The following is a 127,076-nucleotide window of genomic DNA, read 5'->3' on the forward strand; positions in this document are numbered from 1 at the left end:
TCTATAGAGGTAAGGGTAAAAAGAGAAGGTAATGGAAGGTAATGGTGGCTCAGCGGTAAAGGATCTGCCTGCCACTGTAGGAGACGAGGGTTCAATCCCTGGGTTGGGAAGATCCCCTGAAGAAGGAAATAGGTACCTACTGCAATATTCTCGCCTGGGAAATCCCATGGACAGATGAGCTTGGTGGGCTACAATCCATGGGGTCGCAAAGAGTCGGACATGACTTAGCAACTAAACAATGCTGGGTGAAGAGCCCGAGACTTCACACTGCATTAGTTGATGCAGAACAGGAAACTGCATCAGTGAACTTTGTTTCAAGAATGTATTAAGAAAGCCTGGAGTCTTAATTCCTTTCCTCAGGAACGCAGAAAGGTCAGGAAACTGACAGAAGTTTTTGATCTCCCAGATGAAGTTTCCAAATGTTTTTCAGATATTTAAATGTGGATAAAAGGTCAAACTTCTCGAACAATAAGTTACAATCGGAACTTGGTGCGTTGAACAGTTATACAAACTAAATCACCATTCATCAGGGAGCAAGAGTAATGAAGAAACAAAACTATGGCACTTAAACCTTGTTGGCACAAATGGCAATTTGGCAGTCAGCTCAATTCTGGACAAGAAAACTTATTTTCCCAATGATAATGGTTGTTGTAAGTATAATGAGACTTTTGTGCCAAATGGAAAAATAATTTAGTCATACAATGAAAATTCAAATTGAAGTTTCTTATTAAAATTAATAATACTATTTATTCCTGTCATATGACACTGGTACTTTACCCAGGAATTAAAGTTGGAAGACAGGAGTCATCTTAGCTCTTCCCCATCTTCCCCCATCATACATTGTATTCTATTAACCAATCAACAGAGTTCGTAAGTTTTCTTTTATTTTAGATTCCACATATAAGTGAGATCACACAGTGTTTCTCTTCTGTCTGACTTATTTCATTTAGCACGATGCCCTCAAGGTCCACTCATGTTGTTGCAAATGGCAATATTTCATTCTTTTTTAGTGCTCAATTTTGATGGTGACTGCTTGCTCCTTGGAAGGAAAGCTATGACAAACCTAGAAAGAGTATTAAAAAGCAGGGACATCACTTTACCAAGAAAGGTCCGTGTAGTCAAAGCTATGGTTTTTCTGGTAGTCATGTATGGATGTGAGAGTTAGAGTGTAAAGAAGGCTGAGCACCAAAGAATTGATGCTGTCAAAAAATGGTGCTGGAGAAGACTCTTGAGAGTCTCTTGGACTGCAAGGAGATAAAATCAGTCAATCCTAAAAGAAATCAGCCTGAATATTCATTGGAAGGACTGTTGCTGAAGCTGAAGCTCCAATACTTTGGCCACCTGATGTGAAGAACTGATTCATTAGAAAACATCCTTATGCTGGGAAAGATTGAAAGCAAAAGGAGAAGGGGGTAACAGAGGATAAGATGGTTAGATAACATCATGGACTCAATGGACATGAATTTGAGCAAACTCTGAGAGATAGTGGAGGACAGAGGTGCCTGGTGTGCTACAGTCCATGGGGTCACAAAGAGTCGGACACGACTTAGTGACCAAGCGACAGTAACAACAATATATTTATATGCAAGGCTATGGTTTTTCCAGTGGTCATGTATGGATGTGAGAGTTGGACTATAAAGAAAGCTGAGTGCCAAAGAATTGATGCTTTTGAACTGTGGTGTTGGAGAAGACTCTTGAGAGTCCCTTGGACTGCAAGGAGATCCAACCAGTCCATCCTAAAGGAGATCAGCCCTGGGTGTTCAATTAGAAGGACTGATGTTGAAGCTGAAACTCCAATACTTTGGCCACCTGATGCGAAGAGCTGACTCATTTGAAAAGACCCTGATGCTGGGAAAGATTGAAGGTGTGAGGAGAAGGGGAGGACAGAGGATGAGATGGTTGGATGGCATTACCAATTTGATGGACATGGGTTTGGGTAGACTCCGGGAGTTAATGATGGACAGGGAGGCCTGGCGTGCTACGGTTCATGGGGTCACAAAGAGTCGAACATGACTGAGTGACTGAACTGAACTGATACATTATATTATCAACAATATATGTATATATACATTATACTATACAATATAATGATTATATGTGTGTGTATGTATGTGTATAAACTTTCCTGGTGGCTTAGTGGTAAAGGGTCTGCCTGCCAATGCAGGAGATACAAGAGATGTGGGTTTGATCCCTGGGTTGGAAAGATCCCCTTGGGAAGGACATGGCAACCTATTCCAGTATTCTTTCCTGGAGAATCCCATGGACAGAGGAGTCTGGCTGGCTACAGTCCATGTGGTCACAAAGAGTCAGACATGACTGAGGACATTCACTATATGTATATGTATATGTATATATATATATATATGTAAAATCACTTTTTCTCTCTCCATTCATTCATAGATAATGAACACTTAGGTTACTTCCATGCCTTGGCTATTGTAAATAATGTTGCAATAAACATGAGGATGCACATATTTTTTCAAGTTAGTGTTTTCTTTACTTCAGATAGATACCCAGAAGTGGAGTTGCTGGATGACATGGTAGTTCTATTTTTAATTTTTGAGGAATCTCCATACTGTTTTCCATAGTGGCTGCACCAATTTACACTTCCATCTACAGTGTTCCAGAGTTCTCTTTTCTCCATATTCTCCCCAACATTTGTTCTTTGTAGAATTTTTGATAATATTCAAAGAGAAGGGGGCGACAGAGGATGAGATTGTTAGATAACAGCGTGGACTCAATGAACATGAATTTGAGCAAACCCTGGGAGATAGTGGAGGACAGAGGAGACAATTGCATAGGCAATATCTCATTGTCCTTTTGATTTGTATTTCCTGATGCCTAGTGATGTTGGGCAGGGTTTCACAGGGGGCTCAGTGGTAAGGAATCTGCCTGCCAAGCAGTAGACATAGGTTCAATCCCTGGGTTGGGAAGATCCCCTGGAGAAGGGAATGGCTACCCACTTCAGTATTCTTGCCTGGAGAATCTCCATGGACATAGGAGCCTGGTGGACTATAGTCCATGGGGTTGTAGAAAGTCAGATATGACCGAGCGACTAAACAACAGGAGCGACAGGAATGTTTGAAAACAGCCCATGTTTTCTTCTAGGAGTTGTTATGGTTTCAAGTTAGTGATTTTTCTTTCCTTTCCTTTTATCACGGCTACACTCTAACTGGGGTCTCTGGCTTTTGTTTCTTGTTTAACCAGGGCCTGTGACTTGTGGCTTTCAGAATAATCTTCTTAAAATTCCTATTCCAACATTCAACTTAATAAAGATGTGTTAGCCCCTTCTAAGTGTAGTCCACCATGCTAGGTGTTACTTCTTTGTATTTCCTACTAGCGAATTTCGGACTAGTGGATTCTCCATCCTTCTCTCATTCAGCCTGGAATATGGGCATCTTGTCAGCTTCTTTCCAGCACATGTCAGTTTTGTCTGAATATCTCTTACCCCAAATCCTTTCCATCCCCACTGATACTATCTTAATCCATTCAGTTTTGCCTTAATTAATGCACTAATCTCCTAAATTGGCATGCATTCTTGTTTCCCTCAATCCTCATTGTGTGCAGAGCAATATTTTAAAAATATAAATATTAGTCTGCCATGGCCCTTGTAAATTTCTTCAATAGCTTCCCATTAACTCCAGGATAAATCCAGCCTTCTTAACATGCATGCATTATGTTTCTTGCTTTGGCCTTGTCTAAAGTTGATATGTTGAGAGTGGGTCCTTAGGTGTTTTTATGAGGGGCATCATTCTCATCTCCTCTCTGTGTCCCAGACCCAAACATTCTGGCTAAGAGAGAGATGGAGCATTGCTAGCCCAGAGCACATGCTTCCTTCTATAGCATCACATCCTGGCCTTACAAAGAACTGTCACTTTTCTAAAGTAGTCTAGTTAAAGATTAATATTTTACTGAATTCCAGAGTAGGAACTGAGAGCAGGTTCTTTTCCTCTAACCAAATGGATTCTCTAAGAACTGCACCTCACCAATGCCAGAGCAAACTCAGACAAGTTTCAGTGCTTCTTTCCAGCCTCCCTCAGACCCCATGAGTAGGGAGGGGCTGCATTTTCAGCCCAGAGAACAGTAGAGGGTTTTATTTTTCATGTCTCCAGGCAAGATGCCGTACTAGCTAGAGGTGATGGTGAGAAAAGAGATTGAAGTAGCATCATCCCAGGAACGATGAAAATGCCCCTTCTGAGCAGAGCCAGTGGGCATCGCCTGTTACTTAAGGATGTCTGGATGAAAATCGCAGTGTTTACACTCTTCTCATGCTAATTGGGTGCAGAACATGTTCTTTTTTTTTTTTTTAAAGTCAACCTGTATGACTGGTGTCCAGTATAAACCCTAAACACCAAGATTCAGTAGACATGCTTTTTTGGGAAACATTTTGTATGTGTTGTCAAATATCATTGCTGGGAAAGTTAAGTGTGTCCTTGTGCAATTCCACTGGAATGAGACATTTAGAAAATTGTGCCTGGTGTTTCCTGGACTTCACCCTATGCACCTTTACCCTTTTCTTGTCTTCTTTATATTTTCTGTGTAATAAATCATAAGCATGAGTACAACGCTTTCTTGAGACCTTTCAGCAAGACATTCACCCTGACAGTAGTCTTGGAACTTGTGACATGGCTGCCTAGGCATAGAAACCACCAAAGGGTATTTTTAAAAAGTAATCACATGTATATTGTTACCCTGCTTATTTAACTTATATGCAGAGTTGCTGCTGCTGCTAAGTCGCTTCAGTCGTGTCCAACTCTGTGCGACCCCATAGACAGCAGCCCACCAGGCTCCTGTCCATGGGATTCTCCAGGCAAGAACACTGGAGTGGGTTGCCATTGCCTTCTCCAATGCAGAGTACATCATGAGAAATGCTGGACTGGATGAAGCACAAGCTGAAATCAAGATTTCCGGGACAAATATCAATAACCTTAGATATGCAGATGACACCACCCTTATGGCAGAAAGCAAAGAACTAAAGACCCTCTTAATGAAAGTGAAAGAGGAGAGTGAAAAAGTTGGCTTAAAACTCAACATTCAGAAAACTTAAATCATGGCATTGGGTCCTATCACTTCATGGAAAATAGATGGGGAAACAATGGAAACAGACTTTATTTTTCTGGGCTCCAAAATCACTGCAGATGGTGACTGCAGCCATGAAATTAAAAGACGCTTGCTCCTTGGAAGAAAAGTTATGACCAACCTAGACAGCATATTAAAAAGCAAAGACAGACACCTTTGCCAACAAAGGTCTGTCTAGTCAAAGCTTTCGTTTTTCCAGTAGTCATGTATGGATGTGAGAGTTGGACTATAAAGAAAGCTGAGTGCCAAAGAATTGATGCTTTTGAACTGTGTTGGAGAAGACTTTTGAGAGTCCCTTGGACTGCCAGGAGATCCAACCAGTCCATCCTAAAGGAAATCAGTCCTGAATATTCACTGGAAGGACTGATGCTGAAGCTGAAACTCCAATACTTTGGCCACCTGATGCAAAGAACTGACTCATTTGAAAAGACCCTGATGCTGGGAAAGATTGAAGACTGGAGGAGAAGGGGACGACAGAGGATGAGATGGTTGGATGGCATTACCTACTCAATGGACATGAATTTGAGTAAGCTCCAGGAGTTGGTAATGGACAGGGAAGCCTGTTGTCCTGCAGGGAAGCCCTGCAGTCCATGGGGTCTCAAAGAGTCAGACACGACTGAATGACTGAACTGAACTGAATCATATGTTTAGTTCAAGCATCATCTTTTCATTTAAATTTATTGCATATGTAAACAATTTTCATCACCTCTTATAGTTTAATGCCTGGTTCATGGGTCCCCCTCAAAGGCTGTCTTTGCTTCACATACAGTCTTTTCCCCAATTAGCAGTGGCCACAGTGAAAGGTTGTTTTCACATGATGTTGAAGCACATCTCATCCCAGCTTTTAAAGGGAGAAAAAAAACAAAGCAAAACAAAGCAGTTAAGGAGACTTTTTTTTTAGAAGCAGGCAAAGTACACTGCAGACCCTGCAGTCTTCATGGGCTTGTGTAGCATGATCAGTAGGTACCTCCCTCTTCCTTCATCCTACGAATTGTATGATGAACTCAGCTATAAATAAATATCCCAGACTATAGCACATCCCCAGTGTGGTTCCAGGTATGATGAAGGTAACATATTTCTGTCCTGCCCCAGTTTGGATGCTCTTTTTATATTGAGCTGGATCACTGAATTTTTTTTTTCCTCTCTCCCGCACTGATCAGGTCTTCAGTCATCTATGTTAAATGAGCACTTCTCTACACCAGATCTGTGATGCCAGTTCCAGAGAATGAATAGACTTCGCATTAGCAGTTGCTTCATCAATTATATTTTTTCCTGACATCATTTCTTGAAATGCCTGCTGTGGCTGCCTGCTTTTCCAGGAGTGGGGCTTTCATACCTGTGCAGTGCTCTCTGCTCCCTGCCTTGCCTCCCTGTGGTCTGTCTATTCCTACTCTGGTTCAGGGCAGTTACGTGGGAAGCACTTTACATCTCATGCTACATTTCTCGGGGGAGGGAGTAGCCAGAATTGGACTGAAACAGGCTCTGCACAAAATGTATGGCGTTTATGATACCTTGTGGCATCTCAGGGGTTTATTGTTTAACCATTTCATACCCATTTTAAGAGTAGGTGATAGTTACACTAAAAATGGATTGTCTGCATTTTCCTAGTTTAAGTGTATCAAAATAAATGCTCTTTTTTCATTACAGGACTATAATATGATTTTCCTCTTTTGATCTATTAATACATTTTTTACTATTGAACTATCCTTGCATTTTTAAAATTAACTTTGCTAGGTCATTCTGTAACATTTAAAAATATTAAAGTAAACGGGCTTATCTTTTACTTAAGAGTTTTGTGTCAGTTCTTTTAAGGGCAGTTGGTTTGAAGTTTGTATTCTCCTTGTTAGAATGGATGCTAACTTCATATGAGGGAGAGAAACAGTTTCTTTCTTTATCTATGTTCTGGACCAGTTTATATAACATGGAAAAAATTTGTTCCTGGAAAGTTTGAAATAATTCATCTGTAAAACCATCTGCGTCCTGCACATTTTTGAGGAGTAGTTCTGTGACAACTTTATTTTTTTCATGAAAATTGATTTATTTAGATTTTCTACCTCGTCAAGGGCCAATTTTGGTAATTTATATTTTCTTAGACTACTGTTCATTTCTTTCTGATTTTATTATTATAGAGATGTGCAAAGCATTTTCTTGGAGTTCTTTTAATATCCTTTCTGTTCTCTTTTTCATTTCTATCTTTGTGTAGGGGCATTTCTGGCAGCATAATTGCTTCTTGTATGATTGTTACGAGTCAAGTCATTTTTAGATAAATTCTTTAGATAAAGTCCTGTAGAGAACAGTGTTAAGAATTAGAGCTCTGGCTCTAATCGTACTATACAATGTTCATCATAAAAGTAAAGGCAAGGAAATTACAAAATATAGGTAATTAGAAGCAAATATTTATAACTCCATAAAACAAATATTTAGAATAAAATATATATTGCATATATCTCTTTTTGAGAATTTTTCTCTGTGGAATTATACTAGGTAAGTGTTCTTAAAATGAATTCAGAAAGTTTGGATTGAGATTGCTTTTCTCTGTTTCTTGAAAGTTTCCTTGAATCAAAATACAGGTGCTTTTTGTTGATCAGAGTAAGATCTTCTGCCTTGAGAATTCCATTGTGCAGAGTTTTTGAACAGGAAATTCTGGACAGTAGAGTTATTTTCATGATAATTCTATATGACTGATCATAGGGTACAAGGGGTAGAGATGAATCTGGAGAGAGAGGCAGAGAGCTTATTATGATGTATCCTGTACGTTATGTACCATCTACAAAAATTTGGGGCTAGATCCTTATAGGCAATGGAGAGCCATTGAAAAGTTTTAACCATTAGTGTAAATGATCATATTGCATTTTATAAATATAACTCTGTTAATGTGAGACATGGATTAGAAGGAAGAAAACATGAAGGCAGAGATATGAGTTATGAAGTAAGTTAGAAGGCAGAAGGGATAGATGCAAACAATATTTAAAAGATGAAATGGCAAGTCTTAAAGACCAATTGAATGTGAAAAGTAGAGTAAAAGATGATATTTTTAGATTGGTTTCCAGATCACCCATGGCCTGAGTGATTGGGTAAATGATGGCATCATTTGTTAAGGTAATTTGGAAAAGGAACAGATGTTAGTGGGAAGATAATAAATCACTTTGCACATATTGAATGTTCAGTGAATGTTCTACGGAACCTTCAAGAAGAGCTATGTGTGGGAGCCAGCTGTAAAAACTAGTCTAAAATTCAGCAGAGAGGTTTGAGTTGGATCATGAATTTTGGCACGATCAGAATACACTAACCAAAGGTATGAGATGAGTTTGCCTAAAGACTGTTTTGTGGAAGAATGAAGAGGGCCCAGGACCAAATCCTGGGAAATACCAAATTTAAAAACAGTTATATTTAAATATAATATTTCTCCACTCCCTTCCCACATTAGGTCCTCTCTTCTGATGAATATATTTTCAAATTCTGGGGCTCAAAATTTTGAGTCATACCCCCTACTCTCCTCTTGAGTCCCCTCTCATTAAGTGTCTCCTCTCTGTCCCTAACTCTCCATTCTCTCGGCCCCTTCCCTAGGGCCCTAGCATCAGCCACCTGGCAAGAGCCCTCCAGATATCAAAAGCTCTTTTACCTGAGATCGTTTGGGTCAATGGCTTGTCAATGTTGTTTTTAAGTCTGTTTAAGGAATTATAAAAATACAAACATTCATATACCTTAAGAACCTATAAATTTACACTCATTCATCTTTTGATGTAGCCATGATATTTTCCTGACTGTTGATCCATTTATTGCTGTTCTTTATTATCCTCTTGAAGCCATATTCATAGTGAATACTAATAACAGTAATAATAAGTCTTTTTTGTAACACTTTCAATGTAGCAGAATCTTTTTATACCCTTTTAACTCAATCCTTACTGCAGTCTATGAGGTAGGTACTATTATAACCCTATTTTACAGATAAGGAAACTGAGGCACATAAAGGTTTATGCAAATTACCCAAAGTCATAGACGACAAATGGTAGAATTGGAATTGGATTTACTAAGTTTAGCTCTGTAGGTGCTTGATTACTGTGCTGTATTCCGAAAGTGGAAAACTCTTACAAAGTAACTTGACTATAGAATCTTTCTTGATGTTCATTTCCACTGGTCCCTGCCCAGTCTTTTACCTGTCTCAGCCACCCTTAATCCTACAGTGTTTATTACACTCTTCAGTTCAGTTCAGTCGCTCAGTCGTGTCCAACTCTTTGCGACCCCATGAATCGCAGCATGCCAGGCCTCCCTGTCCATCACCAACTCGCCGAGTTCACTCAAACTCATGTCCATCGAGTCAGTGATGCCATCCAGCCATCTTATCCTCTGTTGTCCCCTTCTCCTCCTGCCCCCAATCCCTCCCAGCATCAGAATCTTTTCCAATGAGTCAACTCTTTGCATCAGATGGCCAAAGTATTGGAGTTTCAGCTTTAGCATCATTCCTTCCAAAGACATCCCAGGGCTGATCTCCTTCAGAATGGACTGGTTGGATCTCCTTGCAGTCCAAGGGACTCTCAAGAGTCTTCTCCAACACCACAGTTCAGAAGCATCAATTCTTTGGTGCTCAGCTTTGTTCACAGTCCAACTCTCACATCCATACATGACCACTGGAAAAATCATAGCCTTGACTAGACGGACCTTTGTTGGCAAAGTAATGTCTCTGCTTTTGAATATGTTATCTAGGTAGGTCATAACTTTCCTTCCAAGGAGTAAGTGTATTTTAATTTCATGGCTGCAATCACCATCTGCAGTGATCTTTCCCAAAGCAGGTAGTTTTGTTTTCACAGAAACAACCACTCTCTTTCATTTTGCACTCGGTTAACTTTGTCTTAAAGTATTTAATTAAATAATGCAATAGCAATTAAAGTTCACACACATTTAGTAGCAAACATCCTGACTCTTGGTCAGCAGGCAACTTATCTGGAAGGAGGAGGAAGAATACAAGGGCATGTTAGAATATGTCTTCCTGGCCTCAGCATCCAGAGATTTGAGAAACAGCATTGACAGCAGGCTTAATGAGGTGTTTCAGTTAACAGGGGTCAGTTAAGAGAACTTCTACTTTTTCTCAATTTCCAGTCTCTTGCCATTCTGATCCGTTCTGCTCAGGGCTTTCATTCTGAGTCATTTTTCTGAATGGTTATGTTGCTTTCTCGATCAAAAATATGCAGCCATTTCTCCAATGCCATGAAACAAAGTCCTGAGTCCATCAGAAAACCTAAATACTCAGCATGGCATTTAAAATCCTCAGTGATTTATCCCAAACCATCTCTCTAAATACATTTTCCTCTTCCATGCGCCAGAAATACTAACCTATATTGAGCTTGGATTTTGAAAACTCATAATCAATTTTATTAATAATTCCCTTAAGCAGAGTCAGGGCTTCCCCAGTGGCTCAGTGGTAAAGAATCCACCTGCAATGCAGGAGATGCAGATTTGATCCCTGGGTTGGGAAGATCCCTTGAAGGAGGGCATGACAACCCATTCCAGTATTCTTGCCTGGAGAATCCCACGGACAGAGGAGCCTGGAGGGCTATGGCCCATTGGATCGCAAAGAATAGAACACCACTGTTGCGACTGAGCACATACCACGCAAGCAGACTCCAGGTTTCTATTAAGTCCTCTGCCCCTCTGTATATTCTAGAAACTGCAATAGCTATAAGGGGTGTAGGAAAGGGTCAGAGAAAGGCAGAAACAAAGCATGCAGGATAGGTTGGTTCTATGATCTCTCCAAGGCTTAGGGGCAGATCTTCCTGATATGACTATGGTAAAATTTCTGGTTCAAATATGCCCTTCAGAACTTTGCCATTCTTCCCTCCAAGAGGTAGGATCTCTGTTTTCTGGTCATGATTTTGGGCAGGAACTTATTAACTACCTCTGCAAATAGTATATGATAAAACTGATGCCATATAACTTCCAAAACCAGGAAATAGAAAGGATATAATCTCCATTTGACTCTTTCCCATAGGATGCTTGCCCTTTGAACTCTGCCACCATATTGTAATGAAGTCAGACTAGCTTTTTTTGGCTAAGAGACCACATGGAGAAGCCCAAGTGGAGAGGAACTCCAGCCCCAGTTGACAGTGTTAACTACATGACATGTGAGCAAATGAGCCTCCAAAAGATTTCAGCCCTCAGCTTTGAAGTCTTTCAGCTGAGACCCAGAAAGTATAGGACACAGGCAAGCTGACTACACTATACTCTGTCCAAAAGCCCAACCCACAGAATCTGTGAGCATGATTAACTGTTGTTTTTCTCCATCAAATATTGAAGTAATTTGTTGTATAATCACAGTAACTGAAATAGGCCCTTTGTACAAATAAGTAAATAGTATGTTTAGGGATCCTTGTCTCAGAATTTTAACTTAGAAATGGTTGAAGAAATCCCTTCATTTGAGGACTACTTGCTCAATGCTCTTATCCCCAGCTCCTACTCTCATTTACTACCGGGTTGCACTGGACTATGAAGTGGTACCTGGGCCAGGACTGGCAGTCTCAGTTGACAGCCCGTCACCCCAGGGCCCTCCTGTGACCCCCTTGCCATCTTCCCTGTGCTCTAAGCTTGTCAGCTGGCTGCCAGCTCAGTATTGCCAGATGATTCTTCTTCCCTCTTGGGCACTCCTTAGGCTCCCAGTCAACACTGACAATGTCAGTTAATGCCAACCTCAGTCATCTTGAGCCATTTGAAGCTCTGAAATTATTGTGTATGTGCTTTCTAGAAAATTATTCCTGCTTTGGAATTTCTTCACATACTAATCTGCGTTCAAAAACGTTTTCACATCATGGATAAAAAGGAGGTAAAATGATCACAATATGCTGTAAACAAAAAGGCAAAAAAAGGATTGGAGATATTTTGCTTCTCTTGGCAGCTCTCTCCCATCACCAGTGCCAAAATGCTTCCTGCCTCTTTATTCCTCTGCAGGCTTTTCTTCATGTCCTTGCCTTTGCCTGGAAATCCCCAGAATTGTGAGTGAGTGAATGAGTGAAAGTCGCTCAGTCATGTCCGACTCTTTGCGACCCTATAGACTATACAGTCCATGGAATTCTCCAGGCCAGAATACTGGAGTGGGTAGCCTTTCCCTTCTCCAGTGGATCTTCCCAACCCAGGGATTGAACCCAGGTCTCCCGCATTGCAGGTGGATTCTTTACCAGCTGAGCTATTAGGGAAGCCCCAGAATTGTACCTATCTTTTTATCTCAGTTAAAAACTTGTTGTTTATTCACTAAGTCATGTCCAACTCTTTTGTGACCTCACGGACTTCACAAGACTCCTCTGTTCATGGAATTCTCCAGGCAAGAATACTGGAACAGGGAGCCATTTCCTTCTCCAGGGGATTCTCCTGACCCAGGGCCTGAACCCACAGCTCCTGCTTTGCAGACCATTTCTTTACTGCTGAGCCACCTGGGAAGCTGACCAGCTCAAGTAGCCATGCTTGGTTTCATCTTATCCAACTTTATGCTCAGAATTTTGTTAAAAAAAAAGTATAATACTTTAAAATCTTCTTCTTGTGATTAAGATATCTGTACACATGGATTATGTCCTTGACTAGAAAGTGAGTCTCCGTTAGTGTTTATTTCCTTTGCATTTAGCAGAATGCCTTTTGCATAAGAGATCCTCAATACAAGCTTGTTGAATTAAATTTCTGAGTTAAATTTCTAAATGACAAGGAACAGTGAAATAATATAAGGTTATCATATTGTAATAAAGTTTATATGATATGCATATATTTCTTATATTTTATAGTAAGCTTCAGAAATTTAAAACTTATCTGTCATACACATATATACCAAACTCAAGTCAAGGATCTGTCCTTAACTTGAGTTTGGTATATATGTGTATGTGTACATAAGTATAAATATATATATATATATATTTATATATGATATAAATCAGTGTCTCATTTCCTTCACATTTCTGTAAATTATTGTTCTTACTATTGGGGCTTAACTTTGGATTTAATTTCAGAAATGAATTCAAAGGACTTACCTGGGAGAAACAAGGAATATTAGTGATGGCAAATTATTACACACACCTGGTGTTTAGTTTGGATAGTTGGTAAAAGTGTACTCTAATTATTTGGTTCTGATCAAGAATTAACAAACACTTACAGCAGCTAAATGTGAAAATTTGAACATGGAAAGTGATAGAAAATATGATAAGAAGAAGCAAGAAAAAATTTTCTGTGTTTTAACATAATTTAACTTTAAGTTAAAAAGTGTTATTAGCATATTTCTATTTCAAAATATTTGCTAGATATATTGAATAGCTTCTATTTTGGAAGTGAGATAAACTACATAAAATAATTGCTTAGAACAAGTACACATGAATGAATTGTTCCTTACTAACAATATGATATACATCTTCCATTCAAAGATATTAATATCAATCCTTTCATTATGCAAAATTTTTTCCAGCTACAGCATTTCAATTAACATACCCATCTATTTCCATATGAACAGGGATCTGTGCTAATTTTATACTAATTCCTAAGATGAATAATTGAGATATTGGATGCAATGTCTCAAAAAACTGAATCTTGTTTGGTGCTTGAACTAACAAGTCCTGAGCCATGAGTTAATCAAGAAAACTATACATAGGTCCTCATTAACATACCAAGAATCAGCCCACCAATAACAAAATCACTGAACATGCACATTTAATGGTGCAAAATTCAATCACACTTAACTCAGCCTGAAAATATCAGTATCTTAATAATTCCTTGTGTTTATATAGACTAGAAACTTTCCTGTGGAGAGAGTGAAGTTCTTTTGCATATCTTTGATTAACCACATTTAAGAGCAGATGCCATTATCCACACTTGACAAAATATCAAAAAGGTGAAGTAACTTAGCCAAGGTCATAGTGCCAGAGAGAGATCTAAATCAGCTCTAGACGTCTTGGCTTCAATTAACACTCTCCTGAAGTCAGAAGTAAACAGGACAAAATATATTTCTACACGTGGATGCTTCCAGGATATTATACGGTCTCAAATGGTGCTGTCACCAACCTCTGCCTCCCTCCCAGTGCTATAGGCAATGAATGAGGAAGTGTGAAAAGGGAAGGGGGCACCTGAAAGCAGTTTTGAAGCCTTGATTCTGGAAAAGGATATAAATGGAAACCAGAGATGTATCTATGCATCCAACTACTGTGAGCTGTGACTTGGTCATAAACATTCCATAGTATGATTCAAGGACTGCTGTAACATGAACATTTGTGATCATGGAATCAGGCACAAAGCACTCAGTTATAATACAGACCCCTTTAAAAATGCTGGAGGATGATGGTTGCCATGTATGTGGTTCCGGGGAGCCCCGGATGCTGGTCAGTCATGCAATAAAGGGTAGAGAAAGTGTGAAGGGGAGATGAAATTGCAGAGTTGTCCCAGGCTCGCAGTATGTCTCCAATCCTTCCTCAGATGTTACTTTGAGGCCTGGTTAGTATTTGTATCTGGAAAGAGAAATAAAACAAAAAGAGAGAGAGAGAAATAAAGAAGGAAAAAATAGAAAAACTCAAAAGTTAGGGTCACACTGTTGTATGGGAGAAACCAATACAACATTGTAAAGCAATTAGCCTCCAATTAAAAATAAATTTAAAGAAAGAAGTTAGGGTTGATACTAGATCTGGATTGGGAAATAAAAGGCATATCTGCCCTCACTCCTCTGTTCTGTGACACTGGAAGGGAAACTCGTTTGTCACCCTGGATTAGATGCTCTTTATAAATCCTTCTAGTTCTATCATTATTGTATCCTGCTTAAGTAAAGAGGTTTTGACAATTATAGAACAAGAAAAATTATTTCCCCAATGCTCTAGTCTGTTAACTGCCCTCCCTGAATGCGTGAAAATGTGGTGGTTCTCCTAAAGGGATAGCTTAAGGCACATAAAGTGCTACAAGGTCATCTCAACAGCAACAGGTAAAACAGCAAGATGTGCTCTGTTTAGACATGTCAACAGCAAAGCTCACAGAGAACGTGAACTGACTTGATTCAACCCATTTCCAGAAGATGAAGGTATATTAGAATCCTGAAGGAAATAAGGTAGGGAAAACTTTGCCCATAAATCAGAAATAAGGCAGGGAAAACTTTGCCCATAAATCAGCAATTACTGGTAGTTGGTCAATATCACAGGTTTGATAAAATGCCAGAGCCCATTAATGATATGAGACCAGTAAGTCTTTCGTCACAAAGTCACAGCAAGACCTTGCTCAGATTTACCCTGAAGCTTTCTGGGCTTCGAGCTGTTGCTGTGAATAACAAATCTTTTTCTTCTGCTCTCATTTCTGTGCTGCACTTGGACTTGGTAAAAACAAAAGCAGGCCAGAGCAGAACAGCCCCTAGAGACTGACATTACTGGTTGAGAGCTTTGACACATAGAAAGCTAAACTCCTCCAGTTCATTCAGTCTTGGCCCATGCCAGAATTGTATCTACAAAACTCTGCTAATACTGGCTGCTGGCTTCCTCAGTTACCTTGCAAGATGGATCAGTGACAATGTTCTGAGACTGTAGGGATGCCCACTTGTGGCATCACTTATAGATTTTTTTCTTGCATTGACTCTTTCAGTAAAATGAAAATAGAATCTGGACTTGGTTGTTATTATTTAGTTGTTAAGTCATGTCTCGATTCTTTTGTGACCCCATGGACTGTAGCCCACCAGGCTCCTCTGTCCATGGGATTCTCCAGGCAAGAATACTGGAGAAGGTTGACATCTCCTTCTTCAGGGGATCTTCCTGACCTAGTGACTGAACCTGCAGCCCCTGCACTGCAGGCAGATTCTTTAACACCGAGCCACCACTACTTGGCCTATTCCCAAAGAAATTTAAAACCATCTAAAGGAGTCACACACATGTTTAACAAGATTCTATCCATTCAATACCTTGTTTAAGACTTCAGTCAAAGTTGAGATACTGCTCTGTAATATTGGTACTTGGTCTTGCCAAATCCTCATCATTCAGATACAATATTCGCAAGTGAAATGGCCTAGAACGTTCTCTTCAAAGTGTAAGTCAAGCCTCAGTAGCATCCACATTGCCTGGGAGCTTGTTACAAGTTCAGAACTCAGGATCCACCCAAAATCAGAATCTATACTTTAATATGATTTCCAGGACATTCAAATGCTCAGTAAAGTTTGGGAAGTACTGGCATATATGACTTTTACTATTTTTACTACAAATGGTATTTGTCAAGCATTCCCTGAAAAGAATGCCTACTTAGATTCCTACTTACAGTAAGAGGCACAGACAGAACTGAAATAGAATAAACCACCAAACACAATTTCTATGTGAGGTCCAACTCTCAGTCTAAATGAACATAAATGCTTATTAGTGAGAGAATAAATACTGATATTGTCCTTCCCCTCAAATGGCCCCTCCCATCCTCAAAATATGACCTTCACAAAAAGTAGCTTAAAAACCCACTCTTTTGAATTTCAAATACTTGTGTTGTTTCCCTAAGGAGGTACTTTTGAATGATTGCATTAAGTTTGTTTTCTTGCTGCACTAAAGACTATGAAAAAATATTCATTATTAGGGAAAGAGGACATCCAAATATGAAATTAGCTCAAGACCTCTCATCCTACAAAATAGTCCAACACTATATGAATAGCAATCTACTTAGGAAATAGTAAATAAAGTGCTTGGTTCCATAACAAATCGATCCTGCTGACCATTGTTAAATCTTGCTTGGCCCATCTCCAAGATGTTTGTGCTGTCCAGGCAGCCGCAGGCATTCTCAGGGGGCAGGAGGCCAAGAGGCAGGTGGAAGGGGGACTGCTGCCAGCAGATCATCCTGGCTTTTCACCTCTTCTTTTAATGACTTGCTTTGTGAGTTATTTGATTTGGAGTAAAGACCCCCTACTCTAAAGCAATCAGATCGCTCACCATTAAAGGGTGAAATGATAAACAAGCAAAAAAAAAAAAAATAGCAAAAGGATAGTGTATAATAGGGAACTTTATCCTTGGTAACATTTTGAGAAACCCTTTAAAGAGGAAAGTCAATTTCTCCTCAAAACTTGGAAAACTTCTACAATTTATAATCAGAAGAAAGAGAAAGAAGGAAAGCTATTTTTTAAATTTGTTCTCCTATATTTCTTTGACATGGAGGAATTTTTCCCCATAAGGTACTGAGGATTCTAGTTACAAAATCCCAAACAGTTATAGCATCATAAAGAAGGATACTTAAAAATGCACTTTTAGGGAGCTCCTTGTCAGATGATGTTTGTCCCTTTACACACTATCCAAAAAAGAAACATAATCTGTTGCCTCTATTTTATTACATCATAGACAAATGGGCTTCCTAGCTGGCTCAGATGGTAAAGAATCTGCCTGCAATGCAGGAGACCTGGGTTCGATCTTTGGGTTGGGAAGATCCCCTGGAGGAGGCCATTGCAAAGTATTCCATCATTCTTGCCTGGCGAATCCCCATGGGCAGAGGAGCCTGGGGTCTAAAGACAGTAGGGTTGCAAAGAGTTGGACATGACTGGGCAACTAAGCAGAGCAGAGAGGTGAGAGATACCGCTGGATGAAAGAAATGCATCGTCAAAGGGTACTGAGTTTGAGAGAAGCTTTATAATAAAGATTCATCAATTATAAATATTTCATTTTAAATTATGCAGAATAAATTATTCTTGGGGCATGTGTACTCACTATATAGATGACATTATTTATATTAACTTGATGAGGAAAATATTTAGGAATCATTGGTAAAAATAGGATATACTTCTTTATGTGCCAATGGATATAACCTAGAAAAAAATTTTTTCATATTTTTCTTTTAAATAAATACACACATTAAGTTACAGGGGGGCCAGGATATTCACACTTGTGCCAGGGCATGAATAAATGAATGAATACTGAGTGTTTATCTGGATAGTTCAGTCCCCCCAAGTCTTCTACTGAGGACAAGTCTTCTACTGAGGATTAAAAACTTTGAATTATATGGAACATTACTACTGAAACTTCAGAAAGTCACATGTTACTTTTGCTTTATCAGTATGGCAGAGAAACTGATCTTTTTCTATTGATTACTATTTCATCCTATGTATAGACCACAGGGATCTGCCTAATGCAGACACACATGGACTCTTTCAAAAGCACCTCCACTTAAAACAGGAGTAAGTTGGAAGGAGAGAGATTGTAGCTTCGTTTGGGCTCAGTGGAGGTCCTGACCACAATCTTCATTTTCAAGCTGTGTGTTCCATCTATCACAGAACCATACGTGTGAAGTTACCTCAGGAAGAGATCTATTTTGTCCACTGCTTCCAGGTGGAGTTTCTCTTTTATTCTCCACCACTGACAATCTTTTATTAACGCTTAAAATTTTAAGTAAATGATCCAAGCTACAGAAGAAAGAACAGTACACGTGAAAACATTAAAAAAATTTTTGGGGGTGCTGCACTGAGTCTTTGCTGTGATTTTCTCTAGCTGTGGTGTGCAGGCTTAGATGCCACATTGTATGTCACTATACCTTAGGGAAGTCCCCTAAAATATTTTTTTTTAATATTTCAAGATATCCCTTCTAGGCCTATGTAAATTGTCTAAAGGTTTATCTGGTTATTTTAAGCCATGTTACTGGTTTGTAATTAGTATTCACTTATTATTGGGCTTCCCTTGTTGCTCAGATGGTAAAGAATCTGCCTGTGATGTGGGAGACCTGGATTCGGTCCCTGGGTTGGGAAGATCCCCTGGAGAAGGGAATGGCTACCCACTCCAGTATTCTCGTCTGGAGAATTTCATGGACAGAGGGGCCTGGCAGGCTACAGTCCATGGGGTCACAAAGAGTTGGACACGACTGAGCAGCTTTCACTTCACTATCAAAGACATTAGCAGTTGTAAGTTGCTGCTGCTGCTAAGTTGCTTCAGTCGTGTCTGACTCTGTGCCATCCCATAGATGGAAGCCAACCAGGCTCTCCCATCCCTGGGATTCTCCAGGCAAGAACCCTGGAGTGGGTTTCCATTTCCTTCTCCAATGCATATAAGTTAGGAGACTTATATTCAAGTCCTGGCTTTGCCAGAAATTTACCATAAGCCTTTGAATCAATTATTCACTTTTTCTAGGCTTTTCTCTCTTCTGATGACAATGGGAAGGGTTAGACTAGAGTGAATTTGAAGGTTCTATTCTGACATTTTGTGAATTTGAAGGTTCTATTCAGACTCAATTTCTGATCTTCAATACATTTTACTAAATATTAATAATATTCATATATTTGCATACTACTTTATAATTCACAAAGTGCTTTCACATGTATGATTTCTTTTAAACCTCTCCACTGCCTGTGAGTTAGGCATATTTCATAGACCCGAGGACAAGCTCAGATAAGTTGTAGCCTACCCAAGATCACAGAGTTACTTACATAGAGGAGCAGGATAGTCAGGTCTTCCTACTCCCAAGTTCAATTTTCTTTCTATTGTATTCAGCTCCTTCAAGGTTATGATAGTAAGATAGAAGCATGATTAGTAAAGGTTTTGTTAAATCATAAAATAATAACGTGGTATCATTAAACAAAAAAGACTCTGGATTTAAAATCACAGAAGTAGGTTTCACAGACAGTTCTGACACTTTGATTTGGGGAAGTCACCTAACCTCTCTGAGTCCCAGTTTCCTTATCTGTAAAAAAGGGATTTGGACATGACTTTGGGGCTTCTTGCTTAAAATTTGTATTTTCTTTTTAATGGCTGTGGCTATATCTAGACTAATTTTGTGACACATTAATGCTAAATTGAAGCTTTTTACTAGATTGTAAGAAGTTAAAAAAAGTACACAGAGAGACCACATCTACTGCTGATTATTCATGCTCTTTCACCAGCTGCATATTAAAAACCTTGGACTAATATTACTGAGTGAAAGTCATTTTCCAACAAACTAGTTAACTTAAAATTTCACAGAGGGGTAAATTATTTTGGCTGAGTTATGTAAGAAATGTATAGGACTGCATTTTCTGAGAGGTCTTGACAGAAGAGCTTGTTTAGGAACCAGTAACAGAAAACCTAAGGGTTTTCTCTTCATCTGCCTGTGAAGACATTTTGGGTCCCTTGGGAAGAATGATGAATGAGATCTCTGCCTCTCTGGTACATTATCTCATTGCCACGCTTACTCCTTGCCATGAAAGCTTATTACAACTGGTAGACATTTCTTTCTAAGATGAAGAAAAATCGCTTGAAAATAGAGGTTATGATGGTGAGTGCTTCAAGAGTTAGAGACAAAGAAGAGTTTTGAACCTGCTGCTTCTTTGCCCGCCTTCCCATCTGAGTAGAACACTGTAACTTTTGAAGCTAACATAGAATAGATCATAACCAGCTTGCTGAGCTGGTGACTTTAAGCACAATTAAGCTTTGTTGGGACTTTATTTATTTGTAATAGCACTGTTATGGCGTGGGATGCTATTCAGTTGCAAACAACAGTCCATTTAATAACCAGGCATTAGTTCATCTATCAAATCAGCGCCATCACGAACTGATAAGTATCACCCTTTGCCTTGGCCTCACTTGGCTCTTCTGCCCAGCAAACAAAGCATACAACGGCATGGCCCATGAGATGAGAAGGTTGGAGGGAGAACAGATTGAACAATGATGATCAAAATTCCATTTACTCACAGAAATGGAACTTTGCCCTAGTCTTTTCCTTTCTTTGAATATAACCTTATATACACTCCAAGCAGGACTTCAAATGCCTTTAGAAACAAAACTAAACCAAAATACTGCATGAAACAACAGCACCAACTACTACATTTCTTACTCACCAAAAAAAGAGAAAGATATGGGAGGGCATGCAGAAGATAGGCACTGAAAGATATGAGTAAGAATTTCATGGTATCATCACTTCTAATAATCAAAACTAAAAACAACTCAATGTTGATCACGAGTAGAATAGATAAATAAATTAAGGCATATTTGGGCAACAGAAACTCAATAAACTACCACACTTAACAACATAAATAACTCTCCCAAATCTAATGTTGAGAGAAAGAAGTCAGATTCAGAAGAGTGTATCATGTATGAACCTAACTATATAAAGGCAAAAGTTAGCAAAATGCCTCTCTGGTATTAGAAGTCAGGAGAATAGTTACCTTTGACGAAGTATAAACAGTAGTGATAGGGTTCTGAGTGATAGTAATTAATTTTTTTATCTGAGTGGTGAATATATGTGTATGCTCACTTTTTATTAAACTCTTCACTTATATTTTGTGCCTTTTCTGAATATATTTTAATACTTCAATGAAAAGTTTATTTAGAAATTAAATGAGAACCTGTTTTAGGAAGACTGAGTCTGAGTACTTCATGGACATCAACTCAAGTCTCACTGGCAACCATAAAAGGGTCAGTTTCATTTACTTGTAATTAATTTATTATTTGCAATCCACTTTTTATTTTAGAATAGATCTAGATTTACAGAAAAGTTCCAATGATGGTACAGAGAGTTCCCTTATACCACTCATCCATTTTCCCTTTATTGTTAATATTGTATGTTAAATAGTATGTTTGTTACAACTAAGAAACTAACACTGGTATATCACTATTAACTAAACTAAAATTCATTCATTACTCTACTACAATTAGTTTTCCCACTAATGTTCTTTCCATGTTCCAGGATCAAAAATACCATGTTACATGTAGTGGCCCTGTTTCCTAAGGCAGAGAGCTCTGGTCTGTGAAGATTTCTCAGTTTTTTTTCCCATGAAAAAAATTTGGCATTTTGTTCAGGTATTTTATTAGGATACCTGGACTTCCTGATGCTTTCTCAAGGTCAGACAGGGTTTATGGGTCTTGAGGAAGACTATCACAGAGATGAAGTACCCTTTTCATGACACCATGTCAAGATATATGCTATCAACTTGGCTTATCACTAATGGTGTTAACTTCCATCTGACCAAGATTGTGTTACCCAGCTTTCTCCACAGTATAGCTACTTTTCTCTCCTTTCTATATTCTTTGGAAGCAAGTCACCAGGTGCTGGCTACACTCAAGGAGAGTTGAGGGTAGAATGGGGATTAAACTTCAATTTATTTAAAAATTTTCCAGTTTTGTATACAATTTATACTGTACATCATATATTAGTTCTGTTCAGGTATATAATTTAAGAATAAATATACTTATTATTTTGCCTCTTTAGGAGTAATTAGATAGCAAGTAATGTGTAGTTTTATTCATTATTAAATATTTTTTCATCTTAATGGAAACCGTGCAATATGCAAGATAAATATGCAAACTAAAAAAAGGGTAATATTGTATCTATTGAAAATACATTAAAATGACTAAGGGAGACCATGAGACCATCTTCTTCAACAGAGGTAATAATCATGGGCTTCGGAATGTTGGGAGGGAGATGAGCCTGCAGAAAGGATTTGTCTGGGACAGAAGAGTTTTGCAAACTTGGTGAAGTATCCCTTTAGAACACCTATTACTTTTGTTCCCCTTTTCTTCTGAGAACATTAACACCCATAATCCTTGTGCATCCTTTGACCCAACAACTCTAGACTGAAGAAGCCCTAGCTCTGCTACATTACTGATGGAAGGCCGATTAGAGGAAGAAATTCTTTCCACAGCACATGTGCAACCACTGCCCCTTGAGGAGTAACTGGCAATTCGTAGGGTACCACTCAGGCCAGGACCGCAGTAGGAAGCTCCTCCCCTCGGCCTGGGAGGGGGCGGTCCAGACGCCGACGTGGCCCCGCCCCGTCCCTGGCTCCGCCCCTCAGCGCGGCCCGAGCGTCTTCCTTCCGGGTAGCCCTGGGCCGGGCTCGCCGCGGTCTCGCCGCAGCGCGGGAGCCTGGGATCCGCCCCCGCGCCCCGGCCTTCCCGCGCCGTCTGGTCGCTGGTGAAGCCCACGGCGTGCGCCTCTCCCGGACCCTACAGGGTACGGCCCTTCCTTTACTTCTCCCTCCTGGGTGTCTCCGTCTTCTTTCGGCGCTGGGGCTGGGCCGGGCCCGGGCGGAGGCGCTCTTTGGGGAGCCCGGGCGCCCGGCAGAGGTCCCCGCTCCGGCTTTCCGCCCCCCGCCGCCAGCTTGCGTTTGCTGGGCTTGCTGGGGACCCTGCAAGCATCTAACTTACCTCTGGCGCCGCTTCTCTGCACGGCTGTCTGCTAGGCGTGAGGCGTCGCCCAATGCGGGCGGCGCAGGGTTGTTTACGCTGCGGGGTTGGCAGGTAGCGCTGACCCTGCAACCCCGAGTTGGCCACCCTCCCGCCTGTATACTTGTTGCTCCTGCGCGTGCTACTTTGATTTCTCTTTGGCACCCGATGGTTTTCGCCTAGTCAGGCCAGTGTCTTAATTCAGGACTGCCACGAGATGCCCGGCAGCAGCCCTGTTTCTGTGTTTAGAGCTATCATTAGAATGCAGTGAGATGGTGAGCATTCACTTGGCCTCCTTGTCAGCCTGTTTGCAGTGGGAGCGGTTTTGGATTTCCTTCATGGTTTCCCAAATACTCGTTGCCACAAAGCCTCTCATTTAGTCACTAGTTAAAATATACAAGTAATTAGAAAGTCAAGATGCTATAAACCTGTGATCAGGTAGTTGAGGGGGCGTCTGGCTTTATGCCTTGGAGGACTCACAAAGTGCGGGGATCTTGTTTGCTTTGATGTATTAGAGGACACAGTCTGCCTTTACTGCTTCTTGGCATGCACTCTCTGGTGTCTTAAGTTCAGAATATAAGTACATTTCCCCCCCTAAAGGTCACTTCATGCTTGTGTTGTCCTGTATTACATATTGTACCTGTTGGCTGAGTAGAGGGAGATTTTCCTGAGACACCAAGGCTTCTCTAGTCCTTTATTAGATACTAAGCTCTTGGGGGAAAGGGACAGTTATATTTACTCTTTCTAGTGGTACTGTGCGGAGAAGGCAATGGCACCCCACTCCAGTACTCTTGCTTGGAAAACCCCATGGACCGAGGAGCCTGGTAGGCTGCAGTCCATGGGGTCGCTAAGAGTCAGACACGACTGAGCGACTTCACTTTCACCTTTCACTTTCATGCATTGGAGAAGGAAATGGCAACCCACTCCAGTGTTCTTGCCTGAAGAATCCCAGGGACGGAGGAGCCTGGTGGGCTGCCGTCTGTGGGGTTGCACAGAGTCGGACACGACTGAAGCGACTTAGCAGCAGCAGCAGCAGTGGTACTGTGTGCATCACCCCATAGTAGACACTCTACTTGTTCATTGAATTGGATCCTTCTTTCTGCACTTCCTTTCAGAGTACAATTTCTTTTCTTCCCTCTTACTCCCTTTTTACTACTACCCCCAAAATCCCTCCAAAGCAGATTTTGGGCCCTGCATTTTCATACTCTTCCCTTTTATTATGGACGTAAAAATCAGAGAGGTCAAATCAGTATAGATAGTTATATCCTTTTTACCAGCACCCATGATCCAGTAATGGAATTATAGGCCTGTGTATGAGGCATCTTAAAATGTTGCTATTTATCTTTTACTTCTAACCATGGCCAGTAAAGGGAAAACTCCCTCTTATTTCTTAACTGTGTTAGTTTCATTGCCGCATCCTCTTTAACTTTAGCTGTGATGAACGTAATCAGTTTTAACTTCATGGGTCTAACTCTGGTATCCTCTTAAGAATGGTGTTTTGCCACATGAATTGTATATGAATATACTCCTTTATTTTCTTCTAGTACTTTTAATAGTCTTATTCTTCATATTTGGGCTTCCCAGGTGGCTCAGTGGTAAAGTATCTGCCTGCCAGTGCAGGAGATACCGGAGATGCAGGTTTGATCCCTGGGGTGGGAGGATCCCCTGGAGAAGGAAATGGCAACCCACTCCAGTATTCTTGCCTGGAAAATCTCATGGAAAGAGAAGCCTGGTGGGCTAATCCATGGGGTTGCAAAGAGTTGGACATGACTTAGTAACCAAGCATTCTTCATATTTAAGTCTTTACCTCAATTATATTTAATATAAGCAAGGAAATAAAGCACCCCTTTTTCTCTCGTAGTTGTTAGCCATTGTCCCCATAAGCAATTGTAGAATTCCATTTTCCCCTACTGATAGCAAATACTGTTTTTATCTGAGGCCCTAATTCTAGTATATTCTTGAAACTTTTACTGATTAATGTTCAGCAATCTCTGGCTTCCTGTGCTGATACCATGCTGCTCTTATTACTTTAGTTTTATAATGTGTTTTCATGTCTAGTGCTTCAAACAGTGCTTGGCATTTGTAGACATCTCTAAATAGTTTTGAAATGAACCCATTTAGAGAGAGTAACTTGACTCCCTTTTTACCCCTTCCTTTCTGCCCCACCCCTTCCTTCAAGTGTCTTGCCTCTTGAAATTATTTTTTAGCTTGCCTTCCTCATGGTCAGTTGAATTATTAACCATTGTTAAATAAATCCCTTCTCTTGCTAAGTTAGAACTTGCCCTGTTAGAGTTGCTCCTCAGAATTATACCTAGAAAAGCAGCTTGATTCAAAATCTGGGTGTCTTTTGACTTTGTGTTGTGTACTAGTGAGTGTGTCTCTCCTCTTCAGTTAGGACTCAGGATGTTCTGTAGCTGGTTTCAGTAGCTCTAAGGGGTAAATTGGGTTTCCCTGATAGCTCTGTTGGTAAAAAATCCACCTGCAATGCTGGAAATAGATAGCTCAGTTGGTAAAGAATCCGCCTGCAATGCAGGAGACCCCAGTTCAATTCCTGGGTCAGAAAGATCCACTGGAGAAGGGATAGGCTACCCACTTCAGTATTTTGGGGCTTCTCTTGTGGCTTAGCTGGTAAAGAATGTGCCTGTAATGCGGGAGACATGGGTTCAATCCCTGGGTTGGGAAGATCCGAAGATTCCCTGGAGAAGGGAAAGGCTACCATCTCCAGTATTTTGGTCTGGAGAATTCCATGGACTATAGAGTCCCAAAGAGTTGGATGTAACCCAGTGACTTTCACTCACTGACGAGGGATAAATGCCTGTAGACGTGATCCCTGAGACTGCCCCATGTCCATTTTTTTTTTTTTTAAATGATTGAACAACTTAAATATAATGAATTTTCAAGTGTTGTTATAATAGATACTTAGAAATGTTATTAGATCATAAAATAAATGCATACATTCTTTTAGAGAAGCAATACAGAACTAGCCAAAGGATAAAGTAAAAATGTTGTGTGTCCATCTCTCTAGTAACCCCATTCCCCAGAGATCGTCACTTTTAATCATTTGTTCTCTTTTCCTTCCAGACATTAAAAATACATGTGTGTAAGTCTATGTGCGTTTCATAACTAGCAGTATACTATATATAATGTTAAGTAACTTCCAGTTAGTAATAATTGATGAACATCTTTCTATGTTGATGCGTATAACTATCTTTTAAAAGTCTTTTTGATATTTCATTGTAGGAATAACCTAAAATTTAACCAATCCCCTGGTGATATTTAGGCTATTCTGAATTTTTTTCTATTAGAAACAAAGCCTCACGGATTCCTACTGTGTGTATATATTTGCACATTTATTTAGTTCCTTAGTGTGAATGCTTAGACATGGTATTGCTGGGTCAAAAGTTATATACCTTTTTTAAAAAATAAAAAGTTACATATGTTTTAAATTATGATAGATCGTTCCATATTTCTCTTCAAAAGGTTGTTGTCAGAGTCAGTTTATACAGTTTCTGAAAATGTTGCCTACTGTTGCTGTATCATTGCCGGGAATTGTCAAGATTGAATTTTACCCTATTTGCAAGCTCACAGTTTCACGGATGCTGGTAGAAGACAGGAGCCAGCAATAACAGTAGCCAGAGATAATTATTTAAACTAATAATTATTTAAATTAGATAAGTTTAGATAATTATTTAAACTTTTTATTTTATATTGGAGTACAGCAGATTAACAATTTTGTTGTAGTTTCAGGTAGACAGCAAAGGAACTCATTCATATATATACATGAATCCATTCTCCCCTAAACTCCCCTTCCATCCAGGCTGCCACATAACATTGAGAGAATTTCCTGTGCTATACAGTTCTTGTTGTTTTTTAGTTGCTAAAGCCTTTCTTGGTTATCCATTTTAAATATAGCAGTATGTACATGTCAGTCCCAAACTCCCTAACTATCCCTTCCCCCAGCAACCATAAATTCATTCTCTAAGTCTGTGAATCTGTATCTGTTTTGTAAATAAGTTCATTTGTGTATTTTTTGAGGCTTCCCTGGTGGCTCAGTGGTAAAGAATCTGCCTGCAATGTAGGAGATGTGGGTTTGATCCCTGGGTACAGAAGATCCCCTGGAGAAGGAAGTGGCAGCCCACTCCAGGATTCTGGGAAATCCCGTGGACAGAGGAGCCTGGAGGGCTACAGTCCATGGGGTCCCAGTCCATAGGGTTTCAAAAGAGTTGGACACAACTTAGTGACTAAACAACAACAAATATTTCTTTTTATATTTTGCATATAAAAAATGTCCTATGATATTTCTCCTTCTCTGTCTGACTTCACAATCTCTAGGTCCATCCATGATGCCGCAAATGGCATTATTTCTGTATTTTTAATGGCTGAGTAATATTCCACTGTATGTATTTACCACATCTTCTGTATCCATTCCTCTGTCGATGGACATTTAGCTTCCTTCCATGTCTTGGCTATTGTACACAGTACTGCAGTGAACGTTGAGGTGCGTGTATCCTTTCAGACCATGTTTTTCTCTGGATATATAATTTCCCTGGTGGCTCAGATGGTAGAGTCTGCCTGCAGTGCGGGAGACCTGGGTGCTATGCCTGGGTTGGGAAGATCCCTTGGAGAAGGGAATGGCAACCCATTCCAGTATTCTTGCCTGGAGAATCCCATGGAGAGAGGAATCTGGCGGGCTTCAGTCCATGGGATCACAAAGAGTTGGACATGACTGAAGTGACCAACACTTTCACTTCACTTTCATGTGCCCAGGAGTGGGATTCTGGGGTGATATAGTAGCTTTATTTTTAGATTTTTGAGGAACCTCCATACTGTTCTCCTGGAGAAGGCAATGGCACCCCACTCCAGTACTCTTGCCTGGAACATCCCATGGACGGAGGAGCCTGGTAGGCTGCAGTCCATGGGGTCGCTAAGAGTCAGACACGACTGAGCGACTTCACTTTCACTTTTCACTTTCATGCATTGGAGAAGGAAATGGCACCCTACTCCAGTGTTCTTGCCTGGAGAATCCCAGGGATGGAGCCTGGTTGGCTGCCGTCTATGGGGTCATACAGAGTCGGACACGACTGAAGTGACTTAGCAGCAGCAGAAGCATACTGTTCTCCTTAGTGGCAGTACCAATTTACATTCCCACCAAGAGTGTAGGAGGGTCCTCTTTTCTCCACACCCTCTCCAGCATTTATTGTTTATGGATTTTTTTGATGATGACCATTTTGACTGGTGTGAGGTGATAACTCAATGCAGTTTTGATTTGCATTTCTCTAATAATTAGTGATGCTGAATATTTTTTCATGTGCTTTTAGGCCACCTGTCTTCTTTGGAGAAATGTCTGTTTAGATCTTTTGCCCATTTTTTGATTGGGTTGTCTGTTTTGATGATACTAAGCCTCAAGAGGCTATCTAAAATGCAAGCTTCCTGATGGGAGGGACTGGCAGTGTGAAGAACTGGTTCTTGCTCTGGTGGTTAGGGCCTTGCTCAGTAAAACTTTAATCTGCTTGTCTGCTGCTGGGTGGGGCTGTGATCCCTCTCTCTTAGTTTGGCCTAAGGACCTAGCCCTGGAGCCTACAGACCCTATGGTCCCGCTTACGGTGGCCTCCAAGAGAGCTCACATCAGTTGGTACTTCCTAGAACTGCTGCTGCCAGTCCCCTTGTCCTTGAGGTGAACCACTGCCACCCCACACCTCTGCAGGAGACCCTCCAACACCATAGGTAGGCTTGGTTCAGTTTCCTGTGGGGTCACACACAGCTCCTTCCCCCTGCGTCCTGCTGTGCCCAAGATTTTGTGTGTATCCTCTGAGAGTGGAGTCTCTGTTTCCCCCAGTTCCATGGAAGTCCAGCAGTCAAATCCCACTGGCCTTCAAAGTCAGATTCCTTGGGGATTCCTAGTCGCTTTGCTGGACCTGCAGGCTGGGAATCCTGATGTGGGGCTCAGAACCTTCACAGTAGTGGGAGAACTTCTGTGGTTTAATTGTTCTCCAGTTTGTGGGTCAGCCACCTGGCAGGTATGGGATTTGATCTTATCCTAATTGCACCCCTTCAGCCGTCTCATTGACTCTTCTTTGTCTTTTAACGTGGAGTATCTTTTGTGTCAGTTTCAGCATCTTTCTGTTGCTAGTTGTTCAGCAGTTAGTTGTGGTTCCAGTGCTTTCCCAGGAGGAGGTGAGCACATGTCCTTCTCCCATTCTTTTCTTCTGTCACTTCCTCGAACCCTGATTTCCACAGGGTGATGTGATGAGGGCCAGGTAGTTCAAGCATATGCAGTAGATTACATTATAGGAGTGAAACCCTGAGTTTAGGGAACCTGACTGTTCATAATAGGCTGCAAGCAAGTCTGCCTAACCTTTACCCTAGAGAGAGACATTATCTTTATTATGCTGGATAGTAAAAAAAAGATCTGCCCTCTACTGCAGAGGGAGACTTCTCTATCTGCCAACAATGTTCGCTGTATAAAGACCTTTGATAGGATAGTCTGGAACAGAGATTATCAGTGTCCCTGCTTATGAGATGTGCAGAAATGTGAGAGACCTGTGAAGAATTGTTCTGAAACAATCACTGCTAAAATTATCATTTTTTACATTTTATGATTTTATGGATGACAGGTGCTTTTACTGTTTTAATTTTGCATTTGTTTGCTTATTGATGGAGTTGAATATCTACTTGCCTATTCATATTCTTTGCTTAATTTTCTGTTGATGTTCCTCTTTTTCATGTTACTTTGTAATAGCTCTTTATATGTCATGGCTATCAGTGACTTGGTACACCATTGCTAGTATTTTTTCATAGTTTATTCTTTAAATGCTTTTTCTGGGAGCTTTTGCCATATTGTTTTTGTTGTTCAGTCACTAAGTTGTGCCTGACTCTGCGACCACATGGACTGCAGACACCAGGTTCCTCTGTCCTTCTCTACCTCCCAGAGTTAGTTGGTTTTAACTAGAAAGTTTTAATATGTATGTTGTCAGTTCTGTATTCTCTTCCTTTATGACATCCTGAGTTTCCATCCCAAGGTTATTAAAATGCTCTTTGTACATACTCTCTTACTGGATATTTTGTGTTACTTATTTAAATTTTAAAAAATAGTTGCTTGGATAATACAGTTGACCCTTGAATAACATGGGTTTGACTTGCAGGAATCCATATACATATGGATTTTTTTCAGTAGTAAATGCTCAGTACTAAACAATTCACTGTTGGATGAACCTAGGGATACAAAACTGTGGATAAGGAGGAACTGTGTATATGCATGGCCAGTTGTAAGTTATACATGGGTTTTTAGCTGCACAGAAGGCTGGTGCTCCTAACCCCTGCATTGTTCAAGGATCAACTGTATTCTAAATTTACTTTTCTAAGTGTGTAGACATTCTCCCAAAATATTTTTGATAAGCTGTCATTTCCCTGTTTTTTGGCTTGACACATTCCTTGTACCATATCACTATTTACTGTTTTCTCAAAACTGATAAATCAGTAAGCAGAATATATTAGTCTCTTACCGTGACTATGAATTTGATTGGATTCATCTTTATAGATGTTTGTTCTTAGTGGATTTCAATCTTACAAAATATAAAATATTTTTTGCTCTGTTTGATGATTTCTGATATTACTGTTGCCATCTCTGTCAGTTTTGTGTGTACTGGATAGATTTTTATTGCTCATATGTTTCTTTCAGTTACTTATATCATTTTGCTTTACTCTCTTATAAATATCAAGCATCATTTAGTCAGACTTTTATTTTTCCTTCCAACCTTTGCTCTCCCAACCTGAAAGTTTGTGTTTATTATTTATTTTGCTTTGTTAAAGAACTTTTTATAAAAGACAATTATAGGTTCACATGCAATTTAAAGAAGGAATAAAGGAATATCTTAAGTGTACTTCGCCCAGTTTCTTCCTGTGGTAACATCTTGCATGACTGTAACACTATAGTACACCTGGAGAATTGACATTGACCCAGTCTACATGCTTTACTCAGGTTTCCTCAGTTTTCATACCTTTGTGTGTGTGTTCTCTGACATTTTATGTAGATCTTGTCACCACCACCATAGTCAAAATGTAGACTCACTCCATTACAAGGATCCCTTGTGCAAAGGGACTTACTTTTTCACAGGAAAATTTAACCTATTCGTATTTACTTTTTTTCTCCCCTGAAAGTTTGGAAATTCTAAAATGATGTAGAACTGACTTTCTTTTGCCGTTATTCCTCCATTTAATGAGACAAGACCTTGACTCTTTGCCTTCCCCACATTCTTGGTTCTATTGATTTGATTTCCTTTCATATCACTTCTGTTTTCCCCTAACCATCCTTTTCAACTTTACTAGTACTGCATCTGTAATGATTTAGATTTAACTATAAGGTCACTGGTCACTTGAATATTGTGTCTTCCTCTTTTAAAGTTTATTTACTTTAATTCATTTGTTTTTTGACTGGAATACTTTCTTGAGTAATGTTTTTAAGAAGAGTTATGGGAGGAATACTTGCATGTCCAGAAATAGTTTCTGGCTTGTTTTTCTATGTGAATAAAACTTTGAGTCAGTTCTTTTTCCTTTGTAATTTCTAAAATGTTCCATTATCTTTTAGCATTTTTTTGAACTTTCATCAGCCTCATCTTGAATTCACTTTATATAGATGTTGGGTTTCTTGCATCTGTGTTCCTATTTTTTCATTTAAATTTTCAATTTATTTCGACTACTATGATTTTAATTTCTAAAAATTAAAAATTTTTAATTAGCTTATACTTGTTTTATGGAGCCTATGCCATGTTAATTCACACTAAAGATAATAGTTATTATTTTAAAACACTTCTTCTATTTTTTGTGTTAACTTTTGTTGGAGACCAGTTGCTCTAATTGCCCAAGTTGCTTTTAGGTCTTTAGGATGGATGTCTAAGGCCAGGTGAGTTGGCCGGGGCTCTGAGCATAATGAATGAGCAGAACATGTCAACTAGTAGATATTTATCAGGGTGTGCTGGTCAAAAACTGACTAATAAGCTAGGATGCCCATGAACAACCCAATTCTGGGATACCAGATCTCTAACCTGTCTTGGTCCACAGTGAAGACTGAAAATAAAAGCATACAGAACCGTTTCATTGCCATAAGAATTCCTTTGTGTGGCCCCTTTGTAGTCATCAGACTCAATCCTGTCTTCTTCCCTAACTCCCCAGTAAACACTGATCTGCTTTCCTTCCCTATAATTTTACCTTTTCCAGAGTATCATATACATGAAATTAAACAGTTGTGTAGCCTTTGTGTGTGTCTTCTTTCACTTACAAAATGCATTTTAAGTCATCTTTGCTGTTACCTGAGTTAGTAACTCATTCTTTGTTATTACTGAATAGTATTTCACCGAATAGGTGTAACACTGTTTATCCATTTGCCTGTTGAAGGACATCTTGGACATCTCCAGATTGGAATGAGAATGAATAAATCTGCTCTAAACATTTGTGTACAGGTTTTTGTTTGAATATAGGTTTTAATACATTTGAGTAAATATCCTAGGAGTGGAATGCTAGATGGTTTGGTAAGGGTATATAACTTTATAAACTTTCAGACTTACCCAGAGTGACTGTACCATTTCGTATTCCCACCACAAATGTTTGTAGCATCCAGTTTGATATCATCTTAGAATTGATTAATCTGTATTTAACTGTTCTCAGATTTAAGATATTAAACACTATCTGTCTTAGGGTTTAATCTTTTGAAACTGCTCCTAAGTAAAACATTTGCCAGGATACACAAAAGTATGTCATAAAAGAAAAATAAATGATAAATTGGACTTAAAAATTAAAAACTTTTCTAAAGAGAAGCTATTTTCTAAAGATAAATCTGTTATCAAGTAGATGAAAAGGCAAGCACAAATAGGGAGAGACTGAAAGAAGCCATTTGCAAAACATATATCTAGAAAAGATTGTATCTAGAATGTATAAAGAACTCTTACAACTCAATAAGAAAACAAAAAAAATGATTAATATAAAGACAATTAAAAAATGGGAAAAATACCCATTTCACTAAAGAAGATACATGTGGCAAATAAAGACATGAAAATAGGACACATCATTACTAGTCAATTGAGAAATGCAGACTAAAACCACAAGGTGTCATGACCCACCCACTGGAATGGCTAAAGATCGACAATAATAACTGTTGGTGAAGATTTGGAGCAACTAGAACTCTCATACATTGTTGGTGGGAATGTAAAATGTTACACTCATTTTGTAAACATTTTGGTTCTCGAAACAACCCAAATGTCTATCAGCAGGGGAATGAATAGGTCTGCTTAATAGAGATGATTCAGCAATAAAGGAACAAATGACTGATAAACATAACAAGAGGGATAAATCTCAGTTATGCTGAGCAAAATAGACATAAAAGTACAGACATATTTCACTTTATGTAACTAGAATAAAAGGTAGTCTAATTTATAGTGACAACAGCAGTATGTCTTTTTTTCCCCTGGCACAGGGAATGGATGGGTGATTCAGTTTAGTTCAGTCACTCAGTCATGTCCGACTCTTTGCGACCCCATGAACCGCAGCATGCCAGGCCTCCCTGCCCATCACCAACTCCTGGAGTCCACCCAAACCTATGTCCATTGAGTCGGTGATGCCATCCCCTTCTCCTGCCCTCAGTCTTTCCTAGCATCAGGGTCTTTTCCAGTGAGTCAGCTCTTTGCATCAGGTGGCCAAAGGATTGGAGTTGCAGCTTCAACATCTGTCCTTCCAATGAACACCCAGAACTGATCTCCTTTAGGATGGACTGGTTGGATCTCCTTGCAGTCCAAGGGACTCTCAAGAGTCTTCTCTAACACCACAGTTCAAAAGGATCAATTCTTCTGTGCTCAGCTTTCTTTATAGTTCAACTGTCACATCCATACATGACCACTGGAAAAGCCATAGCCTTGACTAGATGGACCTTTGTTGGCAAAGTAATGTCTCTGCTTTTTAATATGCTATCTAGGTTGGTCATAAATTTCCTTCTAAGGAGTAAGTGTCTTTTAATTTCATGGCTGCAGTCACCATCTGCAGTGATTTTGGAGCCCAGAAAAATAAAGTCAGCCACTGTTTCCAGTTTCCCTGTCTATTTACCATGAAGTGATGGACCGGATGCCATGATCTTAGTTTTCTGAATGTTGAGCTTTAAGCTTTCACTTTCATCAAGAGGCTCTTTAGTTCTTTTTCACTTTCTGCCGTAAGGGTGGTGTTATTTGCATATCTGAGGTTATTGATACTTCTCCCCGAAATCTTGATTCCAGCTTGTGCTTCCTCCAGCCCAGATGGGTGATTGGGAGAAGAGAAATTTTTTATTGGGTTGGTAAAAAAATTTGGGTTTTTCTGTAACATCTTATGGGAAGACCCAAACTAGCTTTTTGGCCAACCATTATATCTTGGTCCTGGTGGTGGTTTGCATTGTTATATGTCTTTGTCAAACCTCATTGAACTGTACACTTAAAATGGAGTACATGTTTTAGAATGTAAATTATACTCCAGAGTTAATTTAACAGTATTATGCCATTTTAATTAATTGCTCTTTAGCTTGAATGGCTAGCAGTGAGTGACATACCTATGATTTTGTACTTGGATTTTTGTTAGGAAGGCTAACTAAATTCAGTTATTTTTTTATTAGGTAAAATACTTTTTATTTTAATGTACAAATGTATCACTGCTACTGCTGCTAAGTTGCTTCAGTCGTGTCCGACTCTGTGTGACCCCATAGACGGCAGCCCACCAGGCTCCCCCGTCCCTGGGATACTCCAGGCAAGAACACTGGAGTGGGTTGCCATTTCATTCTCCAGTGCATGAAAGTGAAAAAATAAAGTGAAGTCGCTCAGTCGTGTCTGACTCTTAGCGACCCCATGGACTGCAGCCCACCAGGCCCCTCTGTCCATGGGATTTTCCAGGCATGAGTACTGGAGTAGGGTGCCATTGCCTTCTCCGAATGTATCACTACTATTTGGCTAAAATAAATTTACATTTACCTTGTGGTTTTAAGAGCTAGAGAGGTTTTTTTTCCTTTCTTCAGTGAGTCCATTTAAAATTATCTGCAACCAGATATTCTTAAGTTTTAATACTGTAGGTTTTAGTTAAATATACATCATGTATCTGTTAAAGGTTTCGGGTTATTCTAATTTATAGTTCTTCCAACTCATGATTTATTCCTACTCATCATAAATAATTAAGAAAAATGTAAAACAGATAGCATTAGTGGCATTTGTAAGTAAGGTACTTTATAGTATCATGCCTGTGTGACTAGAAACTTCCTTATTTGTCACTTGTGAAATAGTATCTTTGGTAGAAAGAGGGTTTTCATGTCTATTGTGTCAGAAAATTACAATTCACTTATCCTACCGTTATGTGGCTTTTTTTTTTTTTTAACATTGACTCCTAAATTCCTTTTTCTTGCTACTAAGATTGCTTGTGAAATATTTCATAAATTTAGATTTGCTTGTTAAAGTATAGGAAAGAAAGAGAAGAAATAAAGCATTGTACAGAACTAACCATTGTCAGTTCCTAGTTTAAGTTGGTTCTAAACCTCATCCTTTGTTTCTGACAAGCTTATTCCTAGTTTCACTTGTTAGACATTTCCTGCTTCATTCTCACCATTTGGGTGTTAACTCAGCAGAAATTCTGAAGAGCCCATTGTGTTCCATAGTTTTTGTATTTTCAAGGCCTACCTTGATTTCTGGAAGATTTTTGTTTACCTCTTTGGTTTTGAAGTATTTTCCCTGGCCTTCAGGTTTTTCTTCCTGGTTGCTTCTCCTTTTACTTTATTTGCCTGGGTTTTCAAATAGCCATGAAGCTGGTCTTTTTCTTTGTTCATCCACATGGTTCGGTTAAACTCTACCTGTTTATTCTGTATTGGGACCTTGTTGATTAAAACCTGTAGTCATAATAAAAATGTTGCAACTGGAGAAGAATTTACATAGAGGAAGAGAGAGGCACTTAATGTCATAATATTCCGCCCACAGTAGTCTCCTTACTGACACTTCCGTGTGTTTTCAATGTAGTGCCTTGTGAATAATGATGGAGGAAGAGGGATGCTTTTGTAAGACTCGACCTTTGGTCCTCCCTCGTGTATCTAATAGCAGAAAAATACTAACCTGTCTTTTTTTACCCTTATTCTTATTTACTGCCCTTTTTGGCCTATCTCTTCTCTTTTACTCTGAAGTTCTCTCTCTCTCTCGCTTTTTAAAGAACTTTTTCATCCACAGTTTTTTCCAGTCTTCCATAATCACCATATGGTCTTAACATAGATTTGGAGTGTTAAAAAAAATCATCATATTTGAGAAAATAGCTTCTTTTACCTCTCCAATCATGTCTTTCATGAATCTTTCTTTAATTTCAATCAGAGTTTCTTTGTGGCCAAGGTTAGGTCTCTTTTATGTATTCAAGGCTGCTTTTGTATTAACAGAAGTTACCACTTTTTTACATTCTCTTCAAATAGTAAAATTTCATTATATATATATACCATTCCTTACTGGATGGCTTCAAGGAAGGTCATATATTTGATTCTTACCTATTGTGTTTCTGTTTTTGTTGTCCATTTTTCTCTTTTTCTCTGTATCAAGATGTGGAACATTGTTTTTTGCTTCTTTTTTGGGAGGGGGTTCTACATGTGCCTTATCTTAGAAGGGTCACTGGTTTATTTTTGTGTCTGTTTTAAACTTATTTATTTTAATTCTCTTCTGCCATCTACTCTGCTGATCTCAAAAAAATGAATAAATGTTTACTGAACATATATTGGCATGTGCTAAGCCATAAGGATATACTTCTCATTAAGAAACATTCTTTTAACTTGAGGACTTTGTAGTCTATTATAGTAGAAAAAAATATCTCAGCATGTAAGAAATGGTGGGCTTCCCAGGTGGCGCAGTGGTAAACAATCCATTTGTCAGTGCAGGAAATGCAAGAGATACGGGCTCGATCCCTAGGGGTTAGGACCACCCCCCCCCCCCCCCGCCACCCCGCAAGGAATAGGAGGTGGCAACCAACTCCCATATTTTTGTGTGGAAAATTCCATGGGCAGAGGAGCCTGGCAGGCTATATACAGTCCAGGGGGCCATAAAGAGTTGGACGTGAATGAGCACACACACACGTAAGAAATGAACACGAAAGATAAGAGCAAGGAAAAAGTGAGTAGTGGTTAAGGTCTGAACCTTAAAGGTGAGTAAGAGGGTGTCAAACAGAGGAAGAGTAAGGGAATTTCAGAGCCACAGAGCCTCAGTGCGAGACCTGGAGATGCTGAGGTGTGAAAGTACTGGTGCAGCTGAGCCCTGGTAGGTGTTCTGGGTCTGTAGGAAGGGTGGGGTGTGTGAAGTGGAAGACACAGGGAGAAGACCAGTCCAAGGTAAGTGGGAAGTTATTAAAAAGACAGCTTTCCTTTAATGGAACCTCTAAATATTTTAGGAGAATGAGGAGAGAGCAGTCTGAGGGAGGACACAGAAGTTACCAGAAAGGCAGGAGGAGATAGGAGAGCATGTGATTGCGTGGAAGCCTACAGAGGGCAGGCCAGGGGAAGAGGGCTGGTTGGGAGTGTCAGCTGCTATACCAAGTTCAAATATAACCCCTTTCTTTTCTTGACTGATATTTTCCCCCATTCCGCTATGTCTGGATTTCTGGACTCAATCTGAAAAGTCCTTTCCTCAAAGGAGTGTCTCTTGATCAGTTTCAGCAGGATTCAGAAATGACAGCATTTAAAGTTCAGCTTTTTTTCTGGATTTGTTACCACATTCCACCCTCCATGACATTTCGGTAACATCCTGCAAGGCTGCCGAAACTCTCAGTTTTTTTCTGTCACTTCGCTGACATGTCTCTGTGGGCTATTTTGCAAGTACGTATTGTTATGACTTGCCTTCAGTGTAGGACTGTGCCTTTTTGCCTAGCTTTTTTATCTTTTCCCATATCTTTTCACTTTAAAATAAGTTGAGAATCCTCTGGAGTTTTAAACTTGTTCTCCAGGTTCTTCCACTATACCATGAACCTAAGCTTTCACGTTCATCCCAGTTACCTCCTTTTGTTGATTTCATGAAAAGCCCCCTTTCCTTCCTCCTGGTTCCTCTGCCCTCTTCTCTGCAGTTCCTGCCATCCTGTTTCTCTCCGCCTCATCGACTCCCCATCTCACTTCAAATCTCAGTAGTAAACATATGTTCTCCCTTGTCTATACCTCTTAATTTCTCTTTTCCACTGTTATTGCCTTCTCTGTAATTGTATTATTTAACTTTGCTAAACATTTTATAATATGAAAGATGAGGTTGAAAATAAAGTTGTATTATAATAAAATGATGTCGCATAAAGCAAGTTGTTTCCCAAGGAGTATTAAAGTCTCCTGATACAGTTGAAATAGCTGTTGTTTTGTATTCCTTGATTGTGCTAGTATAAGCGTTCAGTGTGTTGTGGGGAATTTTTTACTTTGTAATCATTGTTGACAAGTTATTGGATTAAATGAATAAAGATCATTGTATTTCTAATTCAGACATTTTTGTTAAATGGAAAATCGTGTTTTTATATGTTGTGTTTAATAGTAATGTAGTTTTTTGAATGTACTGGGAAAGAAAATGTCTCCCCAAAGGTATATATTCTAGTCACCCTCTTGGACAAATTTAGTGTACCAGACTAATGTTTGTTTACTTGCATCTGGGGGGAAAATCATTTTGTCTTTGAATTCCATTCTCCTCCTAAAGGGGAGTTACTGTATCTTTCACATTTGGTTCATTGCCCATTGGGATATTCATTGGTTATCACAAATTGCCTCAATGCCTTGGCAGAAGTCCAGACAGTACATGGACAATTTGAACTTGTGTATTGGTCGTTGCTGCCCACATGAGTCCTGAAACTGCGGCTCTATTCCCCTTTTCAGCTTCATTTCCCAGGGAAAAGTAGAGTGAGCTATCCTTTCTTCTCCATATGTTCGTCCTCACCCCCAGACACTGTTATGTGTCATCTTAGTTGACTGGGAAGGAGTTTAGAATTAATGAAGGATGTTAACAATGGACTTGTACATTTTCCTTTTTTATTTCTATGCCATGTTTATTAAAAAAAAAAAAAACAGGTGTTAGCTGCATTATATTTTTCTAAATATTATGGCTGGTAAAAGAATAAATATATTAGGTTTTCCAGTGCCTTTCCTTCTTTTTGTCAGTATAGCTTTATCTCATAGAAAATTAACCCTGTAGATTATTGTTATCCATAGTTGAAAAAAATAAAGCATCTTTTCTACACCAAAGTTCGTTGAACATATGTATATTTATAGCATATATATAACACATGTATTCATAACTCTCACATATAATATGTATATTTATAACTCACCTTTATGTATGTTGCTGCAATGCAAAATTTTACTTAACACCAGCTTAAAAATGATACTGCCCACATGATAGTCTTGCTGCTTTTGATATTATCCCATAATCTGATGGTAAAAGCTAGCTGGGAAACAGTTATAAAGTTTGTGGTTCAGTAGGTCAAATAGAATTTGTCTCAATCTTTTTGCCAAGAATGATTGTGCAAGATCACATGAATGATGATATCTTATTTTGCAGATGTTTCTTTGGTTTTATAAAACTATTACTTTCTGATAAATGCAGTTTTATAAAGAAAGTAAAAGGAGCTCCATTGCAGCAATTTATAGACTGTGGAGGGAGAAGTGATATCTAAAGATTATAGAGTCAAACCCATCCATCCACCTTGACAAATAGGTTTCTGTCCTTCCCTTGAAGATTTCCAGGAATAAAACACCCACAATTTTCCCAAATTAGCTGAGATGTCAATTGAGTGGGATTTTCTGAATTTCACTTTTGCAGTTTAATTTTATTTCATTAATTCTTTTTCTTTCAAGAAAGAGGGGGACCAAGTAACTTCTTTGGGAAATTATGCTTCTTAATTTACCTGGGGGTCTATTTTGAAGTAAAGTATAAGTGGTAAAAGAAAGAGCTATGTCTTTTCAGGTTTTGGTGTTAAAGATTAGATTGATATTTGTGCATTGGTAAATTTTTTTCTTTGACAGATTTATCCTTGTGGTGGGTGGAATGTTTGAATAAAGAGGTGATATTCTAAATCATTATTTTCCCCACCTTTACAACCTGTCCTATACTTCAGCACTCCGTGTTGTCTGTCCTGAGATGAATCTGATTCATTGATTCATGGTTTATCAGGACGAGAACATGTAACGTGTTGCAAAAGTACCTTATTTATTTCAATACGTGTTTTTGCTACTCTTTCCCAAAAAAATTCTTGTCCAGAGTGTTCTATTGTTTCTTGTTCTTAGGGTGTAGGTTCTTCCATTTAGTGAGTCTGCCTACCGACTGTGTCATAGTGGCTCATTTTCTGCTGTGGTCTGTAAGTTTGTGCTGTGATGCATCTCTTTAAGGGTTTAGTCAGTCCTGTGTGTGGAAGCATCCCTGCAGAGAGGTTCCCATCTGCCTCTACCAGTTCAGGACCACTGTTTCTTTTTAGATCTTTTGGCTTGGGGATGGTATAGCGATTCTCAGCCATGAAGGCAGTGTGAATCTAGGCCCATACTCTGCGTGGTACTTGCCTAACAGGGTTCTGACTTCCCTCCGCTGACTTTCTCCCCACTGCCCACGTTGATGTCAAGTATCCTTTGGCTTCCTGGCCAGTGAGCTAAGCTTTCATGTTCCTGGTTTCACAGATAGGGTGATTTCTCCTGAATTTTGGCTTTAGGAAGATTCTTCCAAATGGGACCTGTGGCTTGAAATCACCTCTCTGCATGGATGTGTTGAAAGTCCTCTTATTACAACCACTGAGACCTATAATGAGTTCCTTGAGCCATAGCTTCAGTTACTGTTGTCTGCTTTTTGATTTTCCTCTTTGTTTCTCACAACCGTAGGTTTTCCTCATTTGTTTCTAACTCAGCCCTCTATTTCCTGTTTTACTGGTTATATTTTGTCAAGCATTTCGGTGTGTTTGGATCTGGCCAGGACTGAGAGGCAGAAGATGCCATTGTATGTGCTGTGCTAAGTCGCTTCAGTCATGACTGACTCCTTGTGACCCTATGGACTGCAGCCTACCAGACTCCTCTGTCCATGGGATTCTTCAGGCAGGAATACTGGAGTGGGTTGCCATTTCTTCCTCCAGGGGATCTTCCCGACCCAGGGATCCAACCTGTCTCCTGCATCTCCTGCATTGCAGTCGGTTATTTACCGCTAGCATCACCTGTGAAGATGCTGTTATCTAGTTTTAACTTATTTTAGATTTTTATAGTTTTTTTTTCTCATCGTCTTCCTGTCAACATGTGTCATATTTCATATACTGAGTACTTTGATAAATGAAGTCTTTGGCTATATTCCTTCCTCCAAGAAACTTGGTCCTAATGTAGGCCCTTGTGGAAACAAGAGTACGTACGTGATACAAAGGTGGTGCCAGATAATAAGCCTATTTGTGGAATAAAGGGGCTGGAAAAGAAATGGTAGTCAGGGAGATTAAAGTAAAATATGAAGGATGTTTAGAAGGTGACAGAGTTTACTGCATTAGATGTAAAGAAATGGGTCTGTCTAGCTTGAGGAGAGCCTTGAAATGTCAAACCAAGAGGTTTAGATTGTATCTGGTATGTAAGAACAAAAAGCTGTGAGAGGTTTTGGATAGGAGAGATGTCTAATATTTTATAATCTTTGTATACTGTTTTGAAAGGCTGGCACATTGCTCTACTAAAGAAAAATTGCTGTATTTTCCTTCTTTTACTTAGGAGAGGTTAAACTCAAGGCTTCGTAGGTAGAAAAATGAGTATGCTTGATTGCCTTGTTTGTGTAGCCAAGAGGTTAGCTAGTCAGTCCAGACAGGGGCCAGGTCTGTCGTGAACTAGGAGAGCTGGCTGAGAACAGGAGTGGCCACCAGGGAAGCCCAGGCCTCTTCTCACGGGGTCTTCTTGACTATTAAAAGTTACAAACTTCTTCAACTTTACAAATCACTATTTGGTCCTATTAAAGTATATCCACCCAGGGACACGTCTTACCCTTGGGCTTCCCTGGTGGCTCAGATGGTAAAGAATCTGCCTGCAGTGCAGGAGATTCAGGTTCAGTCCCTAGGTTGGGAAGATGCCCTGGGGAAGGAAATGACAACTCACTCCAGTAGTCTTGCCTGGGAAGTCCCATGGACAGAGGAGCCTGGTGGGCTATAGTCCATGGGGTCACAAAGAGTCAGACATGACTGAGCAACTAAGCACTTAACATGAGTATATCTGCTGGTGTGGTTTGACCATAAGCTGTGGGTTTGTAACCTTCATGTAGAAAGGGTTCATTTATAATAATTTTGTTACATTCTATCATAAAATTAAAAAAATATATTATTCAAAATTGTCCATGCAATTCAGAAAAACGTGACTGTTCTATTTGAGTGTTCTGTATCTAATAAGTAGCTGTTTCTCTATGATAATAATCTTGTTGGGATATTTGGCTTCCTAAGTTAGAAATAAAAATATTTTCTAAAACTCTTGTCTTACAGGTAAAAGAATGTCATATTTCAATATTTGCACCTGAAATCAGGGTGTAACTGTTAGGCCACATGGATGAGTGCCAACCTTTGCATTTCCGGTGTGTATCCTGTGACCGATCTGTCTGGGGTGAGTGATTTCTAAGAGGAGCTGGCAACCAACCAGATGCCAGCCAGCCATGGACTGCCCTCACAAATAATGCTGGGAGTTAGAATAAATTAAACACTGTCTGGTGATCTGTGATGTGTAAGGCAGTTAATTTAGTTGGTCTGGATTAACTGTCAGCTCTAGAAAACTATATTCCCATAATGTGAAATCTGTACTTAGCATGTTCAGAAGTGAGTCATAATTAACAATAGGGAATCATTTGTTAAAATGTGAAGTTATAAAATGCCTAAGATCCTTTTGGATTTATAGCAGTATTTTAGTGGTGTGCCATATATTTTAAATAATTTTAATTTTAAAAGTTCAAGGACTTAGTATTTCTTGAAGGATAGTTATAATTTTGTACAAAATGGGTTTTTTTGGGTTGTACGTCTTCCATTGCCTTATAATATCAGTTTGCTTCCCATATATCATAAAAGTGTATACATTTTCAATATTCAGGTTTCTTAAAAGTACATTAGATTATTTAGAGATTCACATTTATAGTGCATTTTTTGTTTGTTTCACTCTGGGAAATTACATTGGGTAAAAAGCCTGTTTGTTACCTTATCCATGTATTTTTCTACTTATTTAAATTATTTTATTTCACCAAGCCATTCATTTTTTTAGAACATCCTTCAAAGAGTTCATGCGTCTTACTGAGGACACCTGACCTTTTGAAGCTTCATAATTCACACCTAGATGTCACCGGTCTTTCCCATGTTAACAGTTCTGACTATGTTTTATTATATGTGCCTTCGGCGCCGAGCCAGGACGGCTACAAGAGGAGAAATAATGAACAGCCATAGAACTGTAGAATCAAACAGCCGGACCTCCCCTCTGAATGCAGAGGTGGTCCAGTATGCCAAAGAGGTAGTGGATTTCAGCTCCCACTATGGGAGTGAGAATAGCATGTCCTATACCATGTGGAACTTAGCAGGTGTCCCCAATGTATTTCCAAGTTCCGGTGACTTTACTCAGACAGCTGTGTTTCGAACTTACGGAACATGGTGGGATCAGTGTCCCAGTGCTCCTGTGCCATTCAAGAGGACACCGGCAAATTTCCAGAGCCAAGACTATGTGGAACTTGCTTTTGAACAACAGGTGTATCCTACAGCTGTTCACGTTCTGGAAACCTATCATCCTGGAGCAGTCATTAGAATTCTAGCTTGTTCTGCAAATCCCTATTCCCCAGGTCCACCGGCTGAAGTCAGGTAAGACTCATTTTTTTTTAATGACTACATTTTACTGCTGAAAGATGGTGGTGGTTTCAATACTGGAGGTCTTTTTTCATTGAAAGCATTCTCTTAGGTAATTTAAACAAATTCAATTTTTTAAAATTTCCCTTACTTTTCTGATAGGGAAAGAAGGATCAGATAAATTTAATGCATTCTTTATACCTATAATACCTCACTCCATAATAATCATGGATTGTGAGATTTTTGTGTGAGTTTACTGTAAATGAAAAGCATGATTTGAACTAACTGGAACATGAGCCAATCTGAGAAGTTAGTTAGAAGTATGATTTCTAACATATTTTCAAACAGGCATCATGTTATTGCTTTTAAACACTTTGGTTAACTCAAAGTCAGCCTACAGAGTAATACTTTAGAGGAGGTCCTTAGGGGATTAGCTTTAATGTTAAATGGATGTTTTTGTAACAAGTATATTCATTTAAAAATAAATGCTGCCTTAAGTGTTCATGCATTCTCCCTAAAAACATATTTATTTACATCATTGATTTGCATCATGGCGCCTTTCTCTTCCTGTCTTGTTTCTGTAGTTCAACCTTCTGATTTTTTAGAATCTAATTATTTGATTAGGTAATTATATTCAGTAATCTAAAAAGTACATAATGCATTCTTATACCCTGTTCTCCATGTGCCTAGGATCCACCCTACACTCAAAATAACCACTTTCATCCACTTCCTTTGCATTGTTCCAGAGTTTTGTTGTGCAGATATAAACAAATACAAATATATTCATTTTACTTTTCTTTATACACAAAAATAAGCACACCATTTACATTGTTCTACACCTTATTTGTTTCACTTAGTGGTATTTATTGGATCTTTTCATATAAATGCAAAGAGAGCTTCCTTATTCTTTTCTACAGTTGCAAGTAATGTACAGTATATGTATACGCCAACTTATTAACCACTTCCCTATTGATGGCTTCTTAGTTGTTTCCATGCTTTGCTATTATTAGTGTTAATACAATGAATAACCTTGCTATTGAGTCACTTCGCATGTGTACAAGCATGCATGTGGGTAACTTGCGAGAAATTTTGCGGGGCCAAGGGTCTGTGTATTTGTAGTGTTAACATGTGCCAGATTTCCCTTCAAGGAGGCTCTACCTATTTATATTCCCACCAGCAGTGTACATGCATGTGTGTTTTACCAAAGCCTCACCTGTAGAGTATTTTAAGAAATTTTAGCATTTTTGTTAATTTGGTAGGTGAAAAATGTTATCTCATGTTAACTTTAAGTTAAAATTATTTTATCATCTCTGAGGTTGAATGTTTTCTCATGTTTAAGAGCCATTTATATTTCCTTTTCCTTGAACTATCATGTTATTAATTTGTCCATGTTCTATTACTTGTTGATCTTACCAGTTTAAGATCTTTATATTGCTTCATCTATTCATTCATTAAATATTTGAGTGTCTACCATGTACTAAGCATTGTTCTCTGTGTTGAGGTACATTAATGAACAATGAACAAAATAGACAAAAATCTCTGCCCTTATGAGCTTATTCTAGGCCAAGAGCAGTTTATGGGCACTTGTTAAACTGTAGGAGCTCAACTGCCCATGGAGGAGGAGTAAGCACAGATCTGGTGTGGCTTAACACTCTCCTCCCTTTGAGTTGAGAAGAGGTCCTTGTCTGCTCAGCTCCAAGGAACACCTCCCAGGCTACCAGGAAGCAAATGCAGAATACAGCTCAGCTCAAGCTGGACACCCCTGGTATAATCTTTATTCATTATTATAAGAACAAGTTTGATAATTCATTGTTAACAATGTTATTAATGAATCAGTTTTTTAAAGCACAGAAAACCGGTATCCTTTCTTATACATATCCTTTATTATATTTTTTCTTTTTTTCTGAAAGGGGATGCTTTGAATTTCTTTGAATAGGATGCTTGCTTATGTGAAAATTGTTTTGTTGGAGTCTATCATTCTCTGCCTCTTTCCCACAAAGCTATCTAGTTTTTCCTTAAAAAGATGAATCAGTATCTGGATAAGATATAAAACTTAATTTCTGCATAACTGATTGTGACTATAAATCATGCTCTTGGGTTCCTAGCTGAGAGTTGTAGTGTGTGATTGTGATGAAAATGACAACTTTATATTTACAGATGTAAGTCTACTTTGCTTAACTGATTTTTAGCCTTATTCCACAGAAAACACCATTAGCTTTTGAGGAAAAGAATCTAACTAATATATATTACTGCAGGATAGAAAAAGGGCCTAAAATTTTTACTGATTATGAAATCAGTTTCATTGTGTAAAAAACTTGTTAGAAAATACCCCACAATTTGTATAAAATACCCCACAATTCTTCTGCGCAGATTTAGTAAATGGTAGCATTCTGGTGACTCTGTCGGCAGTCAGAAACATTGATTGAACACCTTCTCTGCCCACTCACTGCTGGGAACAAAACAGAGGACTGGACTGATGTGAGTCTTGTTCTTTGAGTTTTACAGGCCAGCCTGGAAAAGGGCTGGGGTACTGCTGGGTGCCTGTGCTGACAGAGGAAAGCCTGTGGGGCTCAGAGAAGTCCTCCCAGAGGAAGTGACTTACTTGGGACTGAGGGTTGAGTAAGGCTTTAATTTGGATAGGAAAGGTGAAGTGAGAACAGCACGTGCAAAAGTAGAATCATAAGGTGAAATCCTGGTGTTCCAAGAAGTGAGACAAGTCCCAAAGTGGAGAGAACAAGCTGTCAAGGAGTCACAAGCTGTGGGAATTCGTAGAGCTCTTGGATCCAGTTTCCCAGAAGCAGACCTGAGAAGACTGTTCCTCCACCAAGGGTTTGTTAGAAAAGTGCTCCTGGAGAAACCAGTAAGGGAGCAGGGAAAGTGCTGTAAAGAAGGGAAGAAGGCAAGGATGCAGTGTCTGTGAAGGCCCAGTCAGCCTGGAGGCTGAGTTGCCAGGGAGCTGGACTCAGACACCCCTGCTGGTCTGTCTTGGGCTGTGAGCTGGGGGAGTGGGACGGGGATGGAAGTCTTCCAGAGACCTGCCACTCTCTGATGAAGAGGCTCTGGGAGCCCATGTAGTTCCCTGTAGAAGGCTGCAATTGGGAGCCCTAAGGAGCAAGGCTGCAGATCTGGGGTATGAGCATGGAACTACCAGGAAATAAGCTGAGCATAGGTAGAGAAAGTCAGCTCTAATACACTGGTAGACACAATATATTGATAATAAAAGAGAACTGGTACAGAGTTGTCAGATTATTTACTTTGCTACCAATGTCATTTTCATCACTGTCATTTCGTAAAAGAAACCCCAGTTTATACGGAGAAATTAGCATGCCCAGAATCTCAAATAAAGAGCAGTTGGCAACTTTACATGTATATGTGTGCGTGTATGTGTGTGCTCAGTCTCTCAGTCGTGTCTGATTGTGACTCTTCGTGACCCTGTGGACTGTAGCCCACTAGGCTCCTCTGTTCATGGGATTTTCCTGGCAGGATTACTGGAGCAGATTGCCATTTCCTTCTCTAGGGGATCTTCGCGACCCAGGGATCAAATCTGAGTCTCCTACATTGCAGGCGGTTTCTTAACCACTGAGACACCTGGGAAGCCCTTATTTCCACCTTAAGGCTTAGCAAGTAATCGCGTGTGTTGGAGTAGTTCAAGAATTTGTTAATGGGAAATGAATGTGTCCCAGAAAATTGAAAAGCAATCTTTCCCCATTTTGTCTGATTACATTTCTTATATTCGGTGAGTGAAATGGGAAAGTTACAAGTAGTCCTGTAAGATCTCAAAGTCTTTTGACTTCTTGCCTAGTGTTCTACCAAGAGAAAAGAAAATCGTATAGAGTGTCCTGGTCCTGAGGATAAGATCTTAATAGATGCTTATGTAAGAGTCAGAAAAAAGGCAAGTGCAGGGTTACACATTGGAAGAGAGAGAGACAGGGAAAAGAGAAGAGAAATTGAGGTCATATTAAATAAACTGATTGGAATAAAGCTATTTGGGGTTAAAATTTAGTGGTATTCTTGAGTGTTGAAAGCATTTTCACTATATAGTATTGAAGTTAAGAAAGCAATGAGAAAGAAAATGGCTGTCACAGGATTTGCTGCCAGAGGAAGTTGCTTAAGCAGTGATTTCACGAATTGGTCATGATCTGGTCCCCTTGACTTTGTGAAGCATGATTTTGTGATTTAAGTCAGAAATAATCAGACCCTTTACTGGTTCTTTTTAAAGCAGATGCCAGTTTGTTATAGTGCCCATTAGCAGGGGCTGAGAAACACAGAGTGAGTTAAGTATACCTCTTAGAATACTTTAATTTTATTCTTGTTTTCCTATTCTCTCCTTTCACTTTCAGCTGGTAAAATGGAAGTGTTGGCAAGAGATCTTTCTTTGTGCTGACTACTAGATGTGCTTAGTAACCAGGAAAAATTTTGGTTACAGGGAAGTAATTTGCATCCATGTGCCTGGCTTCCAACCTGAATATGTTAGAAAACTTGCTTTATCCAGTTTCTATTGATAAACATCTCTCTTCCTGTCTTGTCCACCTGCTGCTTCCTGGGAGCCCTAGAGAGACTTTCTCAGTGGGTAACAGCAGGTCAACATTTAGAGATAGAGTGTCTAGTGTCCAAGCACTGGACACATAGTGGGCATTCAGTACAATCAAGAGAAGGAAAAATAAGTGGACTGGTGAAGAGAACGCTGATACCACCCCGGAATTAAGTGCTTCAAGTGCAGACGAAGCACAGTCTGATGGGGATTCCACACTAAATTCTTTACATGCGACTGTAGATTTAAAACAATTGTTTGTCAGATTTGTCCAGTAGAAGAATGTACTGTATGGGCAGATAAAGTTAGCATGTAAATGTGCAGACTACAGAAGCCATGACTTGGAGCAGTTTAATCTCATCAGCGCAGCTCTGGGTCTAAAGGATTAAGAGAGTCAGGGCTGTCTCATGGAAAATTATGTGCAAGTGTGCATGTTTGTGTGTATTATGTGTACACAGGCATGCATGTGTGCATTTATTTGTATCTGCGTGCTTGCTTTCACTCACTAGTTTTTAAAGTTCAGGCTTTAGTTTTCTAAACAGAAAGATTTTGGCATAGGAAATACAACCAATATTTTAAAATAGTCATTATTTTGTAATATAATAACATTTTATAACCTATGAAAATATTGAATCATTGTGTTGTACACCTGAAACTAATGTTATAAATCAACTATAGTATAATTTTAAAAAGATATTGATATATTCTCTTGTTGGGTAGATATTTTTCTAACTTTAAAATAATATAGTCTAGTTCTGGTAGAATTTTAAACAAAAATTCACTTTAGTGCAGATACTCCTAAATCAATTGTATTGGTCTCATAGTTAATGTTAATTTAAATGGCCACAGACCTATAAAATAATTTTTCATCTTTTTAGCACTTTTCTTAGTTACTTTTTAGGTTATCAAGAAAAATCAAAATAAAATATAAGTAATGATACCTGAATTTTTTTTATGTTTAGACATTTAAAAATATTTCTAAAAACTGATGATTTGATATTATTCTACTTCTATCATATTTAAACTTATGATTTATGTATAACTAAATATATAATATTTATACTATCTAAAGTCAGAAGCAAAAGTGATACTAAAATAGCATTAACCCTTATATGTTTAAACATGCTAGAAATGTTAAGGAAGTTGTTTTAAAGTATCATCTTAACCTTGTCCATTTTGCAAAGTAGAGAGAGAGAGAGGGGAGACTTTAGTAGATTAATACATTATTTCAATAGAATATTTCTGCTCTAATCAATGCTTGTTTTCAAGCTTATATTTGTAATTTTATAATGTAATTTGCATTATAATACAGGTCCAGCTCTGCATAAAGAACATGTTTTGTCTGTGTCTTTATTTATTGCAAAGGACCTGGCAGAGGTGATTTCTGTTTTACATTTTCAGTGTTTCTGTTAAGCTTCATAAAAACTTCTCATTGACGCTAAACAATAAACGAGGCTGGTTTTGTCCACATGTGCTGTGAACCAGCACAGGCAGTTATTTCACAGGGTCCTGAGTGGTCCTTGCTTCTTCGACATGAGAAAAACTTCCAACATCACTTGATGTCATTTTCCAGCAGCAACAAAAGGATGAGCAGAACCGAAGTCTGAGTTTTCTCATACCTTCTGCCACGTACCCCAGGATTCTTGGAAACAATCTGTCCAAAGTTAGGAATGCATTTCCCTATGAACATGGTTTTAAATATTTCATACTTCTGTTCCTGTACGGCTAGCTCTGTTGAACTGCCTGGATCTTCAGTAGAGTGTTCAGATCAATACCATTGTTAGAAACCCTCAAGATTTTTGCATTTAGACTTTAGGAGCACTTCTTAATCTAGGCTGGCATTTCTAATTTGCTGTTCTGCCTGTCACAGAAAGTGAGAATGCTCATCCTGCTTTCGTTTGCTCCTTAAATCTGCCACAACCTGCTGTGTTCCTTGAACTCTTCCCCTGCCTCCCAAGGCTGGTTATACAGCGGGGCCAGTCTCTCTATTCCTACTTTCAGTTTGTCTCTAAATACACATACTCAGAGTCTCTTTATATGTTTGATGGGTTTTATTCCTAGTGTTCAGGAGAGAAGTAGCAAATCTCACAAATATGGGGTGATTATAAGGGTTCTGTTAACTGTAAAAGTTCCTACTGTTATTGTCAGTGATATGTTTACTGGAATCCCCATTGAGTTTGTGCCTTATGCTTTTATTCCTAAAGGTAGAAATTACCAAAATTCCCTTCTCTTGAAATTGGTGCTGTATGCATGCCCCATCTTGGCCTAAAGACCATTATGGTACTTGTATGTGGATGACTTCTATAGTCTTGGCTCAGATTTCTTCCCTGAGTTTCACAGTCTTTTGTATATTTCAGTTTCCTAAATGCTTTGCTGTAGTCAGTTTTTACATAGGTATCAGTAAGTCATTGGGGCAAGGAAATGAACTGACAATATACTGGAAGGAAGAAAGTTTGATATGATCAATAGGCATATGAAAACATTTTAAGTATTATTAATAGTGAACTATAAATTATGTCACAGAGATATGGGTCACTATGAATTTAGAGATTATTTTTTTTTAAACAGAGAATACTGGGAACTCTCTGGTGGTCCAGTGGTTAAAACTCCAGGCTCCCAAGGAAGGGCGCCTGGGTTCAATCCCTGGTTGGGGAATTAGATCTCACATACCACAACCAAAGATCCTGAATGCTGTAACTGAGACTTGGCACAGCCAAATAAATAAATATATAATAAAAACAGAGGATGCTTTCAGTGGTTATTCTTATATAACTGTTGGCCTAAGCTCCTTTGAAAATAGTTTGCAGTATTTATTGGGAGACTTAAAAGTGTACTTAGACCTTGACATAAAATCTTTATTTAAAAGTTCTGCCAGCTAAAGTAAATTTAAACAGCAAAAGAAGTATTTATTGAAGTATTTCTGTCCATGTTTTTAATTTTCTCTGATAGATTAGAAAAATGTATTAGAAAAAAGGTTATTTATGCCGTATATGTGAGAGTATATATATTTAATGATGCTTTGTTATGAAGAATCTTTAAATAATTTTGGAAAATAATTTTATAAGAATATCTATGTAAAGATATGGAATATAAGTTAGTCCTTGAAGAAAAGATGAGCTGATGATTGTAATTTAGGCATTTCATTGAGAGGAGAGGCAACATGAGCAGATACCTTTCTGTGAAAATAAATTTATTATCTGGAAAGTAATGAATAACCAGGCTGAATAGTAAAAGTTCATTTTGAAGAAATAGGAGGAAATGTTACTTACCTGTTAACGTGTTAGCTAGTTGCTAGGTATGGAGGATACAAGGATGACTCAAAGATGACAATAATGGAAATTTAGGAGAAGGGCATATATGAGACAGTTTCATGAAAACTTTGATAAAACTTAATGACTGGGTAAAAGAAAATCAAGAATAATGAAATTTTTTTAATTTGTATGATGCCAGTAATAGAAATGGGAAAGGAGACCTTTATAAGGCAAGGTGGTCAGTTTAGTTTCCACAGTTGGTTTAGGGCACACACACAGGAGTGCTTGCTTTTTCTTTTTTTTTAGGTTAATTAATTTATTTATGGCTGCAGTGGGTCTTCATTGCTCCACTGGCTTTCTCTAGTTGCGGCAAGTGGGGGCTTCCCTCTGTTGCAGTGCTCGGGTTTCTTATGGTGGTGCCTTCTCTTGTTGCGGATCACAGGCTCTAGGCATGTGGGCTAGGCAGTTGTAGCACATGGGCTTAGTTGCTTCGTGGCATGTGGGATCTTCCCAGACCAGGGACTGAACCTGTGTCCGCTGCATTGGCAGGCAGAATCTTATCCACTGCACTGTCAGGGAAGTCCAGGAGTGCTTTCTTTCATGTGCTTTAATACTTGGAGTTTACTTTTTCTGTAAAACTGAATGTTGTTTATGTACCTCTGACTGCTGCTGCTGCTGCTAAGTCACTTCAGTCGTGTCCGATTCTGTGTGACCCCATAGACGGCAGCCCACCAGGCTCTCCTGTCTCTGGGATTCTCCAGGCAAGAACACTGGAGTGGGTTGCCATTTCCTTCGCCAATGCATGAAAGTGAAAAGTCAAAGTGAAGTCGCTCAGTCGTGTCCGACCCTCAGCGACCCCATGGACTGCAGCCTACCAGGCTCCTCCATCCATGGGAGTTTCCAGGCAAGAGTACTGGAGTGGGGTGCCATTGCCTTCTCCGGTACCTCTGACTAGTGATTCCAATTTTTAACTAACTGTGAAATATGCCTAAAATTACTTTCTAAGGAGTTTTAAAAATAATTTAAGTAGTAAAAATATTTTAAGTATAAGGTCTATGGCATTTAGATTTAAATTTTTTTCATGTCCTGGTAATAATTATTGGTTCGATTGTATCTATCTGCTTTGTTTAATGGTTTTGCTTCATAGTGGAACATATTGGGCATGGGGCCCTAACTTTATAGTAACAGAAATGTCATTCTAAATGGTATTATAGAGAAATTTCTTTCTTTGGCAGATGGGAGACTCTTTGGTCAGAGAAACCTACAAAGGTGAATGCTTCTCAAGCTCGGCAGTTTAAACCTTGTATTAAGCAGATAAATTTTCCTACAAATCTTATACGCCTGGAAATAAATAGTTCTCTTCTGGATTACTACACTGAATTAGATGCAGTTGTATTACACGGTATGAAGGACAAGCCCATGCTTTCTCTCAAGACTTCACTTATTGACATGAATGATCTAGATGAAGATGACTATGAAGAAAAGGATGATTGTGAAATCGACAATCTGAACAAAAAGTTTAGCAGTACTGCTCTCAGAGAAGGGCCAAGTAATGGATATTTTGATAAACTACCCTATGAGGTAAGCCAAAGATATTCAGTAGCAATATTGGACATACTATCATTTAAAAATATTTAGATATTGTTTATTTTGCTGAATGTCAGAGAAATTGGAGCATTAGTGAAGTATACATAATCTGATGTATTGTGTGTTTTGACTTTGGAAAAACCAGACAAAATTGTGTTCAGTAACTTCACCAGTTTTGTTTTGGATTGACTTCAGTGATTTTGGACAAATTCTTAGATATATGTTGTTTTATCACTGATTAATAATAACCAAAATACATAAAGCAGTAATAAATTACACTCTACTTTAATTCACACTTCCACAGCGTAAGCATGGGCAATATGTGTTTAATGTGATGCCAGTTATTTTAAAGATGATTCGTTGTGAAAATAGTATTAATACAATTGTGAGAGGAATCCTCATGCTGTTTAATAGTGCACAGTGTCTCCAAGTGTAACTTATTCTTCTCTAGTAACTCTATCCTATGTTCTTCTAACTAGCTATAATTTTTGGTCTAGGCAGGTTCAGGGAGGTTTTCAGTGTGTCTCTGCAGGGTTGTTTCTGGGGTATATTTAGCACTCCTGGCTCCCAGGCATCCAGTGCCATTGGCACATCTCCTGGAATGGGGGTGGGGCCAGGCATTTCTGGCCCCTGCTGAGAAGAGCTGTGTGTGGTTTAAAATATTAATAATATAATCAGATCTTTTAAAGAAAATTTTCTAAACTCAAACTACCATGGAGAGGGCTATCATGTAGATGAAACTGACCAGGAAATCTCTGAGGATATTCATACTCTGAGGGTCTGAATAAAGGATCAAGAACAGAATTCTGGAATTACTACCATCTAAAAGTCAAATACAGGCGGACAAGTCAGAAAAGGCACTTGGGACAAAGATGAGAGTGTCTTAAAAGCAGCGATAGGAAGCTAAAGAGGCATAGAGAACATAAAATGGGTGTGGTCAGCCACACTACTGCAGAGCTCAGTGACGGTGGCCCCTGCTCTTGGTCATTGCGAGAGCTTTGGTAATCCTTTACCATCATCAGTTCAATGGAACTATGACCATAGGTGGGAGATGGGAAAAATTTACCATATCTGGTTAAGGCATCAAGGGATGGGGAAGAAGCAGAGACAAAAATATTTGCTGTCTGAGCATAAGCAGAAAAAACCCTTCTGTTAATATACTCTAATTATGGGCTATAACATGGATAAGACTGTTCACCAATAATGAATAATACTTGGCATCCTGACTAATACTCCAGTCCTTCATGTCATATTCAGAGAAGAGCATATCAAAATGAGGGAGAGTATGACATTTTTATAGATATTATTTGCTCTAATTTGTCACTTAAAAGGAGAAAAGATGGGTGGCAGAAGATGCAACAGAGTAGGAAGGTTGCTGTTTGTAACACAGGTTGGGAGAGATTTCAGCATGTTTTTATGCTGTAGGGAAGGAGACTGTAGAGAGTTAAAGCTTCTAGTACATGCAGGGGGTTTAGTCAATACAACAAAGTCATGTGGAAGAACTGGGAGATGGAATCAGTCGTCTTAAAGGACATTAAATAGCCATGATGGAAGCAGTGCAATATATAGAGAATTAATGTTCCAAAACACCAAGTGATTTCACAGTGAGTAAAAGGAGAAACTGTTTTCTAAAGTTACCCAAATTATAGGTACTTCAAGTTATTTTAAGGGGGGAAAAACCCACATTGAAATAATAAGCCAAGTGATATCATCTTTCCATAGTTGAAAATAATTGTATTATGAGTAAAATGAATTTTGAGGGCAGGTCAACTTTTTTGAGAGTCCTTTCCTACATTGCATGGTGTCAAATGGTACTTTAGACTAGAATGTTTTTGTTGTTTAGTTGCTAAGTCGTGTCTGACTTTTGTGACCCCATGGACTGTAGCCCACCAGGCTCCTCTGTCCATGGGATATCCTAGACAAGAATTACTGAAGTGGGTTGCATTTCCTTCTCCAGGAGATCTTCCTGACCCAAGGATTGAACCCACGTCTCCTGCATTGGCAGATGGATTCTTTACCACTGAGTCACCTGAAAAGTCTCTTAGGCTAGGATACTCCCATATAAAAACATGGTTGACAGACACTAGCTATTGGATGAGTAATGATTAAAGGGTATTGTGGGCCTAAAGCCTGTTATTTTTCACTTAATCAAAATCCAAAAGTGCTTTTTCACATGCCAATGTCATGGTCTCAGTAATTTCACTGTTCTTTTTTTATTTTGATATTTGCTTAAAATATAACATTAGGGGGCTTCCATGGTATCTCAGATGGTGAAGAATCTACCTGCAATGTGGGAGTCCCAGGTTTAACCCCTGGGTTGGTAAGATCCCTTAGAGAAGGGAATGGCTACTCACTCTAGTATTGTTGCCTGGAGAATATTAAGGATCAGGAAATGTTTTCACACAGTATACATCTTTTAATATGACTTTTGTTTGGAATGATGCCAGCAATTGCTGGGAGTTATTTAAATTACAAATCATCTGGAAAAAAATCAATTATTTATCCTCTGGTACAGGGATACATTTAACTTTTAATGCTTCTTTGTACTAACTGCTTTAAAATTTTACTGAAATAACTTTTAATATTGCAGTTAAAACAACAAATATTTAAGGTCCTACTTTTGCCAAGCCTGGATGGATCATAGGTTCCTTCAGACATTTAAGAAGTGATCACTTTCTGTATTATTTAAACCTTTTCATGGAATAAAGAAAAAGGAAAGTTTTTAACTTCTTAATGAAGCTGATACAATAGTATAGCACATAAAAATAAACTTACAGACTAATTTTACTTATGCATCAAAATATAGTGAATAGAATTACCTAAAAATAAAAAAATCATTCAGGATGTAGTCCTGGAATTAAGGGTATTTAGGTATTAGATAATATATATGATAATATATAGTACTATAAAATGGTAACATAGTCAAAGGAGAAAAATTCTACGGTCATCTCAGTAGATGTGCAAAATTGGTTGACAAATTGCAGCTGGATAGAAATCCAAATTTTTACCAGTGTCAGTTTAAAAGTAAATATTAAGCTAGCTATGAACATTTCTTGCAAAGATGAGCTCGATAAAGGACAGAAATGGTATGGACCTAACAGAAGCAGAAGATACTAAGAAGAGATGGCAAGAATACACAGAAGAACTGTACAAAAAAGATCTTCACGACCCGGATAATCACAATGGTGTGATCACTGACCTAGAGCCAGACATCCTGGAATGTAAAGTCAAGTGGGCCTTAGAAAGCATCACTGCGAACAAAGCTAGTGGAGGTGATGGAATTCCAGTTGAGCTATTCCAAATCCTGAAAGATGATGCTGTGAAAGTGCTGCACTCAATATGTCAGCAAATGTGGAAAACTCAGCAGTGGCCACAGGACTGGGAAAGGTCAGTTTTCATTCTAATCCCAAAGAAAGGCAATGCCAAAGAATGCTCAAACTGCCGCACAATTGCACTCATCTCACACGCTAGTAAAGTAATGCTCAAAATTCTGCAAGCCAGGCTTCAGCAATATGTGAAACGTGAACTTCCTGATGTTCAAGCTGGTTTTAGAAAAGGCAGAGGAACAAGAGATCAAATTGCCAACATCCGCTGGATCATGGAAAAAGCAAGAGAGTTCCAGAAAAACATCTATTTCTGCTTTATTGACTATGCCAAAACCTTTGACTGTGTGGATCACAATAAACTGTGGAAAATTCTGAAAGAGATGGGAATACCAGACCACCTGACCTGCCTCTTGAGAAATTTGTATGCAGGTGAGGAAGCAACAGTTAGAACTGGACATGGAACAACAGACTGGTTCCAAATAGGAAAAGGAGTTCGTCAAGGCTGTATATTGTCACCCTGTTTATTTAACTTATATGCAGAGTACATCATGAGAAACGTTGGACTGGAAGAAACACAAGCTGGAATCAAGATTGCTGGGAGAAATATCAATAACCTCAGATATACAGATGACACCACCCTTATGGCAGAAAGTGAAGAGGAACTCAAAAGCCTCTTGATGAAAGTGAAAGTGGAGAATGAAAAAGTTGGCTTAAAGCTCAACATTCAGAAAACGAAGATCATGGCATCTGGTCCCACCACTTCATGGGAAATAGATGGGCAAACAGTGGAAACAGTGTCAGACTTTATTTTTCTGGGCTCCAGAATCATTGCAGATGGTGACTGCAGTCATGAAATTAAAAGACGCTTATTCCTTGGAAGGAAAGTTATGACCAACCTAGATAGCACATTGAAAAGCAGAGACATTACTTTGCCAACAAAGGTTCGTCTAGTCAAGGCTATGGTTTTTCCCGTGGTCATGTATGGATGTGAGAGCTGGACTGTGAAGAAGGCTGAGCGCCGAAGAATTGATGCTTTTGAACTGTGGTGTTGAAGAAGACTCTTGAGAGTCCCTTGGACTGCAAGGAGATCCAACCAGTCCATTGTGAAGGAGATCAGCCCTGGGATTTCTTTGGAAGGAATGATGCTGAAGCTGAAACTCCAGTACTTTGGCCACCTCATGAGAAGAGTTGACTCATTGGAAAAAACCCTGATGCTGGGAGGGATTGGGGGCAGGAGGAGAAGGGGACGACAGAGGATGAGATGGCTGGATGGCATCACTGATTCGATGGACGTGAGTCTGAGTGAACTCCGGGAGTTGGTGATGGACAGGGAGGCCTGGTGTGCTGCGATTCATGGGGTCGCAAAGAGTTAGACACGACTGAGCGACTGATCTGATCTGATCTGATGAATTGTCTACTACCAGGTATTAGTAACCAAGAGCTAACATCATATTTAATTATCAAACACTAGAAATGTTCAGTATGGTAGTCACTAGCACATGTACTATTGAGTACTTTATGTCTAATCTTAAGTAAAATAAGCTGAAAATATACACGTAAGATTTCAAAGACTTAATATGACAAAAAAAGATTTAGTTTCTCCGTAATAATTTTTAGGTTGAGCACATGTTGAGATGATCATTTTAAATATCTCATCAAATAAAATGCATTAAAATTAGTATCACCTATTTTTAAATTTATTTTATTTTTTAATTTCATTGAGGAATAATTGACAAATATAATTATTTGTATTTAAAGTGTACAACATGGCTTGATATACATTGTGTATAGCAACCCACTCCAGTGTTCTTGCCTGGAGAATCCCAGGGATGGCGGAGCCTGGTGAGCTGCTGTCTATGGGGTCGCACAGAGTCTGACATGACCAAAGTGACTTATTAGCAGCAGCAGCAGTGATTACCAAGATCAAGATAACTGACACATATATCACCTCCCGTTTTTAACTCTTTTGTGTGAGTGTTTGTGGTGAGAATGCTTAAGATCTACTCTAAGCAACTTTCAAGTATACAGTACTATATTATTAACTAGAGTCTTTTGACTTCTAACAACTTGTAGTTACTAAAAAAAATTTAAATTACATATGTGCCTCACATTTTTGGCTCACATACAAATTAGAGTCAGGAACAAGACAACAATTTTACTTAACATTGTTCTGGATATACTATCCAGTGCTGGAAGATGGGAGAAAGAAATAAGAGGCGTGATTTTTGAAAAGAAAGCTGTAAAATTATTGTCATTTGCAGACAATATGATTATGTATTAGAACACTCAGGAGAATAGACCAAAAACTATTCAGAACAATAAGTAAGTTGGCAGGTTACAAAATTAATAGATAAAAAAAATCAATAGATTTAAGAACTCTAGGATCAAAAAAGATAGTTAAATGATAAATTATGTCATGCTCTTGAGTAGGAAGACACAACAAAGAGATCAGTTTTCTTTAATAAAAGCTATGTGTTCAATGAAGTTCCAGGTAAAATGCAAACATAATGTGTTTATTTTTTAATATAAAAGTTCACCTAAACACTATGAAAATACTCAGGAAAATTTTGGAAAAGAAGAGTGATGGAGGGAGCCCTAGTCCCACCAGAGAATAAAATATATTATGAAGCCATAGTACTGATATTTGTGGGTGAACAATGAAGGTAGATTCTCACATAAACTTTTTTTTAATATATTTATTTTAATTGGAGGCTAATTACAGTATTGTGGCGGTGTTTGCCATACACTTACATGAATCAGCCACAGGTGTACATGTGTCCCCTCGTCCCGAACCCCCCTCCCACCTCCCTCCCCACCCCATCCCTCTGGGTGTCCCAGTGCACCAGCTTTGAGTGCACTGTTTCATGCTTTGAACTTGGACTGGCGATCTGTTTCACATATGGTAATATACATGTTTCAATGCTATTCTAGTAAATCATCCCACGCTTGCCTTCTCCCATAGCGTCCAAAAGTCTGTTCTTTACACTATGTCTCTTTTGCTGTCTTGCATATAGGGTCATCGTTACCATCTTTCTAAATTCCATATGTATGCATTAATATACTGTGTTGGTGTTTTTCTTTCTGACTTACTTCACTCTGTATAATAGGCTCCAGTTTCATCCACCTCATTAGAACTGACTCAAATGTGTTCTTTCTTATAGCTGAATAATTTTCCATTATGTATATGTACCACAACTTGTTTATCCATTCGTCTGCTGATGGACATCTAGGTTGCTTCCACGTCCTGGCTATTGTGAACAGTGCTGCAGTGAACATTGGGGAACACGTGCCTCTTTCAATTCTGGTTTTCTCAGTATATATGCCCAGCAGTGGGATTGCTGGGTCATATGGCAGTTCTATTTCCAGTTTTTTAAGGAATCCCCACACTTTTCTCCATAATGACTGTACTAGTTTGCATTCCCACCAACAAAGTAAGAGGGTTCCCTTTTCTCCACACCCTCTCCAGCATTTATTGTTTGTAGACTTTTTGATGGCAGCCATTCTGACTGGCGTGAGATGGTACCTCATTGTGGTTTTGATTTGCATTTCTCTGATAATGAGTGATGTTGAGCATCTTTTCATGCCACATGTAAACTTTTAAAAAGACAGAACAGAACTTACTTATTTGACCCAGTGGGCTATTGCTATGGGAGAAATAAATGGAAGAGAATAGACACCAACAAGAAAGAAGGAAACATTGGGAACTCCCTTGGCAAGAGTTATATTTCTGTAGTTAAAAGCAAAACAAACAAAACTCTAAGATGACAGTGCTACTATTTTTGTGCTGTTTTTTTGTTATTATTATTATTTTTTAATGTTTTTCCTTTTCCTGCCTTTCAGGATGGCAACATTAAAAGTATTGATACTAGTCTGGATAGGTTATGAGTGAATGGGTACTTTTATACACTGTTTGTGTAAATTGATGCAAACATTCTGAAGGGCAATTTTGTGTTTATATCAAAACTTTTAAGTGCATGAAATTTACCCTATGATATATTTGCAAAATTTATCAAGATATGCATACATACACACAATGATATTGCAGTGTTATTTACAGTAGGGAACAAACCAGGAAATACATCAATGAGAAATTAGTTGAATTAGTGTGTCATATCTACAAAGTGGCATGGGGTGGATTTGTGTGTGCAAATGTAGAAATATCTGCAAGATACATCATTCAATGAGAAAAGCAAGGTGAAGAACAGTGTATAAAGTATCATTCTTTTGGTGCAAATCCAGGAATAGAATTTCATGCATATTTATCTGGAAAAGAGCAGAAAAACTGTTAGCAGTGTTTACCAAGGGGTTGAGGGATTACTAGATTTGAGGGTAGAGAGGGAAGAACTTATCATTTTATACCTGCCTGCAGTGTTTGGGTTTTCTAATATTTTACCTGAATTTTCTCTTGTTATTTGTTTAATATTTTGCGTGTCGACAGTTTGCATGTCATCTGGATGGTGAGAGTTTAGACTAATTTTTAATTTCCCTGTATTTCCCTGTTTTTATAACACAAACACCCACACCCCTTAATGTTATTTTCAAAAGTCAAGTTCACATGTTAAAAATAAATAACAAAACACCCCAAGCCTTCTTATACTTAATATGTGTATAATCAGTGTGCATTTTTATATGTACTTTTTAAGCTTATTTTAAATATATTGTTGTCACTCTTTTTTGTACTTTGGCCTCAAACAGGGTTACTCTGACCTGAAAATAACACCGGGCTTACATAGTTAAATAAATTGATGAAGAACATTTAGGTTAAAGGGCATAATCACAAATCAAAAAGTATAGCTAGATAAATGCACTGCATTAAGTGAAAAAGTCATCCTTCTCTCTCATCTAGAGGTTTCTTTTTTTACCATTCAGCAAATACTCGATTTTTTTTCTTTGTGTTTCTTGGTTCAGAATAGGCTACTTAGCTATGATTCTTTGCAAATTAGTTTAGAAGCCCCCAACTGTTCACCATTAAGAAAAAACAAATCTTGAACTACTAACAGTTCAAAGAAACTATTAGAATTAGAGATAAATATCTTTTTGTTCCCTCCTCCTTAATACTTTTTTTGGTATTTGTTAGCTACCCCATCATCATTGCCAGTGGCTTTAAGCAGGCTCCTGATTCCTCTTCCCTGGAATTCTGCAGTTGCCCCCTGGCTGGTTTCCCTTCCTGCCTCCAGGAGTGCTCCCTGCAATGCTAAAACACAAATCTGACTCTATCACTCTGCAGCTCAAATCCCTTAGAGACTCCTCATTGCTTTTTGTGTAAATCCAGTCTCCTCTGTGAGGCTCTCTGACCTAATCCACCACTAACTAGTCTTTCCTCTCTGCAGTTTTGCCTCAGTCTTTAAAAGTGGAGCCTTCGTGGTCTAAGTCTACTTTTACTGCGGTTAAGCTTGTATCTTGTGTCAGGCTCTAGTGGCAGTCTGTGCTCCTAGCAAAGTTATTAAAACAGTCATTGTCCTTATCAACATCCCACTGAACTCTGAAAACCCTGAGAGGGGGAGCTCTTCTATCACCAGTGATAGATGTGTAATCGATGTTCAGTAAAGGTTAAGTCTGTGAAAAATTGTATTATTCAATAGATTACCAATATATACTTTTTGCACTGTTAAAAAAAAAAGAGTAATTAACATGAATTGAGTATACAGTGAACGCTCTTGAAATGTAATATATATAGCCTTATGTATGTATGGGTACTACTGATGTGGATAATTCTGTTGAATATTGATTTATTTAGTATGTGAAAATACTGTTATAAAATGTATGATACTGTTCTTTATTAGATCATATCATATGCTTCATAAAGTGATACTGTTTTTTTCAGTCTGGGTGAACTTGGTTTCTCTGTTTTATGTAGCTCATTCAACTGATTCTGAATCATCTTACACTACCAGACCTGTGTAGATTAGCACAGACTTGCAAACTACTGAACCAACATTGCTGTGATCCTCTGCAGTACATCCACCTCAATCTGCAACCGTACTGGGCAAAACTGAATGACACCTCTCTAGAATTTCTGCAGGCTCGCTGCACTCTTGTGCAGTGGCTTAATTTATCTTGGACTGGCAATAGGGGATTCATCTCTGTTGCGGGATTTAGCAGGTTAGTGCCAAACCTCGTTGAGGTTATTTTATCAGCAGACTGTACTTACTATATAGTAGTTAACATAATAAAAGTTTGAAATTATGTACCATGTATTTTATAGAAATCAGGAGAAATACATTTGTGTATCTTGTTCAGAATGCTTCTGCTTACAAAAGTGGATGAGTTCATTTCGCCATCCTCTTACATCTCAGCTTCATAAGATGAAGGGGAAATTATGTCCTTTACCTCAAATTGTTCAAAATCCCAAGTAACTTTCAACAGAGCTCCTTTTTTTTTTCTTTCTCGTATTTTCAGCACAGATGATTAACACATTTTAAGAACTATTTCCAAATCAAAATCTACCTCTCTAATGTGATTTGTCAGAAATGGAAAACAATTTATTATAGAACATTTTTAATTAAATCTTAATTACATGTGCAATACATCACCCAAATTTAGAAGCTCATTTAAACTAATTATGTTGAAAATGCAATTGCATGTTAAATAGGCGACCACACTTGCAGACCTGCCCAGGTGTTTCTGCTCCTTTCTATTTAAGCATTTAGTTTCCTTACTATTAAATGTCACCTGTTAAACATTTGAAAGCCTGCACGCGTGCATATTCATTTAGCAACGCCATAGTCATTTTTTCTTGTGATACAAACAGGTGTTTTTCTCTTAACCTTGATGATGGTTATTCTCATTGTAAGTTACAGTATAATCCATTTCATTAAGTTAAATAATGAAGAAATAGACACTTTGGGGAAATTACCTGTTATTTTTGATTAACGAATAATCGCCTATCGTGTTTTTAGAAGTTAGAATGAACTACAGCTTTCCCTACACACATCCCCAAGTGGATGCATTCCAGTGGCTTATGAATTAGAAATTTGTATTTTGAGCTTTGTTTCTCCTTGACTTAGAGTATAAAATTAAAGATGCAGTTCCAGAAATAAATATTTGATACCTTAGATTCAGATGAAATCATGTTTGAAATAGCACCAATGTGTTCAAAATGCTAATATTAATAGTTTGTGCATCAAATTAAAAAAACACAGGCAATAATGGCTTACAGCACATGTTGAAACCATGGATGCACTGGGTTTCTTTCTTTTCTGCCAGAAACAGAACTAGAGGAAGGGGTTCTTAGATAAAGCATTCTGGGATTTGAGGGTCAGAATCTAAAGATTCTGTAACATGCTGTGTATACAAAATTATTTTTTATTATGTAAATCTGCTTAAGAGGGGATATATATATATATATAATAGTAGGTATTATATATATGTAAGAAAATGAGTTGTTTCTTTTTGGCAGTGTAATTTTGGTGAATTTTGATAGAATCCACATTTTGAAAATTGCTGGATTTTTGACAGCTCTCCATTGGAACACAGCTTAGTCCTTTCTGTTTCCCTTTCTGCAAACACACCCTTCATTGGCAAACTGTCCTCACTGCTAATGGGACCAAGAAGAACTGAAGCTAATGATGACTGTGGGTATTCAGAGAGTACACTATGGATCATAAACCAAGACTAACCGAGAGCAGATAGAACCATTGGTATCAGTAAGCAGTATTTTACCTTATAAGGACTTCAGGGTATTTTAATTCCCCTCATAGCTCTTTCTTAAATGTTTCCCACTATTTGGGACTTCTTATGTGTGTGTTTTCACTGTTGGTGTGTAGTGTGTAAGGCATTATGGTGAGTATTGTGGACCACGTGAAGAGGTAGATGATATAGTTCCTACTACAAAAACAATACAGATATAAAGATAAACATTTAAACATATCATTCCTATATTTTTATAAATAAAATAGCAGGGAGGCAGCTAATGAGTAAAGACATTAAAGAAAACTTCGGTAATGAATGACCAAGTCCAACTTCCTAGGCAAAATGTGGCATATACCCATAGTATAATGAGTAAAATACAAAGATAATATTAAATCAGTTTTTAGAAATTCTCTTTTTGTAGCTTCTTCTGGTGCATTAGCAGAAACATAAGTTGTTAGAAAACTTCACAATGCTATTTTAAGAATTTTAGACGTGCAGTGGATAAAGATCTTCTTTTATAAGTTTAAAGCTCCAATCTACTTTCTCACCAGCAATTTCTCTTCCATTTTCAATTTGCCCCTTTAGTTGCTGTGGAGTTGTTTGAATAATCACAAAAGTACATACATAAATTTAAGTTTTCCATATTTCACAGGAGTATTTCAGCCTGTAAAACCATGTATCTTGATAGCATTCCTTTGAGCATAGTCATTGTTCCCATTAAGAAAAGAAAAAGTTGAAATAACAGAGAGAGAGTCTTTTTGGGGATGGGAGATACTGGAGCTTTGCCTACTGATTACTGTTGGCCCCCTTGACTTGACTGCTGAATTGATAGTCATTATGGCTTGTAGGCAGCATTCCCAGAATAAACAATAAATATTCATGGCTTGATTATTAATGAATAATCTATGAGTAAGTGTGGTCTATTTATGCTCGTTACTGTGAAGAAGGTTTATTTATAATACTTTAAAGGGAAAAAAAGTACATTTTTGAACTAGAAACCGATGATGATGAGTTGCCTTTTGAGCAAGTCTTTGGGAAAAGTTTGATATAGGTAATTTTTGTTGCCTAAAAACCTTATCCTCACAAACTGAAACTGTTTCACTGCATTTTAAAGAAGTTAGAAATTTATTTTATTCAAAATAGCAGGGGAAGTGGAATAATGAGAACTTAAAACTTTTAATCAGTTATTAAAATCCTATTCTATCTACAGATTTGTGACTTGTAACTTCAAGTCCTGCTCATGTATATCATTATTCATTAAAGTCACATCTATTGTAATTACACTTTCCTCTTGCAATACACTCCCTAAAGTCTTGGATATTCCTTTGCCACCCTGTTTGTTTGTGCTCTGAGGCTTAATTATACCATTTTGATGTTCAAAAAGCCTTAGACTCATTTTTTTATGCTATAGTTTTTCTTCAGATAGTTGCTCAAACTAATCACCTTGAGCGCCACCTCAGTTATGTAGAGATTTCTACCCCTAGCCCATCTACTTGTTCCCTTCAGAAAACATTGTTGGATGCTTTTTAGGTTTAAGGACTTGATGTTTTGACATAAAACTACAGTTTTATGGAATAGAGAGCTTTTTGCGTATTCATATATTTGTTTATTCAGTTGCCTGCCAATGTTTTACACTGTTGTATCTTTTTGATGGTCAACTTCTAGAGATTAAAGACCATTTACGACAGTTTCTTTTCATGTCCTTCTACCATTGCTGGATGGTGCCGTACACAGTTAAGCAAGAAGTTTTGTTTTTAATAACTTTATTTTGGATCTGATATAGTAAATAATGCTCCAGGTATTTGGAATTAAAAATATCTTAAATATACTGTTTTATAAAACTCAGTGAGGGCCAGCTACAAAACATGAGATTAGGATTCAGAGCCATGGATATTTATACCTAATTCTCCTCTTTACCTTGAAACTTGAGGCAGGTTGTAAGGTTTGGTGCCTTTTATTTTGTGATGAATAAACTCAGATTAAATCATTTATTCACGTAATGTTAATTATTTTAGGGTACAAATTACCATTTAGTAAATTACTTCTTATGTACCTGTATCACTCTGGACAAATTAATTCACCTTATAAGGATAGGCAATTTATTTCTCTCTCCAGAGACTCCTTTTCTCATAGCAGGAGACCTAGTTTGGGATTGTTTATCTGAACTTAGGTTTTCTCATAATATCCTCAATATCAAGAAATACTTGATGAGAATTCATAAGATGAAATGAACAGGCTTCAGGAAATAAACAAGCTATAGTTCTCTTTTCAGGTGACCAGTATTACAACTGAGATGAATAAATAGATGACTAAGATCTGTAATTATGTGTTAAAACTTTATGAGGAACATTAAGGAAGGAAATGAGTTGTGTTCAGCTAATTAATTGATTCTGCTATTTCTGCCTTCTTGTAGTGGAAATATGAAAAAGCCAGTGGTGTAGATCTCATAAGTTAAGGAAGAGTTGACTATGGGGATATTGACTAAATAATAAAAATATAGGATATAGAAAAAGGGAGAGAGTCATAAAGGTGATATAAGCATGATCATTGTCATTATTGTGCTTCCAAATTCTATCATTCATTAAATCAATTTGGGAAGTTTTCTAGTCTATTAACAGCTTTCTGATGATTGGCTTGCTATCTTTAGAAGGGAAGAGTTCATTAATGAGAGAAAAGAGACAAGGGGTGTCAAAGCATTCCAAGTCTAATACTGAAAAGAACTGTAGAACAAAGTGCTTTGCCAAATAATGAAGACCTTCAATAGATAAGATGCCTAAAGATTTTAAGAGTTAATATACTCATTTAACTTTTATAATCTGCAAATAATTTTAGAAGGATCAAATCCAAATAGGATACTCTAGATCTCTGGTGCCCTACATTCATTTCTAGATTGCTAGCTTCTAAATGATGATGAACTAGCCATAACTATAATGTATATTCAAAGTAAGGTAAAAATGTTCATTTTGTTATATGTCCTAGTTTGACCCTCTTAAAGGAAAAATACTGAGTCCATAGAACCTAGTCTGCTCCAGAGTAGAGGAAATTTAAATTCCTCAAATGCATTTTCATGATTGGAAGAGTTATTCAGCAAATTCATCAAGTGTTTTTATGCATCTGACATCATGCTAAGTACTAAGTATACCACAGATAGACTCAATGTAAATAAATCAGTAAATAAGGCAATTACGGTTAACAGAAGAATGAATTTTGGTTGAGAAATAGAGGAGCTGAGTTCATTCAGCTCAGCGTGTAGAAGATACGTTGTTAATTTAGTACCCATTGCTTCCCTTTGAAATAGATCCCCAGTCTGAATATTGAGCACCACAATCAGCGCCACCACCTCCGTCCAGTGCACCATCCCCTCTTCCCTGAATATGGTTATGGTGTCCTGATGATCTCCCAGTTTTCACCCCTGTTCCCCTTCAGCTTATTCTCCACACAGAAACCAGAGTGATCCTGTTAAAACACAAGCAAGTGGTGCCACACCTCTGCTCAAAAACCCTCTGATGTCTGAGAATCCTGTCTCCCTCAAAATAAAAGCCTGAGTCTTTATAGGATACACACTGTATGACCTGCCCCTTACCACTCCGATCTGCTCCCATCTGCCTCTCACTTTGTGCCTGCTTGCAGTTCCCAACTCTAGGCATTGTCTGAGGTGCCCTGCCTCTGAGCTGTCATCCTTGCTGCTGCCGGCTTGCCACTTCTCTGGGGAACTGCTTTGCTCCCCCTCTCGCTTCTCTTGACTCACCTCAGTGAGGCTTCCCTGTCTACTCTTCACACTTTCTGTTGTCCTTCTCTGCTTTTCTTTTCTTCTTGGCACTCTTCACTCTCTAATATACTATTAATTTTACTCATTTATTTGTTCATGGTCTGCCTCTCCTACTGAAATGTAAGTAAGCTCCATGAGAGCAGGGACTTTGCCCACCGCCAACTTCCCAGTGTCTAGAGTAACGCAGGGTCATAGTAGGAGCTCAGTTAATATTTGTTGAGTGAATCCCTGAAGGTGCTTGATGTAAACTGTCCTTTTAGCCAGTACAGTAGCAGAGAACAGTAGTGAAACACGTGGGAGGAGATCAAGGTGAGGGGACAGCTTGAAGAGTGCCCGAGAGTTTGAAGGAAGGGGAGGGCGTGTGAAATGGTGTGAGATGCTCCAATAAATCAAGTAATACAAGGGCTGGAAAAAAAGGCCCTTTGATTTGGCATTTAAAAGGAAAGGATGAATTTAGGGAAAGCAGAACATAGACTGCAATGGATTAAGAATAAGCAGATGTTCTTGGATGTTTGGGTGTAAATAAGCTGTGTGGGCTACTGACTTATATGCAATATTTAAAATAAATGTGTAGCGATTACATTTTTTATTGTTTGTGTGTTGGCTAAGATTTCATTGTTAATATTTGTGGGGTACTCTGGCCTTTACAGACTTCTTTCACGTTATTGTAGAATGTTCAAAACCACAAGCAGTGTGGTGAGTGCTGTTACATGTTTCTAGTCTGCCTTCTACTGCTGAGGGAGTGCTGTGTGTGTGCGGGTGGGTGTGTGCACAAATGCGCGCACATGTGCACACACCCTTAGTCACATCCGCCTCTGCGACCACATGAACAGAGGAATCCACCAAACTTTTCTGTCTATGGAGAATCCCTTGGACGGCAAGCCTGGTGGGCTGCCGTCTGTGGGGTCGCACAGTCGGACACGACTGACGCAACCCAGAAGTTTTCTGAGTTGAGAGGAGGCTAGTCTGATCTGTTTTGAGGTCATTTAGTTAGAGCGGTCACTTTGTGTGCCTTGTTCAAAATAAATTATCCAGTACTGTTTAGGGTACTGTTTAGAAAGAAATATCTTCCAGAAGTTGAGAGTTTTGTTATATTTTGTTTGTTGGCTCTACCAGCTCGGGTGTGAATTACAGGTAAGTAGAAGAAATACACCCTCTTGCTTTCTTAATTTCCCACTTAACAGTAGCTGACTTTTTATGTGATATGAATCCATTTTATCTTCTCAGGTTGATTTATTGTAGCCTAACCATGCCTGTTTCGGCAGGCAGTAAATGAGAATTTAAGTGAAACAAGTTTTTTTTATTTTCCCTGATAGAAATCTATTCTGAGGGTGTCTGCTTAGAGTTGATATAATTCCAAAGTGCTTGCAAAAAATATGTTTTAGTTTTATGAAATTCACACGGAGCATTGTGTTTACAGGTTTCTGAAGGTCTGTGGATCTGAATTAGTGCGCCTTGAATTATCCTGCAGCCACTTCCTTAATGAAACTTGCTTGGAGATTATTTCTGAGATGTGCCCAAATCTACAGGACTTAAATCTCTCCTCCTGTGATAAACTACCACCTCAAGCTTTCAGCCACATCGCCAAGTTGTGCGGCCTGAAACGACTCGTTCTCTATCGAACAAAAGTAGAGGTAAGATTTATACTTTTAGTAATATAATGACCAACGGAATGATCAGTTGCCTGTAATTGCTCATAATAATATGATTTATGATTTTTAAATAAATTAAGTTTATGACACCACCTGACTATCCTAAAACAATTAGAGCTGATTCAGTCATTTCATAATTAGTCTATAGTATTTTTTTTGTTGTTTCTTTGTTTTTCAATTTAGGAAAATGTTACCCTCTGTGCTCTTAAAATTTTTGTAATGCTGTTCATGTTTCTAGGTAAAGAAGCAAGCAATAGGCTGAGGTGAGCTGAAATGCTGGCAGGGAATTAATTCGTGAAAGTGCTGGGAGGAAAGTGTGTAGGAGGACGTTTGCTTGGAGTGAGAGGAAGCAAAGTGGAATTCATCCAGGAGCGAACTTCACAGTTAAAATTCCTAATACATAGTTTGGGAGTCTCATTAAAGAAGAGTGGAGTCACGTAATATTTATTGATCTCCTTGCTTTTTTTCCACTTAGCTCTAGGACATCTTACCAGACCATTATATATATTACCACCTGACTCTTTTCATTAACTGTGTAGTTTATGTTTTACCATGATCAACTCAGTTAGTTGTTCCCCAAATGGTCAACATTTCAGTTTTCCCAGCTGTTTTTCTTTTACAAACCATCTAGCATTAGCATTATTTTGCACAGTTTTCTATATACTGGCTATTGTTGCTATAGGATAGAGTTCTGTAAGTGGTACTGCTGGTCAGAATGTAAACATCCACTTACTGCTGTACACCTGTTTCCTCTATTCCAGTCTTGTTGGCCTTCTTTCTGTCCCTTGAACATTCTGATCCAGTCCCAGCTCATGGCTTTTTGTCCTATGCCTGTCTGGAATATTCTTCCAGCTTGTTATATGGCTGTCCTCTTCTCAATTCAGTGTCCTACTTAAATATTTTTTTTTCAGAGATGGTTTCTTAGGCATTGATAAAAGGTAGCCTCCCCACCCTCTTCTGGTTGGCTCCTGTCATATTATATCACCTAGTGTATTTTCTAACAACTTTAGACCATCATGTTGGTTTTCTTATGATCATCTGTCTCCTTATACTAGGATATATGTTTCATGACAGTAGGATATATGTTCTTATGATCATCTGTCTCCTTAGACTAGGATATATGTTTCATTCAGTGGTCTATCTTTTTCATTGCCATGTTCCTGATATCTAGTATAGTACCTGGTAAAGATTGGCCATTCCGTAAATATTTAAAGAAATGAATAAGATAGACAAATTACTTTTCCAAAATGATGTACCAGTTGCCTCTCCACTCTAGTGAACCCTTGCCTGCTTTGAATGTTGCCTTGGCCAAATATTTTGAGAATCATTTACATGAAATGTACTTAGAGGATGCCAAATACATAATAAACTCTCAATAAATATTATCTGCTAAAACAGTAGTAAGAGTAATAATCATTATTATGGCAATTCTGTATATGTTTTGCTGTGTGGTAGGGAAGGTCTTCTCTCTCTATTCTTTTTAAACTTAAAAGAAATCCTTGTATATTATTATTCTTCCAGCTATATCTTTCAGCAAAGATTTTTTTGGGAGTGCCTTTATTATATTTCATTTTGCTCTTTAATAAGATTTCATATCTGTTCATATATGTCTTGTTTTACATTCAAGAGCATGTTATAGTTTTCTTCATTTAGATTTTATATCCTTCTGGTTAAATTTATCCCTTGTCTTTCATAGTCTCAGACACTATTTTCTTTCATTTTAATTGGTTATTTTTCATATAAAGAAAAATTGAGTTTTGTATATTTATCTTGTATCTGCTCCCCTACAGTTCAGTTCAGTTCAGTTCAGTCACTCAGTCGTGTCCGACTCTTTGCGACCCCATGAATCGCAACATGCCAGGCCTCCCTGTCCATCACCAACTCCTGGAGTTCACTCAGACTCAGTCCATCGAGTCCGTGATGCCATCCAGCCATCTCATCCTCTGTCGTCCCCTTCTCCTCCTGCCCCCAATCCCTCCCAGCATCAGAGTCTTTTCCAATGAGTCAACTCTTCTCATGAGGTGGCCAAAGTACTGGAGTTTCAGCTTTAACATCATTCCTTCCAAAGAAATCTGAATGCTTATAATTGTTCTAATAACTTATATCTTTTGAGTTTCCTAATGATGTAATTGTATAATCTGGAAATTAATATACCTTTTCTTTCTGTTCCAATGTTTAAAGTATTGCTACACTAAGTAGAACTTCATAAATAATGTAGGATAATAGAGTCACAATAGGTATACCAATCTTGTTTCTAATATGGAGGGAATTTTTTCTTTTTTAAATATTTATATGACAAATATGTGGCAGGTACTGGTGTAGGCACTGAGACTTCATTAATGAACTAGACAACTCCTCATGTAACTTACTAGTTTTATCTATTGTTTGATGTTATTTGTGATAAATATCATTTGAGTAAGACTATTTTTATCAAAAATGTGTATTATATTAAAATTTTTTAAAGCCTCCATTACCACCCTGATCTTTTTTCTTCTTTTATTTGTTAATATAATGACTTATGCTGGACAGTCCTTATATTCCTGGGATAATTCCTACATGTTTTAGCTTAATACATAGCTAGGCTATTTTCCTAATATTTTTGAGCCAAATTGCCTGGATTTGGATTCTACTTTGGATATCACTTACTAATTATATTACCTTGAGGAAATTTCTTGATGCCCTGTTTCCTTCTATATAAGTGGATATAATGATAATATACCTTTCAAATGGTTGTTGTGAGAATAAACATGATTTAATATACATGAAGAGTTTACAACAGTACCTGTTTCACAGTAAACATTCTTTAAGAGTTAAGACTTATTTATCAATACTTTTTACATCTACTTTCTTAAATGAAATTGAGCTGTGTTTTTCCTTTTCACGCCATTTTATCATGTTTGGAGCTTGGAGTGTAACATCTTGTCAAAAAGGATTTGTGACATTGACATCTTCTTTTTTGATATTTGTTATTCAGTTGCTAAGTTGTGTCTGACTCTATGCAACCCCAGGGACTGCAACATGCCAGGCTTCCTTGTCTTTCACTATCTTCTGGAGTTTGCTCAAACTCACATCCTTTGAGTCGGTAATGCCATCCAATCGTCTCATCCTCTGTTGCCCCCTTCTCCTGCCCTCAATCTTTCTCATTCCAGTGAGTCAACTCTTCGCATCAGGTGGCCAGAGTATTGGAGCTTCACCTTCAGCATCAGTCCTTCATGAATATTCAGTGTTGATTTCCTTTAGGGTTTATTGATTTGATCTCCTTGCTGTACAAGGGACTCTCAAGAGTCTTCTCCAATACCACAGTTTGAAGCATCAATTCTTCGGCACCTTCTTTATAGTAACTCTCACATCCATATATGACTACTGAGAAAACCATAGCTTTGACTTTGTCGGCAAAGTGGTGTCTCTGCTTTTTAATACACTTTCTAGGTTTGTTACAGCTTTTCTTCAGGCAGTAAGCATCTTTCAGTTTCATGGCTGCAGTTACCATCTGCAGTGATTTTGGAGTCCAAGAAAATAAAATCTGCCACTGTTCCACTTTTTCCCCATCTATTAGCCATGAAGTAATGGGACTGGAATGCCATGATTTTAGTTTTATGAATTTTGAGTTTTAAGCCAGCTTTTTCACTTTCCTCTTTCACCTTTCAAGAGGCTCTATAGTTTGCCTTTGCTTTCTGCAATTAGAGTGGTGGAATAACTGTAATAAATGAGTATTATCTGTTAGATAGAATTTACCTATAAAACTATCTGGGTGTATAGGTTTTTTATTGGTAGATCAGAGTAGATATCTTTAGCTTGACATAGTTTTTAAACTAATCCACGGAAATGTGAATATAGTATTCCTGACTTGGGACAGAATTTTAGCTAGAGTTTAACTGGTGATTTGGTGGAAAGAAGACTTTGATGCTAGTTCTAGCCCTACCAGTAACAAGCTTAGTGATCTCTTGGTGATCTCTTTCACATAGTCTCTCAAGTTCCAGGATTCTTTATCTGTAAAATGAGAAGACTTTTGTCCCTGAATGCCAGTTTAAAGATAGTGTTAGTCCATGTTTTCATTAGTCCATGGTGAAGTGACTCACTATTTATGAGGGTGTAAAATTGTCAGCTAACTTTTCTTGAGTAGATTTTGCATTCTGAAATTATGACACACCTGTGTTTTACTGCTATATTTACTGTTTTATATTGCCTTGTGTGCTGTAAAGTTTGATACCCTCTGAGCAAGATAACACCTCATTTAAAAAATATTCTGATTAAATTTAACTTTATGAAGAAATGTAGCTTCAGTTCAGTTCAGTTGCTCAGTCATGTCCGACTCTTTGCGACCCCATGAATCGCAGCACACCAGGCCTCCCTGTCCATCACCAACTCCCGGAGTTCACTCAGACTCAGTCCATCGAGTCAGTGATGCCATCCAGCCATCTCATCCTCTGTCGTCCCCTTCTCCTCCTGCCCCCAATCCCTCCCAGCATCAGAGTCTTTTCCAATGAGTCAACTCTTTGCATGTGTGGCCAAAGTACTGGAGTTTCAGCTTTAGCATCATTCCTTCCAAAGAAATCCCAGGGCTGATCTCCTTCACAATGGACTGGTTGGATCTCCTTGCAGTCCAAGGGACTCTCAAGAGTCTTCTCTAGCACCACAGTTCAAAAGCATCAATTCTTTGGCTCTCAGCTTTCTTCACAGTCCAACTCTCACATCCGTACATGACCACTGGAAAAACCATAGCCTTGACTAGATGGACCTTTGTTGGCAAAGTAATGTCTCTGCTTTTGAATATGCTATCTAGGTTGGTCATAACTTTCCTTCCAAGGAGTAAGCGTCTTTTAATTTCATGGCTGCAGGCACCATCTGCAGTGATTCTGGAGCCCCCCAAAAATAAAGTCTGACACTGTTTCCACTGTTTCCCCATCTATTTCCCATGAAGTGATGGGACCAGATGCCATGATCTTCGTTTTCTGAATGTTGAGCTTTAAGCCAACTTTTTCACTCTCTACTTTCACTTTCATCAAGAGACTTTTTAGTTCCTCTTCACTTTCTGCCATAAGGGTGGTGTCATCTGCATATCTGAGGTTATTGATATTTCTCCCGGCAATCTTGATTCCAGCTTGTGCTTCTTCCAGCCCAGCGTTTCTCATGATGTACTCTGCATATAAGTTAAATAGGCAGGGTGACAATATACAGCCTTGACGTACTCCTTTTCCTATTTGGAACCAGTCTGTTGTTCCATGTCCAGTTCTAACTGTTGCTTCCTGACCTGCATACAGATTTCTCAAGAGGCAGGTCAGGTGGTCTGGTATTCCCATCTCTTTCAGAATTTTGCACAGTTTATTGTGATCCACACAGTCAAAGGCTTTGGCATAGTCAATAAAGCAGAAATAGATGTTTTACTGGAACTCTCTTGCTTTTTCCATGATCCAGCAGATGTTGGCAATTTGATCTCTGGTTCCTCTGCCTTTTCTAAAACCAGCTTGAACATCTGGAAGTTCACGGTTCACGTATTGCTGAAGCCTGGCTTGGAGAATTTTGAGCATTACTTTACTAGCGTGTGAGATGAGTGCAATTGTACGGTAGTTTGAGCATTCTTTGGCATTGCCTTTCTTTGGGATTGGAATGAAAACCGACCTTTTCCAGTCCTGTGGCCACTGCTGAGTTTGCCACATTTGCTGACATATTGAGTGCAGCACTTTCACAGCATCATCTTTCAGGATTTGAAATAGCTCAACTGGAATTCCATCATCTCCACTAACTTTGTTCGTAGTGATGCTTTCTAAGGCCCACTTGACTTCACATTCCAGGATGTCTGGCTCTAGGTCAGTGATCACACCATTGTGATTATCTGGGTCATGAAGATCTTTTTTGTATAGTTCTGTGTATTCTTGCCATCTCTTCTTAATATCTTCTGCTTCTGTTATGTCCATACCATTTCTGTCGTTTATCGAGACCATCTTTGCATGAAACGTTCCCTTGGTATCTCTAATTTTCTTGAAGAAATCTCTAGTCTTTCCCATTCTGTTGTTTTCATCTTATTTCTTTGCATTGATTGCTATGGAAGGCTTTCTTATCTCTTCTTGCTATTCTTTGGAACTCTGCATTCAGATGCTTATATCTTTCCTTTTCTCCTTTGCTTTTGCTTCTCTTCTTTTCACAGCTATTTGTAATTTGTAAGATTAAATTTAACTTTAAGAAGAAATGTAGCTTAGTTCATTATTAAGTAAACCTTCAGAAAGAAAAGTAGGGTAAAAACTAATAAATTATATAACTTGCTAGGCATCTTACATCTGGGTTGATTTGTAAAAACGTTTCCCATGATATGCTTTTGAAATGTTACAAATTCACATCATCTAAGTGTGAGGGAATCATTAAATAGTCTACAATTTTCTTCAATTTACCTCCAGAAGCTGATAGTATATGATTATATATTTTATAAAAAGTTTGATTTTATAGAGATTGAGAAGATTTCATAGCTCAAGACTGGAGACCTTATACATATGTATCCAAGTCTAAATAGCATCAACTCTGCTTCCCCCAGTCACTTAAACATAGATGTGAAATCACTGTATGATTTCATTAAGTAAAATTTGGTTTGTACCATATGTTACTACCTATTAAAGTTTGTTTTTATTAATCCAGCTGCCAAAAGACCATAAAATCATTTTTAAATTTATTCTAGATGATTTTTCTGACATTTAGTACATAGAAAAAATTATAAAATTGATTTTCATTGATCTGCATTGGACTTACAATAAAATAAAAAATAATCTCATTTTAGTGATACAAATGGCAAAATTCAAAATGGAGAAAAACCTACCCAGGCAGTGTTGACTTTTAACAGCTTCCCAGCTCTGTATTCAGTGCTCTCTGCCTATACTTTATTTACATCTGTTATCTTGTCATTCTCGGGATCTGCATCAGACTCCCCTATAGGCACTAAGTGACTCAGAGGAATAAAGGGAAAAGACAACACAATCAACTGGTCTCTTTTAAAACAAACCAAAGTGACAACACTGGTAATCGTATCAATCTGTAAGCACCTCCCTTGTTACTTAAGCAAAACATTATGGGCTTCCCTGGTAGCTCAGATGGTTAAGAATCTGCCTGCAATTTGGGAGACTTGGGTTTGATCCCTGGGTCAGGAAAATCCCCTGGAGAAGGGAATGCAGCCCACTCCAGTTTTCTTGTCTGGAGAATTCCATGGAGAGAGGAGCCTGGTGGGCTATTCTCATGGGGTCACAGTTGGACAATGGCACCCCACTCCAGTACTCTTGCCTGGAAAATCCCGTGGACGGAGGAGCCTGGTAGGCTGCAGTCCATGGTGTTGCTAAGAGTCGGACACGACTGACCGACTTCACTTTCACTTTTCACTTCCATGCTTTGGAGAAGGAAATGGCAACCCGATCCAGTGTTCATGCCTGGAGAATCCCAGGGATGGGGGAGCCTGGTGGGCTGCCGTCTATGGGGTCACACAGAGTCAGACACGACTGAAACGACTTAGCAGCAGCAGGGTCAGAATTGCCCTATATGCTGGTAGGTAGAGCCTGGTATGCTGATGTGGCACCTCCCTGAGCCAGTGGTGAAACAGTGGGTCCAGAGCACTACGCTTCTCTCTACCTGACAGATTTTACCAACAAGACCTGCTGCAGTGACCACTGAGCCTCATGTATAACCTTGTTAGAAACTGGGGTTGTATCACAATGCATTTTGTGTGTACTGTCTGATTGCTGCTTTGGTAGTCAATTAAAATGAAAGCAACCTTAAAACAAGCCCCAAGTGTCATTTTGAAACCCAGCCTTTTATGCCCTGGCCTAGTTCATTAAGATTTTTCTCCCCAGCTCCACTGCTTTTGATTATACCATAGCTAGTACCCTACTGTGGAGAAGGCAATGGCAACCCACTCTTGCCTGGAAAATCCCATGGACAGAGGAGCCTGGTGGGCTGCAGTCCATGGGGTCGTGGAGAGTCGGACACGACTGAGCGACTTCACTTTCACTTTTCACTTTCTTGCATTGGAGGAGGAAATGGCAACCCACTCCAGTGTTCTTGCCTGGAGAATCCCAGGGACGGGGAGCCTGGTGGGCTGCCGTCTATGGGGTCGCACAGAGTCGGACACGACTGAAGCGACTTAGCAGCAGCAGCAGCAGCAGCAGCAGCAGTACCCTACTGTGAGAAGAAACAGCAGTAAGATCTTTAGCAGACTTTAACTATGGTTAAAACTGCTCAGCAGCAAGTTCTGGGTATCTGATTCAGACATTATTTTATAATGTAAAAATTGGGAAGATATTTGTTTTTTAGTCTGTATCAGAGACCCACATCATAAAACAGTTCTCTTGGTTTTCCCACTTTAAAGATTTATGTGCTTGAGAAAGTCACTTATACTAAGCTGAAAGTTTACCTGTTAAAAAATTTACCCTATCACATAGGCTATTGAGAAGACCAAATTAGATCGTACTTGTAAATAACATCACACTGTAAATTAGATAGACTTGTGTACATGTGAAAATGATAGTATAGATTTTTTCAGCATAATCCTACAAATTATTCCCAACTTTGTGAAGTATTCTTATAGATCCTCCTAAATAGGAATATCTTTTCCATCATGTGCTATGGGAGAAGGCAATGGCACCCCACTCCAGTACTCTTGCCTGGAAAATCCCATGGGTGGAAGATCCTCGTAGGCTGCAGTCCATAAGGTCGCTAAGAGTCGGACACCACTGAGGGACTTCACTTTCACTTTTCGCTTTCATGCATTGGGGAAGAAAATGGCAACCCACTCCAGTACTCTTGCCTGGAGAATCCCAGGGATGGGGGAGCCTGGTGGGCTGCCGTCTATGGGGTTGCACAGAGTCGGACACAACTGAAGTGACTTAGCAGCAGCAGCATGTGCTATGAGGGACTTAGGTTAAATTACTGCTTTCATGCTTCTGATCTGTTTCTGGTAAAAGGAAAGTACATTCCTAACTATAAACTCCATAATGAGAGGGATCATGTTTGACTGTTTATGTCTTTACAGCTAGTATGTAGAACATTGTCTGGTATTCACTATAGTGAATATATATAGTAGATACTTGGTAAACCTGTGTTGAATGAATGAGTGATAGCTCTTGCTTGTCAATTTCTCTTTTCTTTGTTCGATAAGTTCATAAGCATCAGATAAGTTTGTCTTTCTACAGAATAACCACATCAGCTAAGCAGATGGATGGGAGATCTACAACTTGGAAAACTTGTAAAAAAATTTTTTGAACTTGTATTTGTTCAGAATTTTTAGCTCTAAAAAAAGATAGTGAAATATATTTCTATTTGTTTTGTTTATTTTATCAGATCTTTTTCCTTCCTTAGATATGTTTAGGATTGTGATGAAAAATTACTTCATCAGAGATGGCAAGTGTTTTTTTAAAACATCAAAAAAAAAAAAAAGAGAGAGAGAAAAAAAATCATTAGATAATCTCTTTTCAGAGTTACGGGTATATATACATTGATTGAATTTCAGTAGATGCAAGGCTGTAATTGTATGCCTGATGAAAAGATAGTGCAAAGGGATGGAGAACAGAAATGACCCATATGCTGAAGTTAAGACCCTGTTTAATGCGTGATCTCAGAATAACTAGTGAAACGAGTGGTTAAATGCAGTAATTTTCTTTTTACTGAATTTGGTAGGTCCTTGATGATTGTATAGGCAAGACTTAAGGCAAAAGATGGGGACAAACATGAAGAAGACTTTAATTGTAGGTAGTTTCTTCTACCATTAATGACAAGGAAGTTAGGATAGTAGAGTGAGATATGTAAGATTGAAAGACTTTTAAGTTCTTTTTGTTCTTTTTATCTCTATTCACAGGATTCTTGTTACTTATGATAAACATTAATTACAAGTCCTTCTTTAGCCATACATGATGATATATTTTTGTGAGAGAGAGCTGTAGAAATTTAACTCATGAAATAGACTCTTAAATATTTACAAAGAAAGAGCTTTTATTTTGAAATAATTTTAGACTTACGAAAAGTTGCATACAAAATAGATTGCTCTACTTTATGCATATTTTTTTCTGAACCATTTGAAAGTAATAAAGATATAACTCTCCTTTACCCCTAAAGGGGCATATATCTGCAACTATTCTTAAATACTTGTTCCATGGGCTGAATTGTGTCTCCCCAAAATTTATTATGTTGAAGTCCTGACCCCTAGTACCTCATAATATGACGGTATTTGGAGATAGGGTCTTTCAAGGGATGATTAAGTTAAATGAGGTCATTAGGGCGGGGCCTGATCCAATATGAGTGGTCTCCTTATGAGCAGAGATTAGGTCACAGACACACAGAGGGGAGACCATATGAAAGCACCAAAAGTAAATGGCAGGTTTCAAGCCAAGAGGAGAGGCCTGAGAAGAAATTAGCCCTGCTAACACCTCGATCTCAGACGTCTAGCCTCCAGAATTGTGAAAAAATTAATCTCTGTTGTTTAAGTTACCCAGTCTACAGCATTTTGTCATGACAGTTCTAGCAAACTAATACAACTTGTACAGGATAGCTTTTTAACATACTGCACAAAAAGTGACTTCAAGAGAAGGCCTTCACATTGTCTAAAGCAATCTGGATTAGTGTTAGGAGTTTCAACCTGTTTACCTTTTCTTTGTTTTGGGGGAAAAAATATCTGGAGTTGGGGGTGAGTTGGGGTGTGCAGGTTGCTCAGTAAGAATGTCATTCTGTTGCTTAGCAGCAGACAAGAGAACCAAGAGTGTTTTTTTAAAAGTTGGAGTTATAAATGGAACACCTGCATCCAGTTTTGATTGCCTCACTTCAAGAATGATAGAGCATAAATTGAAAGAATTTGAAGAAGTGAAAAAACTGATTATAGGTTTTGTAGGGGACTAGTATATGACAGTGACCTGTAAGTGTGGTACAGCAACTGTTTACCTGGCTCACTGCGCTGGGACAACAGTTTCAAGGGCCCCACTGCCTTCATCTTCATGGACTAGAGGACAAACAAAAGCAGTTAATCTTTACTTCTGTTGAATATCAAAACTCACTTCCTGTTTTCTTTTTTCTGTCCTGGTTTATATATAAGTAAAATGTGTACCACTCCCATCTGTTGATGAGAGCACCTGGGCTTTCCTACAGAAGATGCATGTCTTTTGAAAATAGTATGATTTGATTTAGTGCCATGAATTTGCTTTCTGACACATAGATAATGATGTTCTTCTGGCTGCATTCTTACTTGATTTAAAGAACACATTTATGTATATTGGTAAGTAGAGCACACATGGCCTTTATATTGTTTATTTATTTTTAAAAGCTTTTGGCCAAGTCACAGGACTGTGGGATCTTAGCTGCCTGACCAGGGATCGAACCTAGACCCCCTGCAGTGGAAGTGTGCAGAGCCTTAACCACTGGACGGCATGGAAAGTCCCTGATCTTTCTTTTAGTAGAGCGAGTGCAGCTAACAAACTCAGGAGGAGGAATGGCCTCTTGCCAAAACCAGTGCTGATTACTAACTGAGATCAAGAGGAACACTTGAAGTAGGAAGAACCTACTTTGGTCACTTCTGTTGACTAATACAGGCTGTTGTTAGCTGTATCTAAAATGCAGTCCATTTTAAACAGCTTCATTTAGCTAGATAACATGTAAACCTTGGAAACAGTGTCAGACTTTATTTTTGGGGGCTCCAAAATCACTGCAGATGGTGATTGCAGCCATTAAATTAAAAGATGCTTACTCCTTGAAAGGAATGTTATGACCAACCTAGATAGCATATTCAAAAGCAGAGACATTACTTTGCCAACAAAGGTTTGTCTAGTCAAGGCTATGGTTTTTCCAGTGGTCATGTATGGATGTGAGAGTTGGACTGTGAAGAAAGCTGAGCGGTGAAGAATTGATGCTTTTGAACTGTGGTGTTGGAGAAGACTCTTGAGAGTCCCTTGGACTGCAAGGAGATCCAACCAGTCCATCCTAAGGGAGATCAGTCCTGGGTGTTCATTGGAAGGACTGACGCTAAAGCTGAAACTCCAATACTTTGGCCACCTCATGCAAAGAGTTGACTCATTGGAAAAGACCCTGATGCTGGGAGGGATTGGGGGCAGGAGGAGAAGGGGATGACAGAGGATGAGATGGCTGGATGGCATCACTGACTCGATGGACATGAGTTTGGGTGAACTCTGGGAGTTGGTGATGGACAGGGAAGCCTGGCGTGCTGCGATTCATGGGGTCGCAGAGTTGGACACGACTGAGCAACTGAACTGCACTGAACTGAAAACAAAAGATATTAATAATTATTTGTTTTTAAACAGAATCAAGAATTAAGATTTAAATAACTTCTCATATATTATATTCCAAAACTAACAAACTTTTTAAAGTCCTTAATATAGGTCTCCAGGAAAGAATTTGTCTATACTTCTTTTCTATCTTGGATGGGTTTATAGAAGTGCCAGGGGAAATATGAGGCTTTTGGTGGAGGTGAGTGTTTGTGACCTGTGTGATTGGCTATGATTCAGCTACAGTGAGAAGCCTTTTGGCTTCTTGGGGGTCAGATTCGTTATCATCCACAATCATTACAGTAAGCAATATACCAGGTATAAGCAGTCTACCTGGTAAGGACACATTTGTTAGAGACGGCTGATTAACACACTCTTTCACTGTTAGCACATCACAGGGGAAACCAAATTACAGTTATGAGACCTGTATAGTGAGTTTAGAATGAGAACCATGAGTGTTACTTATGTGACTTAAATGCTTCAAGACTTCAGCACAAAGCAGATCGATAACTTTCTCTTAACAGGAAGGAAAGGTATGCTTTTGGAAGAAGATAGTCTTTGGACACGTGTACCCTCTTCACCTGAGCATCATTTAGATGAACAATGTCAAGTGTTCATCTTGTGTGCTTCACCAAGTGTGCTTCAGACTTGTCTCCAGTGCTCTCTAAATAATCCAACCCTTAACCCTCAGATCAAAGCATTCTTTCTCTTAATGTAGGCAGTAAGGTTACAGCCCAGTTCAGCTGGTATGCAAAGTGCTATGACTTTTTGACTGTACATCTCTGCCATCATCCATCATGGGTTGATAAGGAAAATGATTGGTTTAGTCATCTGTGACCAAAGATGTGTTCAACTGTATTATTATAGGAGAGATTCACTACCATGGTAAAAATAAACTCTGAAATGAGACTATCAGTTCAGTTCAGTTCAGTCGCCAGTTCAGTCGCTCAGTTGTGTCTGACTCTTTGCGACCCCATGAATCGCAGCACACCAGGCCTCCCTGTCCATCACCAACTCCCGGAGTTCACTCAGACTCACGTCCATCGAGTCAGTGATGCCATCCAGCCATCTCATCCTCTGTCGTCCCCTTCTCCTCCTGCCCCCAATCCCTCCCAGCATCAGAGTCTTTTCCAATGAGTCAATTCTTCGCATGTGTGGCCAAAGTACTGGAGTTTCAGCTTTAGCATCATTCCTTCCAAAGAAAGGAATGGATCTCCTTCAGAATGGACTGGTTGGATCTCCTTGCAATCCAAGGGACTCTCAAGAGTCTTCTCCAACACCACAGTTCAAAAGCATCAATTCTTCGGTGCTCAGCCTTCTTCACAGTCCAACTCTCACATCCATACACGACCACAGGAAAAACCATAGCCTTGACTAGACAGACCTTTATTGGCAAAGTAATGTCTCTGCTTTTGAATATGCTATTTAGGTTGGTCATAACTTTCCTTCCAAGGAGTAAGTGTTTTTTAATTTCATGGCTACAGGCACCATCTGCAGTGATTTTGGAGCCCAAAAAAATAAAGTCTGACACTCTTTCCACTGTTTACCCATCTATTTCCCATGAAGTGATGGGACTGGATGCCATGATCTTCGTTTTCTGAATGTTGAGCTTTAAGCCAACTTTTTCATTCTCCACTTTCACTTTTATCAAGAGGCTTTTGAGTTCCTCTTCACTTTCTGCCATAAGGGTGGTGTCATCTGCATATCTGAGGTTATTGATATTTCTCCCGGCAATCTTGATTCCAGCTTGTGCTTCTTCCAGCCCAGCGTTTCTCATGATGTACTCTGCATAGAAGTTAAATAAGCAGGGTGACAATATACAGCCTTGACGTACTCCTTTTCCTATTTGGAACCAGTCTGTTGTTCCATGTCTAGTTCTAACTGTTGCTTCCTGACCTGCATAGATTTCTCAAGAGGCAGATCAGGTGGTCTGGTATTCCCATCTCTTTCAGAATTTTCCACAGTTTATTGTGATCCACGCAGTCAAAGGCTTTGGCATAGTCGATAGAGCAGATAGATGTTTTACTGGAACCGTCTTGCTTTTTCCATGATCCAGCGGATGTTGGCAATTTGATCTCTGGTTCCTCTGCCTTTTCTAAAACCAGCTTGAACATCTGGAAGTTCACGGTTCACGTATTGCTGAAGCCTGGCTTGGAGAATTTTGAGCATTACTTTACTAGCGTGTGAGATGAGTGCAATTGTACGGTAGTTTGAGCATTCTTTGGCATTGCCTTTCTTTGGGATTGGAATGAAAACTGACCTTTTCCAGTCCTTTGGCCACTGCTTAGTTTTCCACATTTGCTGACATATTGAGTGCAGCACTTTCACAGCATCATCTTTCAGGATTTGGAATAGCTCAACTGGAATTCCATCACCTCCACTAGCGTTGTTCGTAGTGATGCTTTCTAAGGCCCACTTGACTTCACATTCCAGGATGTCTGGCTCTAGGGCAAGGCAAATGTGTGTGATTTAGTCTTAGGTTTTGTTGTTTCACACACATTGGTTTTTAGAATTTGACACTGGAAAAGGTCAGTTTTCATTCCAACCCTAAAGAAGGGCAGTACCAAAGAATGTTAAAACTACCACACAATTGCACTCATACTAGCAAGGTAATGCTCAAAATCCTTCAAGCTAACCTTCAGCAGAACGTGAACCGAGAAATTCCAGATGTACAAGCTGGATTTAGAAAATACAGAGGAACCAAAGATCAAATTGCCAGCATTCACTGGATTATACAGAAAGCAAGAGAATTCCAGAAAAACATGTGCTTCATTGACTATGTGAAAGCCTTTGACTGTGTGGATCACAACAAACTGGAAAATTCTTAAAGAGATGGGAATACCAGACCACCTTAGCTCTCCTAAGAAACCTGTATGAAGTTCAAGAAGAAACAGAATCTGACATGGAACGATGAACTGGTTCAAAATTGGAAAGGAGTATGACAAGACTCTATATTGTCACTCTGCTTATTTAACTCGCCCAAGATAGTTTCTTAGGCAAACTCTGGGAGATGGTGAGGGACAGGGAAGCCTGGTGTCCATGAAGTTGCAAAGAGTCAGACTCGCTGAGCGACTGAATAATGACATGATCTTGAACGTTCTCTTTTTAGAGTTCAATCACAAGTCTAACTTTTCTACCACAATTTTGATCTTCAGGTTTAACCTATTAAAGACAATATTATTTTCAAGTTGTGGTTATGTATCAGTATATAAACTGTATCATATTATATATTTAAACAGTATAAAAGAAACAGTTTATAGTAGGTGATTTATACAAACATCTATAAAGTAATTGAATTTAAATATCCTAAATATAGTTAGTTTCAAGTACTTTAAATGGTTCTTAAAATACTTCAACTTTTAGTTTATATTTCCCTTACCCAAATTTATTGATATTGGAATGCTGGGCCCTCCAAAAATTAAATTAGAGAAAGAGAAATTCATACATGTATGTGTATCTTAAATTTCAATAATTGAGTTATTGTGTTCTTAGGATTTCTTTGGTGGTATTTCTTATGTAAATTTATAAATATTCATTAGTGAATACACTTTTCTAACATCTCATCTCATTACTTGTAGTTACTGCTCTGATGTGTTTGAAACATCATCAGTGAAAGCACATTTGTGATAAGGTGATGTCACTAGTCTATTTTAGTTAATGTATGTTTGTGATATATAGACTTGTTATCTGTTTCATTAATATGCTGTCTAGGAATCATGTTTTAGAGTAGGAAATACTGATTTAAAAAATTCTACCATTCTATATTAAGAGTGTTGTAAGTAAGGGTTGTATTCGTTATTAAAGATAAGCAACAATTTTTAACTGTAAAAAATTTTAATTGTAAGATGTATTAACTAGTTAAAATAATTATAAACCTATATTAATGTAAAATAGTGATCATAATATTGCAGATGTAGATTATATAAGGTCTCATTATATTATAAAATGTGCATGATGTATATATAATTGTTATTCTACTAAGCTCTAAATCTGGACTATCTAAAACTTATATGTGAGTATAATAAGCATCAGTTATCATTTTATTAAGTATTTTTGCTTAGCACTTTAGAAGTCTGGAAGAAAGGAGATTATGATAGGAGATTACTTTATGGATAGCATCACTTAAAAAAACCATCAATGAAAATTTGAATTTCTATCTTCTTTCATCTTTTACATATGCTTTTTAAAACTTTTTATTTATTTATTTTTGGCTGTGCTAGGTCTCCATGGCTGCAGAGGCTCTGTCTAGTTTCAGTGAGCAGAGGCTCTTCTTCAGGGTGATGTGCAGGCTTCTCATTGCAGTGATTTCTCTTGCTGCAGATCAGGCTCCAGAGTGCTAGGGCTTTAGTAGTTGTGGCATGTGGGCTCAGTATTTGGGACTCCTGGGTTCTAGAGCACAGGCTTAATAGTTGTGGTGCAAGGGCTTAGTTGCTCCACGGCATGTGGGATCTTCCTGGACAGGCAATGTACCAGTGTCTCCTTCACTGGCAGGCAGCTTCTTTCCCACAAGCCACCAGGGAATCCCTCCTTTATTTCTTAATAAATTTCCTTGTAACAAGTAGAGGCAGTAATAATTCCCTGTAACCTATAGTTATCCATTGGATTTTGAAGCTGCTGATCAAGGCCAGTAGGTAGATTTCAGGTAGAATGCAAAAGGATTCTTTCTTTATGAGTGGAAATCCTACTTACCAGGTGCCAGCATTCATCTAGAGCAGGGGTCCCCAACCTCTGGGATCTAATGCCTGATGATCTGAGGTAGAGCTGATGTAATAATAGAAATAAAGTGCACAATAAATATAGTGTACTTTAATCATCCCCAAACTGGTCCCCCCAACCCTGGTCCATGGAAAAATTATCTTCCAGGAAACCTCTCACTGGTGCCTAAAAGGCTGGGGACTACTGACCTAGAGTATGGTTTGAAAATTCTGTAGAAGGAATTAACATGGATCCAGTCATTTCTTAGTAACTCCCTTCCACAGTGATTTAAATAACGTTGACCTTTGTTTAAAAATTGCAAACTCATTTGAAAATGAATCTGCTGCTTTGCATTATTAAAGCTACTAACTATTTAAATTGTATTTTAATTTTATAGAGCTACTCTTATGCTTATATTGAATTTTACAGGACTAACCAGCAGAATTTGTCAATTTGGGGACCTTAAAGGTATCTTAAATCTTTTAAATGAGAGGTTCATAAAATTGTTCAGTTTTTATTTCTGAATACCTTTTTTGTAGTACCCTTAATGTAGCTTTAATCCATCTGTTTGTGTGTTCTAGAAGTGTAGAAGTGCTTCAAATAGTCATTAAGGTAGAATTGTTTTCTTAAGTTGGAGGTGGGCCCGTTCATTCTGAGGATAGTAAATATTTTCGACCTTGCAGGCCATATGGTCTCTGTCTTAACTACTCAGCCCTGCTGCTGTAGAGTGAAAAGTTATAAACAATACAGAAAGAAATGGGTGTGCCTTGTTTCAACAAAACTTTATTTATAAAAACAGACAATAGGCCAATGAGCCGTGTTTCATCGACTCCTGCTCTAAATCATTGAGTCTGTGGTCTCTCTAAAATCAGGTCATTTTATGCCTGGAAGTGAAGAGGCAGTTTCTGCTTTTTGCTTTATCATCAATAGTAGTACTTTCATTCTGAATACTAATAGAATAGAGAAAAGAAAAGATACTAAAGATACTCTAGATTGGTTAACTGGATTTGGAGAGATTGCCGGCTGATCTATAGAGGTGTGCTCTATACCTGGGAAAGATTGAAAGCAGGAGGAGAAGGGGACAACAGAGGATGAGATGGTTGGATGGCATCACTGACTCGATGGACATGAGTTTGAGCAAGCTCTGGGAGTTGGTGATGGACAGGGATGCCTGGTGTGCTACAGTCTATGGGGTTGCAGGGTCGGACACAACTGAGTGACCGACCTGAACTGATACCTGGGTATTCCCACAGTCTCTGGTTTATCATGAGCTCTGCTGGAGAAAGTCAGGAAACTGTTAACTTGTGCTTGCTCACCTCAGTGCTACCAGTCAACCGTTTTATTTATCTCTATTTGACTCCTTGTTACATTCCTCACAGCATCTCTTCCAAGGTCATTCTTATCCCCTCATAGCTTGGTATCAGCATTTGATCTCTCATCTCTTATTTAGGAAAGATGTGTGGTATCATTCAATATGAATCTCTTATGTTCTATGTTAGTTCCTTTTTTAAGGTAGGAATGAAAAATGATCATTTTTATCTACAATTAAATGAAGTTTTAATTCTCAATTTAATATGCAGACTGTGTAAGTTATTATAAAATATTTGCCTAAATAAGTAGAATTAGCTGTGAACAGTGAAGGAACTCAGCCATACATATACATGTATCCATTCTCCCCCAAACACCCCTCCCATCCAGGCTGCCACATAACATTAGGCAGAGTTCCATTACTATTCAGTAGGTCTTTGTTGGTAATCCATTTTAAATATAGCACTGCTTTTTTTTTTTTTTTTTTTTGGTTTTGTAACACTTGAAATAGATTAAACAGAAGTTAAATACTATCATTTTAATTTTGTTAGATGTTATTTATTTAGCTCAAATGTTTAGAAAGTTTGCCACGTTTGAGTAGTAGTTTTTTTTTAGTTTATAAAAGAAAAAACTAGTAATCTGAATGTTTTGCATTGTTTTAAAATTTGTCACAGTGGGCATGTAATCAAGTGAGATTTTAATTGTTTAGAGATGTTTCAGGAACCATGATTATGTAGCAGTCTCGCACACCTTTGGGTTTCTTTAGTGGTGAGACTGTTTTCACTGCCCAGGATGGATGGGCTGAAATGGCAGGAACATGACTAGAAAGCTCACGTTATATACGTTTCAGTCAGCATGTTGCTAGTGACAGGTGCTCGATGGTTGTTGGGATCCTTGTCAACAAAGAGAATCCTTTGACATTAAAGTCACTGGCTCCATCCTGATTTGGGGTGGCTATTGGCAGTTCCATCAGGCTGCAGCTGATCAGTGAATGTCAAAGCTGTGCTGTTCTACACTGTCACCAGCTCTCGGTGTGTGTGTGTGTGTGTATGTGTGTTTTAGGAGGGATGGTTTGGCTTATCTTGTTATTTCGTCTTCACCGGGCTTTCAAATTGCTTACCTTTGGGAAATGCACTGAGAGGTCATAGGGAATATAAGTGTCTTTAGGACATGCAAAATCATATACAGAGTGACGACTTATGTGGAGACGAGTAATGATTACCTTGACTCCAAGCCAATCAATGGTGTGAACACCTGGGGACTCATTAAATGGCATTTGTGGTGTCTGTAACTGAGGTTTTGAGCTCTGTTTCAGGAAAAGCAGTGACAGCCCCTAATGTCTAATTGACCTCTTTGTTTCACTTTCTTTCTTTTTCCTTATTTGTGTCTGATGTGGGTCCCAATGGCAGCAAACAGCCCTGCTCAGCATTTTGAACTTCTGTTCAGACCTTCAGCACCTCAGTTTGGGTAGTTGTGTCATGGTAAGTATTGGAAAATTATTTTTTCTTCCCATAGGTGAATTTTATCCTGACTCACCCCACACCCACCCGCAGCTTTTCAGATTTATGGTTAACAACTGTGCACCCCACTTTCAAACATTTTTCTTAAATTGAAGAGTTTGTCTTTGAAACATGGACATTACTTATCTGTGAGAACAAGGAGAGAAGTATAGTGTGGTGTAAAGTGGGTGGTTCTGCCTCAAGTAATATGTTATCTCAGACAAGCTATTTACCTCTCTGGGCTTCTTTATAAAATAGTGCATCAATCATACCCAAATGCCAGTAGTTTGGTAACTTTTTCACGAGGCTAATTTTAGTTTTTGAGATCTGAGATTATTTCCTGGAAATGTTGATGATAGTAGATAATTTTATTTTGTTTGCTCCTGTGTTTGTTTTAGTGCCCTTATTGAGTAAGATAAAATGATGGCCACAAGCCTATGTTGATGCTCACATATTTTTTGAAGCGTCACTGGTCTATGAAATCCAAAAGTCTAGGGACTCTTGGAATAAATAATCTTGAGATTTAAAATTGTAGTTTACATGCCATTAAAAGAGTTCATGGCATGAATTAAATGTTTTTCAACTAAATGGCATGGTTAGTAGATAGTGCTGACACTTAAGGGACAGCAGAGCCCTTGGTGTGTGTATGTATGTGTGTTCTGTGTACGTGTGTGTGCATACACACTCAAAGGAAATGCATCTCCCAGTGTAACTAACTGTAGAGCAACCTATTCCTTTTTATTTTCATTTCCTGCCCCTGCCCCCGCCTCCACGCACACACTCAAAGCAGACTCAGGAAATCCTAAATCATTCCAGTTTTTCATCCACTTATTAGGAAGACCTTAATAAGCAGGATGAAGGTAATGGCACCCCACTCCAGTACTCTTGCCTGGAAAATCCCATGGATGGAGGAGCTTGGTGGGCTGCAGTCCATGGGGTTTCTAAGAGTTGGACATGACTGAGTGACTTCACTTTCACTTTTCACTTTCATCCATTGGAGAAAGAAATGGCAACCCACTCCAGTATTCTTGCCTGGAGAATCCCAGGGACTGGGAAGTCTGGTAGGCTGCCCTCTATGGGGTCGCACAGAGTCGGACACGACCGAAGCGACTTAGCAGCAGCAGCAACAACAGCAGGAAGCCATTTCATGGGCTTCTGTTGGGTCCTTCTAGTTTCTCTTCTACATGAGCTCAGTGACATTCCGTGGCACTTTCTGTGACAACACACCAGCCAGTTACTGTCACTTGGATCTTTGCCTATTGTTAGCCCGCCTTCTTTAGATTGGTAAGGACCCTGTTTTAACTTTGGCTACAGGTTTCTGCCTGTTAATTACCTCCCCATAAAGTAGAGCAGCATTCTCTAGAAAAACAGGCCTCTGATCACAGGCACTTTAGAGTTGGAATTATGTATGTTTATAGTTGGAATTAGGTGTAGTAGCAGGCAACATTTTCCAAAGTTGACCTATGGAACGTTAGTCTTAAAAGATATTCAATTTAGAAAGTTGTGTATGTATGGGAAAGAGTAGGGCAGATAGGAATTCTGGGTCAAAATTAGGAAACAATGCTCCTATATCCTCGTCCTGACATTTTCAATAGTATGTCCTACAATAGACAGTTTGCCTTTTCTTAAGCCAGGATTTTCTAGCTTTACCTGACACTGAACCTGTTTTTCCATATCACATCTATGAACGTGTCCCACTCATTCCCAGAGACCCCGGCAGCCGCTACTCCCTCCTTCAACCCCTGCCACTGTACTCACTGTCACAGCACCTTGTTTATTATTTTACTTATCACTCTCTGAATTTATTTTGGTCACTTATCTGTCTGTATGTCTTTCCAAGGAATGTGAACATGGTATTTTTTTTTTTTTTTTGGTTCACTGTTGTTGCTGATATCTGGAGTAGTGCTGGCACACTGTAGATGAAACTATGAATAAAGAAATAAAAGGAAGTAATCATTGGAAATGTTTGCTGTTTCATTTCCTTTTGATGTCTGGTGATAATGCCAATACCTGATTATAACAAAAGCAAATAAAACTCTTAAAAGAATCTGTTTAAAGAAACATCATTAAAACAGTCAAAGTCCATGAACAATGTTTAATTCTTGATTAGTAGAAGCTTATCTCATGATCATGAGTTAAATCACTGGACACCTCTGGTAACTGACAACAGCTAATGTATCACCATCTACATTATTTTCAGGTTGCATTTTCAGTCTCCAAGGACCTCATGTAACCAAAACTAGTATCCTTATTAGTACTATCAACATATTCACTTACTATTTTAGAGCCTATCAAAGTGCAGGCCTTTCTCAGGGAGATCCTACATTCCTATCAAAGCGGCAACAGCGCTGTCAAAATGGGAGGCATACACGAAATAATCCTGAGGATTTCAGGCTGCCTTTGGATTTAATTCATTAACATCCTGTCTGGAATTCTTTTAAGTGGCTTTTTAAGGACGTGATTACTCTTGCTGTTTTATGAAACAGCGGCCGCTCTGGGAGATGAGCGAGCAGATCTGTATTAACCTCAATGTGGGGATGTTTACATGGAAGCAAACAACAGGAGGTGATTAAGGATGTTTGAACATGCTCCAGACAGTTTCTGTTTCTGAGCATGGTATGGGAAAGACTGAAATTACTTGATTTCCAGATTGAAGACTACGACGTGACAGCTAGCATGATAGGAGCCAAGTGTAAAAAACTCCGGACTCTGGATCTGTGGAGGTGTAAGAACATCACTGAGAGCGGGATAGCCGAACTGGCTTCTGGATGTCCGCTTCTGGAGGAACTTGACCTCGGCTGGTGCCCTACTCTGCAGAGCAGCACCGGGTGCTTTGCCAGACTGGCACGCCAGCTTCCAAACTTGCAGAAACTCTTTCTAACAGCTAACAGGTCGGTGTGTGACACAGACATCGAAGAACTGGCCAGTAATTGTACCAGATTACGCCAACTGGACATATTAGGTAAGGTGCAGTCTGTAAGTTTTGTTTTAAAGCCTTGACATAAAAGCTAATCTCAGACATTTTATAAAGAAAAAAAAAATCTTGGATGCAATCAAAATGTTGTCTTGATAATTATAACTGTCCTTAAGTAGGAGAGGGAGGGCAATAACAGAATTTTATCAGTGAACTTACCAGAAAGCTCTGAATAATCCTTAGTTCTTGGTCTAGTGAGAAGAATGAGAGTTTGGATGAGCCGTGTTCTCCATTTTTATTGACAGATAAAAAATAATCCGTTTGTGTAATGAATTCAAGACACACACACGGCTTCTTGGTGTTAAATTCTTGATTAAAGAATACTGTCTCTATCCCTGATGATTGTGCTTTTAGGAGTAGTTCTACCCTAAGGCAGAGCTATTGAAAATCCTTCCCAGTTCTGGGATTCCTTGTGTCTTTATTGCAATTTACAGCCAGAAACTGTGTGATATTTTGTTACTTCTGATGTTGGCCAGAATTGCTAGGATGCCACAGTTATAATTGCCCACACAGTTGTGAACCCAAAACACTTGCACTGTGTTTCTGGTAATCTATTAATACTAATAGAGTAGTCCTTGAAGTGCTAGTTATATCTTTTCCTGTTTATTCAACATTTAACCAAAGGGAAACCTGAAGATTTTCAGCACTGGTGTTTCTGGTTTCACTTAAAATCTCTCCACAGTCCAGGCTTATGGTACCTTTGTAGATGTTGCTTATATAGTCACATGTTACTTATCAAAGTTACTTATAGGCAGAAATTGTTTCTTAAAAACTTAGGAATGGAAAATTAAGCATATGGGATTAATAGTTACAAACTAAGCAACAAAGATATATATATGCTAGAATTATATCCAGTATCTTATAATAACTTATAATGGAATATAATCTTCAAAAATTACTGAATCATTATACCATATACCTGAAACTAATACAATATTATAAATCAACTATACTTCAGTAAAAGTAAATACATTTTTAAAAATCAGTAAAAAAACAGTTGATTAAAAAAAATTTAGGAAAAACTTCTTGTTTATTATATACACACTTTGGGCTAGATACTTCGTCTGTGTTATATTCTCCTTCATCTTCATAGCTCAGAAAGCTGGATATCATTTGTCTTTTCATAGTTGAGGGTGCTGGAGTCAGCAGTTGACATGTAGCAGAGCAAGGGTCAAGCACAAGGATTTTGACCCCAGGATCAGTACTGTCTTTTCAAAACACCACGCCCACTTAACTTGCTTGTTTCTTTTCCTGCCTATTCACATTCTCCCTTGAATTAGCCTAGACTTTTGTATAAGATAAATATTTTGGAATTTTCAAAAAAAAGTCAGTCACAGGGACAATGAGAAAAAGCAGCCAAAGGCCTGTAAAAATAATCATGCTGTGGTGGATTCACGTTGATGTATGGTAAAACCAATACAATATTGTAAAGTAATTAGCCTCCAATTAAAATAAATAAATTTATATTAAAAAAAATAATAATCATGAATTCCATCAGGCTTCACTTCAGAGGATGGTGCCAGTGTTGTTTAAAACCTATCTTACAGTTCCCCATCCAAAAAAACCCTCAAATAAACCCCGAAACATACACTAGAGATAGAGAGTAGCCAGTATCTGAAAGAGATGCAACCGAACTACAAAGACACAAGTAACACTGATCCCAAAACAAAGCACAGTTGTTATGGACCATGGGTTCTGTTGTCAGGTAGTGTAAGTTTGGTCTATGAATGTATGAATTACTTGACGGAGACATAAAAGAAACACAGGTAAGAAGTATCATGACTTCTTTTGAAATATTTGTGACTTGTATGAGCAAGGGAGTATCATTATTTATTTTGCTGAGTATAAGTATATAATTTTCAATGGAAGATGACCATCATGCAAATATATTGGAGCATCTTATTTCAAATATAAAGAGCACAGTAAAAGAATATCACTAATAATAATTCATAATGTTAACACCAAAGTGACTGTATGCTTTATACTGTTCAATTTAATCATCACCATAACCTCATGAGGTATTAATAGATTTATTAGCCACAGAGGAGAAAACAGGTGGAAACAGGTTAAATGATTTGTCCGGGGCTCCTGACTAGTAAGGAATCTGGACTTGAACCAGAGTCTCTGCTTCTAACCACTGTGCTGTATTTTTATTGTTTTTTGGTTTCTTTTCACCATTTAGTGTTAGACTCCTTATTGTTTTCTTTTAAAAGGGATTCTTAGTTAAACCATGCTGATATTCATTATTTTATTTGTCATTTTGTGATTAGCACATATGAATGTTAAGCGGCATAACTTCTTCATACTAAACGTACTTATCTATCAGTACAAAGCTGAATAAGATAGAGTACCTGTCTTCAGAGAGTTGATAACCTAGCAAGAAGGAATAAAACAGGCATATAAATAACTGTAATGCAAGCTAGAAGCAAGTCCATCTTGATGAGGCTCAAAGCAAAGAGAAATATATATATATTTATATATATATCAGAGACATGGAATCAGAGAAATATGGATGATCAGAGAAATAAGGAAAGGCTAATTCAAAAGGCTAATGGGGGACTGCCCTGGTGGTCCAGTGGTTGAGAATCCGTCTGTCAATGCAGGGGACACTGGTTCGATCCCTGGTCCAGGAAGATCCCACAGGCTGCGGGGCAGATGAGCCCATGTGCCACAACTACTGAAGCCCAGTTGTCTTAGAGCCCATGCTCTGCAAGAAGAGAAGCCATTGCAGTGAGAAACCCACGTGCTACAACTAGAGAGTAGCCCCTACTTGCTGCAACTAGAGAAAACCCGTGCTTAGCAACAAAGATCCAGCATAGCCCAAAATAAATAAATATATAAAATAAAAAAATTTTTAAAGGCTAATAGGTATTTTAAAGATAGACTTAAAAAATGAGCAGGAAATTGGGGGAGGAGGGCATTTTAGGCAGAAAGAATAGCATGAAGCAAAAGCAGAGGAGTTGAAGTCACAAGACTATCTTTAGAGAATAGGCAGTCTTATTTGATCTAAAATGTTGGTATAATGGAGAGTAACATGGGGAGTTTTGAACACCAGGATGAGGAATCTGCACAAAATTAAACAAGGAAGAGCTCTTACTGGGCTTCAGTTAGGGGTATGAGTGATGTATTTAGAGCTATGTTTTAGGAATCCTTACCTGGAAGTGAGTAGTAGGTGACTTGGAGAAGGAAGAGATCAAAATCAGAGATTGGCTGCAATAACCCATCTAAGGAGGGTCTACACAAGGGCGATGGCATTGGGAAATTAGCCAGCACCCCTTCATCCTTTTGTTGAGTACACACCTATTGAGCATATACTGTTTGGCCTTGTTCTCAACACTGGAGATACTCAGTGCCCTGAAAGAGCAAGCTGCCTGAAAACAGGACTGTGTCCTAAGGAGACAACAGAACAACAGCACAGAGTGCCCTGGAAGAATACGACAGGGGACACCAGCCCAGTTAAACGTTCAGTCTCTGACTTCCTTCCCTGAAATTCTCTTGGGCTTTAGGAGCTCTGAATTTATCAGGAAAGTCTTCCCTAGTGGCTCAGTGGTAAAGAATCCAAGCTGCAATGCAGGAAACACAGGTTTGATCCCTGGGTCCAGAAGATCCCTTGGAGGAGGAAATGGCAACCCACTCCAGTATTCTTGCCTGGGGAATCTGATGGACAGAGGAGTCTGGCGGGCTACAGTCCATGGGGTCACAAAAGAGTTGGACATGACTTAGTAACTGAACAACAACAGTTTATCAGGAAACTCAGATTCAAATGACCAAGATTGGCAAATAGACAATGGTCACAACCCTGGGTGAAAAACTTCACAGGCTTCGGTGAAGTTTTCTGATCTTATATAACGAAATCCCCATCAGGATAGCTTACAGTATAGTGTTAATCTCTCAGTTGTGTCTGACTCTTTGTGACCCCTTGGACTGTAGCCCACCAGACTCTTCTGTCCATGGCATTCTCCAGGCATGAATACTGGAGTGGGTAGCCATTCCCTTCTCCAGGGAATCTGCCCCACCCAATCTCCCACATCGCAGGCAGATTCTTTACCGTCTGAGCCACCAACTAAAGCATATGAAAAAGACAATTATCATGAAGATACAGGTATCCATCTCAGGTCCCTTGGGTAGAAGCTGGCTGTGGTCAGACCTCAGAAGGGACTGAAAACCATCAAAAGGCGAGGGACCTTTTTCTCTTTTTCCTTCCTTCTCCTGTCTTGCCTGCTGAGGCCCCCGTCCCCCATGCCCTCCCTCTGCTGCCTTAGGCGCTGTGTCTGCATCTCCCTCTGGTCTTGCTTTGTTCTTCTTTTGTCATGCTGGCCATCTCTGCTTCTCTGGGTACACATGGCCAAATATAGCAATCCTGACCCAGTTTTCCATGTCTTTAGTTCAAGAGATTGAGTGGGCACTGGAGACTTTACTGAATCCCAATTCTGAATTCCCAGGAGGATCTGCATTGGTTTGTCACAGGGTTGGTCACAGTCAGGATCGCAGTATAGTCACAGCTTCTAGAGTCTGTGGCAGGAAGGGGAGGAGATAGGATTTCTCAGAGCAAAAGGCATAGACTACTGTTTCAGAAACTTTAATCCACATCCCACGAATGTATACGCAATACCATTGTGGGTTGGTTTTTTTTTTTTTTTTCCCTCTCTAGAAAACCTGTAGTTACTACACATGACATCTTAGAGCCTAGTCATATTTGGTATATATTGAGTACCTGCCATGTATCAGGTGCTTTACATGATTTATATGATTTATATTCCATCTGAATACCCCATAATCACTTCAAATTTATTATGAGCTAAATAGTACTCATCAGCCATCATTTGTCTTCCAGTCATGCCATCTTATACTTACTGTAAAACTTACCAAGTTGTATTGTACTTATTTGCTTTCAACTCTGGTCAATGAGTTCTTTAAGGCAGGTACGTGTCTTACTCATCTTTGTATCTCCAGTGCCCTGAGACAGAAGTTTCTACAGGGTAGTCGCTCAGTAATTGCACTGCATGGAATTAGAGGTTGAATCATTGTAAGTATTGAGGCCTGATTTGACCCACGGGTTCAGGAAAATGAGATGTGCAAACAGTTTTGAACTGGGGTGAACAGAAATAGGAAAGTCTGGAGGAGCTGATTGGAAAGGGTAGGAGGTAGGAATGAAAATCAAATGGGTAGGTTATTGATGAAATTCAGGTCCTAGATTGACCAGCTTGGCTGGAAAAAATTTTTTTACAGGACAATTTCAACATTAAGTCTTTTAAGAAATGTTTTTAATTTTTAAAAGGCTATTTTAAATGTATTTTAAATAATTAGCAAAAGGAACTCTTCATCAGGATATTATATAAATGTTGTGTAATGTTTTGTTTTGTATTGTTTTTAAACAGGAACAAGAATGGTAAGTCCGGCATCCTTAAGAAAACTCCTGGAATCCTGCAAAGATCTCTCCTTACTTGATGTGTCCTTCTGTTCTCAGATTGATAATAGAGCTGTGCTGGAACTCAGTGCGAGCTTTCCGAAAGTGTTCATAAAAAAGAGCTTTACCCAGTGACTTCATACATGTCCTGTAATAAAATGAATGTGCTTTTGTAGGATTTTGTTTTGGGGTTGGTTTTGTTTAGTTTTTATAATGGTGGGCATGTCTTAATGTCCCATTAAGACATTTGTGGATTTTAAAGAAAAATGTGGAATTGTCCCTTAAATCACTGCATCAATGATTTAAACAAATGTTTTCACAAAATAATGTAAGCACTTTCCTTCAAGAATATTTGAGTGGCTCATATTATTTTTATCTTTGGTTAATCAGTGGTATAATGCTTTAGTCAGTAACTACATGTTTGATAAAAGTAATATGGAAACATTTTAACTTATTTTGAAAGGAGCACTTTGGACAATAAAGTATCATGATATTTATGCAAAAATAAAATTAATTTTTCACACCTCCATGTAAGGATGCCTTATTAATAATGAGTCTTATGACCTGGCCAGTATTCTGTTTGGTATGTACAAAATTGTCAGAGTTGTTTGAAAGAAGAATCTTATTTTTCATCTGTTAAGGTTATTTTTTAAGTTGATGTACTAATTATTCAAGTTGAAAGTTTTTAGTTTCTCCACTTTTCTGATATATTTATCTATTTTACTGTTGGATAGTAAGAGTATAAAAAGATGGGCAAAGATAAGAACAAGAGGTCCTAAATGAAATAATTTTACAACTGCTCAGCAGATGCCTTAAAAATTTGCCAGAGGGAAAGGTTTAAGTCATCTGAATTATATGTGGATTTTATTTATTTGTTTTTTCTGTGCCCCAGCACCTTAAATAATCAGAAACCAGCTATAGTGGAGGAAACAAAGAAAAGAAACATTGTTTTGTTAATTGTAAATTGATTTAGTTCTGCTGCTAAGAAAGTAGACAGAAAATATTTTGTGGAATGAAAAAGCAGGGCTGTTCCAAATACCAAACTAATATTAAATGTTTACTGTAACAAAATTTATTTTCCCACACAGGGCAGAGTGTTAATTTCCAATATCCACACATCCTAGAGTGATCCTATAGAACTCTGCTGTCCAACACAGCAGCCACTAGCCACATGTGGCTGTTTTATTTAACTTGAATTTAATTAAAAATTCCATTCCTAGGTTGTACTAGCCACATTTCAAGTGTTCAGTAGTTCCCTGAGGCTAGTGGTTATCATGTTGGACAGCACTACTCTATAATTTCTTGTTATAAGATGTAGTCATTTAAGAAGAAGCATATTTGGGTTAAAAATTAGCATAGTTAATATATATCTCTAGGAAATTTTTGAAGATAATCTCAATAGTATGTATAGGAAAGCATTTTTACCCCTACCAGAGTTCTTAAGCTAGTGAATTTATACATGTGGGAAATAGTAGGCATTCAGTAAATAGTTGTTGAATGAATAAGAATATATTATTGAATTCAGCCATATGTCAAATTTTAAAATTATAAATTACAAGTAGTACTGTGCCTATTCTTTTATAGAATATAAAGAATGTAGTATGTGACATTTAAAATATTAAAATAGTAATCCAGTCTCCTCCACATAAGAAACCATTGTATGAGAGTTGCTGTCCTTTTGATACGCCCCACATCTTCTGTTTGATGGCAGAAGCAAAGGGCAGTAAGAAAAGGGCTTGCTTATTCTCCATTACTATCATCAAGCACTTGCTTTTCACTCAGGAATGTATGTAAGCATCTTAAATGTCTTTTCCAGTGGAGGATGGGATTTATAATTTGACTACCAACTGGGTAAAGTAGTGCTTTTCTGTTAAGCTAACAGCTATCATTGAATTAATACTTCCTGTGAGGCACTGTTTCCTGTGGATTGCATTTATAACTCATTTAGTCTTCATAATAACCCTGTATGATAGATATCATTGGTTACTCCCATTTACAGGCGAGGAAACTAAGACAAAGAAAGATCAAAGAACTTATCTCATGACCATAGCTGCTACTGGCAGAGCCAAGCATACACACTCAAGCAATCTGGCCTTAGATACTGTACGGTCAGTCTGTGCTTTAAAAGTGTCCAGGTGAGGCATCTGGTTCTAGGGCAGAGGTTGACAAACATTTTCTGTAAAGACCTGGATACTGAATATTTCAGGCAGTATTTCAGGCAGACTTGGATACTGAATACTGTGGGCTAAGAGGCAAAAACTTGAGATTATTTTGTAAGTACATGTGTAACTAAAGAGAAAATGAATTTCCACAAAATTTTTATTGACAGAATTCAAAACATAAAAATAATTGAAGTTTTCTGTATTGTAGTTCTACTAACTGAAAGAAATACTTTGGAGGAGGGTAACGTTTCACTTATTTGGAGTCAGTGTTAATATTTACTGTCATCAAAATAGAAAAAAATTGATTGTACATATTCATCTGTTAATGTTCATCTGCAGTAAGATTTTACATATTTTGTCTTTGAAAATATCTTTTCATATAGATAAGGATTGCCAAATACATTAATCCATGAGAATATGATTTTCATGGAGCAGATTTATCACTTGGAAGGCATTAATAGAATTTCATTAGGTTCTTTCTTCCCTTGATATTTTCCTTTCAGGATATTACATTGCAGATTATTCACTTCCCGACTCACTTCCTGATTGAAGTTTAGGTGGAAGTTCCTCAATTGCACAATTGAATAGATTTTGACAAGTAGGTATTTTCTTTATACTTACATTCAGAGATCCAGAAAACACTGCCAGACCTCCTGTTGGAACTCAGAAAATACATCTGCTGCAAATTCATGTGAGAATGGAGCTCCTGTCATTTGTCTTACCTTTCCATAGCACAGGAAGTAATAAAGCAGCTCTGTGTTAACTTTAGGATTCGGTGTTAGTTGTCATCAGTATTACTTTGTTGTATTAAGTTTCATGTAGAAGCACTCTTTTGGTGGTTTCACCTCCAGAGCTTCTGATTCAGTTGTTGTTGTTTAGTCACTAAGTGGTGTCTGACTCTTTGTGACCCCACGGACTGTAGCCTGCAAGGCTTCTCTGCCCATGGGATTTCTCAGGCAAGAATACTGTAGTGTGTTGCCATTTCCTTCTCCAGGAAATCTTCCTGACCCAGGGATGAAACCCACATCTCCTGCGTTGTCTGGCAGATTCTTTAACACTGAGCCACCTGGGAAGCCTTCTGATTCAGTAGAATTTGCGTTTATAATACTAGTTACGCATTGCTGCTCTTGCTGCTCTTGCCTGGAAAATCCCATGGATGGTAGAGCCTGGTAGGCTGCAGTCCATGGGGTCAGTAAGAGTCGGACATGACTGAGAGACTTCACTTTCACGCGTTGGAGAAGGAAATGGCAACCCACTCCAGTGTTCTTGCCTGGAGAATCCCAGGGACGGCAGAGCCTGGTGGGCTGCCATCTATGGAGTCACACAGAGTCGGACATGACTGAAGCGACTTAGCAGCAGCTCCTGCTGCTCTGAGAGCCACGCTTTGAGAAACACTGCTCTACAGTTCTCCTTAAGTCTGAATCTTTCCCTTAATCCCAGTGAATCCAATATAGTGGGAATAACTATTGTCATATTGTTGTGCACTGTTTGAATTTTTGGTTGAATTCTTTACAAAACATTATCAAGCCTGCAACAAAAGCTAAATTCCAAAGCCATTCAGTATTCTGTAATAGTGGTTGAGGGCATTTCTTCTAGTTCAGAAAAATCTCAGTATCAGCTCTGATCTCAAAAACTCACAATAAAACTACCACTGTTTAGCTAACTGTTGTATGAGAGGACAAATAAGGATACTCAGCTTCTTTATCTGATGAAAAATAGCAGAACTAATGATGGTTAGATGAAGTTTTCCACTGACATTGCTATTCCAGTAGCACAATAACACAATATTAAATCATATATATTTCATGAAGTACTTGTTGATGAATAATACAGTAAACAATTATAGGTTTTAAACTGCATTTTCACAAGCTTTGTAAATTTGACCAACTAAACCTTTTGTTTTCTGCTTTAGGTTATTCTGATTCTACTTTAGGTTATACTGAATTCATATTTTCTTAACTTCCTAGAAAATATTCTTGTCTGTAATTGTTCCATGCAGACCACTCATAGAAACCAACTCTTCAGTCACTTCAACCTTGGCATTGACTCATCAAATAAATAATGATAACTTGGCAGTATCAGTAACATCTGTTGACATGTCAAGAGCCAAGGAGAACCACTCAGAATCATTTGCTTTGGTTTTGTATTGACTAATGATGTTGTTCCCAGTGTTCTCAATTCTTTGGTCCAAAAGGCTAATTTATTAGTCTTAAGCAGGTTTACTTTGGACACATTTCTTCAGCTGATGAATCAAAAACAATTTAATTAACTCACCATTGGTAAAAGGCTTTCCTTGCTTGGCTAACAAATGAGCCACTTACAAACTTACTTTGCAGCTTTATTTTCATTTTTTAATTATTGCAGACATTCTGCTGTGATAAGATACCTTGTTTTAAATTTTCTAATTTTTCTGGCCATTGCATTCCTATGAATTGAGACTATTGTGATGAGTGCGTAGTATGGTAATTCCCATGTATGTAATAGTCTTCCAGAGTGGCTACAGTGTCACTGCATTTTAAACACAATGCTTTGCCCTCTAATTTGGTAACAAAATAATCCATACTCCTCCGTGCCTTAAATACATGACACTTGAATTTACTTTTCTCTTTTGTTGTTCCAACTTTATGGGTATGCACTAGTAATAAAACTTTTAAAATATTGTGGAATGACAATATGTGTGGCTTTCAGAATGTTGGTAGTAATAACTGTATCACTACGATTTATAATGTGCCAAGCAGCAGTGCAAAATGATGAGAGCATCAGGTAGGTCTCTGTCGCTGCTACTCAACTCTGCCTTTATAGTCTGGAAGCCACCATTGATAAGTGAATACGTGTAGTAACATTCCAATAAAACTGTATTTCTGGACACTTAAAGTTGAATTTCATGTAATTTTCATGTGTCACAAAATATAATTCTTCTTTTGATATGTTTATTATTAGCTTTTTTCTAATGGAAATGGTAAAAAACATTTTTAAGTTGCAGTCTGAATTTGGCTTGTGGGCCTAATTTTTGACCCCTTTAGGAGGAGATTCTGAAATCAGTTAGTGCAGCTTTGCCCATTCCTAATTTTATAAATCAGAATCAAACCTGTTCTCAGCTTTTATCTTTTTCATTTTACCATTTATTTTCTTTTTTTTCTTTTTTTTTTTAATTAAAAAAAAATTATACATGTGTTCCCCATCCTGAACCCTCCTCCCTCCTCCCTCCCCATACATTTTACCATTTAGATTTTAGAATTAAGAACAGTATTTTGCTAACTTAAGCTAAACTAAGCTAAGTGAAATTAGCTCAGTTGTGTCTGATTCTTTGTGACCCCATCGACTATACAGTCCATGGAATTCTCCATGCCAGAATACTGGGGTGGGTAGCCATTCCCTTCTCCAGGGTATCTTCCTGACCCAGGAATCAAACCAGGGTTTCCTTTGTTGCAGGCAGATTCTTTACCAGCTGAGAGACCAGGAAAGCCATTTTGCTGACTTAGAGAAAATAAAACTTCTATCATGACAAGAATTTTGGATCTTTTGATTGAGATATTTTTTGTTGAGGTATATTTGACAATTAAGAATGGTATATATTTTAAGGTATACAATTTGTTAATTTGATATACATTGTGAAAAAAATCACCACATTCAAGCTAATTAATATATTCTCCTATTCAGATAGTTAACACTTTTTTTTTTGGTGGTGACAATAAGATCCACCCTATTAGCGAATTTTAAGTATACAGCGAAGTATTGGTAACTCTAGTCACATTGTTGTACATTACTCCAGAACTTACTATGCTTAACTGAAACTTTGTACTTTTTCACCAACATCTCCCCATTTCTTCCTCCTAAGTCCCTGGTAATCACTATTATATTCTCTGTTTCTATGAATTTGACTATTTTAGATTTCACATAGAAGTGAGATCATGTAGTATTTTTTTCTCTGTCTTGTTTCACTTAGCACAATGTCCTCCAGTTTCATCCTTGTTGTAGATAGCAGGATTTCTTTTTTAAGGCTGAATAATATTCTATTTTACACATAGATGCACCACATTTTTTTATTCATTCATCTCTTAACAGACATTTAGGTTGCTTCCCTATCTTGGCTTCTGTGAATGTGTGAATAATGCTGAAATGAATGTGGAAGTGCAGATTCTTAGAAATGGGATTGCTGGATGCTGTGGTATTTCTGTTTTTACTTTTTTGAGAAACCGCCATATTGTTTTCATAAAGGCCATACCAATTTATATTCCTACCAACAGTGTACAAGGGTTCCCTTAATAAAAGTGAATATGTAGATTATCCATTAAAGTTTAAAGCCTGATGACCCATTAGTGCTAGCATTGTCAACTGACTTTTTAAATTTTTTATTATTATTTATCTTAGAATTTTGGTAAGACAAATGACCTTCCTGGTGGCTCTTAATAGACAAAGCTATCTCCCTGACTCTGGGAGCATAATTAAAGGATCCTCTCAATTTAAATTGCTTGTATAAAAATATACAATATGCAGCAAAATGTTTAGGCAGTTAAAATTCTTCCTTTCCTTTTGAGTGATTAATTGTGAGCCAATATGTAGCAAAGCAAAACTGATTTCTTGGCAGAATTGTTTTTATTTTTTAGCGTTTCCCTAGGAATTAACTTAGAAACTGAAAACTCATAATTTGCAAGTGTAAAAATACTAACCAAGAAAGTCAGTAAAAATTACGTACCATGTATATTATTGGTGAATTTTCTGGATTTTCATTTTTTACTTTAAGGTATTAAAGGATGCTTTTTTGCTTTAAGGTATTAAAGGATGCCTATTACTGACAGAGTAATTTTCAAAGCCATTTATCAGTGTTGCATCTTAGTTCTTCTCCATTTAGCACATTTAATATTGATACTTCAGAATAACTCTTTTTTTAAGTTACTCCAAAAATTTTGTCAGTGACCCCTAACAGATTGTTATCTATTGCCAAAACACTATTCTAGCAGCTCTGGTTTTATACGTGTAGCCCAGTTCTCTAGCAGTACATTAATGTCAATAAGCAAATGAGGTGATTGGCACCTATAGCTGCAAGTCAAAAGGGAAGAGATAAATTAATCAGAGATGATTTATTATGTATATTTTATATATTGCTTTATGAATGTGGATAGAGGCCAAGATTTTTCCTTTGGCAGAGCAGAGTGTCTTTAATATTTTTGTTTATAAGTCTAAATTTTTGGCTTAAATTTTTGTGCATATGAATACAATTAATGGTTGATTTGATTTTGAAAGGAAAAAGGCTATTATGTTAAAATAGACATTTTCAGATGAAGGAAGATTTTTATCAATGTATTTGGTAAAGTAGATTAGTGCAGTCTTAGCTGTAAAATTTTTAAGGAAAAATTTTAAAGCAAAACAGTCATATGATCAGATAAGTTATATAGATTACACCAAAGGAAAAAAAAAAAGCTCTGTTACAAATGAGAAATCTGTACAGACAACTGACTGAGATGTTTAAAATTTTATTTGTATAAAAATTCTGTTCAATGCCTAATGATTTTTATTGTTCATATTATTCTGTACTTTAGAATAATAAGATAAGCTTGAGTATCTCATTAGCTCACTTTCAAAACTGATCATTTCAGGACACTGCTGAATATAATGGAAGGTTTGGGTAAATAGGTTTGTGTCACAGTCTCTATGAAATTAGACGAGAATAAGCCTGGAAGATAAGCTATCATCTATGTGCTGAACGGTAGCAATCCATCCTTATGCTATGAAATGCCATTGGCTCGGGTGCATATTGTAAACTGTAAAATTACATGAGTCTGCAATTAAACTGTAAACTGCAGTCACACTGTTATTTACTTTTCCTTTATACTTTCTCAGTAGTTACCCCAAATAAGAGTTATTCACTTGCAGTTTGTTTAATTTATTAGTTTTGTATTGTTTGGTATTGTTATTAGTTTAATATAGTGTTTTCCTACTTTTAGTTATAAAGTATTGTGTACTGTGGGACATGCTTTTTGTAGAAGCCAAGTACTTCCCTACCAGTTAGCTCCTAAGTTGTTCCACAGTTTTTAGTCACACCCAAACTACTTCTAGTGAGCTAGACTGGAATAAATGTCAAGATAAAACACATTCATCCGTCCACTTAGTCAACGGTATGTATTGACACTGGTAGCTCAGTTGGTAAAGAATTCACCTGCAATGCAGGAGACCCTGGTTCAATTCCTGGCTCGGGAAGATCTGCTAGAGAAGGGATAGGCTACTCACTCCGGTATTCTTGGGCTTCTCTTGTGGTTTAACTGGTAAAGAATTTGCCTGCAATGCAGGAGACCTGGGTTTGATCCCTGGGTTGGGAAGATCCCCTAAAGAAGGGAAAGGCTACCCACTCCAGTATTCTGGCCTAGAGAACTCCATGGATGTATAGTTAGCTCCTAAGCTGTTCCACAGTCTTTAGTCACACCCAAACTACTTCTAGTGAGCTAGACTGGAATAAATGTCATGAGATAAAACACATTCATCCATCCATTTAGTCAACAGTATATATTGACAACAAAACTTTTGATATGTGTGCTAGGCAAAGATTAGGGGTGGGGCAGGTTTGCAGAATGTGTATAAAAACAAAGTAATTTTCAAAAATGGTTATGTGCCAAGAAGAAATTTTACGGTGAATAAGTATGGGATACAATGAATTCAACAAAGTTAGGTTTCTTTACTGCTGAACTTTAGAACCTCTTCTATATAATGGACATGATAAAGGTGAGATAGAGTGGAGATTTGTAGTGATTGCCAATTTTCCAGGGAATACCTGTAAACATCTCTTGGAAACTTTAATTTCTTAGAGCACAGTTTGGAAAATGCTGCTAAGCAGCATAATATAGTATAGTATCAAAAGTATTCACTACAGTAATTTTTAATTATTTGCTAAAGATTATGCATTATAATTTGTTTCTATGAAAAATATTTTTAATTTTTATTTAAGAAGATTAGGAAGTTGACTAATACTTTGATGATATAAATTAAAAAAAAATTCTGAGCATGATTACTTTATACTTTGGCCCATAATTTCTAACTCAATTTTTATTCATATATTAGATTTTCAGAATATGTGTTTACCATTGGTATCCTAAAATTCTGTGAAATATGAATCATGGTCTACCCATTGGAAATGCATAAAGGAACTGCTGCAGCATCTGATTATTTTTAATATTTATTTCAGTATTAATAACATTGAATCGCAATAGAATTTCACTGTCAAGTTAATTTGTATGTTATACTAGCCCATAAACTATTCTAATAATCAACTGTGTAGTAACAGAAAAAACTAGAAATTTTAGGTTAACTTTATCAGTGACTATTTTTAAAATATTTATATATAATATATTTTTAAAGGTATAGTAAGAACATTTACTACTGTCATCTGTTTTGCTAAAGTCTTCAAATAAAGGAAGGTAGTAATTTATTATGAGAACCATTTCTTCCCTAATAGATACTTTTACATGAACCCTATTCATGAATTGGAGAAGGAAATGGCAACCCATTCCAGTGTTCTTGCCTGGAGAATCCCAGGGACGGGGGAACCTGGTAGGCTGCCATCTCTGGGGTCGCCCAGAGTTGGACACAACTGAAGTGACTTAGTAGTAGTAGTATTACATGTTAGTTACCTATATATACATGTATTTATTTCAATCTCACAAATAAATGTGTGTTTAATTTCTCTTATAAACCTTTTTAAAGTGGGAAGTTATATTTCAGCAATGTGTTCTACAGAATATTTATAAATTGATGCTAAGATTACAACAAAAGCTAGAAAACTGTTAATACTAACACACATTCTGGCATACAGTTGTTCTTACTCGAGAGATTTTTTGCTGACAGACACCTCAAATAAAGAACTGAGAGTGTTGAAGCCCTGCTAACTTGTTTAAAAGTCTTAAAGATAATCATACCCAATAAAGTCTAAAATAAATAGGTATACATTTTTATAATCAGAAATATTTCTAAAGTTGAAAGACCTTTAACTGTGTTTTCAGCATACGTTACTCTTACTATTTGTCAGCAGTATCTGGCCCTGTGTATCTGCCCAGAAAGTAGAAAAACTTGTAGACTATTGAACGACTGTTCAGCTTCTGTCTTCCAGAGTATCTTCTGACTTCCCATCTGTGGGCACTCCTTGTCAAAATCAAGGGTCCCATGTCTTATGCTGGGCGCACCAGTTTTCTGTCTCGAGTCAGTGGAGCAGCTCTCCTGGTGCTCTCTCCTCACTGCCTTCTGTTCTTCTCAACTTCTGTACCAAGCCACTGGTGGTGGTGCTGTTCAGTCACTAAGTCATGTCTGACTCTCTGTGACCCTGTGGACTGTAGCCATGCTCCTCTGTCTATGAAATTCTCCAGGCAAGAATACTGGAGTGGGTTGCCATTTCCTCCTCCAGGGTGTCTTCCTGACCCTGGGATTGAGCCCACATCTCCTGCAATGGCAGGCAGATTCTTTACCACTGAGGCCGCCAGGGAAGACTGTAAAAAGCCACTAGCTCCCATTGTAATTCTGTAGCTTCAAATCCTTACCCCATAAATCAAATTAGAATGTCTATTTTATTAATGCTTTGAACGTTAAAATATGAAATGTTAAAGAAGTTGAATTTATAACCCTATTGGTACACTGATAAGTGTTTAGACACCAACTTTCTGGTGGAGGGGGGAAAAGCCCTGATTTGTAGTGCTTTCCAATTTTTGTCTTCTAAACTCTCCCACTGTGACTGATTTCAGGCTATCAAGGTGAAGCCCTTCAAGGCTGAGTTGGGATGAGATGCGCACACTGTGAACTGGCTTCAGTTCACACCACCACCGGATGATATTATTAAACACTGATAGGCAAAATACACCTATTGCTAGCTTTTTCCCAGAGGTGATATTAATATTATCTGTAATCAAGTGGTCCTTCAAACTCTATGAAAATTTTCCCTGCCACTGAATACACTGAAAGAATAAAATTCAAAAATATTTTGTCTGAGCTGATATTCAGTAATCGGTAGGAGAATGAAGAATATTAAGAAGAAAAACTTTGAAAAAAACTCATAAGGAGAAGCAAGTTGTTTCTTCTACTGTGAAACCAACACTGGCCATGAGATTATAATTTTAAAAAAATATTTCCTTATATTTCCATGGACTCTGAAAGTTATATCCCCAGATAAATTGTGACATTTCCTCTCTGCATGTTGGTGCAATTTTATATTATGAAATTGTCATGTAGATTCATTACACCTATTTTCTAGACACAAATGACCATAACTGAAATATGTACCTATTCATATACTGACAGCTAAACTATGTAAGATCATTCTATCACTAATATATATGCAGGCACATTGATAAGATATTTACACATTTTTTATAACAAAGATTTGGGGCTTGGGAACCTCAAAACTTTTGATATTTTTCTGCTTCAGTTACCAGATTTTTGCTCTGGATATGGAAGCATTTGTGTGCTAGCTTTATCAGGTTACAATGAATAACAATCTCAAAATGTCAGTGGCTTTCAGTAACATCTATTTCTCACTCGTGGCAAGTGGGCTTCTCTGGATTGGTTGCTGTGGCTGTCCTTCAAGGTGTGGTTCCGGCTCAGGTCTGCCTCACCAGGACCCAGGCTGAAAGAGAAGGGCTCATTTGGGATATACCCTTGCAGTGGCAGGGGCCACTGATGCAGGAGAATTGGCAGCAACAAGAAATGCATCCCAAAGTGTTTAAGTGTGTATGTGTGCGTGTGTGCTAAATAGTTTTGGTCATGTCCGACTCTTTGTGACTCAACGGACTGTAGCCACTAGGCTCCTCTGTCCATGGATTCTCCAGGCAAGAATACTGAAGTGGGTTGCAATGCCCTCCTCCAGGGGATCTTCCAGATCCAGGGATCAGATCCACATTTTTTTATGTCTCCTGCATTGGCAGGTGGGTTCTTTACTACTAGTGCCACCTGGGAAGTCCCTTAAGTGTGTATAGTGCTCATCAAGTCTTCATATTGTGTTGGTCAAAGAAAGTCATGTGACCCAGCTCAGTCATTGGGCAAGAAGGCTACTCATCCTATTGGAACCATGGTGAGTCATCACCAGCAGTGTTGGGAACAGGTAGTTCTGAACACTGATACCATGTGCATGCACGTGGGTGCTCAGTAGCTAAGTCATGTTGGACTCTTTGCAACCCCATGGGCCAGACTCCTCTGTCCATGGGATTTTCCAAGCAAGAATACTGGAGTGGGTTGCCATTTCCTCCTCCAAGGGATCTTTACAACCCAGGGATTGAACCCAGGTCTCCTGCGTCTCCTGCATTGGCAGGCAGATTCTTTACCACGGAGCCACCAGGGAAGCCTCAGTCTACCTACCACAAATATTTGTGGTCACTATGAGTAGCCCAAGTATGTCAAAGTAATGTGAAAGAAAATACCATGTTAATGTTTTTAAAGAAGAAATAGATTACTGATTACATTGGTTTGGGTTCAGGATTTTTGGAAGGATTCTCACTCTTTGTATTTTTCTATTTCATTTTTTGGAAAATAAAAAGATTCCCAAATATTACTATCACTTAAGCCTGTATGAAATTAAAAATATGATAAAAAATCACAGGAATATTTATAGACAAGTGATGGTTTGGTGATGGAAACAGCAGAGGCAAAATGGGAGCCATGTATCCAGTCTGGACTGTTTGGCTATTAATTCAGTTTTTCTGAGTCTCAATTTTCTCATCTGTAAGAAAGTTGTTCTACAGGTTTCCTAAGGTCATTCTTACTGTAAATGTCTCATTCTAATGGTTTCTTATTGTCATCTAATCAACAAAGCATATCCTTCTACAATTTTTTATTATAGTTTAACTCATTTTTCTTAGAATTAAGAGAATTCCAGAAACATCTATGTCTGCTTTATTGACTATGCCAAAGCCTTTGACTGTGTGGATCACAATAAACTGTGGAAAATTCTGAAAGAGATGGGAATACCAGACCACCTGACCTGCTTCTTGAGAAACCTATATGCAGGTGAGGAAGCAACAGTTAGAACTGGACATGGAACAACAGACTGGTTCCAAATAGGAAAAGGAGTACGTCAAGGCTGTATACTGTCACCCTGCTTATTTAACTTCTATGCAGAGTACATCATGAGAAACGCTGGGCTGGAGGAAGCACAAGCTGGAATTAAGATTGCTGGGAGAAATATCAATAACCTCAGATATACAGATGACACCACCCTTATGGCAGAAAGTGAAGAGGAACTAAAAAGTCTCTTGATGAAAGTGAAAGTGGAGAGTGAAAAAGTTGGCTTAAAGCTCAACATTCAGAAAACTAGGATCATGGCATCTGGTCCCATCACTTCATGGGAAATAGATGGCGAAACAGTGTCAGACTTTATTTTGGGGGGCTCCAAAATCACTGCAGATGGTGATTGCAGCCATGAAATTAAAAGACACTTACTCCTTGGAAGGAAAGTTATGACCAACCTGCTGCTGCTGCTGCTAAGTCGATTCAGTCGTGTCCGACTCTGTGCGTCCCCATAGATGGCAGCCCACTAGGCTCCCTCGTCCCTGGGATTCTCCAGGCAAGAACACTGGAGTGGGCTGCCATTTCCTTCTCCAATGCATGAAAGTGAAAAGTGAAAGTGAAGTCGCTCAGTCATGTCCGACTCCTAGCGATCCCATGGACTGCAGCCTACCAGGCTCCTCCATCCATGGGATTTTCCAGGCAAGAGTACTGGAGTGGGGTGCCATTGCCTTCTCCTAGGTAGCATATTAAAAAGCAGAGACATTACTTTGCCAACAAAGGTCCATCTAGTCAAGGCTATGGTTTTTCCAGTGGTCATGTATGGATGTGAGAGTTGGAATGAAGAAAGCTGAGTACCGAAGAATTGATGCTTTTGAACTATGGTGTTGGAGAAGACTCTTGAGAGTCTCTTGGACTGCAAGGAGAGCCAACCAGTCCATCCTAAAGGAGGTCAATCCTGGGTGTTCATTGGAAGGACTGATGCTGAAGCTGAAACTCCAATACTTTGGCCACCTGATGCGAAGAGTTGACTCATTGGAAAAGACCCTGATGCTGGGAGGGATTGGGGGCATGAGAAGAAGGGGACGACAGAGGATGAGATGGCTGGATGGCATCACTGACTTGATGGACATGAGTTTGGGTAAACTCCAGGAGTTGGTGATGGACAGGGAGGCCTGGTGTGCTGCGATTCATGGGGTCGCAAAGAGTCGGACACGACTGAGTGACTGAAGTGAACTGAATGGGATTTTAATTTTCTTTTATTCATCTTGTGCCCAATTAAAAAACAGATTTGAAATAAAGTAATAGAATACAGTCCTACTTGCTTTTATCTTAATATTTAAACTACTACTCTTCTGTTACTCTGAGATTTGCTGGTTTAAACATCACTGTATATAAGAATCATCTGGAAACTTGTTTAAAATGTAAATTTCCAGTCCTCAAACCCCTGGAGACTTTGAGACTAGATAGAATCTAGAAAACAATATTTTTAGAAAGCATCCCAGGTGTCCAAACTAGTCTAAGCAGTACAAATCCTATAAATTATTTTGGAAATAATAATTTTTTACAAACCCACATACTGGGATACTATATACTTAGCATAATAATTTAAGATTAGTTAATACCACGCTTCTCAATTATACATTCATTATTTGGTTTTTGTATTTTGTCTTTGGGAATTTAGTTTTTCTGTTATCACATTTAGTGTATGGGACCTCTGTAAGTAGTACAATTATGTTCATATATAAGTTTTAGAGATGTGGAAAACAAAATATCTTAATATTCCTTTGAAGTAAAAGTGCTTTGATTAGTATTAGCCTTGTCTAAATGCATACAGGGCAGATCCATCTCAGGATAAATAGTACCACAAAATGAAATATTGAATACTACAAAATTAGTACTACTGCTGGATTATTACGTCCAGTCCTCTGGTTCTTCCCTTGCTTCCTTTCAGTCTAATCTCGACATCCATATACTTCTTGTAACTTGTACTCGTGTCATTTCTCTGCTTAAAATTCTCCAGAATAACAGCCAAAGCCTGTATTCTATCGGATCTTAGCTCCTCAATGCCCACCCCCCCCCCCGCCCTCAACATCTTGCTCTTTGATGAAATGCTCTTCCCAATATATCTTCTCTATGCCAGTTCTCACTTTACTTATATCTCTGCTCAAATATTGCCTACAAAAATCAGACCCTTATTGATAATCCAAAATAAAATAATATGGGCTCTTCCATCCATCATGACTATTTGACAAACTGTGGATTGATTTATATTTATCCCCTACAATTTTTAGCTTGATAAGCACAAAGAGTGCTTTGTTCACAGCCCAGTCTTCAGGGTTTAGAATAATACCTGAAACATAGTAGGTACTCAGTAAATATTTGTTGAAAAAAATTTTGGAGATGATCCACAGCTTAGCCTGTCTCTAGTAAAAGGCACAGCTATTAAGATCCAAGTTTTATAAAATAGGCAATGTTTTAAAAGGCAGTTATATTTTCTCTTAATGTCTCATCTATTTTGAGTCATTTTAATTTATTACTTTCAGATTTATCATCTGTTTTGCAAACTCTCTACTTTCCATCTTTTTCTAGTCTATTGTTTAATTATGCGTGATACTTTATTTTGAATGGTGGCAATTTAAAGTTGATTTTTCATTTCAACAAGTTTTAATTACTTAATTGAAATATGAAACTTCAACTATGAATTCAGTGTTGGTGAGAGGCATGAGATTTACATTCCCATAAAACCGCACACTTACCTTCATATGAAACATATATGCGATAGTACATGAATGGGTAATAGCATTCAGGATTTCCTTTGAAAACTAGAAAACATCTTAATTAAAAAACAAGAGGATAATTTATTCCTCAGCATCCTCCGATACATGGCCTCTAAAACCAGCACATATACTGGTAGAGGTTTTTGTACCATAAAAATAAGCTGATTGGGAGAGAAATGAGATTATTCAGACAATAGGTCTAAAGCACTTAGAAAACTGAAGGAAAAAAGTAGTTGTTGAAATGTTTACAGCACTTTTAGTAGAATAAGATTAAAACACATTAAAATAGTCTGCTTCTTTGGGCATTTTCCCTGTCCTCACCTGACTTTCCTGCTTGTCGCTTACTGCCTGGTCTGGTGCCTAGATATTCCCTATGTGCTAGTGTACTGTCAGGTATTAAGGTTGGGGTCACCTCACCAGGTAGAGAACCAGAACCAGCAGAGATGCTTGCCAAAAGCAAAGAGAACACGGACTGGGTAGTGGAAGGAAGCAGTCATGAATACCAGCCAGGACCACGTGACCAGTTACAGAAACAAGGACTAAGATTGCCGTATTTCCTCCTTATTTTGCTATGAATATGTCTCTGTGTGTATTTGTATAGCAAATAGCTTGGTTGTTTCTTATTCGATCTCCTTATCAGGCAGTATAAGATATATTATCTTTATATCAGGATATTTAAGTATTGTTAACTTTCCACCATAGTATTTAAGTTACAGGATATCAAGGAGAGTAAACATCTAAGGACCCTGTATCCTCTTCTGGGGAAAAGGCTAGTGCATTTTTGGTTGTACGCAGACAACCTTGTATACAACAAGGTACAGTTGTACCATGTTAGGCAGAATTGTGACCTTCTTATTGTCTTTAATAGGGGCTTCCCAGGTGACTAAGTGATAAAGAATCCACCTGCAATGCAGGAGACCTGGGTTTGATCCCTGGGTCAGGAAGATCCTCTGGAGAAGGAAATGGCAACCCAATCCAGTATTCTTGCCTGGAAAATCCCATGGACAGAGGAGCCTAGTGGGCTACAGTTCATGGGGTCACAAGAGTCGGACACAACTCATGGTTTCAGGAGTTATGTATGGATACCAAGTTGACCAAAAGTGCATTTGTGATGGTTAATTTTACATGTCAACTTGGCACTATGGAATGCCCAGATTTTTGGGTCAAACATTATTCTGGATGTACTCTTCATGTTTGGGTGAGATTAACATTTAAATCAATGTATTTCAAGTAAAGCATAATGCCTTTCTAATGTAGGTGGGCCTTACACAATCAACTAAAGGTCTGAATAGAACAAAAAGCTTAGCCTCTTCCAAGCAAGAGAGAATTTCTCAAGCATACTGCCTCAGACTTCATCAGCAGCACTGGCTCTTCCTCTTTCTCTAGCAGACTGCCTTTGGACTTGAACTAAAACACCGGTTCTCATGAGTATCCAGTCTACCAGTCCACCCTACAGATTCTGGACTCACCAGCATCCATAATCCATGACCCAATTCCTTATAATACTGTGTAAACATATGTACATGCATGAAGTACAAGTGAAAGTGTTAGTTGCTCAGTCGTGTCCGACTGCACCACCCATGAACTGTAGCCTGCAAGGCTCCTCTGTCCATGGGATTCTCTAGGCAAGAATACTGGAATGGGTTGCCATGCCCTTCTCCAGGGGATCTTTCCGACCCAGGGATAGAACCTGAGTCTTCTGCATTGCAGGTGGATTCTTTACCATCTGAGCCATCTGTTAAGCCCATGTACATGCATACGTATCTACCTACACATATATCCTTTCTCCAGAGAACACTGACTAATCCAAAAAAAGGTTATGACCTATATACAAGAAAATAAAGACATTTTAATAACTATATTCAAAACATTGTATAGTATCAATGACATGTCATATGACCACTCAAAGCTAGCAGAAGTTTCCATTACATATAATTTGTATCATCATGCTCTTGCCTACTTTACAACACCTTTACTTCGTTTTTAATGAACATCATTTTTGTAGGACATTTGTTCTTTTATAAACTTGAGATCCAGCATATATATTTCTTTATCACTAAAGATATTTGTAAATTCTATAAATTAATAGAACACTGATGCACAATGAAATACATTTGAAACTTTATGTATTACCAATAATGGTAACAATTTATTTCTTATAAAATAGTAGAAAATGTTTTTGTTGTGTATAGTGCCAATATCTATAGGCTGAATACAAGATAGGAAGGGAAATAAAAATTAGATTTAAATATGTTGGTGAGTACAGATGTTAAATCAATTACAGATAAAACTGGGCCACAGAAAAAAATATGAAATTATGAGATATATTTTCAGAATCATTTCAGAAACTTCTATGAGCTATCAGGGCTGTGTAGAACACGTTACAAAACAACATATAAGAAATTAGACTACAGCATTGGTAGGCTTCCTACAAGAAAAAAAGCAATTTTTGAAGTTCCTTCAAGGACAAAAGATAATGGATGTTTTTATAGTTTGCATCTGGGCTAGCTCTATTAGCATCATTAGTGGTAATGTATTCCAGAAGCCATTTAATGTAATTATGCAGATAATATTTTTTCGTTAAGAATGTTGTGGAATTTCAAATAAGTACATTTTTTAGATGAAATCTTCTAATCTTCTAAGAGTAGTTTCCTAGAAAGGTCTATTACCTCTACAGTAAGAAATAGGGAAACTGTAGGTTAAGAGATAAATAACCTTTGTTTTTGCAACTCACTTAAATATCGATACAACCTATTTCAAGTTGTTAAGTCAGGATAGAAGAGAAAGAGTTTTCCAAGTATACTTACTCCAAGTCATAACCAAGAGATGATAAAAATGCAAGTGTTACTGTATTAAAAGTACATTGATTATAGTAGACATTTTTTATTTTATTTATTTTGCCTGTTCAAGCCAAATTTAACCATTCTTGAACCACCACCCTGATTTTCTTTGGGAAAATTTGACTCTCGGACTCTTAGAACATATGATTAGAAAGCAGCTGATTCTTTGGTTTTAGAAGTTAGTGTGTGAACTCAGGACTGACCAGAGCATTGCAACCCTCCTTACACACACCTGTACACACACACACACAGATTGTTTAAAATGATGGGCAATAAAACTAATTCTGGGCCTCAGGTGGAACTCTTCAAGCTGTGGCTCCTTTTTGTACTGAATACAAACTTACACCATCTTCTGACCAGCAGTTCTGGTCACCAGAATGCATTCAGTTGCCAGGAGATGAAATGAGCCAGACTCAGTCCTGCTGATGCCTTTTGTCCTCCAGGACTGAGTCATTGCAGAAGGGTTATGTTGTCTGATTGAATAAATTCCCTATTTTGTTTTCGGGTTTTGTTTTGATTTTGAGGGTTTTAAAAGCCTGTTTGATTGAATTTCGGTTTAGTTGCAAATGGAAGCATCCTAACCATCAGATCCTACTATGCTGAAGAATGTTCTTATAGACAACTCTTCCTCCCACCCATTTCCTACAAAGGGCAAGTTCTCTTTGTCTTTTCCATTTGTTCCCTCTATAGAGTGCCATCCCACTTCCTGCCAGATCCCATTGCCAGGCTCCTCTGTCCATGGAATTTTCCAGGCAAGAATACTGGAGTGGGTTGTCATTTCCTACTCCACAGGATCTTTCCAACCCAGAGATCAAACCTGAGTCTCTTGTGTCTCCTGCATTGCAAGCAGATTCTTTACCACTGTGCCACCTGAGAAGCCTCTCATTTTATTAAAACACTGCTAAATAATTTTCTTACCTTAAACTTCCTAGCTTTGGATTCTCCTCCAACGAAGATTTTTAATTGAGTCAGCTTACACATAATACCTACTGCTTCTATTGTTCTGGAAATTGGTATATATTTGTGTATTTGGATTATAAACTCCTGTATAAGTATAAATAATACTGATAACAGAGGAGTTCAGGGCTCCCACACATACTTAGCAATAAGTACAGTGTCATATGAGTTGGTTGTGTGAAAAATTTCATCTAGTGTAGTTTCAGTTCATAGACATCCCTCAGAGGACTGTGAGTTGGGAAGGAATGATGCCCCAAGAATTTTAAAATATTTAATTGTACTGTGACATTGAACTGGTAAGACTTCCCTTTGTGAACATTTTCTTATGACTTCAGCTTACTGTCAAATGTGCCTGTCCATTTGCCTGACCAGTACAAGCCCATTCTCATATTACTTTCTTTCAGTTGTTTATTGCTGCATTGTAACCATCTGAGAATGTCTGGTTTAAAAGAATAATGATGTATTGTTTCTCCCGATTCTGTGGATTGTTTGGGCAGTTGGTCTGATCTTTCGTGAGCATTCTTACGGCCACCTTCAGCTAGCTGATTGGCTGGGCTTGCATTCAGCCAGGTTGTTGGCTGAGGCACCTCACTTCTGCTCTCTCATCAGAGGTTCCAAGAGTGCAAAAAGAGAAGTTACAAGGTCTTTTAAAGATTAGCCTGTAAGCCATGTAGAGTCAGGTCTATGGCTGCATCTTCTTAATAAAAGTGAGGACTAGCCCAGCTTAGGTAGGAACAGTGGTGGAAGAATAACTCAATATCACTTGATAGGAGGAAGAGTGGCAAAATCTCATTGCAGAAAGGGGTGCTGCATAGGGCCTCTAGTGTGACCATCTTTGGAAACAGTCTACCTCACTCTTGTTTTTATTTATAATGGAGAAAGAAACTAGGATACTTTTTATTTCCTAATACTCTTGACACATACAGCAGAATCCTTCCTGTTGTATTCATAAAAGTACTCCAAATGAAAAGTAGTAATTTTTATTGGAAAGTGTTTCTGAAGGGGCAAGTATTAGAACGTACAGTTATTTAAAATAACACATACCTACTAGTCTATTTTGTGTTTTTTTGGCTTATATACACAACTAAGCAGATAGTTTGTAATATATATAGGTTTTGCTCTTATTGAAAAAGGCAAAACATACTGTAATCACTAATTCTGCCTCTTACTGTTTTGTAGAACTTCAATTTTTGAAAATATAACTGGTTTGGAAGAGCAAACAGGCCTTTGAACCAATATCTTACATTATGTAAGCCTGAAAAGTGTAGCAGCATTTCTAAGATGCCTTTTGCATTTGAGATATTTAATATATTTTTTATAAAGTGTGGTTTATTCAAAAGTTTTATATCAGTTACATAAGGTTTTAAAACATGAAAAATAAACTTATGTGTGTAAAAATATCTAGAAAAATATTTTAAAATTCAAGTGGCAAAACTATATTCAGGATGGCAGTTCCTCTGGTAGGGAAGAGAGGAGAAGGCCATTAAGGAGCTATAACTGAGGGGTGAATAACATATTGTTTTATTTCTTAAATGGGGTAGTAGGTGTGCAGGTATTTGTTATATTTTCCCTAGACCTTTCTATATGAAACACTGCAAAATTATAAAAAGAATGTTATCTTTATAGTCATCATCTGATTAAGACAGCATTCAGATCTATGCTACCTGAAACTCTTTCAGAAGTATTTTTACAATTGGTTTCTAAAATGTTGCCTCCCTATACAGATTATGCTGCTAAGGCAGCCCCCATGCACTATCATTTCATAAAACCCTTTTGTCTTCTTTTCAAATTAATTATGTGATGACAAGCAGACAGACTCCATTGCATATATACATCTTCCAACTCAGAGCCAACAGCCTGGCCAGTTTACTTCGTTGTACCTGAGGTTTATTATGTGGTATATTTTATAAAATATTGCACAGGATGGGCCAGGCTTGTAGTAGTATGTCTACACCTGGAAAAAAGTGCTTTTGAAAGGACTCCAAAAACTTTAATTCTCTTGATATATTGGGACTACATCTTATTCAGACAACTATTGCAGAAAATAGTTTCCCATTTTTCTTCCAATATCCTCCAAATATTAATTTCTAACAAACATTTTCAGGTGAAAAGTTCTTTTCTGAATACCACTTAGGAAGCTCCTAAGGAAAAAAAAATTAAAAAAGGTCCTCTTTTCAGCTTAGTTTTAAACAGGAAATAGAGCCAGGAGGGAATTCCCTGGTGCTGCAGTGGTTTGAATTTGGCACTTTAACTGCTGTGGCCCCGGGGTTCAATGCCTGGTCTAGAAACTAAGACCATCCCAGAAGCCGCGGTGTGGCAAAAAAAACAAACAAAAAACACTGTAGGTTGACTATCTGTGGCATGTAAAAGAGAAAGAGAAATGAATGATGTGGAAGGCAGTTTGTGCTCTGGTGTTTAAGCCAGGCAGTCTCAGTTCCTTTATACTATAATCACGAGAATGTTGACACACTTGTATTCCACTGGCCTCTACTCAAATTGCCTGTGTTTCTCCTAACAAAAAGCCATCCAGTATACCATTCCTATCTTTTGACAGCTAGGAAATCTGAGAAAGGGGTTTCTGTACCTTAATTGGAAAGTAGTATTAAATGTATACAAATATTATGCTCAAATCTAACCCCTCTAGCTATAGATGACTTGACATGTTAAATAAGGAAAGTTTAATGTATGTCCAAGTTTCTTTAAAATAGACTCCTTTCTTTAACTCCCTTGGAAACAAATAAAGATTTGGATGGAAATACATGGTAGAAGATACATGAAAAAAAGAAGTGATATGGCTCACAGAGGCTTCTGGCAAGTTACAGGAAGCCTGGCTGAGGTCCTTTTGTAAAGGTTTCTCAGTTTGTGGATCCCACCTACTACGTATGAAAAACGTGTGGCCTCTGATATATGTTACTTTTCTCTTCCTTCCTATTCTCTTCAGCTCAGTTACAGAAACACCATTTAGGAAAGAGCCTCACATACGGTAGGTGCTTAATGAAAATTTCCTAATTGAAATTAGGTTGATTTTACTAGGGTCTGCCTTAGAGAAAGGTTCAATAAATTAGGAAATGTTGCTGAGAAACCTATCCTGATGGCATGATGTGTGTGTGTATGTGTGTGTGTAAGAGAGAGACAGCGAGAGAAGAAACTAGTGAAATTAGCACATCTGAAACTAAAGTTTTTCTACAACTCCCCTCGCTTCTATTTCTCAATCCTTGTCCATCTAATCCCCCTCACCTGTAATCATGGCCTGGCCATTCTCTCTCTCCTTTCCACCAGCTGCTGTCTCTTGCAGACTTCTTCGACTCCTTGGAGTCAGGACTCCGGCAGGCCCCCCAGCTCACCTCCTTGCTTTCTGTTCTCCCCAACCTACCCAATGCATTGCCCCGCCTCTCTTCCTTCTTGAAGCGTGACTGTCATCCGATCACCCCTCTACAATGGCTCTTAATTGCCTTTCGAATCTAATTAAAACTTCTTCAAGACCCTCTTCTAATTAACTCCATAGGAGGCTCCCTTAGCGGCCATCTCAAGCCGGGTGCCTCCTGTGCTCTGGCCCAGCGACCAAACCAGCTACTTCCTTTTCCTGCTTCCGCTCCTCTCCTTGGGCCAATCTCCTCCTACCTAGAGGGACCATTTTTTTCTTTTTATCTGCCAAAGCACTCTGTTTTTTTTAACAGAAAGAGTGCTAAATTACCTTTCCCTCCCAACTTTGATTACTCCAACTAAGGATCCTAATCGGTGAAACGTGGGTGTGTCCTTTTGGAAATGCGTGTGTTTTCACGTCCAGGCATAAGCAACGCCTTGTTTCAGGGAGCAGCGCCCACACATTGGTTCAGGACTCCATGCGTTTGGTAGAAGGCTTGCGGGCTTGGGGCTAGTGTTTTGGTTTTTCTTGCAAACAGTGACGGCTCATCTAGTGTGCAGTCCTTGGTTCCCGCCCGGAGACTTCCCCGTTCCGCCTTCTCTTCTCTTCCTCGCCCGCAAGGCGCGCTGCCCCTGGGGTTTTCAGCAACTTCCGCAGACCCTCCGCCCGCATCCCGGCGCGGCGGGGCCGGGGAAGCCCCAGGGCTCCCCAAGCGTTCAGAAGGAAACCATCTAGGCTACAGACCTTGGAGCGCGGCTGGGGTCCCCCGGGAGCGGATCGCGGGTCGCGCAGGTCATTTCCCGGCGGGAACACCACCTCGTCTGAGCTGGGCGGCTTCTCCCGGTCCCCGGCTGCAGGATGCTGGGCCCCCCGCTGCTCCCTTCCGCGTGGCGGCTCGGGCCGCCAACCGATCGCCTCTTGCCTCCCCCACTTGAACTCCTGGGGAGACAGTGTTTGTAAAACTTGGCCCTGGCCCAGCCCCGTCCGCCCCACTTTGCCAACAAGAAGAGGGAGGGCAGCTCTGAGCGGCCTCGGGCGAACCTCGCCCCGCCTGCACTTCAGGCGCCGGGCCCAGCCCGCGCCTTCGGGTCTCCAGCCGGGACAGGCGCGCGGACTCCGCTTTGCCAGGGTGCGACCCTCACCTGGGATTCCAGCTCTGGTGAGGCCCGGCGTCACCGGGAACCTCTGTCCCTACCCGGCTGCGCGCCCCACGGGGGCCTTCTGGCGCTGGCACAGGGAGGGACTGGCCGGGCTACTCCCTAAGGTGGTGGAAGGGACCTGAGGGTGGTGGCAGGACTCTCTGAGTCGGATGGGACCCCCCTGAACGGCGGAGTGGGAGATCGGCTTCCGACACAGCCTCTCCGGGCAACTCCGGAATGTCGCAGAGCTCCTGATGGATGCAAACTGTCTTTATTTGCAAGCCTAGTGACTGGATGTGGCCCTCAAGCTTTGGACCTCTCTACAGGTGGGAGGCCTGCATCGATTCAGGATGAGCTGCTGGTGGTTAGTGCTGTTGTTCCTGCTGCTACTTTGTGTGTGTGCCATTGGCTTTAAGTGTACCGTCCCACTATTCCCTTCCTGACTAATGCGGGCTGCTATAAATGACACCCAGAAAAGGACGCAATAAATGTGAAGAGGTTGTAAGATGTTAAAGATATTGAGTAGTTTGCAGGCGTCCTGGGCTAGGCCTGCCATCAGGGTGCGGCTAAAATTATTGTGGTTACTAATATGTGGTGCCAGAGGTCCTCTTGAGGGTTATAGCTACCAGGGACGGTCTGTGGCTTGGTGCTCAAGAATCCGCCTGCCAATGCAGGAGACATGGGTTCCATCCCTTGGTGGGGAAGATCCCCTGGAGTAGGAAGTGGCAATCCACTCCAGTATTCTTGCCTGTAAAATTTCATGGACAGAGGAGCCTGGCAGGCTACAGTCCATGGGACCATGGAGAGTCAGACACGATTGAGTGACTGAACACGAAGAGCCTGAATATCCTAAATACAAAAAATCGAGTGCAGCGGCAGCCCAGTTTTAAAGCTAACCAGAATTGGTGATGCCTTTTCTGGATAATGCAACTGAGATGGCCATGAATTTCTCTTTCCCTACACTGGTAGACATAAGACTGCATCGTTATTTTTAAGTGAAAAACTTTTCTTGTTGGATGGTCACAGCCAGAGGCTCCACTGGAGTTGGCAACAGTAGCCCTTTCCATTAGGGTTGCACTTTTATACGCATTCATGGACATTCTTTCATTTGAGCCTTACTTAAATCCTGTTGGAAAGAAAGAAGTGGTATTAACCACATTCTGCACAGGAAGAAACTGAGATTCAGAAGTGTCCACTGACTCCCCTCAGGCTGCTCATACAGAAGTGCACAGCTGGTGCACAAATGCAGGTGTTCTGACTGCAGGCCCAGTTCCAGCTCCATCAGTGCCGCCAGGCCTTGATTTCCTCTTTTGCCTCTTGTCATGTTACTTGGGAGAAGGCAGAGGGGAAAATCACCATCCATGATGAACATGCCTACACAGTCAGAGAGGAACTAATACTGTGGGCTCTGAAGGAAGCAAAGTTCAGCTCCAAATGCTGAACTGGTATCTCTGGTTAGGTGTTTCGGGGAGGAGGAGATGTTTTCCCTATTCTGGAAAGTTCTTTCATGGATGGGTCTCTATTCAAGTTAAATATGGAAACTCTCTTTTGAACCCTAAAACTGAACAAACTTACTAGACAGGAAGAAATCACAAGTGAAACCTGAATTGAAATAGCATTCACTGGGCTCCCTTTCTCCTGCTGTTAACCATTTTGTTTAGCCTGGCTTTCTGGTCTTTGATGGCCCTGAAAATCTGGGGCTTCTGTGAGAGACTGAAGACTTGCCCACCCCAGTCCAAACATGCAGGAACCAAGGACTGGGGGACCTGGTCTTTTATCTTTCTTTGGGAATTTTTCTGGTGTTGAATGTATGGTCTTTGCAGATAGTTTTTCAAACCCCTACTTAGGAACTAAGTGGTATACAAACTATCAATACTTACTTTCTAGAACTGGATGTTTAGAAACTTTTGAGTAAGTCAGATGCATAGAGTCACCTTCACAAGTGTTTGGTTAGAAGGAACTCAGGGAAGGAATATAGACAGAGGAGGCAAAGGAGGAGGATAGGGAAGGAGAATTGGATCTTCAACAAAACATTTGAATAGATTTAGGAGGCTGTAAAATTCAAAGTAATTCTGAGCCGGTGCCACTGTGGGGCGCCAAAGTTCTACTCGGCTAAGGCCTGCGGTCTTCTTGGGTGCGAGGACAGACGTCCTGGAGAACAGATGCACCGGGGGAAGAAAGGGGGGAGGAAGGAGGGAAGGGAAAGGAGGGGTGGGGCTGGGGTGTCCTTTATTCTCCAGTTAAACTCGCCTGGGAGACTTTGTTACATAACAAGTCTGTGCGTGGAGGCAAAAAGACTTTGTTAGAAGGAAGGAAGGAAGGAGGGTGTGAGTTGGGGGAAGCTCTTAGAAAAAATCTCGGACCACTGAGCTGACCAAGGAGCAGCGACGCACCCCTTCGCTTCAGGACTTCTTGGGTTTCTTCTCAAACAGAGGCCACGACCACTTTTAAAGGGGACGTGCGAGGTGGGGCTATAGATTTGGAGAGGCTCCTCTCTCCACTATCACACCAGCTACTCCGCCCAACCTCTCCTCCTCCCAGCCCCCCACCCCCCATTTGGGGGCTGCCACCTCGGAGAAGCCGGTCCCTTTCTCCTCCGGGACGCCGCGGGGTTGCCCAACTCCATCTGCAGCCCCCCGAGGACTCCTTGGCGGTGATAAAGGGCGGCCACCCCAGCCCCCGAGCGCCCGGGATGCTCAGCCGTCAGCTGTCGGGAGGCGCTGATTTCATTCCCGCGCGGCTATCGCTGCAGGCGGCTGGGGGCGCAGGGCGGGGGCCGGCGGGGGCGGGGTGAGGGCAGGAGGCGGGAGGCTGCCGCCGCAACCCGGGTAGACTGAACGCCCCAGCCCCGCCAGGGTTTATTACATCCCCGCCACCGGCAAAGGTTAGGAACGCGCATTTGGAGATGGGATAATCCGAGTTTAAATATTAACAGTAAAAGCAGAGCCGGTGGAATATTTACCTAGAAACTGAGCAGATCTCCTTCTGCCAGGGGAGAGGAGCACGCAGGAGGCCCCGGTCTCAGGCCTGGGGCTCCGGCTGGGCCTTTCCCAGTGGCATCACGGGAGCCACCCAAGACTCACCTCGGGAGCGTCCTCGGATTGTAGTTAAGTGGGGAGGGCCGCGGACCCCCCCTCGCTTGGCCAAGTGGATCGGAGTCTGTGGGGCTCGCTCCGAATCTTCTGCTTTGTCATATTCTTCTTTTTAAGGGCCTTCCTGACCAACAAAAGGTGGCGGAAAGTGCGTTGGATCAATAGCAAAGATTGTTATTTAGATAACGAATTAATCTCCCTGTTATAATACTTTTTATAGTGAACTTTGCACCCCTTCCATAAGAAAAAGGAATTTAAAGGGGAAAAAAGTCTCAAACAGGATTAAGGTTTTAATTACAATTCCCTATCGAAATAGTAATGTTTGATGAGCTGATCTTATCAATTAATAGTAACATTAAAGCTCAAGAAACAGATTCACGGGAAATATGCTTCAGGACGTCTCTTAAAAGTAATCGCACCTGGGCAACTAACGAGGCAGCGGGCCAGCGAAGCGGCGTCCGAGCAGGTTTCGGACCCGCGTCTGCTCGGACTTGGTCAGTGCGGGGCGCGCATCTGGGACTCAGGATGGGGTCGGGGCGGCGGACCCAGCTCTACGAGACGCGGCCGCGCGGGTGGGAGGGAAATAATACATAACAGACGCCTCTTCCAAGCCGAGGCTCACATCAAAGTTGGGGCCCCGCAAGGGCCATGCAGTTCACTGCGTTTGGGTCAGCGTTATATTCCAGGGGCAAATAAAGTAATTTGAACATGCACCAACAGTTTTCCATAAAATACGAGTTAAAAGAAGTAATAGAACTAATCACTGTCTCCTCAAATCAAGTAGAAAACATTTCAATGCACTAATTAGAGTAATTAGAATAATAAGCCTCTGCCTATATGTGGTAAGACAATGTGTACAAACAACTTTATTTAATGTATACTGGTAATCAGCGATGCGTGCCTGCTTGAATGCTTAGCGCAATAAAACTACCCTCCGTCCGCCCAAACAATCAAATACAAATTAGTTTAATGATTGTGCCTGCTGAATGTCTTAGAAATCCACAGGCAGAGGCGAGTAAATAGAAGCATCCTTGTTTGCGTGCGTCCCCGCCCGGACCGGCCCCGGGGCCGGGTGAGTGGCCGCGGGCGGGCGCGGCGGGAGCGAGCAGGAGGCCCGCGCGCGGGGCGGAGGCCGGGCCAGGCGCCAGCACGGACCTGCGCCCGCCGGAGCCCCTGCCTCTGTCCTGGCCGCCTTCCCACCCCTCCTAGGCCGGCTTACCGCCTTGGGGCCCAGTCGCGCACCTCAGGCCCCAGGAACCCCAGTGTCCCGCTGGGCTTCCCCTCCTCCGGAGGCGAAAGGCCTTGGTAGAACTCCCTGCGCCCGTCGACAGGGGTTTTAAGAATTGAGTTATTTCCTTCCACCAAGCGACGCTTCCCAGGAGCCTTGGGGGACCAAGGGACCATCCGCCTGGGCATTGGGTACCCAGACCCCAGAGGAGAATCTCGGGCCTCGGGTGGTGTGGCGCGGCCCCTCCCCGCTCGCTGCCTTCAGCTCTAACTTGGGATGATGGGGTGTCCAGAGGGGCTCCCAGGTTCCCTTCTCTGGGGAACCGAGTTTTCTCCTGTATAGATCTAAAAGTGACTTTAGGCCCAGCAGGGAGAGATCAATGTCCGGGGGTTTAGAGATTCGTTTTTCTCCCAGTTTCAGCGTTTGGGAGCTGAGGTAACTGGCAGCCACAAGTTTGACGGCTGTGGGCTGAACACGCTACACAAGATCGCTTATCAGCTCTCGGCTCCCCTGCTCCATTCCTTGGCCCTCCCCGTTTCCCCACCCCTTCTCCCCCAAAAGCGACAAACAGGAAAAGGCCCAATTATCTACTTCACAGGCAGCTTATCCTTTTTCCCTCCCCAGTTTTCTTGCAGTTGCCTCCTCTGCCCTCTTCTCTTGGGGCTCCTTCTTCCACGATTGCCTCTATCAAGCAGAAAACCGTGTCCTGGGCCCAACTTTGCAGAGACAAACG

At 39.0% G+C, this 127,076-nt stretch overlaps 1 protein-coding gene and 2 long non-coding RNA genes across 5 annotated transcripts; 1 reads left to right on the forward strand and 2 right to left on the reverse strand.

Moving 5' to 3' along the window:
• Positions 1 to 5,959: 5,959 nt before the first annotated feature.
• Positions 5,960 to 23,304, reverse strand: LOC109563889 (uncharacterized). Its single transcript, XR_011568456.1, has 4 exons — positions 23,136 to 23,304; positions 19,442 to 19,508; positions 14,354 to 14,543; positions 5,960 to 7,792 (listed from the first exon to the last, which is right to left on the reverse strand). It is a non-coding gene; the product is annotated as an uncharacterized lncRNA (long non-coding RNA).
• Positions 22,792 to 98,336, forward strand: FBXL4 (F-box and leucine rich repeat protein 4). 3 transcript variants are annotated; one of them, XM_070796044.1, is made up of 9 exons: positions 22,792 to 22,941; positions 42,609 to 42,726; positions 43,356 to 43,955; positions 52,958 to 53,303; positions 62,493 to 62,737; positions 69,457 to 69,670; positions 89,337 to 89,408; positions 92,076 to 92,388; positions 97,779 to 98,336. In XM_070796044.1, exons 3-9 carry the CDS (start codon positions 43,444 to 43,446, stop codon positions 97,940 to 97,942), a joined length of 1,866 nt encoding a protein of 621 aa, XP_070652145.1. In that variant the 5' UTR covers positions 22,792 to 22,941; positions 42,609 to 42,726; positions 43,356 to 43,443; the 3' UTR covers positions 97,943 to 98,336. The 3 variants fall into 3 exon arrangements, with proteins under 3 accessions (XP_070652145.1, XP_019822886.1, XP_019822887.1); XM_019967327.2 differs by having other exon boundaries at positions 43,372 to 43,955; XM_019967328.2 differs by having other exon boundaries at positions 42,609 to 42,697; positions 43,372 to 43,955.
• On the reverse strand, positions 93,412 to 121,154 carry LOC139184919 (uncharacterized). The gene is made up of 2 exons (XR_011568457.1): positions 120,758 to 121,154; positions 93,412 to 97,399 (listed from the first exon to the last, which is right to left on the reverse strand). It is a non-coding gene; the product is annotated as an uncharacterized lncRNA (long non-coding RNA).
• Between the last annotated feature and the right edge of the window lie 5,922 nt (positions 121,155 to 127,076).

This window comes from Bos indicus, chromosome 9 (genome assembly GCF_029378745.1).
Source record: "Bos indicus isolate NIAB-ARS_2022 breed Sahiwal x Tharparkar chromosome 9, NIAB-ARS_B.indTharparkar_mat_pri_1.0, whole genome shotgun sequence".
Taxonomy (NCBI): Eukaryota; Metazoa; Chordata; class Mammalia; order Artiodactyla; family Bovidae; genus Bos; species Bos indicus.

What these genes read in the sequence shown, in the direction of transcription:
- FBXL4 (XM_070796044.1), top strand. Translation starts at nt 43,444, where the DNA reads ATGTCACCGGTCTTTCCCATGTTAACAGTTCTGACTATGTTTTATTAT. An exon ending in TTGATAAACTACCCTATGAG is followed by an intron (nt 53,304 to 62,492) that starts GTAAGCCAAAGA and finishes TGTTTTATGTAG; the next exon opens with CTCATTCAACTGATTCTGAA. An exon ending in TCTATCGAACAAAAGTAGAG is followed by an intron (nt 69,671 to 89,336) that starts GTAAGATTTATA and finishes TCCCAATGGCAG; the next exon opens with CAAACAGCCCTGCTCAGCAT.